General features: G+C 34.2%; 15 protein-coding genes, 1 long non-coding RNA gene, 2 other non-coding genes and 2 pseudogenes across 29 annotated transcripts; 11 read left to right on the top strand and 9 right to left on the bottom strand.

The window, feature by feature from the left end:
• Positions 1-1,784: 1,784 nt before the first annotated feature.
• On the bottom strand, positions 1,785-10,726 carry LOC146957185 (autophagy-related protein 18h-like). 6 transcript variants are annotated; one of them, XR_015022352.1, is made up of 9 exons: positions 10,325-10,726; positions 8,822-9,265; positions 8,046-8,486; positions 7,541-7,786; positions 6,485-7,282; positions 6,216-6,391; positions 4,871-5,001; positions 2,344-3,371; positions 1,785-2,140 (listed from the first exon to the last, which is right to left on the bottom strand). XR_015022352.1 is itself a non-coding variant. In XM_085734631.1 (9 exons), the coding sequence occupies exons 1-9, from the start codon at positions 10,490-10,492 to the stop codon at positions 2,030-2,032; spliced, it is 2,742 nt and encodes a 913-aa protein (XP_085590757.1). In that variant the 5' UTR covers positions 10,493-10,726; the 3' UTR covers positions 1,785-2,029. The 6 variants fall into 6 exon arrangements, 4 of the variants coding, with proteins under 4 accessions (XP_085590757.1, XP_085590767.1, XP_085590750.1 ...); XM_085734631.1 differs by having other exon boundaries at positions 1,785-2,052; positions 2,344-2,658; XM_085734641.1 differs by having other exon boundaries at positions 2,344-2,658.
• A 4,752-nt stretch (positions 10,727-15,478) lies between these two features.
• On the top strand, positions 15,479-17,971 carry LOC146957186 (uncharacterized). Its single transcript, XR_015022356.1, has 4 exons — positions 15,479-15,739; positions 15,847-15,940; positions 16,870-17,008; positions 17,653-17,971. It is a non-coding gene; the product is annotated as an uncharacterized LOC146957186 (long non-coding RNA).
• A 1,381-nt stretch (positions 17,972-19,352) lies between these two features.
• LOC146957187 (uncharacterized) lies at positions 19,353-20,246 on the top strand. The gene has a single exon (XM_085750125.1). It carries the CDS (start codon positions 19,353-19,355, stop codon positions 20,244-20,246), a length of 894 nt encoding a protein of 297 aa, XP_085606251.1.
• Positions 20,247-21,053: 807 nt separating this feature from the next.
• Positions 21,054-26,842, bottom strand: LOC146957188 (receptor-like cytosolic serine/threonine-protein kinase RBK2). Its single transcript, XM_085734664.1, has 9 exons — positions 26,613-26,842; positions 26,304-26,377; positions 25,868-26,215; positions 24,907-25,158; positions 24,543-24,700; positions 24,211-24,290; positions 23,989-24,124; positions 21,561-21,710; positions 21,054-21,392 (listed from the first exon to the last, which is right to left on the bottom strand). The coding sequence occupies exons 1-9, from the start codon at positions 26,654-26,656 to the stop codon at positions 21,219-21,221; spliced, it is 1,416 nt and encodes a 471-aa protein (XP_085590790.1). The 5' UTR covers positions 26,657-26,842; the 3' UTR covers positions 21,054-21,218.
• A 9,898-nt stretch (positions 26,843-36,740) lies between these two features.
• LOC146957189 (uncharacterized) lies at positions 36,741-37,906 on the top strand. Its single transcript, XM_085734676.1, has one exon. The coding sequence runs from the start codon at positions 37,017-37,019 to the stop codon at positions 37,815-37,817; it is 801 nt and encodes a 266-aa protein (XP_085590802.1). The 5' UTR covers positions 36,741-37,016; the 3' UTR covers positions 37,818-37,906.
• Positions 37,907-39,109: 1,203 nt separating this feature from the next.
• On the bottom strand, positions 39,110-39,191 carry TRNAS-UGA (transfer RNA serine (anticodon UGA)). Its single transcript has one exon. It is a non-coding gene; the product is annotated as a tRNA-Ser (tRNA).
• A 4,590-nt stretch (positions 39,192-43,781) lies between these two features.
• LOC146957191 (phosphoglycerate mutase-like protein AT74) lies at positions 43,782-45,190 on the top strand. The gene is made up of 2 exons (XM_085734687.1): positions 43,782-44,477; positions 44,561-45,190. The coding sequence occupies exons 1-2, from the start codon at positions 44,042-44,044 to the stop codon at positions 45,001-45,003; spliced, it is 879 nt and encodes a 292-aa protein (XP_085590813.1). The 5' UTR covers positions 43,782-44,041; the 3' UTR covers positions 45,004-45,190.
• Positions 45,191-46,107: 917 nt separating this feature from the next.
• On the bottom strand, positions 46,108-46,807 carry LOC146957192 (uncharacterized). Its single transcript, XM_085734707.1, has one exon. It carries the CDS (start codon positions 46,654-46,656, stop codon positions 46,180-46,182), a length of 477 nt encoding a protein of 158 aa, XP_085590833.1. The 5' UTR covers positions 46,657-46,807; the 3' UTR covers positions 46,108-46,179.
• Positions 46,808-47,280: 473 nt separating this feature from the next.
• Positions 47,281-54,146, bottom strand: LOC146957193 (Mitochondrial inner membrane translocase complex, subunit Tim44-related protein). 2 transcript variants are annotated; one of them, XM_085734696.1, is made up of 10 exons: positions 53,929-54,146; positions 53,747-53,833; positions 51,488-51,567; positions 51,085-51,136; positions 50,686-50,775; positions 49,418-49,486; positions 49,207-49,308; positions 48,564-48,632; positions 48,394-48,450; positions 47,281-47,727 (listed from the first exon to the last, which is right to left on the bottom strand). In XM_085734696.1, the coding sequence occupies exons 1-10, from the start codon at positions 54,091-54,093 to the stop codon at positions 47,632-47,634; spliced, it is 867 nt and encodes a 288-aa protein (XP_085590822.1). In that variant the 5' UTR covers positions 54,094-54,146; the 3' UTR covers positions 47,281-47,631. The 2 variants fall into 2 exon arrangements, with proteins under 2 accessions (XP_085590822.1, XP_085590825.1); XM_085734699.1 differs by lacking the exon at positions 48,564-48,632.
• Positions 54,147-56,792: 2,646 nt separating this feature from the next.
• LOC146957194 (GDSL esterase/lipase At1g54790-like) lies at positions 56,793-59,147 on the top strand (annotated as a pseudogene). Its single transcript, XR_015022384.1, has 6 exons — positions 56,793-57,138; positions 57,589-57,786; positions 57,882-58,048; positions 58,187-58,460; positions 58,691-58,920; positions 58,976-59,147. The product of XR_015022384.1 is annotated as a GDSL esterase/lipase At1g54790-like (transcript).
• A 99-nt stretch (positions 59,148-59,246) lies between these two features.
• Positions 59,247-59,851, bottom strand: LOC146957195 (uncharacterized). Its single transcript, XM_085734728.1, has one exon. It carries the CDS (start codon positions 59,790-59,792, stop codon positions 59,448-59,450), a length of 345 nt encoding a protein of 114 aa, XP_085590854.1. The 5' UTR covers positions 59,793-59,851; the 3' UTR covers positions 59,247-59,447.
• A 1,886-nt stretch (positions 59,852-61,737) lies between these two features.
• LOC146957196 (GDSL esterase/lipase At1g54790-like) lies at positions 61,738-66,996 on the top strand. Its single transcript, XM_085741162.1, has 5 exons — positions 61,738-62,166; positions 62,606-62,803; positions 65,835-66,001; positions 66,127-66,397; positions 66,480-66,996. Exons 1-5 carry the CDS (start codon positions 61,929-61,931, stop codon positions 66,728-66,730), a joined length of 1,125 nt encoding a protein of 374 aa, XP_085597288.1. The 5' UTR covers positions 61,738-61,928; the 3' UTR covers positions 66,731-66,996.
• Positions 66,997-69,324: 2,328 nt separating this feature from the next.
• Positions 69,325-71,990, top strand: LOC146957197 (GDSL esterase/lipase At1g54790-like). Its single transcript, XM_085741163.1, has 5 exons — positions 69,325-69,863; positions 70,517-70,714; positions 70,825-70,991; positions 71,118-71,388; positions 71,474-71,990. The coding sequence occupies exons 1-5, from the start codon at positions 69,629-69,631 to the stop codon at positions 71,722-71,724; spliced, it is 1,122 nt and encodes a 373-aa protein (XP_085597289.1). The 5' UTR covers positions 69,325-69,628; the 3' UTR covers positions 71,725-71,990.
• Positions 71,889-74,388, bottom strand: TLP18.3 (thylakoid lumen 18.3 kDa protein). The gene is made up of 3 exons (XM_085741164.1): positions 73,902-74,388; positions 73,123-73,315; positions 71,889-72,311 (listed from the first exon to the last, which is right to left on the bottom strand). The coding sequence occupies exons 1-3, from the start codon at positions 74,328-74,330 to the stop codon at positions 72,064-72,066; spliced, it is 870 nt and encodes a 289-aa protein (XP_085597290.1). The 5' UTR covers positions 74,331-74,388; the 3' UTR covers positions 71,889-72,063.
• Positions 74,389-75,759: 1,371 nt separating this feature from the next.
• Positions 75,760-79,783, top strand: LOC146957199 (tagatose-6-phosphate ketose/aldose isomerase, putative (Mog1/PsbP/DUF1795-like photosystem II reaction center PsbP family protein)). The gene is made up of 7 exons (XM_085741168.1): positions 75,760-76,119; positions 77,348-77,427; positions 77,528-77,588; positions 78,277-78,334; positions 78,508-78,568; positions 78,862-78,934; positions 79,312-79,783. Exons 1-7 carry the CDS (start codon positions 75,811-75,813, stop codon positions 79,402-79,404), a joined length of 735 nt encoding a protein of 244 aa, XP_085597294.1. The 5' UTR covers positions 75,760-75,810; the 3' UTR covers positions 79,405-79,783.
• Positions 79,784-80,523: 740 nt separating this feature from the next.
• LOC146957200 (sodium/hydrogen exchanger 1-like) lies at positions 80,524-84,888 on the top strand. 2 transcript variants are annotated; one of them, XM_085741165.1, is made up of 14 exons: positions 80,524-80,998; positions 81,097-81,215; positions 81,304-81,401; positions 81,531-81,590; positions 81,694-81,740; positions 81,838-82,032; positions 82,300-82,346; positions 82,689-82,755; positions 82,917-83,017; positions 83,244-83,345; positions 83,580-83,718; positions 83,926-83,988; positions 84,071-84,154; positions 84,257-84,888. In XM_085741165.1, the coding sequence occupies exons 1-14, from the start codon at positions 80,825-80,827 to the stop codon at positions 84,569-84,571; spliced, it is 1,611 nt and encodes a 536-aa protein (XP_085597291.1). In that variant the 5' UTR covers positions 80,524-80,824; the 3' UTR covers positions 84,572-84,888. The 2 variants fall into 2 exon arrangements, with proteins under 2 accessions (XP_085597291.1, XP_085597292.1); XM_085741166.1 differs by having other exon boundaries at positions 80,718-80,833.
• Positions 84,889-87,549: 2,661 nt separating this feature from the next.
• LOC146957201 (small nucleolar RNA R71) lies at positions 87,550-87,656 on the bottom strand. Its single transcript, XR_015025139.1, has one exon. It is a non-coding gene; the product is annotated as a small nucleolar RNA R71 (small nucleolar RNA).
• Positions 87,657-93,520: 5,864 nt separating this feature from the next.
• Positions 93,521-98,022, top strand: LOC146957202 (sodium/hydrogen exchanger 1-like; annotated as a pseudogene). The gene is made up of 14 exons (XR_015024984.1): positions 93,521-94,291; positions 94,400-94,515; positions 94,601-94,681; positions 94,854-94,933; positions 95,023-95,069; positions 95,164-95,358; positions 95,450-95,496; positions 95,800-95,866; positions 96,041-96,141; positions 96,392-96,493; positions 96,654-96,792; positions 96,881-96,943; positions 97,027-97,110; positions 97,298-98,022. The product of XR_015024984.1 is annotated as a sodium/hydrogen exchanger 1-like (transcript).
• Positions 98,023-100,355: 2,333 nt separating this feature from the next.
• Positions 100,356-112,020, top strand: LOC146957203 (branched-chain-amino-acid aminotransferase-like protein 1). 3 transcript variants are annotated; one of them, XM_085741169.1, is made up of 19 exons: positions 100,356-100,605; positions 100,692-100,763; positions 101,658-101,750; positions 101,862-101,999; positions 106,224-106,282; positions 106,434-106,536; positions 106,822-107,010; positions 107,120-107,220; positions 107,523-107,577; positions 107,765-107,851; positions 108,348-108,399; positions 109,042-109,127; positions 109,684-109,737; positions 110,030-110,113; positions 110,493-110,564; positions 110,711-110,791; positions 111,290-111,325; positions 111,480-111,611; positions 111,718-112,020. In XM_085741169.1, exons 1-18 carry the CDS (start codon positions 100,432-100,434, stop codon positions 111,606-111,608), a joined length of 1,665 nt encoding a protein of 554 aa, XP_085597295.1. In that variant the 5' UTR covers positions 100,356-100,431; the 3' UTR covers positions 111,609-111,611; positions 111,718-112,020. The 3 variants fall into 3 exon arrangements, with proteins under 3 accessions (XP_085597295.1, XP_085597297.1, XP_085597296.1); XM_085741171.1 differs by having other exon boundaries at positions 111,480-111,595; XM_085741170.1 differs by lacking the exon at positions 100,692-100,763.
• A 6,081-nt stretch (positions 112,021-118,101) lies between these two features.
• LOC146957204 (transcription factor bHLH94-like) lies at positions 118,102-120,072 on the bottom strand. The gene is made up of 3 exons (XM_085741172.1): positions 119,421-120,072; positions 118,731-119,135; positions 118,102-118,618 (listed from the first exon to the last, which is right to left on the bottom strand). The coding sequence occupies exons 1-3, from the start codon at positions 119,919-119,921 to the stop codon at positions 118,523-118,525; spliced, it is 1,002 nt and encodes a 333-aa protein (XP_085597298.1). The 5' UTR covers positions 119,922-120,072; the 3' UTR covers positions 118,102-118,522.
• Positions 120,073-140,483: the final 20,411 nt, after the last annotated feature.

Genomic DNA, 140,483 nt, shown 5'->3' on the forward strand with positions numbered 1-140,483 from the left:
CACTCCCATAGAATCAGCTAGTAAGGCTGAGGATAGGCATGGTAATGGTTGATGTACCATCGCAAGAGACTCTGATTGATTAACACCTAGTTTTGCAAGTATATCCGTGCAAGAGTTTCCTTCTCGAAAAATATGATGAATGAAAATATCTCACTCCTTATCCAAATATGTCTGAATGAGCTCCAAGAGGTTCGCATAGTGATGAAGCCTCGACACTTCCTTTGACACTAAATACACTACATGAAGAGAGTCAGAAAAACAAACCAGTTTCTTATAACCAGCCCCCCAGCAAAGCTTAATCCCAATCATAAGGGCATGGATTTCTGCATGCAAATTATTGGACAACCCCACACTACCATAGAAGGCAAATTGCATTTTTCCCTCAAAATTCCTAACAAATCCACCATATCCTGTTGTACCTGGGTTGGTTAGTTAAAACGCTACCATCTACATTAAGAACCATTGTATCATTATCTCCATGCTGCCTGCATACTTCATGAGTGGGTCTAACTAGCTAGTGTGGTTGAAACTGTAGTTGAGACTATTTAGAAGCTATTTTAATGTACATATAATTTTTTTAAGATCGAATTAATATTTTTCTTTCTTAATGGCTACATAAGTCTCCATATTTTTTTTCTTAAGGAACAAATTTTATACAAATATTAGTATGAATGACCTTTTACAAATTACAGTAGAACATATTTTATTATAAAAATAAGAATATTAATAGTTTCTTAAAAATGTGTGTTATAAGACCGTTAAATATTGAATTGATTAACGAAATGGACTGTACTATATGAAAAGATTAAAGCTTGAAGTAAAAAAAAAAAATGAACAGATTAAAGCTGAAGTTCTTCCGAATCAATGGTGGGGGACCTAAACTGAAGTGCGCATGTTGAGTTTATGTGCATGCACAGTTGCACACCGCACACATATGTGAAGGTAATTAAGCGTTAGTTCAGTTATGTGGGGGGCATTCTTTGAAGGTATGAATGAAGGACCAAGTTTTACGTATTAATGCAGTTAACACTTCCTTGGTCATTGGATGAATATCACGACAATCCCATCACAGATTTGCTGAACCGTAAATTTGTGACTTCAGGGAATTTGATTTTATGAATGGATTGGTGCATTCGTACATAAGTCACAGATTCACAATCCATCTGTTTAAGTGCTCTAATGGTGGAAGTGAGGTTGCCTAAACATGTTTCCATCGTTGAGAAACTACTATTAAGAACTCATGGCCAGCACGGATAGAAATTCGTAGCAAGAATTTATGTTTGACAAAGTATGTGTTTGGTGTGGCGTTGAGTTTGATGCAAACATGCGGTGAGAGAGAAGCTAGGAAATCACGCTTCACAAAATCACAGCAAACAAAGCATTGGGCGCGACGCGGAACCAAACATTGCCGTAGCTTATATAACTTTTTTTAAGGGCTTATAACTTTTTTATGTTTAGATATTTAGCAGCATCAATGTTTAACAAAAAATCAAGAATCAAGAGTATCACATTAGACATATATTAATGTTGTGTATCAACGGTTAGGTACCACTTTGTTAAAGTTGCATAGCATCAAAACACATAATACTCCTGCATTTGTAATAATATATTTGTAGTGATGAAATGATATTCCACCAAAATAAAAATAAAAAAGAAAATGATATTTTAAGGTGATGTAACAACAATGATTTTAAGACATCGGACAAATGAATATCTTGAATCCAAACAATGGTGTAGGCAGACACACATAAATAATATATGAATGAGCACATAGAAGAGCAGAGTCATCACTAACGAGCAATTTCATAATCTTGGTTTCTTTCCTTCCTCCACTCTATAAACTCTAAAGAAATAAATAATACAATAATTAAAACATAAAGAAACCCACCCAGTGGCCACACAAATAATCTGTAGTTATGAATTTCAATATACATCATTTACAAGAAAATTAGAAGGTCAGAAGAATCGCTGGACTCAGAATATTGAGAGTGAAGAACATTAAATTCCTTGAATCAATGGTCAGTAGCATTTAGCTTGTTGCAAGGAAATCACCTGCATTTGTTAATTAAATTCCTTTACACCACCAATTTACAACAATACGAAGAGAGGGGAGAAAGCATAAAACAAAGCAGTCATCAACCTGCAACACAAACATTTTGTAATTTTAAGGGAAGTATGAATGAAGCAGTCAGATGATGACTAAGAAGAATAAACTGTTCTCAACACCTTTTTATTTTATACACATTTTTAAGTGCTATACCCACATACATGCACACACACAAAGTGCTATATCTTAAGCTGAATCTAAATAAAATTAAAAGGTTAACTGTTTCAGATTCGTACCTTCCTCGGAGAAGTCAAATATATCACCAAGCATGTCATCATTATCACCATCTTCATCAGATTTCTCCCTGCCAGAGGGACTGCTACAATCCACATCAGTAGTAACTTCTGCTGATTCATGACAGTCAACTGATGCTTTACAATAACCCTCTTGAAAAAATTGATCATAGTCTGGCGAGTCACGTATTGACTCCTCACAAGTAACATGCATATTCATATCTGAACCACTAAAACTTGAATTGAAATTGTCACTGACTTTTCCATGTTCTGATGATTTAACCTTTGTAGCTATACCATCAGAGAAATTTGAGGCACCTACTGAAACCTCATTTGTGTTATAACAGTTTCCAGGATAAAAACAGGTGATTCCAAAATAACTACAACTACCTCTTTGTTCTTACATTCAAATTTTAAACTAGTTACATAATAAGTTAGCTGATAAAGAAAAATATGCTTTCAAGCTTGTAAAACTAGTAAAGAAAAGAGCTATTGATAGATATAAGAAACATATCTTGCAATATCAGTTATAAGATACGAAAAATATCATATAGTATCATGATATTATGTTCTAGTATTTACCTCGTAAAATCAGTTTATAATCTTAGAGTATCTTAGAATTAGATTATCTCAGAACATTGTTTTCTATATTAATTACTATTATGATTTGTTTCCTGATTTTTCTATTTATTTAGAATTAGAAGTCTCATATCTCTACATATACAGTTTAGTAATTAGTCTTTTGCATTAAGTTACTATATTATCAATAATATTCACCCTCTTATTATTTATCTCTTTCTTTTATGTAAAACCTAAAACTTCAATATGGTATCTGCGCCAGGTTTGATCCTCCGTGTCAAGTCTCATATTATTCTGCTGTCGAGTTCCTGAAAGTTTGGGATTGTACTTGATTATATCCAGACCTCTGCTCATTTTTGTCAAACAACTGTCTGTTGCTGCCACCATCTACCACGGCCGTGCCTGCCACCATTGTTGCCTGACCCACCACCGTATGCTGCCACCTAACATTTCTTTAAAAAAAAATCGACAAGTTCAACAATGAAACCCCCAGAGCACCAGAAGCTGCCAATTATGATTTTTTGAAGTGATCTCAGCAGTGCCAGGCCTCCTATTCTTCTACCCCTATCGTTGTTTCTGCTTGTTTAGTCCGGTTTTGCGCACATTTTTTTTTCCCAAGTTGTTATTTGACATGTTCTCTGTCAGCTTTTGCTACTCAATAGTCTAAGTCGCAGTTATCCTAGCTATAGCTTCAGCTGCTGTAAGCATCGGCCAATATCATTTATGTTTGGTTTGAAATCGTTCCAGCTAGGTCTTTGGCGGATGTAAGTGCTGGCTTAATATGGTTGCAGTTTGAGTTTGCCTGTTGTTCATGAAACTTGTGGTTTTGGTACCTGTCTCTCTTTCAAAGAGCATGTTTCTATCAAGAGTAAAAGCTTAGTATTCTTTAACTTTACGGGAGTGATAAAATATAAGAAAAGTATCTTATAATATCTTTATATTATCTTGCACTTGCAGTTTTTGTCTCTCTTTCAAAGAGCATGTTTCTATCAAGAGTAAAAGCTTAGTATTCTTTAACTTTAGGGGAGTGATAAAATATAAGAAAAGTATCTTATAATATCTTTATATTATCTTGCACTTGCAGTTTGGTTTGTTTGCTGTTCATGAGAGTTATTGCAGTTCAGGCATTAATTTTAATTTTCAAAGGGTATATTTGTTTGTAACAAAATTAAAGCTTAGTAAGTTTTAGCTTTGTCGAGAGTCTTGAATATAAGAAAAATATCTTGATATAATCTTGAATCATCTCATGATTGCTTTCTTATCTTAAGATTAATTTCCATGTTACTTAATTATTATCTTGATATGTTTTCCTATTCAATCAGGATTAGGAGTCCAGTACCCATCCCTATAAATAGGGGCAAGTGCTAAATCTTTTTGCATCATAACAATCATTCATAACCATATTTTCAAAGAGCATGTTTCTATCAAGAGTAAAAGCTTAGTATTCTTTAACTTTAGGGGAGTGATAAAATATAAGAAAAGTATCTTATAATATCTTTATATTATCTTGCACTTGCAGTTTGGTTTGTTTGCTGTTCATGAGAGTTATTGCAGTTCAGGCATTAATTTTAATTTTCAAAGGGTATATTTGTTTGTAACAAAATTAAAGCTTAGTAAGTTTTAGCTTTGTCGAGAGTCTTGAATATAAGAAAAATATCTTGATATAATCTTGAATCATCTCATGATTGCTTTCTTATCTTAAGATTAATTTCCATGTTACTTAATTATTATCTTGATATGTTTTCCTATTCAATCAGGATTAGGAGTCCAGTACCCATCCCTATAAATAGGGGTAAGTGCTAAATCTTTTTGCATCATAACAATCATTCATAACCATATTCTAGTCTTTATTCATTCTCTCCTCTCATTATCTAAAACCCCATAATTTCAGCAGTTATATTGTAATTCAAAAAGTATAATAAAAGCTTTCACACTGGGTTGCTTATCTTACCAACATATGTTTTTCCCACAAAGCCAGGTACAGTTAACTTCGGATGGGAAATCGCAGCATCTTCTGACAACTTCTCTTCAGTTGCATGTGAATCAGATGAAGAGCTAGAGCATCTTCCCAAAACAATGCCTCTGACAATTATTGTAGAACATTTTCAATGAATTGGACAGTTACACAAACGTTCTTAAATTTTCATCATGAGGGAAAAGATGAAAGCAACCTTGCAAAATTAAATGAACGAGAACCAAAATATGGTTCCTGAAAAATCACACCCATTCTAAATTTTATTGAGCAATAAACAGAGGAACAAGGAAAAGTGAATCTTTAAAGGCTAAACTGCCACTAACACTAAGAAACCATTCATATTAGACACACACACACACACACACACACACATGCTTGTTTCCACGAATACTAAATCCACGGAAAACAAGAAAAGCACTAACACCACCGTGTTATCAACCTAACATTCAATTTTATGTTTTTTTATATTAAAATAATACTAATTAGGCTAAACTGCAGTTTTGACCCCCTAACTTTGACAATGTTGCGATTTTGGTCCCCTATTAAAAAAAATTAAAAAGTGACCCTCCATGTTTAGGGAAATATACTCTTTTAACCCCCTAACATAAGGGAAATATGCTTTTTGACCCCTTATCTTTACAAATAGGTGCGATTATGGCCCCTTTTTTGGGACACGTGGCGTCTTCTCAGCAATTTTGAAACGCAAGGGGCCAAATTTTAATTTTTTTTAATAGGGGGCCAAAATCGCAACATTTTGAAACTTAGGGGGTGAAAAGTGCAGTTTAGCCTACTAATTATAACTGCATTGCACTGTATCGTGGAATTCGTGAATCTGCATTTCGTAGGAAATAGCAATGCTGATATATAAATCATGTAAAAGTAAGATGGAAATGCATAGGAAAAATAATAAAATAAAATAGTTCCTTGGCCGTAACAACGTAAAACTCCCATGATTTCCTAGTTATAACATTTAAATAAACTCAAATTAAGCATCTCCATGTAGAGCATAAAGAAGATCCATGTTTTTAATGACAAAAAAAATTAAATATACCTAGCAACAAAAGAAGTCAAGTGTAAACTGGAGAACCATATTTCAACTAAAAAGTGCAAAGGATGTAGAACGTAAGGCCATGTGCACCTAAAAATTAATCCTAAACACATACGAAGAGGTGTCCGAATATATTCACCACTACAAAAATTTTGAGAACTTGATATTTAATTGAAAGCTTCCCATGTTTAGAATGAAAATTATCTGAGTGGAATGTTAATATAAAACTTTCCCAGTGGACCAAAAACAAAAAGGCAGATAAGGAACTGTTACCTGTCACCCCAAGTGGACTGAATTTTGTGGAAATGATCAAGGACGGGCAACAAAACCTTCTGTCTTATTTCAACCTCATTAACAGGAATATCCTCTATTTCAATCTCCCCATTGGTTAAAAGTTCACATTTATTCAGCTCTTCAGTTTCAAAAGAACCCATCACAAAGAAAGACACCTAAAAATTGAGAAGGAAATAGTCTGATTGAATGAACATAATAATGTCGAGAAAGGAGTCAAACATGACTCTTCGCATAAATCAGATGAATACCTCAGATTTCTGCCAAATTGGTATCCTCCCGGAGTTTATATGCACCTCTGCATTTGAGACGTGACAATCCTGATTAAGTTTTACGGAATCATCATTCCCAACACTATAATTTTCACAATTTGAAACATCCAATATCATTTCAGCAGTTTCCAGTCCACCAGGTGTACTCCCCGATATAGAAACCTCTTTTTCTTGCCAATCATATCTTCTACAGACATCCCACCATTGAACAGGTTCCACTTTCACTCGTAAATCTTCTTCTTGTATCTGTGGTGAAGGAACTTGAGCTGTTCTTGAAGCAGTTTCATTTGGCTCTGCCATCAATGACGATAGTAGGTTATACTGAATTAAGTGACCAGAAGGAGTATAAACCAGCAAGTGTTCCATGGCATGAACTTTTGCGTATGCATTGTGCGAATCAGGAGGAACAGAACTATGAAAGACAGCAGAAACAGCACCAGATGGAACTGAGACTTTCCCTGCTGCAGAAGATGAAACATTACTAACCGTATTAAGCCATCCGGCATTAACATTTTTTATTCTGCTAACCACAGAAAGAAAAGCAGGAGGTTGGGGTGGGTGGCAAAGCTGTTGATGCTGGTTTACAGTAAAATGTGGAGTGAACCACCATGGTAGAGGAAAAACCGGCAAAAGAACAGGTCCTTCTGTGTCCTGATTGTGTATCTTAAGAACTGTCTCACCACCAAAAGGGGAAAGGACAAAAATATGACAAGTTCCCTTGGAGGAAATGACAGCAACCCACTGACTGTAATGACTAAAACAAATATCTTGTATTACCTGTATAACATACATGATTGAGTAAAAACCTTTGCAATTATAGAAAAATAAGGACTTAATTTTGATCTCCCGTTCTTTATACCATCATTTAAACATATCTTGCCAAATCCATAAAGAAGTTTGACCAACAAAACCACTACCTAGGAAAGTTAACTTTATATTGATGTTCAAGACATCATTAGATGATGGTGTGAAACAGTTGATCAAATTTAAGCTATAAACATGAAGGCCTTAAAGAAACGGAGAATAGCAGCATACTGCGGATGTCATGCCACGGTGGAGCTTGTAAAGGTGCACATGAGAACAACTCCAATCATTGCTTTGAGAACCCGATCCTTTCTTTGAGTAGGAAGGCATAATTCGAAATATGTTGATGTTATTACCATGAATTGAGGCTGTAACTAGAAGTGTTCCACTCTGATCAAAACATAGCGCAGATATAGGACTAGTATGGGCCCTAAATTGTGCCACAACCGCTCTAGAAACAAAATCCTTGACAACAACCTGCAAAAAATTAGTAACAGTAGTCAACGTGAATACCATATAGAATGATTATTTTCCAGTTGCCACTGACATAAACTATCATCTACCTTAAAAAATCCTTCTTCTATGGCTAAGCTGAACCAATAGATGATCTCATGTAAATTGTAATACAGATGCCAATATTACTTTTAAGAAAGAAAATATCTGGTCAGCTGTCCAGAAATATTGCAAAAGGAAATCAAATATAATATGTTATGTTGTCATCAGATAGAATACTCACCACTCCAGCCGCATCTGTTTCTGTAGAATTTGAAGCAAATCGACTAACTTTCCAGCCTGAATTCGGTGATACAGGGGAACTGGATCCATCAGGCATTAGATCTTGATAATATTTAGACAGTGTTTTGTAGCCCATATCACTAAGATTGATCAGCCCAGAAGCCAAATGCTTGCTAGATTCCATAGCATATCGGGCTACCAGGTTTCCGCTGCTTGGTGATGTTGATGGGCTGACAGCAGGAGGAGTCGGACTTTGAGGACTTAAGCGACTTGTGTTTAACAACAATGGGTTGTTGGAGGCATAAGCTAACCACCGTGGCCCTACAGCCATCGGACCATAGCCAATATTAACCCCAACCATTCCTTGCCCACCCAACTGAGGCACAGGATAAGTGAGAACACTGAATTTATTCTCAAGAGTAAGAGCATCAAAACAGTATATCTGCAAGCAAATTAAAAATCAAAACAACAAACTGGCCAGGTATAAGTTACGTCAATAACAAACTAAGACACTGTTCGTTATGGTTTTATTTATAAAAAGAACATGTAAGTGATCCATTTGGCCTCATGAAGTATCAGTGTCCTGAAAACTTGTTACACTAAGCATATGTTTGAATATTTTAAATGAGGGAGCGAAGAGCTACCCAATGGAGGAAATTGGTAAACCAATACCAATGTTTACTGAACAATTATAAACTCAATTTGCTCAATAAGATAACATCGAAAAAATATAGGTGCTAAAAACAAATTGCAAACATACTTGACTCAAAAACTTACTTGAGTAGCAAGACCCACAGCGACTATTTGAGGACTGCATCTAACCATGTAGACAGTTGAACGGAATCTTAGAGCATGAACATAGGTATGGGACCTTAGTGAGTAGAATCTAACAGTTGTAGCTGAGTTGATAATATTTTCAGCCTGAGCTTCGTTGTGGCCATCTCTGACATTTTGCACTGTACCAGGTATCTTTGATTTATCACATGCAACAACCAAGAGTAAAGGATGTGATGCTCTAAATCCGTCACAGCCCTCTGCTTTTGCAGGGAGAGGCTGCATCTGTAAAAACGAAACTGGATCATCACGTTTTGAGACAAGTTCCCTGATATTAGAGGCATCTTCCACATCGAGAACTTGAAATCCATTGGAATAACCGAGTAGGAGTACACGTTTGAAAGAAGACAGACCGAGCTCTAGCCTGTCAAAGCAAGCCCAAAGCACCTGCTTGACAAAAAATAGATGTCAATAATTCTGACACCTCAGTTCATAAATAACTTCACCACAGTACTCTATTGCACAAAAATACAAGTCCGCTGCTACAGTCTGAGGTCAGTAAAATATTTTGTAGCAAATATCACACCATAATCAATGCTTCTTAAGAGTACCACATATGCAGTACTCTATAACTATTGCACCACATTGACAATTACATGACGTATCAATCAACAATACTCCACTGTCATGCAATTCCACTTAATCTCACCCTTTGATTTATCCACCAACTTTTTAAATAACTTACTTAACTCCCTAAAGAGGAGTTGGATTGTCTAACTGCTCCATCATCAAACAAACCAGTCTCACATTAATTCTGGTCTAAAATAATAAGAAGTATGGCCAATTATGAGACTTATAGCAATACTATACGAGTACCGCTTTTGTCGGAAAACACGAAGGTGGGAAATGATAATACAATTAAAAACTGCCAACTGTCTTCACGCAACATTCGCACATCTATCTCTTCGAACCAAATAGCTTTTCCATACTCGATTGCCACACAAGTGCAAGTAATATTAATTGTTGATTCATTCATCAACCTTAGAGATTGCTTACTTTACTCTCTCAAGAGGAGTTTGATCCTTGTTTAACTATTCCATCATCACCGACATCGCATTAATTCTGGTCGGAAACGACAAAAAATAACCAAACAAATATTCTAATTTATTCTTAGAGACATGAATATTGTTAATCAGAAACAAGTGGATTACATCTTCAACTTCATTCAATAATCCAAAATTAACCTAAATTAAATATTTAATTCAAAACATAAGAAATAACGATACACTGATCATTTCATACAGTTCTCAACATGAACAACGTTTCTACAAAGGCGTTATTACTTATTATTCAGAATTCAGAAACCTAGATTTAGCAAGTTTTCGCTGAACTAAGATTATTCCTCAAAATTCACGTGTATATCACTTCTCATTTCTAAACAGCATTCACAAGTCAAACAAATTTAAAAATGAACAACCGAAAAAATTCAAAAAAAATAAATGCTACCTGATCTTTACGATCGGTTCCATCGCCGGAGATAGAAGCAGCGACGGAGGCGCCGGCAGTTCGGACGCCGGAGGAAGCCGTCTTAATGCAAGACGAAATGAACTTGAAAGAAGAAGGAACGAATCCATTGCTCTTGGAAACGTTGTTGTTCTTCCCTTGCTTCTTCATCTACACGATTTTCTAAAGGCCACCACCGGTGAGTGACCGGGAATTCCGTCCCTGCCGACGACGAGAGTCGCGGAACGCAGTCGATCGGAATTTGCATAAGAGTTGAAGACGACGGAGTTGGCCGTGCACGGCGGCGATAAAAAACGACGGTGTTCGGTTATTTGAGTTGTGGTGGTTGAAGAGAATTTGACCTTTAACGAAGACGGTTGTGATGATTTTGAGTTTTGAGGCAGTGCCGCGATTCTGCTATGCTTTGGTGCTAATCACAAGTCTTGTTTTCGTTAATTGTCATTTAGGTCCCCACACATTTTCGATAATGTCGTTTCTGTCCTCTCAAAATATTTTCAAACTTCGACTTCGCTCCACCATTGACAATTACCATCAAACCCCTCACGCAAGCCTCTTATTTTAAAATAATTACATCATAAATAGTCAATTATCTCAATCTCAAATGCAATGACCATAACGAGTTAATTCAACACGGGGTTGGTACTTTGGTATGATATGACGGGATTATGATTTTGTGTGGTCACAAATTGGACGGTCAATAATTACATAACTGCATGATTAAGATCACATGATCATGCTCTTATAATTTAATTGTTAAAATAAATTAAACGTTGTCCTCGTGAACATTAAGCATAGCATGTGTAGTGTGTGTATAGGATCGGGTTGATGTTCGAATCCTGAATGTTTTATTTATCTACTGTAAAAATGAAAATCTACCATCAGACTACTTGACCAACAAAACAAAATTGTTTGAGATGTAGACTAACTGCTCTTGATCAAACAATCACAGACTATACGTGTGTCATGGGCGAACGAGAGTAATCAAATTTTATATAAGTGTCTAAATTTTAGTTTTTTAGGAGAGTTTGGGAGATTATGATTTATTGTTGTTTGTATAGTTTTGATGCATTCATACGGTCAGGACATCTATAATTATTTGATCATAATTTTTTTTTTGACAAAAATTATTTGATCATAATTAAACAATTAGATTTTGAATGGAGATTTTTTTATACTTACAAGTTAAAATCAACATTAAAATTTGAACCGTTTAATCCCAATCAAACAACAAAGAATGAACCGTGTGTCAAAATTTTGGCAACCAAGAATCTGATTTCATGTTTGGTGGGGAGGTTTCATATGCTTTGAAGCAAATCATTGGTTGATGATTGAGAGGGCAAGATGGACATTATACGTGGCAGGCACGTGGGTGTCGTGCCGTATTTTATTTTTGATTTTGGGGATAATGAAACTGGGGGCATAATGGGTTATATGAGGAATTTATGGGGAGAATTTTGATAAGGTAGCAGTATATATATGATGATTATGAAGGAAGAAAAAGGGTTAGAGGAAAAAAAAAAAAAAAAAAAGAACAAGGGCACAAGGCATATAGAAATATTGATTAGAAACGACAAGCAAGCAAGGGGAATATCTCAATGTAGATGCCTCACAAAATAAAATACTAATTTTGAATTGCATTTACAATACAACCTGTACTTGTTCACCAAGAAAATGATAATGATTGAGGTGGAGTTAGAGTGGATGCAAATCTAACGTGAGTGAATCCTTTTCTTTTCTTTTCCTATTCAACATTTTCTTTTTCACGCAACAAGTGAACAAACCGTGGAAATTTATTTTCGATTTTTATGATCATACAGGTTTTTATTTTATAGTAAATAAAAGAAAACCATATGAGACAGGTTCTTTATTGGCGAGTTTGTGAGACAAGGGTTAAATACTCAATTTTGATAATTAAAAAATTGTATTTAATTATCTTATTATGTTAATTTTTATAAGATAAATGATCGTATTGTTTTTTTAGAGGAAATTATTGTATAGTCAATTACCTATGTTTTGCTTTGGTTGTGGTCTAGTTGGTCACAACATTGAAAACGGTAGAAACCCCCATCTCCCCTTTGAAGGTGGCACAAACCCACGTGGAGCTTGGCTAAGATCAAAGACTTATGGAAGAAGGATTATTGAGAGACCTGAAAAGACCTTTTGCAGCAATCCATTAAGATCAGTCAGTGGGGGGCCTTTTAGCCCAATTCCAAAGGGTTTACTTGCTCAAATGGCAGACATGAGTATCCATAGACAAGAAGGCAACCCAAGTGGACAAGGAAGACACAGTTCTAACCCTGGTAAATCCCCATCACCAGTGCAAAACACTAGCCAGAGGAAATTTCAGATAGCCCAACAAACTAGTCCTGATAAGCTGGTCATCTCTACTGATCAGAACACTATCAAGCTTAACAGTCAAGTCCCTATGAAGAGAAAAATTGGTGTTTCAACAACCATGGAAGACTCTGCTTTGTCACAACAGGAAGAAATGGCAGGCCTTGTTCCTAAGGCCAGCCAGAAGCCATGAAAATCATATCTTGGAACTGCAGAGGGCTTGGGAACCCATCTGCAGTTAGAGCCTACAAAAAGCTCCTGAGAAGTTAGTGTCCTGATCTAGTGTTCTTAATGGAAACAAGGCTAAAAAGCTCTGACACAAAAGTTAAGTCTAGTTTAACTTGTGGTCCTCTCTCAAATTTTCATATTGTTGATTGTAATATTTTCAAAGGCCATAGATCTGGTGGTCTTGCTATTATCTGGAGTGATGTATTAAAAATTGATTTTTTGCAATCTAATAAAAAGCTAGTTGATATGTACATTACTGCTTGTAATCTTAATTTGTCTTGGTTCACAACTGGTATCTATGGATACCCCTATACTTCTAAAAAGCATTTAACTTGTAAGGCTATCTCAGAATTATCTCAGCAAAGAGTTAACTCTAAGTGGCTCATTTTTGGAGACTTTAACCTCCTGCTTAATAGCTCTGAAAAATTTGGTGGTAATATTGTAGACTATCACTTAACTAAGCTCTTTAATGACACCCTTAACTCTTGTGACCTTAATGATCTTGGTTATTTTGGAAATAAATTCACTTGGGCTAATAACCAACCTGATAAAATACATATAAAAGAAAGGTTGGACAGATTTTGTGCATCTTCTAATTGTATTTTTGCTTTTCCCAGATACATCAACAAACATCTGTTGAGATATACATCAGACCACTGCCCTATTATGCTAGAATTTCATGAAGAAGGTGTCAACAGACCTTACACAAAGAGAATTAAGCTTTTAAGATTTGAGCACATATGGGCTCAAGACCAAGACAATGTTCAAATTGTTAAGCAAGCTTGGCTTAATAGTGAAGGTCCTAGCCCTATGAAGCTTAAGACTACTTTAGAGCAGGTGGCTGAGTGGGGCAAATCCAAATATGGGGAAATACCCAACAATATCAAAGTTCAACATGACCTCCTAGAGAAACTTAAATAGGCAGTACCCAATCAGAATTGTCTCCTACAAATCAAGGAAACTGAGCAGATCCTAGGGGATCTCCTTAAAAAGGAAGAGACTTGGTGGGCCCAGAGAGCAAAAGCCCACTGGCTTCAGCATGGAGATCAAAATACTAGGTTTTTTCATCAAAGATCAAGTCAAAGAAAGAGGAAGAATGCCATACACAACATACATGACTCTAATGGAAATACTTGGAAGGATAGTGTTCACATCCACTCCTCTTTTTTAGATTATTTTCAGAAAATCTTCACTAGCATTAATCATAATATCAGGCCTGATACTCTCAATGTGGTTAAAAATAGGGTTAATCCTAATGATTATGAGATCCTTGATAAGGAATTCACAAGTCAAGAGGTTACAGAGGCTATTCAGTCCATTAAAGGTAATTCTGCTCCTGGACCAGATGGCCTTTCAGCTCTATTTTATCACCAATATTGGGAGATCATTGGTCCTGATATCCTTAAGTATTCTCTTAATATCCTTAATAATGCTGGCTCTATCTCTGATATCAATACTACTTTCATAAGTCTTATTCCTAAAATTGACTTTCCTATGGTGCCCTCTGACTTTAGACCTATTAGCCTATGTAATGTGATTCTTAAAACTATCACAAAAACAGTAGCTAATAGGGTAAAGTTGATTCTCCCTAATATTATCCATGACTATCAAAGTGCTTTCCTTCCTGGTAGACTCATTACAGACAACTCTCTAATAGTTTTTGAAACCTTAAATTACATTAGAAAACCAAGGAAAAGGGATAATGGTTATGTGGGTATCAAACTAGACATAGCCAAAGCTTATGATAGTCTGGAATGGGATTTTATTGAGTCAACTCTTACCACTATGGGTTTTCCCAATAAAATCATCCATACTATTATGCAATGTATTAAAACTGTTTCTTTCTCTATCCTCCTCAATGGTCAGCCTACTGACTCTTTCTATCCTAGTAGAGGTCTCAGACAAGGAGACCCTTTATCTCCCTACATATACATCATTTGTGCTGAAGTCTTATCTGGAATGTTAAGCAAAGCTCAGACTGATAAACATATTCAAGGGATAGCTATTGCTACTAATGCACCAGCCATTTCTCACCTTTTGTATGCTGATGATAGTATTCTGTTTTGTAGGGCAAACATATCAGAAGCTAAAGCAATTATGAGTATATTGACTCAATACCAGGAGATGTCTGGTCAAAAAATCAACCTTGACAAATCTGAGATGATTTTTAGTCCTAATATCTCACAAGGCTTTAAAAACCAATTTCAGCAATGTCTTCCAGTGAAAATCAGTGACTCACTCAACAAGTATTTGGGCATGCCCACCCAGTTTGGCAGATCTAAGGAACAAGATTTCCACTTCATCATGGACAGGATTTGGAAGAAGCTCACTACTAGAAAACTGTCATTTAGTGACCGAGTTAGAGACCAAAAAAAATTGGTCACAATAGTGACCGACTTTTAGACCATTAATATTAAAACTTTCGGTCACAAATATTTGGTTTCTAAATCGGTCACAAAATTATTTTAGAGACTCTTTTAGAGACCGATATATCAGCGACCGAAAAATCAGTCTCTTAATAAAAATTTAAATCAAATTCAAAATTACTTTTTTGGTCTTCACTCGTTACAAACATACGTTTTTCACTTTGTTTCTTTTTATTTTCTCTCACCTGAGAAAAACATAACCTAGATGCTCCCTCTCTCTCTAGTTTCACCATCGTTTTCTATCTTTCTCAGCCAGATCCGGCCACCACTCTAATAGATCGTAGAAAAAGATCTAGTTTTCGAGATCCCCTTCACGAGATCTATCATCTGGTTCAATCAGTTTTCTAATAGGAGAAACTTCATCGTTTCTCTCCTCCTCTATTTCACTGTGGTATCCTCTCCTTCAAAGGTTAATCTTCTTTTCTTCTGTCGATTGCTTTATTCTTGAAACCTAAAAACCACCAATTTTATTTAAAACCCTAACATCCATATTGTTTTTATACAAAAATTGCTCAGATTAGGTATGTCGGTAAGATGGATAAGTTATTATGTATACTCAAAACATGTGCTTGAGTGGTTGTCGATGGTTTCAATCCACTCCACAACAGAGGTATTTTTTTTCTCTTAAGTTTTTATAATTTATTTTAAGATTTAACTTTTTAATGCAAATTTAGTTCATAATGCAGTGGAAACATTTATAGAATTATTTTAATTTGTTGTAGTTAAATCCAGATTTAATTTCTAATAGTTCATCCATTTTATTCCAATCATTTTAAGTCCTTCATATATTAGAATCAATATATGAATTTGATTTCATTCTTGATTATATTAGTAACTTAGAAATGATTTTGGACTTTAAAAATAATTTAAGCATTTTGGTTCTTTAACAAAAGAAGCATTCATTTGTCTTTAAGGACTAGTGGTTTTTCCGGACCTTTTTGGAGGTGTCCGGCTGCAGTTATGGTTTTAGGAAGACAGTGGTTGTGGGGTGTGTATGTAGGTATTTTTTGATTGCCTAGTATAGGGTCTTGCTGGGTGTTGTTCAGAGGCAGCTTGCGACATTTTTTGGTGCTCTGTTGGTGTTGTTTTGGTGTTATTCTGCTGTGTTTTCCTGCTGTTTTTCATGCTGTTTTGGTGCTTCAGCAGCTGTATGACAGCAGCGTTTTGGTTGTTGCTACAACTTTTGGTGTTGTTTTTCCTTGATTGTATTGCTTGCCTGCCCTTTTTTGTATGACGTCTTGTGCCGGGTGTGTTTTAATAATATATATGCTGATTAAAAAAAAGTTAAAAGTTAAGGAAAGTGGTAGTGAATTTAATAGAAAAGAATTGTTAATAACCAAATGAAACTATGTTGAGGGTATATTTGGATTCGTTGTATTTAAGGAATGTTAGAGATACTTTTGGCTAAACTAATGACAATAATACGATTTTTTAGAATTCTTAAAGTCATCTGAGTTTCTTGATTTTCTATTTCAATTTTCACTATCATCTTTTACATTGTTTGTTAGCCGGTTTGGTGATGTCTATCAATTGTTACAGGAAAAACAATAAGCTTTGAGAGGATTTTGTTGACACACTTTGTTGTCTGGCTCATGCCCTTGTTAGTGATCTGCTAGATGATTTGGACAATGATCCTTATGAAGTTGGATATGATGCTCACGTAATCAATTGCCATTAGGTATGCTCTTGTGATAGTTATGAAGTTTTAACCTTTTATTTTTGCCTTCAGCCATTTTGGAATATATCTGCTTGTTTACATCAATTGACTTTGAAATGAAAATTTAAAATGATTTAAGAAAGTTAGTTTTTATACGCTGCCTTATCTTTTGAAGGTATATGGTGTTTAGACTAAGCATTGAGCCCTGTTTATTCTAAAACTAGACTTATAATCCTAATTGAAATAAGGAGTTAACCATGGCAATAACTAAATTAATTATGGAGGGATAATCAATGATACCATGTGGTTCTTGTTATTTTAGAAACTATGTACTATGTCCGCAAGTAATACATATGAGTATAACTAATAATTTAGAGTCTTGCTTATATATCTTCATCTAATTATTTTATCCTACTCAAGAATTTTTCAATGTACCTTTTAAATGGAGAAGAAAAGAGGCAACATTGCTTCACTTACCATGTTCACTTATCATTCTTCCCTACCATTGTACCTTTTTAAGTGTTAAAGTTTTACTGTTGTCACCACTATTATATGTCTTATGATGATAGAAAGTTGGCTTCATTGGTACAATACTACTCATTTGTGATAATATTCTTTGTTGTTCATTTGTTGATATTCTTTTGGTGCTGGTTTGAATGTTTCAGGACTCTAGTACATAATTTGTTTTAGATGCAAAGGAGCTCTTTTTGACTTGGATGTGTGATGTTGGTGAATCTTCATTGAAACAAGATCATTTTTCTGAGCCTTGGGTGCTTCTGCCATTATAAGTGATTTTGGAATTTAGTATATTTTATTTCTAGTTGTAGGCTAGTTCCATTATGTGCCATGGCATTAGGTGTTTTGTAGCATGCTATTTGTTCCTTCTAGGCTTTAGTTTGTAACAATTATGTACTATGTTAATGATACTATGCTACTTGAATTATCCGATTAATAAAATTGTCCTTGCCATTTTTTTTAAAAAAATATCAATGTTTGAATGTCTTTGGTGCGTGTGAAATATTTGATAGATTAAATATGTTTTAAAAAGCGTTTTAATAACTATTAATGAAGATTCTTTTTTTTTTTTTATAAATAAAATCAGCATTTAGAGACCGAAATAGTGACCTACAGCAGTCACTACTGGTAGTGAAATTCAGTTCATAACAGTCACTAAATCAGTCACTAGAATCTGTGGCCATTTCAGTCACTAAATTGCAGTTGCAAAATCAGTCTCTACCATCAGTCACAGAAGCAGTCGCTGAACTTCAGTCGCTAAAACAGTCGCAATGAATCAGCGACTAGCGAATTAGCGGCTCTTATTTTTGGTCACTATTTCGGTCTCTAAATGCATTAGTGACCGATTTTGATATAATAGCGACTGAAAATTCGGTCTCTAAAAGGCTGATTTCTTGTAGTGGCTTAAGGGTTGGAAAGAAAAAAGTTTGTCTTTTGAAGGTAGAGGGGTCCTCATCAGGGCTGTATAGCTCAAGCCATCCTCACTTACTACATGAGCTGTTTTCTCCTTCCTAAGGGGTTGTGCACTAAAATTGAGAAAGCAGTTTGTTCTTTTTGGTGGGGCTCAAATGATAATAATCAAAAGATACATTGGGCCAGAAAGGAACATCTTTTCAAATCAAAACATGCAGGTGGAATGGGTTTTAAAACTCTTAGAGAGTTTAACCTGGCCATGTTGGCTAAACAAGCATGGAGGTTCCACACCAATCCCACCTCTCTCATATCTAGGTGCTTTAAGGCCAAATATTTCCCCCAAGTAGACATCTTACAAGCTCCTCTAGGGAGTAATCCTAGCTATGCTTGGAGGAGCATACATAGCTCTATTTGGGTGATATCTAGAGGCAGCTGTTGGAAAATTGGTAATGGCAGCTCTATTAGAATTTGGCGTGATAACTGGATTCCTTACAACCATAACTACAGACCTATATCCTCAGGCAGGGGTAGTAACAACATTAATGTGGTTAAGGACTTAATTACTTCTGACCCTCCTATTTGGAATTCAGAAACTCTCAGCACCTAATTCCTCCCCATTGACCAAAATTACATAGAACAAATCCCTCTCCTTAATATCACTAGCCAGGATGAGCTTATGTGGATGCATGAAGCTAATGGGATTTACTCTGTTAAGAGTGGTTATAGAGCCATCAAAAGCTGGCAATCTCAGAATAACCAGGACATGGTATCCAGCAGTACTGATTCCACTATATGGAAGAAAATATGGGCTCTACATACCATACCTAGACACAAAGTCCTTCTCTGGAGAATTTTGCACAATTCTCTCCCTGTAAGAAGTGAACTAAGTAAAAGAGGCATACCCTGTAGTATCTTATGCTCCAGATGTAACTCTAAAATGGAGACCATTACTCACAGCTTTATGAGCTGCCCTAAAGTCTCCAGAGTTTGGTTTGGGTCGTCTCTCACCATTAAATTCCCAGACCAACCTAATGCTAATTTTATTGACTGGTTGTTTGACTTCATATTACAAAATGACAATCAGAGTATCATCAACATAGCTGCTCTAATTTATCAGATATGGTTTGCTAGAAATTTGAGTATCTTTGAGAATCAATTCTTACCTGAAGAGGCGATGATTCTTCAAGCTGAGCATAGTATTCAGGATTTCTTAGCAGCCACTCATCCAGTTTCAGCTCCAGTAGAAGCAGAAGACACGAATTCCTATCATCCTCTTCCCTATACTAGTAACCCGACACTGGTAAATCGCAGCACTAGCCGTCAACCATTGCCGCACCGGATCTTCAAATGGTGTCTGCCGGCTCCAGGAGTTGTCAAAATCAATGGGGATGCTAATCTTCAAGACCCAGATAGTTGGGGTTTAGGAGCTATTATCCGTGATGAAAACGGGTTAGTAATGGTGGCAACAACTTGGAAAGTCCCTGGTACGCAGGACCCTCTTCTGGCTGAAGCTTTCGCCATGATCTGCTCAATGAGGCTAGCAAGAGATTGTGGGTTCAGGAAGGTTTTGTTTGAAAGTGACAGCGAGAGTCTTATTCGCATGATTAAGGATGTTCATATGAAGAACAGATCCTATCTTGGTCAGATGATAAAGGAAATCTGGCTCCTCCAACACTATTTCGACACTTGTCAATTTAATTTCTTTCATAGATCAGGTAATAGGGCCGCCCATAGCTTAGCCCAATTAGCTCATGAAAAACCGAACTTGGTTTGGATTGAGGAGGTGCCGATAGAACTTAATTCTGTGTACTTCCATGATTTGTTGAATTAATTTTAGAGTCCTTTTTTTAAAAAAAAAAAAAAAAGTTATCATATTTTTCAAATAATTATAAGATCATCCTTCAAAAAAAATTATGAGATTATGAATTCTATTCAAAATTGTCAACTCCTAATTTTTTTATTAAATAAATAGTTCAATACATGATTTTTATTTTATCCAAATAATGCTCATATCTTTCTCCTAATTTAAATTTTGTTTTTGTTATATTATTTTAACTCTTAAAAAAAATTAACATGTTATTGTTTTTAACAAGTCAAACTGAAATATAAGCATTCTGAGCAGCACAAGATCAAAACTAACACTAATAATTCAAAGAATAATTACAAACTCATCTAAACCAACAACGAACGAGTAAAATTTTAAGTTAAAACTCAAGCAAACCAAAGGATAAAACGGTAAGTTGTGGAAGAGGAAGACAAAAGCAAAACTAGTGTTATTTGCTTTCAACCACAAAAAAAGAGAGGGGCTTAATTCTATGCAAGAGTTGTTGTAAAGAATCAACCTTATTAAAGATTCTATTGTTTCTTTCTTTCTAGATCACCCAAACACAAGCAAACCAAATTAAGTATAGAATAGATCGAAGAGATTTTGCGTTACCACCCATGTTCAAAATGATTAAAGTGATCCTCCAAACAGAGTGAATTTGTCGAGGACATACCAATCTAGTTTTATAATGAGGTATTAAATCGTTTAATTATAGTTTACGTTGTTAAGAAAGTGTAAAAATTTAGTCACTAGTTGTTATTCATTCATTACAATCTACAAATACATGGAAAATTACAGATGGAACTATAAAACTAAGTAATGTTGCCAACGCAATTATACAAATTGGTCCATGTAAATTTAGTTATAGTCTATGTTTTACATTCAATTTAGAACAATCAATAGTGAAATAGTGTACAAAGTTCATTTACATGGCAGTCGTTTTAGAAAAATAAACAAATATAATAGGTTTTTGAATCCTTAAGCCTCAAGACCCAAAATCTTTTTATATCGATTGAGATCTCTTAGATATTTTGTTGAGTTGTATTCTTGTGCATCAAGTAGCTCTTCTGAATATGTTCTTTGGAGATTCCTCCTTTTGCTGCATGCTCTTGCATTCATGACAGATTTTTCCCCTCTTAGCAGTGTTACTACCTGCATCCATCGAAGAAGATATAATCAATCTCAATTTTATTATATATGGTTCTCTTAACCTTTCACTTTGGATCATGGTTTTTGCATTGTAATGATGGTATATAATGCTAAGCGAAATTTCAATTAAATGAACAAGTGTGCAAACTATATAGCTCATTGCGTATTTACCTGACTCATGCGAGGGCGTAAAATAGGAGACTGCTCAACACACATTGATGCAGTCAAACTAAGACATCCCATCTGTCCTTGGTCATAGTTATCTCCAAGAGAAGGATCAATAACATCCTTGATATTATTAGCATCAAGCAAAGGTTTTGCCTACCATACATTATAAATAACACCCTTTTGAGGTCTATCAAATAAAACATTAGAAAATAGACAAAATATATTTTCTGGTCATTTAAGTTGTTTAATTGTACGAAATTAGTCCTTTAGTTTTATTGTTTTGTTTCATGCAGATCTTTAAGTCCTAATATGGGTACATTATTATCCTTATTGACTTGACAAAAACAAGGTTGACCACTTATCATTGTATGATAAATGAGAAACTTTGTTCTTGCCACATAAGTAGCATAACAGATACCAGGGGCAGGGACGGAACTAAGTAGACTGAATTAGGGGTACTAGCCACCCCAAAGGCAAAAAATTCTGAGTATATGATATTGAAACTTATATATACGCCTCCCTACAGAGCTAGGCACTTCTGTTAGTTATACAAATTTACGATGTTAAAACTTCATAACATGCTACTCCTTTCAATGCAACTTTCACTACTATAAAGCAATTTTAACTACATAACAAATTCCAGGGGTTATTACATTTACACACTTCTTCTATGTCATCTATCCAAGACATTTTTACTCACTCCTTCCAATAAGTCAGGTTTATCTAAATCTTTCATTTTTTTGACTAAGAGGAAAATATTGGTAAAACACCATAAAATTCACCTTAGAAAAATTGATACCTTTTTTTTTCGAAGAACAAAAACAATGCATCATTATAACCGTTTCATTTATAATAATATATCTATGACTCAAACTAATTGTTACTTTAAAATACTAATGAAACATTAAGTATTTTTCTCATTAATATAGTATTATTTATTATATCTCATACCAACTACACAGGAGACAATCTCCTTCCACTAATAAGTAATAACCTCTAAAAAAACTACACTAATAAGAGTGATATAATAAATGTAACTTATTTTATCATTGTAATCAACACGAGTTGTTATTTTCATAAGAACCGTACACAACTCAAATGAAATATTTATAATGAAATAGAGACTATTAAAAAAAAAGTCGATGCATTTAATAAAAAAGTTAACTAAAATTAGTTATTTCAAACAAAACAAAAAAAAAAAACTATGTAACCGTGTTAAATTTTCTCCACCTTAACTATTTTTTCTGGCTCCGCCCCCAGGGACGGATGCATGTTGGAGCTATATGGGACTATAGCTCCACATGTTTTTCCCTATTTTTTTTTTATTTTTAATAGATAAAACACATATAGCACACACACACGGTAGCAACTGCAAGCGTTGAACGTGTTTTTTTAGCTATGAAAGTTGGGAAGAGTAACCTATGTAATAAAATGGGTAATCAGTGGCTAAGAGATGTTCTATTAACAATTAGCAATGATGTCATTTTATCTCATTTTCAACAAATGGATAGGTGATGATTTTCATTGTAATGTATTGTATCAAACAATAAGGTAATAATATTTGTGGATTAAAAAAAATAGTTTGTATTACTCCATCCGTCCCGGATTAACTGAGCCAAAAGCTCATTTCACATGTATTAAGAAAAATGTATAAATGAAAGAGAGAGAAAAATAGTTTTAAGTGCACTTGTTAAGTATTGGTGTATTTTCCACTATCATAAATGTAAAGTGGAATATACTCCCTCGGTCCCATATTATAAGCAACAAAAAAATCACACTTATTAAGAAAACTAAAACATAGTAGTTTGTAACATAGTTTTTTTGTGTTATCTTTGAAATAAGTTTTATAGGAAGGTGTAAAAACAATTTTCATTGGTAGTTGATTATAGAGAAAACGAAAAAGAGAGCAAATTGAATGCACTTTGCATTTAATTTTTCCTTGGAAAAGATAATGTTTTGAAAAATAATAATTAAATATGATAAAAGTTGATCTTTTTTCTTATAATTTGGGACAAAAAAATGAGTTTTTTTGCTTATAATTTAGGACGGAGGGAGTATTGAATTAGAATGATGAAAGTAGTATTAATTTGAGTTATAAAGGGAAAAAAGAAATTAATATTGTATTGAAAAATGAAATGACTCAGTTATTTTGGGACTTTTTTTTTTGCAAATGGTTCAGTTATTATGGGACGGAGGGAGTATTATTTATTTGAAATTTTAGCTCCACATGCACCTAAAGTCTGGATCCATCCCTGTCCGCCCCTGCAGACACATGTGTTTTTGTAATGAAAGAAAATGAGTTATGGTGTACACTGCAACTTATGTGGGGAAAAAACTGAGGACTAATTTGATACAATTAAACAACTTACAAGTCTGCATGATGTCTTTTGCCTAAATCATAAGATATACATTATTTAGGAAAATGATTTACCCATGTCACGAGACTTGTCTGCATATGATCCAAAGCCTTACGCCCAGTTATGATCTCCAACAGTAGAACACCAAAAGAGTAAACATCAGTTTTCTCATCCACTATGCCATGCATGCAATATTCAGGAGATAAATATCTGTCAAACAAGTCATTTGTGGAATATTAAATCAAGAGAATCGAAGAAAAAAAAACTATGTCATTAGTATTTCATGTGTTGCATACCCAAATGTGCCTTCAAATGTGGACATATTATGGTGAGTCAATTGTTCTGGTAACCACTTTGCAAGCCCAAAATCACAAATCTGTACAAATTCTTGATTAATAAAGGACCAAAAAAAGAAGAAAGATTGTGTATACACCAATAAGATTGTATACAGAAGATTCTCAAAAGATATTGTTAGCTACTGGTCTTACTTACAATAAGAACATGTATTAAAAAGACGAAGAGAATGTTTAACATAAAACACACAACAACAGAAGACATTTCATGTGTTAAGTAATACTACAAATAAATCATTTCCTCATTATAACTGATGAACAAGTTTAATAAAAACCTGTGGATCAAAATTCTCTGTGAGTAGAATATTCTCTGCCTTAATATCTCTATGAATTATTCGCCTTTGACAATTCTCATGCAAATAGAGAAGACCATCAGCAATTCCGAGAGAAACTTTGTACCTTTTACTCCAATCCAACTTGGTTTTATCTGAACCTGGAATACATCGTGAAGGAATAAGCTATAAGTACATTTAAAGTTGAAAGTATACTGACCGATAGGGTCTAACACAAGTGGTTGATGCACAATATGTGTGTGAGGGTTGTAAATCCTCGAGTACTGAGTTCAATTCCTTTTGATCTAAAAACAAAAGAAGTTTAAAGGCGATTGTCATCATGAGAGAGTTCAAAGTATCTACAAACCATGAAGAACATGTCCTAAACTTCCCAGTGTAGACAATTCGAAGACAAGATGCATTTCTCCCTCTACACAACATCCAACAAGCTTTGCAGTATTAGGATGATCAACATGAGCAATAACTCCTAACTCGGATAGAAAGCCAGCTGTCTTTTCATCTGTGCTCCCTGTAGTCATTTTCTTCACAGCTATTAGTTGTCCATCTTGGAGACAACCCTTGTAAACCTCAGAAAAACCACCTCTTCCAATTAAATTTTCTACAAGTTAAAGGAACAATGAATTCAATAAAAAGTCAAATTGATCATATTCGTAACAAAACAATTTTCTACAAGCAAAAGAGAACAAAAACAAATTTTTATGTGGTCTGACCAATCCTTATGAGAATGTTTCGTTTCTTTAAAAAGAACAGATATAGACATCTTGAATCGATGTAAGGTCTTATTTGGTTAAATAGTTTGATTAAGCACTTATAGCATAATTTTTTATCATATAAGTGCTTATGTATAAGTTATCTCTATAACAAAAGATAAAATAAAGTCAAATCATTTTCATCTAAGTAATAACTTGATCTCATAAGCAATCATAGAAAGCTTAAATAACCTGGAAAAAAAACTTATGAACATATCATAAGTTGCTTTCATTTTCCAAGCAAACAGTCTCACAAGTCACAAGTGCTTATGTTAGTAGACAAGCTCAAATAATCCAAACGGACTTTTAACTTTCAATGATACAATGAACAGTTCTAATTACCATGAGTACATAAAACACAATTATGATCCATTGTTTCTCCTTAACATATTGAGCTCCAAAATATCGAGTTATGATACAATTCGAGTAAGCTCACGTTAACATAATTCAAGGCATCTCATATATCCAAGCAAGTATAGAAATAATTCATAATGTGTATTATTATTAGTCTATAATATAATTGACTGAAGTAAGTATTTCCATCATCATATTACATACCATGGCTGAAATTGTTGGTTGCATTTCTTAGGTCAGAGAGGCTGAAAGTCACCAAAGAAGATCTAAAATTGTATAGATTGCCCGGAATTAAATTTTCTCTAGTGCTTCTACTTTTCCATTTTGGTATCTTTGGCACACCAATTGAAGGAATAGAAGTTAGGCGTTTAACTGATTTTCTCTTCCACAGTTTAAAAAATTTTCCCCAATGGGATCGCGCCCTCGAATTCGAACAACTGGTTTCAGACTCAGGTAGTTGTTGAGCACCAAAGCCTTTAACACAAGCTTCTAGGACTCCTCTTGGAGATGCCTCATCATCTTTCTCTTTCTCAAGGTCCATATTTCTTAAGTCTATTTCATAAAATGAAAATCACAAACAGCGTTACACAATGAAAAACTTTTCAATTGCGTTTGAAAAATATGCAATGAGAAAAAAAACCTTGAGCAGAAGCAGAACAAGCAAAGAGAGATCCTATCTTCTTTGATTTACTAGCAAAACTTCTCTTATGTTTCCTACATTTCACATAATCAAATATATTAGAAACCGTAAATAGAAAACAACATAGCAAATTGGCAATTGCCCAAAAATATTAAACTCAAGAACAATGATCATATCATATCATATATAAATACTTTTGTTTTGTTGAGGGAATATCATATACAAACACGTATTATTATACATTCGTTAACATAATGGATGGAATTATATAGATAGTAATAACATGAAGGAATAGACATGCATGCATACCATAAACCATGATTTATCAGGCAATAGTCACCCTCATTTGCCATGAAAGCTACAAAAAACCAAGAGCCTTTGTATTTTTCTTTTGTTATAGGTTAATATGAGTTGAAAATTGAAGTGATGCAAAATAACGTGATCTATAATCATGAAATTGAATAGAGAAAATTAACATGAATTCATTTTCTGACATGATGAATGACGATGATGATTTGGTAGAGTTTTTGGATGGAGACACGTTGGGTTTGTTTGGGCCAATCTTTTGTATTATCTATGTGGTCTAATGCGTGGCTCATAAGTTAAGTTCTGAATTTTAGCCTTTTTACAACATTCATTTTGACCAAATACAAAAAGTATCATTATTACTTGTATCATGCGAGTATTGTAAATTTTTTTTTTACAAAATGTGAGCATTTTATGTTATAATTATTAGGGGTGGCAAAACGAGTCTGACCCGCCGGGCCGGCCCGTTTGGCCCGCTATTTTTGGCGGGCTGAGTCCAAGTTTTGAACTCGCTTTCTATAGTTGGCTCGGTTCGTCTCGTCTCGTTAAAATACGGGGAGGTGCGGGCCGGCCCGCTTAACTCGTTGGAAACGGGACGGGCACGGGGCGTGGCGGGGAGGCACGCTTAACTCGTGTTTCAATTTGTTATTTTGAGTCTTATTTTATGTTTTTGGATTTATTTTGGTTGTTAGATATATTTGAGACTTATTTTATGCTTTTGGATTTATCTTGGTTGTTGAGTTTATTTATTTTGAGACTTATTTTATAATTTGGATGTTGGATTTATTTTATGATTTGTTTTATGTTGCGCATTTGCCTTATTTTGCTATTAGTTATGATGTTGAATTCGACAATTTGATAATTATCTTGTTTTTCACAAATTTACTTGCTACCTATTTTTTTTACGATAAAAGCAACATGGTTTTTTTGTAACAATTAAGTTGTAAAAAAAATTTTAAAAAAAGTTTTTGTTTGGCTGGCCGGCCCGCCAACTCGCAAGCCCACCACTAAACGGGGTGGGGTGAGATTTTGGACTCGGTCATAAAATTTGACTCGGCTCGTCTCGTTTCGTTTTTAGCGGGCTTAGACGGGGCGGACATAAATGGGACGGGCCGGCCCGCTTTGCCATCCCTAATAATTATGATTAAATAAATAACTCATATTAGAATAATGTGGCGTGCCCAACACAATCAGTTGTTGGCCAATGCTAGAACTTTGTTTGGATTCCATTTACTGGCAAAAGTTATTATGAATAAGGAGATCCTTATGCACCGTGCATAATTGCTTTCTACACCCAGCATAATTGCTTTCTACACCCCAAGTGAAAAGAATTATTTGGGGTCAAGCCCACTCTAAAATCTATTTATTTGTGGGCCTAATAAAGCCTCATATTATAATTTTTTTCTTAACAATTTATTTATGCAAAATAGCTTATTCGAAATAGTTTATTTATGCAAAACAACTTATTAGAATGATTTTTTAAAAACCGCTTATTCAAAACAACTTATTTATGCAAAACATCTTATTCCGATTAATTTTAAAAACCAACTTATTCAAAATAGCTTATTTATGCAAAACAGCTTATTCGAAACAACTTATTAGGATCACTTTTTTTAAAACCGCTTATTCAAAACAGCTTATTTATGCAAAACAGCTTATTAGTTCAAAACAGCTTATTCAAAACAGCTTATTTATACAAAACAGCTTATTCCGATTTCATTTTAAAAAACAACTTATTCAAAACAACTTATTTATGCAAAACAACATATTTATACAAAACAACTTATTCAAAACAGCTTATTTATGCAAAACAGCTTATTCGAAACAACTTATTTATACAAAATAGCTCATTTGTGCAAAACAACTTATTCAAAACAACTTATTTATACAAAATAGCTTATTTGTGCAAAACAGCTTATTCAAAACAGCTTATTTATACAAAACAACTTATTCCGATTTCATTTTAAAAAACAACTTATTCAAAACAACTTATTTATGCAAAACAACATATTTATGCAAAACAACTTATTCAAAACAGCTTATTTATGCAAAACAGCTTATTTGAAACAACTTATTTATACAAAAGAGCTTATTTGTGCAAAACAGCTTATTCAAAACAACTTATTTATACAAAACAGCTTATTTGTGCAAAACAGCTTATTCAAAACAACTTATTTATACAAAACAGCTTATTCCGATTAATTTTAAAAACCAACTTATTCAAAATAGCTTATTTATGCAAAACAGCTTATTCGAAACAACTTATTAGGATCACTTTTTTTAAAACCGCTTATTCAAACTAGCTTATTTATGCAAAACAACTTATTTGTACAAAATAGCTTATTCAAAACAGCTTATTTATACAAAACAGCTTATTCCGATTTCATTTTAAAAAACAAATTATTCAAAACAACTTATTTATGCAAAACAACATATTTATGCAAAACAACTTATTCAAAACAACTTATTTATGCAAAACAGCTTATTCGAAACAACTTATTTATACAAAATAGCTTATTTGTGCAAAACAACTTATTCAAAACAACTTATTTATACAAAACAGCTTATTTGTGCAAAACAGCTTATTTATACAAAACAGCTTATTCCGATTTCATTTTAAAAAACAACTTATTCAAAACAACTTATTTATGCAAAACAACATATTTATGCAAAACAACTTATTCAAAACAGCTTATTTATGCAAAACAGCTTATTCGAAACAACTTATTTATACAAAAGAGCTTATTTGTGCAAAACAGCTTATTCAAAACAACTTATTTATACAAAACAGCTTATTTGTGCAAAACAGCTTATTCAAAACAGCTTATTCCAATTTCATTTTAAAAACAACTTATTTATGCAAAACAACATATTTATGCAAAACAACTTATTCAAAACAGTTTATTTATGCAAAACAACTTATTCGAAACAACTTATTTATACAAAACAGCGTATTTGTGCAAAACAACTTATTTATACAAAACTGTTTATTCGAAACAACTTATTTATACAAAATAGCTTATTTGTGCAAAACAGCTTATTCAAAACAACTTATTTATACAAAACAGCTTATTTGTGCAAAACAGCTATTTTGCACAAAATAAGCTATTTTGCACAAACAGCTTATTCGATTCCTAGGTCGCCGATCCCAAACGAAATTGCACATCATCCCTATTCTTCTGAGTTATGTGTGTATTGTAATTCGTGACAAGTTTGCGTGATTGTGAATTTGTAGAGATTTCAATTTTGAATTGCGGAACGCTATGCGTGAAATCGTGTAGATTTATAATTATGAAGATGTGGTTACTGATTGCAAATTTCACAAGGTTGTTGTTAAAGGAGAAAAAGCGGATCCATTGAAGGTTCTTGAAAGAGTTCAGAGGAAGAGTCATAGACAAGTTGAGCTTCTTTCTCCGATCCTAAAACCACCTTCAGAACAAGAGAAAAAAATTGAAGAGAAAGAGAAACCTAAGCCAGAGGAAGAAAAGAAAGCTGAAGAGGTTAATTAATTATTTTTTTTCTTTTTAAATTTATCTGAATCTGTGATGGATCATTTTTATCATTTTTATTTTATTATATGGTGCAGCCTAAGGTTATGATAGTGATTCTGAAAGTTCACATGTATTGTGAAGCTTGTTCACAAGAAATCAAGAGACGCATTGAGAAAATCAAAGGTATGTTATTGTGTTCTGTTTTGATTAAAATTCATATTTTCTTCACTTTTATTTCATTCACTTGTTTTGGTTCAATTCTCAGGTCCCATCCTTTTAGGAATTTGTCAACTGTTACTACCGATGATTTTGTGTTTGAATTCGAATCTTGCTATGATTTTCAATTTTGGTTACATATAGATGATGGGTTTGATTGGTTTGGTGATGAAGTTTGTTGGAGATTTTCAAGTTCCTTTGCATTCTTGATTTTTGGAAGAAAAAGGACGACGTTGATTGTGAAAGGACGACGTTGAAGAGGAGGAGAATTGGGAGTAATGAGTTGGAGGGATTAGGGATTGATTTGAATTTGGGAAAATTGATGATGGACTTGGTTTAAAAAATTGTCGAAATCAAATTGGGAATTTTTCTGAGAATTGTGATTCTGTTGCTAAGAATTCAAAGTTGGTGCCTGGATCTGATGGTTTTGAAAATGTTCTGTTATGGTTAGAAAATTCCATATGTTTTTTTATTTTTGATTGTGATATGCACCATGTTGGATCAAAGAAAACCATTAAGTACATCTAATGGTTTTGGAGTACAACTCACATAAACCATTTCCACAACAAAATGATTTTGGAGTACAACTCACAGAAACCATACCCATAGCAAAACCATTAAACAATTAGTTTGGTTTCGTGTAGAACACTATCAAAACCATTAAACCACACTTATGGTTTCAGTAATAGTTTTTATTTAAAATCATTTGTCAATAATAATTTTCACTATTCTTTTATTTTATTTAGCATTTGACAATTATTTTTCTTTCACATACAAGTCTATTAAAACCATTAAAGCGCGATTATATTTAGACAAAGTCAGAAATTCGTTTTACAACGTAAGAAATAAAAGAGAGATGACGAGGCTTTACAAAAAAAGTGGTTACTTATTGATTAATTCACAGTAGGTTATAAGTGTGTACTATTAAGTGGTTACTTAATAATGATTTAAATGTTTATCACAATTTTTTTATTACAAAACCATTTTCACTGGAATTGGGAAATGATTCGATGTGAAATCTGTTGGTATAAGCTGGAATTCGGATTTGATGAATTATTGAGAATGTTGTGATGAATTGTGTTGTTTATGATCAATCCGGTTCAGATCTGGTGTTAGCATTACTCACGGAAACCATTTTCACTGCAAAATGGTTTTGGAGTCTAACTCACGGAAACCATTTTCACTGCAAAATGGTTTTGGAGTACAACTCACGGAAACCATTTTCACTGCAAAATGGTTTTGGAGTACAACTCAGGGAAACCATTTCCACAGCAAAATGGTTTTGAAACCAACTCACAGAAACCATAGCCATAGCAAAACCATTAGACAATTATTTTGGTTTCTCATAGAAGACTATCAAAACCATTAAACCATAATTATGGTTTCAGTAATAATTTCAGTGTATAACATCTTAATCATTATTCAAAACCATCTAACAATAATAATTTCATTAAAAATCATTACACATTTATCTTGGTTTCACATACATGATTATCAAAACCATTAAACCATAATTATGGTTTCAGTAATAATTTCAGTGTATAACATGTTAAACAACGTTCCAGTAAAGAAACTCATAATCCATACTCATTTCTCTCTCTAACTCATTAAAAGCTTATTCAAAACAGCTTATTTTGTGCAAAATAGCTGTTTTGCACAAACAAGTTGTTTTGTATAAATAAGTTGTTTTGAATAAGCTGTTTTGCACAAATAAGCTATTTTATATAAATAAGTTGTTTCGAATAAGTTGTTTTTCATAAATAAGCTGTTTTGAATAAGCTGTTTTGCACAAATAAGCTGTTTTGTATAAATAAGTTGTTTTGAATAAGCTGTTTTGCACAAATAAGCTATTTTGTATAAATAAGTTGTTTCGAATAAGCTGTTTTGCATAAATAAGCTGTTTTGAATAAGTTGTTTTGCATAAATATGTTGTTTTGCATATATAAGTTGTTTTGAATAAGTTGTTTTTTAAAATGAAATCGGAATAAGCTGTTTTGTATAAATAAGCTGTTTTGCACAAATAAGCTGTTTTGTATAAATAAGTTGTTTTGAATAAGTTGTTTTGCACAAATAAGCTATTTTGTATAAATAAGTTGTTTCGAATAAGCTGTTTTGCATAAATAAGCTGTTTTGAATAAGTTGTTTTGCGTAAATATGTTGTTTTGCATATATAAGTTGTTTTTTAAAATGAAATCGGAATAAGCTGTTTTGTATAAATAAGCTGTTTTACACAAATAAGCTGTTTTGTATAAATAAGTTGTTTTGATTAAGCTGTTTTGCACAAATAAGCTATTTTGTATAAATAAGTTGTTTCGAATAAGCTGTTTTGCATAAATAAGCTGTTTTGAATAAGTTGTTTTTGCATAAATATGTTGTTTTGCATAAATAAGTTGTTTTGAATAAGTTATTTTTTAAAATGAAATCGGAATAAGTTGTTTTGTATAAATAAGTTGTTTTGAATAAGCTGTCTTGCACAAATAAGCTATTTTGTATAAATAAGTTGTTTCGAATAAGCTGTTTTGCATAAATAAGCTGTTTTGAATAAGTTGTTTTGCATAAATATGTTGTTTTGCATATATAAGTTGTTTTGAATAAGTTGTTTTTTAAAATGAAATCGGAATAAGCTGTTTTGTATAAATAAGCTGTTTTGTATAAATAAGTTGTTTTGAATAAGCTGTTTTGCACAAATAAGCTATTTTGTATAAATAAGTTGTTTCGAATAAGCCGTTTTGCATAAATAAGCTGTTTTGAATAAGTTGTTTTGCATAAATATGTTGTTTTGCATAAATAAGTTGTTTTGAATAAGTTGTTTTTTAAAATGAAATCGGAATAAGTTGTTTTGTATAAATAAGCTGTTTTGAATAAGCTGTTTCGCACAAATAAGTTGTTTTGTATAAATAAGTTGTTTTGAATAAGCTGTTTTGCACAAATAAGCTATTTTTTGTAAATTAGTTGTTTCGAATAAGCTGTTTAGCATAAATAAGCTGTTTTGAATAAGTTGTTTTGCATAAATATGTTGTTTTGCATAAATAAGTTGTTTTGAATAAGTTGTTTTTTAAAATGAAATCGGAATAAGCTGTTTTGTATAAATAAGCTGTTTTGAACAAATAAGCTGTTTTGTATAAATAAGTTGTTTCGAATAAGTTATTTTGCATAAATAAGCTGTTTTGAATAAGTTGTTTTGCATAAATATGTTGTTTTGCATAAATAAGTTGTTTTGTATAAGTTGTTTTTTAAAATGAAATCGGAATAAGCTGTTTTGTATAAACAAGCTGTTTTGCACAAATAAGTTGTTTTGCATAAATAAGTTGTTTTGAATAATCGGTTTTAAAAAAAGTGATCCTAATAAGTTGTTTCGAATAAGCTGTTTTGCATAAATAAGTTGTTTTGAATAAGTTGCTTTTTAAAATGAGATCAGAATAAGTTGTTTTGCATAAATAAGTTGTTTTGAATAAGCGGTTTTTAAAAAATCATTCTAATAAGTTGTTTTGCATAAATAAACTATTTCGAATAAACTATTTTGCATAAATAAATTGTTAAGAAAAAAAATTATAATATGGGCCTTTAATTTAGTGGGCTTGGTGGGAGCTTTTTTAAGTGGGCTTTGAAATTTGGGGCTCTATTGACACCTCTACTTATTTGAATTAAGCTTTCACTTGAGGTGTAGAAAGCAATTATGTTGGGTGTAGAAAGCAATTATGCACGGTGCATAAGGATCTCCTTATGCACCATAACCACACCCCCATTTACTTGTCCAGTGAAATGGTAATCCTAGTTCACATATTTTTTTTAAGAAGCGGTTCACATCATCATCATCACTTAATAACTTAGAGGACTTCTGGTGGTGTAATTTAGCCTTATTATTATTATTATTATTATTATTATTATTATTATTATTATTATTATCATCATCATCATCATCATCATCATCATCATCATCTAATCCTATACATCTTTTTTTTTTGTGGTGTCCGGGGTTTTTGACTTGGAATAGTGGAGTGTGCTCCTCTCAAAGTCTCATCCTCGATTCTCTCTTGTCTCAAGTTCGGTGGGCTAGTTTGACTTCTTAAAAAAAATTACAATTGTTCGGTTTTGATCCTTTGGGATTGATTGCGCAAATTGGACACCCTTAGTCGTTTTGGAGTTTGATGGGGAGGGGAAAGTAGGGCTTTGGAGTGGAAAATATAAAGGGAAATAAAGAAATCTTTCACATTTTTTAAAAGATAAATTAACGTTCATATTTAATATATTTTTTAATTTTTAAATTATTATAAAAAATATATATTAAATTTAAAGAATTCATATAAACCTTTCAAAAATAACATAATTTCCTTAATGCCAAAGATGCAACTCTTTTGAAGAAGAGAAATGATATTTTGACAACCATTTTTTGACAACTTTTGGACAACTTTCTCTCTCATACTCACATGATATTGTTATTCTCTCTCTTCCTTTTTCTCTCTCCATTGTTTTTGACCAATAAGAAGTGAGAAAAACAAGGTTGTCAACAAAGTTGTCATCAAATGGATGTCAAAATATCATTACTCTTTGAAGAAACCTTCCTTCACTACATGCCCTCTTTCTTTTCAGTTATGGACAGTCCTTGGTTTTGTTGCTTCCATTGCATTGATGTTAGGACTTAGGATTAAGCCAGCTAGTAGAGCAGGTTTTGGTTTTCTCCTAACTGACATCGTGAAAATGGCTCATCCTAGTCCCTAGAGAGTGATTTGTGTTTTTGTTTTTATTGTTCTGTGTTTTTGTTTTCTTTACTATTTTGGTTTACTATATATATATATATATATATATATATATATATATATATATATATTAAATTCACGGGTCAAATAATCAGCAAGAGAATTATTTTCTCCTTTAATAAATTGAATATTAAAATCAAAGACAGCTAATTGAGCTTGCCATCCTGCAAATATTTGCTTAGAAACAAGATTCTTAACATCTTTTTCTATTATTTGTTTAGCAGAGCTACAATCAATTCTTAATAAGAATTTTTGATTTAATAAATCACTCTGAAATTTAGAAATGCATTTAATTATAGCAAGCATTTCTTTTTTAATTGTGGAATACTTTGCTTGGGTAGGATTCCATTTACCCGAATTAAATCTTATTAGAACCTCTTTATTACTTTCAAGTATAACCTGTTTAAGAATGCCACCATATCCAATATCGGATGCATCAGTTTCAACTATTTTGAAATAATTTGGATTGGCCAAAGAAAGACAAGGAAGACATTTTACCTTAGATTTAATTCTTTGGACAGCCTCAGTGTGCTTATCTGTCCAAGGTTTAGGATTATTTTTAAGTCTATTATATAAAATAGATGTGTCTTTAGCAAAATCTTTATAATAGTCTGCAATATAATTCAGACTTCCAAGAAATCTTTGCAATTGTTTTTTATCATCGATAATATCAGGAAATTTAGAAGCAAATTCAATACTTCATTGTATGGGAATAATAGTTCCATTATAAATTTCATGACCTAAAAACCTAACTTTGGTTTGAAAAAGTTTCATCTTAGGGGCCGATATAACTAACCCATTTCTTTTTATGATATCTTTGAATATTTTCAAATGTTTCATATGTTGATCCATACTTTTAGAAAATATCAAAACATCATCAATATAAACAATTATAAATTCAGAATATGCATTAAAAATGTCATTCATAATTTTTTGGAATTCAGAAGGGGCGTTTTTATATATATATATATATATATATATATATATATATATATATATATATATTAGGGATACTCTTTTTATAGATAAATAATTCGTTTTATTTTTTCTCTAAAGCTTATTTTTAGCATTATTTATTACTTTTTTGTTTTGGATAAACGAATAATAGACTTGTATGAATGATCATATACTCCTTTAAAATTGGAAGCCGTTTCAGAGTAGTTTTGGATAGATATGAAGATGATAAAATTCCAAAGTGATTGAATTTCTATTTTTTATGATATCTCTTTGGAAATGAAGCAAATAGTAGATATTTTTTAGAATTTGGCCAAAATCAACTAAGTATAAAATTAAAAGCTAGCCGCAAACATAATAAATAAATAAAAACGCACCAATGTATAAACTTAAACAAATCTCTAGTTACTGCGTTTGACCTTTTGATCTTGTGATCAAGATTGTTTAAAATTAATTTTGTGATCTCAAATTAACAATCTAGATGATCTACAACGTATAAACATGTACCTTGTCGCACGCAAACACACCCTTTGATCTAAGACAAGCCAACTGGTAGTAGTAGCTAATAAAAGAAAGTGAGGATGAGGATAATCTTTAAAAAAATGTGGAAGAAAAATGGCAATGTGCCATTTTAGGAGGATTCATAGGCCATCTCAGTTGGACCCGGCACCGTTTCCTAATTGCTAACTTTGCTCCATCACTACACCTCATACTTCTATTCATTCCAATTGTTTTTTGTTTTTCTCATAACTATCATCCTCTTTTAACTCTCTTCATATGTCTTCACCATTTTCATTATTATTATTATTGACAATTACCATAACCATATATATAACCCTCTCTCTCTCTCTCTCTCTCTCTATCTTTGGGGCTGAGGATATTATTAATACCCTCACCCTCTCCCCATCTCTTCCTATCCTACCTATAACATCTTCTCAAGATCAAGATCAAAATCAAATTAAATACATGTAATGTAATGATCCATCGTCATGATTTTCTCTTTGTATTTTCAAATCATTATATCACTTTCTCTCTCTTTTCTTCTACATGCCTTCAACTTCAAGAAACATCTTCACACTTTCTTGACTCTTCTCACCACCACCAATAACAATAATAATAAGCTTGATCTAAAATGCACTAAACATCCATTTTCATCCAAATCAAAGCTTATGATCTCTCTTCCACCCCCGCGGACGATCCAAGATATGAAACAATTGATGACTTGCACAGAGAGCATTGATGAGATGCAATTAAATGATATTTCAGTAGATGAAAATGAGTATGAAGGGGCTGAATATTGTTCAAGGAATGCGAGGGCGGTGGAGGGAGGTGTAAATAGTAATAACACATTTCCTCCACCACTTTCTTCGTTAGACGATAATTGTCAACCAAATTATATTTTGTTACCGGTGAGGAAGGATGGAAGATTACAACTCAACAAAATGAAAGTAAAGAGACCAGACATTCTCTACGCTAATCGACAAGATGGACGATTGAGATTGTATCTTGTTCCAGATCAATGCAACGCAAATGATGTGGAACAAGAAGAATATTATGAAGATGAAGAAGAAGAGGAAGAATATTTGGAAGAGGAAGAAATTACAATAGTAGAATCGGAATCAGAAGAGGAAATAATGGTTGAAGAGAGTAGGTATGAGGAAGATGATAGGGTTAGAGAGTGGAGTAATAATAAGAATAATGAAAGGTATAGAAGGAGGTGTCACCAGCAATTGGTGAATTATATTCATGGTAGCCATAACAATTTAGTCATGTATGGAGTGGCCGCATAATTTTGTTTTGTTTGAACTTTCAATTTCTTCAATTATGAAAGTTAATAACTCTATTTGTGATTATGAAAGTATTGATATTTCCTCCTTCACGTTTGTGTTGTGCCTCAGCTTTTCCATTTCTAGTTTTTTTTGTCAAAACATGACAATAAATAGAGGTTCTATGTTGCACTTGCACTCGACATGTACATTACAAAATAACGAGCGTTTTTATGTGAACTCCTTGCTAGAAAAAGTAATGGCAAATTTTTTTTTTTGGAAATAAAGATAGTTGAAGCTCCAAAGCAAAGAACTACACAACAACCAACCTAATTCAAGCGTGACAATGCTTGTACACAATCAAATTCAGCTCATGCTCACAACTTATTATTTTTTATTTTTTTTTATTCAGCTCATGCTCACAACTTATTATTTTTTATTTTTTTTAAGAATGCTCACAACTTATCTTGATTAAGACATCTTCACAAGAGTTTGATTCACAATATGAGTGGGACACTCAATCCTCTCCATCCATATTCAACAAACGCATAATCTTTTGAATCAACCTCCAACCAAAAACACTATCCATCTTTGTACTAGTTGAATTTTGAACTTATACTTACTGCTTTTGAATCAACACGCACCTCTCCCTTAAAAAACAGTGACATGGGCACATCATCATAATGTCATATTTCCAAACAATTTTGAAAAACCACATAGACAATCACCTTATGTATGTTCCTCTAATCAACCCGCCGCAGCTTTCAATACTTCGATAGGCGGAGTAGATAGAAAAATTACTAGTTCTCAAAATTGTAACTATCGATCAAAAAGATAGCCCATACTTTTTAAGAGTTGATTAATACATACATATTTGATATTATAAAATCATGTTTAAAATAGTTTTAAAGACTATGAAGTGACGCATTAACTAAGTTCATCAAATTGAGGTGGATGCTTCCACTAATTTCTTTTTATTTTATTCTTAGTAATTGAAAAATTTTATTTATGAAGATTGAGTACAATGTGGACGGAAGTGTGTGCAATAGAGGTTTAAAGTCTACTTGGGTTGAAATTTTCCAAGATGAAAGGTTGCTGGATTTTTGGGCAACTATGTCTATGAATGCAATCAATATTATTGAGAATGGCTTACCAAATACTTGTTTTTTTTTTTTTTTTATTGAAAATGAGTCTATCTATATATCTATGTTTAGAAAGAAAGCAAAAACTAAAAAGTTACATCATTTTGTTTGCTGGAGGAGCTCGTAGCCGATGCATTCACAGTTTTCAGAAAAGAAAGATAATAAACAAAAAATCGTCGACAGCAGGGATCGAACCTGCGCGGGCGAAGCCCAACAGATTTCAAGTCTGTCTCCTTAACCACTCGGACATATCGACTTGTTGAATGAATATTCAAATGAGTAATATATAAAGTAGGACAATTGTAATGCAAAATACGGTGCTCACCGTTCAGGTTGATATTGACATTCCTTCAACAAAAAATATTATTGATGATGCCATGTTTTAATTGAGTAATGTGGGGAAATTGTGATAGATAAAATAAAATACATACATTGAAAATGAGGTTATAATGTATTGTTTTAGCCTTGACTACAACAAGAGGGTGCCGTCATATTTTATAAAACATTGACAATTTGTTCTTATTAAGCTCATGAAAATCAGGTATACAGACTTTGTCTAGGCAAATAAGTATGCTGGGCTTAATTAAAATAATAAATTAAAAAGATACCCAAACTATGTCATCCTAAATCCTAATGCATTCTGGAAGATAATCTTAAAGTCAATATTTTTCTCCTCCACTGTGTTACTTTAACGTTTTTGGCACGTCAAATCTTTTAGGCTTTGTTTGGATGACGAAAGAAAGTTTAAGGAAAGATTGTAAGAGGAAAGATTGTAAAAGGAAAGATTGAGAGTGGAAAGTGAGAGGATTGTTATAGTGGTTTGATTTGAGTGATAGTAGAAGGAAAGAAAGATGGAAGTTCATAAAAAATAAGTAATAATAGAAATGTGTGTTTTTAAAAGGACAAAAATATCCTTATACATAAATTTAATGTGATAAAAAGAATAAAAAAAATGGACACTATAATTTCATCCATAAAATAAATCATGTAAATGAATAGAAAAAATAAAAATAAAAGTTGGGTCACATTTCATTTCTTGTGCATTGGTGATGAATGGTATACGACAAGAAAGTTGCATAGCCTTTTAGGATTGGTTAAATTGAGATTTTTGAACTAAGGCAAGGGTAAATTAGTACTTTCAAACACTTTTGATGCTTTCCTCCAACTTTCTTCACAATCTGGCGAGGAAAGTGTTTCATGTGGGACCCAGCAAAAAGTAATCAGTCCTTCCACTTTCTGAGAGAACCAAACTGAAGAAGGGATCTTGGTTTGTGAGCTTTCTCTCCTTCCACAATCAATCCTTAGTCCTTCTTTTGAACCAAACACACCCTTATAGTTGAAACTTTGAACTGTCATCATTCGACTTATGTTTCATAACTTTCATTTGTTTTTGATTTTGTTGTATTTTAATTCAAGTTAGTTAAAACAGGTAGGTTTGTTATCAATTGTTTCAGAAGTTGGTTAGAGAGCAGTTGCTTGCTTTACAAGTTAGTTACACATTATAATGTTCACTTTCATTTTACTAATAAAAATATAGAATTACAATCCATTGCATCTATCTCTTTTCTCTCTAAATCTTGCATTGCTTGCGTAATAAGAAAGTGTTGCACTAACAAATTGGCGTCTATAACCACTGGTTTTGATCAAGGGAAACACGAGAGATTGTGAGGGGACAAATGTATCTCGGTAACACAATTAAGTTGAGTGATCAAGAATAATTTCATGAAAGCAATCATGAATGGAAACAACAATTTCAGTGTGAATCTTTCAATTCGTGATGAAGGTAATTTGGAAAAATGTAGAGCATTGATGAAGACGTTGTTTGGAGCACAAAAAGTGCAAGAAGTTGTGCATAATGGGCATGAAGAATTTGATGCAAATTCATTAGATACTCAAAGAACATCTTTGAAGGATGCGAAGAAGAAGGCTTGTAATGCTTTGTTTTATATCAAGAAATGTATTGATTCTCATATATTTACTTGTTACCCTATCCATAAAGGCATTGAACCTCATCCCCGTCCGGCGTCCCTGTCAGATTCAGGTATCCTCGCCCCATCCCTGCGGCGAATCATTTTTTTAATAAAAAAAGAATTTTTTTCCAACCCCGAGGACAATTTGTAATGCATTATCCATCAATATGCTTACTTTAACTATCAATGACAATTTTTATAAATTGACAATTATCAAACCAAATAACATGACATATCAACATATAGCCAAAATATCAATGTTCTAAATTAACTGATAATCGAAATTATCAAAACAACGTAACCAAGTACAAACCACATTTCAAGCTAAATCAACTGATACTTCAAATTGTCAAACCAAATTACATATGTTTTCATTATAGAATGGATAAAAAATAATAACAATAATAAGGGCAATAAAAGTTTTTAATTTGGAATAAACCAAGACAAAATCAAACATAACCCAAACCAAAATCAAATATAAATAATAAAAAAACACCCGAACATGATGTTGAAAGAGAGAGTGAATGTGATGGCGTGACCGAAAGCGATTCACGTTGTAAATATGTGAGAGTGAGATCGGTTGAGAAGATATGATGTTGATCAATGGCTATGGTGATGGAGAACAGAGAGATCGAGGGTGTGAGATGTGGAAGGAGTTGAGAGAGAACACAAAGAAGTGAATGGGTGTCGTTTGATAGACTGAGCTCTAACTGCATAAGTGAAGTAGTTTTGGGTTTTGATTTTCTATTTATATATCAGGGTGGGCACCTATATTCTCGTTACACGTCTCGTACCCATAATTTGAAATCGGAAAAAACTCAAACTCGTACCTAAACCCAATCAAAAGTAGGGAAACCCCGTTAAATCGGGTTTGGTTCGGGTGGATATAAGTGGGTACATGTTTTACTTCCAAGCCTAGTTGATTCAAACAATTTTGAGAAAATCTCAAAAGTAACAAGATCCAAGGAATGTTGTGATATACTTGAGAAGTATCATGAAGGAGGAGATAAAGTGAAACAAATAAAGCTTCAATTTCTCATAAAAAAAGTACGAATTGATGCTTATGGAGGAAAATCATAAAGTAGTTAACTACTTCTCAAGATTAATCACTATGGTGAATCAAATGTTGAACAACAAGTTGTTGAAAGGTAATGAGGACCTTGTCTCCAAGATTTAATTTCATAGTTGTTGCCATTCAAGAATCAAAGGATGCAAAAACTATGAAGATTGAAGAATTACAAATTTCTTTTTACGCAAATGAACTTCTGCTGATTGAAAGATGAACTGAAAGGTTAGTTTAACAAGCCTTGCAAGCTCAAACTATCGGGAAGGATAATAACGACAAGAAGAAGTGGAAGAAGGGCAAAGATAACTTCAAGGGGTAACTTGTCAAACCTTAAAGGAAATAATAAGATTGACGATAAAATTGAATCTTAAAGGAGAGGAGGTTTGGGCAACAATCAAGAAAAGAAGAAATGTTTTGATAAAAGGAAGCTACAATGTTATAACTGTGAAAAATATGGTCACTATTCATATGGACGATTGTAGGCTTATTCAATCACCTGGTCCCTTAACTTAATTGATTGTTTCAATTTGGTCCCCTAACTATAATTTGTATCAATTTGGTCCCCTATGTTTTGCTTCGTTAATAATTTTAGTCATTTCTGTTAGTTTCCCTCAAAAAAAGTTAACTTATGTACCAATTTGGTCCTCTATAACAGAAATGACTAAAACTAGTAACGGAGCAAAACATAGAGGACGAAATAGGTACAAATTATAGTTAGGGGACCAAATTGAGACAATCAATTAAGTTAAGGGACCAAGTGATAGAATAAGCCACGATTGTATGGAAAAGGTATTCAAGTCAAGAAAGATGATGAGGAGGCTAAAATGGCACAAGAAGACTTAGACTATAATGACGTAGTCTTAATAATGACAACAACCAATGCTAAAAGTTTCAATTCAGAAAGATGATTTTTAGGTATTGGTTATTCTAATCTCTTGACAGGAAATAGAGAATGAATGAAAGAAATTGATACTATTAAAACCACAAAAGTGAAGCTAGTTGATCATAGAACGCTAACAACAAAAGAATGGGAAAGTTTGTAATTGAAGGATGAAATTGCAAGATAGCCGTGATAGAAGAAGTGTTGTATGTGCTCGGAATGCAATGCAATCTATTAAGTGTTGAACAACTCATGCAAAAAGGTTATTATATGATAATGAAGAATAACTCTCTAGAACTTTTTGATAGAAATCATAGGTTAGTGTTAAGATATCCTTTTGCAAAGAACATAACATTTCAAGCTAGCATGATGACTGCATAGATGAGATGTATGCCAACAACAATGAATAAAGAAGATAACTGACTTTGACACTATATGTTTGGCCTTTTAAATTTCAAATGTCTTATTTAATTAGTTGAAAAAGAATTGATACTAGGAGTGCGAAAATCGACTATGCCTAAAATAGTCTATGAAGTTTGCTTAGTTGGTAAGCAACCAAGGAAATGAGGAATTAATTCTATTCGCATACAATTCATAGATCTATAGATTTATTACACCTAATTCACTTTTACGTGTGTTGCCCTCTCGAAGTTCTCATTAGGAGGAAAAACATATTTCATCACATTTTATACATAAATATAAGAAAAAGATATAACAATTTAATTTTTAGATTTAATACATCAATTATTCAATAAATCTGAAAAATAATTGTTTTTTATGATAAAACTGAAAAGAGCGTATGTTTCATGATGTCATGCTTCATAGGACAAGGTAATACACGCTTTATTCAAAAATTAGAAGGGTAGGTAGGTAGTAGTTGTTGTTTGAAATTTGAAAAGCAGCATAATAGTGGAACCGGATTAAGATAATACTATTCAAGATGGAATACATTATTCGTCCTCGCTTACACATTACAGCTGCCGCCGCGGCTTGACCAGAATCATTTCTCAAAATCTTTTCCCATACATCAGAAACTGGATTGTACAAACGTCAAACAGTTACTTAAAAAAACCTATAAATCGAGTAAATCAAAACAACAATTAAAAAAATGAAAGCAAATCAGCAATACCAACATATCAAGAAAAAGAAAGTGTTTTGATTAGGAGAACTTGTTGGAATTAAAATTCAAAATGGGTGTGCTTCCAAAGAGGATAATCCTAATGCGTCACGGCGAGTCCCAAGGAAACCTTGACACGTCAGCATACACCACCACACCAGACCACAGCATTCAGTTAACTCCATCCGGCATCGCACAAGCCCGCCACGCCGGCGCCAATCTCCGCCGTCTCGTTTCCGGCCAAGGCTGCTCCCCTGACTGGCGTCTCTACTTCTACGTCTCTCCCTACGCCCGCACCCGGTCCACACTCCGTGAAGTTGGTAGATCTTTCTCCAAGAAGCGCGTGATCGGCGTCAGAGAAGAATCGCGCGTACGTGAACAGGATTTCGGTAACTTCCAAGTTCAAGAGCGTATGAAGATTGTTAAAGAAACTCGTGAACGGTTTGGGAGATTCTTTTATCGCTTTCCTGAAGGTGAATCCGCCGCCGATGTTTTCGATCGCATTTCTGGTAACCGCTTTCTCCTTCTGAAATCATTCTAATCGATTTTACTTGATTTGAATTTGATTTAATTTGAATTTCTTCCTATTTAGGTTTTTTTGAATCTTTATGGAGAGACATTGATTTGAATCGTCTTCATCACGATCCAACTAACGATTTAAATCTGGTGATAGTATCACACGGATTAACATCACGAATTTTCTTGATGAAGTGGTTCAAGTGGACGGTGGAGCAATTTGAGCATCTAAACAATTTCGGAAACTGCGAGTTTCGGGTGATGGAGCAAGGGAGTGGTGGAGAATACAGTTTGGCGATTAATCATACGGAAGAAGAGATGCTTGAATGGGGAATGTCTCCGGATATGATTGCTGATCAGAAATGGCGTGCAGATGCGCCTAGAGGTGCTTGGAATGATCAATGTCCTTGGTATCTTGATGGTTTTTTTGATCGTTTTGCTGAAGATGAATCTGACGATGATGAAGCAATCCAAAATGAAGGTGAAACTGAAATGATAGTTGTTGAAACTAATAAGTAACTAATTAAAGGGGAATTTATAGGTTCCAATTGATGATAAGATAACCTTTGATTGATTGTAGGTTTACTAAGCCATTCTATACTTGTGTTGGTATTCATTAGTCTATGTAATAATCATAATTTACGGATTTTTTTTTATAACATGTAAAATTTAGATTATGAGATAACTTTTCCACAAATTTTGGAAATTAGATTCATTGCCATGCATTGTGACCGTCCAATCTCAATCGGATCGTTTAGATTTTAAGCGGATTTTGATTTTCTTCAAAAATTAGGCGCCAAGTTTGAGATCCGAGTAATCTGATCGAAATTGGAGGATCACGCAGTCATCAGAAAGCGTACAAATTTTGATCATTCTTATTGATTTTTGTCGAAGACATAGTAATGTCCAGGAAGGCAGGAACATTGAAAATTTTTACACGTAACAAAATCATGGTGATATTTCAAATGGTTTCACACGTCCGTTTCAATTACTTATCATGCGATTGATTAAAATATTTTTGTAATTTTTTAGTACGAGAAAATTCTTATCAAATGAGACGATTATTGAAAAAATTTAGTACGAGACAATTCTTTGTTATCAAATGAGACGATTATTTAAATTTATCACGAATCTTATTACATTGACTTGTGTCAAAATCACGTGAGCAAATACCTGTGCACTAAATAATATTAGGGGAATTAGTCACTTTAGTCCCTGAATGGGAGATGATTCGTCACTTTAGTCCCTGAATGAAGAGAAATTGCAAAACAGTCCCTGCATGGTCAATTTCAGGGACTAAAGTGACTAACGGAGTCTACATTCAAGGACTAAATTGACTAACGAAGTTTGCATTCAGGGACTAAATTGACTAACAAAGTCTTCATTCAGGGACTATTTTGCAATTTATCTGCATTCAGGGACTAAAGTGACGAATCCCTTCCGATTCAGGGACTATATCTGCATTCAGGGACTAAAGTGACGAATCCCTTCCGATTCAGGGACTAAAATGACTAATTCCCCATAATATTACGTATATACGTTTATTTATTTAAAAATAAAAAAAGAAAGAAGCTACTATTGAATTCTCAAATGCATGAAGAGATTGTAAGGCCAAGCACCACATTCATAACAGCTACTCTGCTGTTTCATGACATATATTATTGCTGCTAATATTATTACAGCCTAGATATATAATCAACAAATTGAATTGGATTGGTCATTGAGATCAGAACCCACTTTCAGAATTGATCTTAGAGGCTTTGGTTCTTCTTCTTCTTCTTCTTCTTGATCCAGGGAGCTTGATTTTTGGAAGGACTTGCTCTTCTTTTTGATCTTTTTATTTGGCAGAATATGTTCCACATTGTCACATATGCTCACAGATTTCTTTAGAGATATCCTTTTTGGCAATCTTGTTGTTCCTTCTTTAACCATCTCATCAACGTTCGTGCATGGAGAATCCTTATCTTCAGCCTTATTACATGGTATCCCTAACCTTACGACCTTGTCTGCTTCACAATCAGAACCTCTTGGTGCAGTTGAGGTTGAACTGTTACGTGTAGAACACCCTAAAGTCACCGTCTTCAATGCTTGTGAAGCCAGAGTTTTAGTGATGAAATAATAGAGCTTGTAGCAGATGCCCAGATGTTGAAGATGGAGTTCTCTTTGGTCCATCTGGTAAAAAATTTTATCCAGAGATGATGTGAAAAGGGTGTTGTTTTAATGGGTAGGGTGGAAAAAATACAGATTAATCCCAAAGTGGTAAGAATGTAGATGACTAAGTTAGGAAATAGATATTAAAAATCTTTGTGGAAGATATCCTTTGCTTTTTTTGGAAGGGATGTTAATAAAGAAGTCTTCAGCCTTTACCAAGTTGTTATTGAATCTGATAGTAAAAAGCAAGAATATAAAAAGGCATAGCTAATAATTGTTGCATCTTCCATACTCTATGTTTATAGCGTGGCAAGAAAACAGCAATGCAATTAATCAACACTAATACATCAGCAAAAAGTTTTAAGCTTGATTTAGTTGATCCTTCTAAATCATTAGCAAGGTTGTCGTGTTGTTATGGAATTATTAATTTATTTGTGAAACGAATTGTGGGTTTGGAAGAATAGCATCACTTTGACCATTCCTCCACGTTTACTATTCAATTATTATTATGCTGATGTTAGCAAATTCCTTTCCCACAAGGTTTCATTTGATTGACATACATAAAAGAGATTTGTAAGGAGAATAAATAAAGGGTCTTGCTAACTTGTGCTCTAAGGACACAAAATAAGAAACTAAATAAAGAAATTTAACCTTGGAAATTGTGCATGCATAACCTTAAAAACTTATATTTTCAATACAATATTTATTGTTTAATTCTGTTTTAAGATCATTATCTTGTGCCCTAAGGGCACAAGTTAGCATTTCCCATAAAAGAAAGGGGGAAATTCTCTAAATAAATTTCATTCAAAAACAAAATTTGGATAGGTTTAAACCTATATTTGATTTTATTCCTAAAACAAAACTCCTCTAAGATGAACTTGTCTCCCAAGGAACCAAGTTAAAGATTGCTGTGGCAAATCAACTCAACAATAATAAGTTACAATTTATGAACATATACAACTACCATAAATTTTGGTCTCTTCTTTCATGAGATAACTACGATGCTTTTGGAGATATCCGTCCACAAAGACGCCAGTATGATCTAGGGAGAAACGAAGCCTTCTCAAATATCCATATATCACGGACAAGAACCTGGAAAATATAGGAAACCAGTACTTGAATAAAGGGTAGGACACTGAGGTTGAGAAAATAATTTATATTGGTGGTAAAGAAATGGAAACTTATGCATGCACCCACTGTATCAACTATCAAGTTCCCTTTGCTATGGCCCCATGCTCCCACATAATTCATGCCACAAGAAATTAAATATAAATTGTTCTATTTCATAGAATAATTGTGGAAGAAAATATGAGACAAACAACAACGAAGCCTTATCCCACTAAGTGGGTTCGACTACATGGATCAAATTATAGCCATAATGTTCGATCATAAACCATATTTGAATCCAACTCATTAGCCTCTAAATCTTTCATAATAGTTTCTCTAGGTCTTTCTCTACCTCTTCTGATCCGACTCTCCTCCATCTGATCTACTCTTCATACTACATACTGGTCTTCTCTCTACATGCCAAACCACCTAAGCCTATTTTCTACCATCTTTTCTACTGCAGTTACTACCCCAACTCTCTCTAATGGTGTCATTCCTAATTCTATCCCGTCTACTATATGAGACAAAGAAAGAACAGATTATCGTTTCATTGATGATCTAATGCATTATGCTAATTGGCAGAAGAAAAAAAAGAAGAGAAAATGAATATCCAGAGACACACACTACAAGGATGTAGGCAAAGCAATTTACCTCCTTGTTTTTATCTCCAGCGACAACAGAACCTTTTGAGTCATATGCTTCAAATTTCTGCAAGGAATAAAACATCAATTCACTGTCCTAAGTTGTTGAAGTCCCAGTACTCATGACACCAAGGATATAAATTTTCAGTAATGAGACCAATTTTAACGTGTAAAGCATACATGTTTAGCCAAAATCTCAAGGGTAATCTGATAAAATACTTTATTCGTGTCACTTTTGTCAACACCAAGCTGCAAAGACAAAGAAATCTCCATAAAACAATAATATAGAAAAATATATATAATATTTTCAAATTATGTAATGTGGCATGTGTGCATGTCTGTATGTTACATACATGAGTACAACTCAGTGTCATATGTGTATCTGCTCTTCTGGATAGGCCTAACAGGTTACATAGGCATGCATACCAACAAGATCTAGCCAATTCATATTATATAGGATCATCATCATGGTTCAAACAAGAAAATAAAAATTACATCGAATCACAATTATATTAAATATGTATCCCAGAAAGGTTCTGCGCAGCAGAAACTTTGAAAAAGAATCTTAGAAATAGACCATATGAGATTAACTTCAAAAAATTTAGTTGTAAAAACCTCCAAAAATAGACCCTATGGCCCTAGCAAAGGTAATGATACTACTCAATCCAATCGGACCAGGTTTTGATGGTGTCTCACGGATAGCAAGTTGAGACAATGCAGCATAAGCAGGTCTTCTTTCTCGTATTTCATATACACATTTGGAATTTCAACATCATCTTGCCTAAAATATCAAATAAAGCACAGTAAAGTGAAGAATACTAACCATACGAGCACGCAGAGTTCGTATCAAAACAACAGGCTCAACCATTTCCCAATAAACCTTGCTCCATGTAGTTTCTCTTACTTTAATTTCATTCTTAAGTGTCTGTAAATTAAACAAAACTCTGATAATTATGGATGAAAAATGTACATAGCTGTGACTTCGCAAAAATAATACACACTGGATAAAATCACAAAAAGGAAGCGAGCCATACGGAAAACATCTTCTCAGTAACTGCTTTCCTTAATGAGTGTTTGTCACCATTAGCTATAAGTGTGTTTATCTGCAGAAAAGGAAAGGAAATTTTATCATGGAGCCAACAAAAGAGGCAAACGAAGGAAACCAGCAAGAACCAATCATGATAAATTGTCCTAGTGGTTAAAAATACATGAACCTATAAAGAATTAAAAAACAGCTCTTCTGCCAAAGAAACAAAATGAAGCAAATCTCTGTAATCAAAAGGTGTGGCAGAGCCACAAAATTTATTAAGTAAATTTGTTTACTGAACAAACAATAAAATGCCATTTATGTATCTGCTTCATCAGGCTGATAATATGTTCAAATGGCTAAGGATTTGAATTCATCACTATATAGCAATAAACAGACCACAAAGGAGTTTGAATGTTTCAAAACTGCATCTTTTAGGAAAAAAATTATATTTAATAGAAAATTAAAGGCTTTAAATGCACTTTTGGCCCCCCTATTTTCATAAAAATGTTGGTTTGGTCCCCCTATTTTACTTTTTTTCAGAATTTTGGTCCCTTGTCTCATTTTTGGGTCACTTTTTTCTCACGTGACTTATTCATTTATGACGTGACACCGCTTATTAGACATATTTTTGCTAACATGGATATTAGTGTGGCCTAATAAGCATTGTCACGTCATAAATGAATAGGTCACATCATAAAAAATGACCCAAAAATGAGACGAAGGACCAAAATTAAAAAAAAAAAAAAAAGTAAAATACGGGGACCAAAAAAACCGATTTTTAAAATAGGGGGACCAAAACATAATTTTTTTTTAAAATAGGGGAGACCAAATGTGCATTTGAGCCCAAATTAAATTAATAAAATTTCGATTCCTCTAGTTTCAAATCTAGAGGTAAATAAATGGTCTATCTTTTGGGACAACACCATGTAGTTTATTGATTGTAGCTGACCTCACCTAATGGGTGCATACTTATAAAGTTTGATTTGATGTATCCTTCTGGTTTTAAACAAGGTTGATTTTGGTTCCCTAGTTTTGATTTCAATAATGTTGTCCTCGTTAATTTTCTAATTAATAGCGTAAATTAGTAACAGGAAACCAGTAAATTATTATTAATATATGGAAGAATGAGTTGTAGACAAGACACAATGACATTGTTTGATTTGTGCAACACACCTCATCTAGTGAAAAGAGGCTTTAGTTGTTGTTTGTTGTTGGCATAATGAGTCAAAAAATAAAGCTTGGTATGGAATACAAAATTTAACGGTTATATACCTCCTTGTACATACTGATAGCCTCTAGATAGAACTGTTTCTTTGAATATCCTGTTTTTCTTAACCTTGCAATGGTATAGGCATTTTTGACCTGTAGCAGAGCAAAAAGCAAAATTTGATTCAGGCAACGAATAACATCCATAGAAGAAAGGGCCACTGCCTATTGTCCAGTATTCAGTACTTTCTGCACGACTTTAATTTCATTATTATTTTATTTTCTGTAATAAAATAATACTATTTAGAAAAACACTATGCTGCAATTCTCCAAGATTGGGGGCAAATAAAAAGGGAGTGGGAGATAAAATATTGGATTAATAGAAGTTATTACATAGACATAGTTAGGTTTCAAAATTGGGAGATAGTGCAAACAGAAAGTAACAGAAGTTATATGCATCGTTACCTCCATCATTAAGTCGCTTTTCGTTCTTTCCCAACCACTTCTAGTGAACATCCTGATATATGAAACATCATAGAAATTATAGAGAAGACCAGGATGCATACTTATAAAGTTATAATATATGTAGCTGCAGTGCTATACAAGCCTTGAAGACACATCAAATCGGTGAAAGATAATACTTAGAAAATATATAAATAATTCTACGTAGATGCAACATCACAGAAACTGCTTTCATGTTAAAATAAATCCCACAAAAAGATATGAAAACTTAAATTTCAGAGAAAAGAATCATGTATAACAATATATGGGAGTATTTTTTATTTCTTTTTAGGCTACTTAGAAGAAGAAAAGTATAATAGAGATAAGAAGCTAAAGCAATGGAGATACAAAACCATTGCAACCTAACCTTTTCCAAAATGGGATTTTCTCACGAGGTTCGTAAGGTTCATAGATAATTCCTGGACTTGACAGGCAAATCTGTGCTCCCTGAAATAATGATATGTCAGTAAGGCATGAAAATTAATACTTGGTCTGCAAATAAACGGATTATAGGCAGCAACCTAGATTGATTTTATTTGTTTTATTTTATCTTATATCTATTAAAGAATATTATAATGGAAAAACAATTGTTACATAAGAGGGTTACCTAAAGTCCATCTAAATCATTAACTCTGGAAAACTGTTTTCAACTTTAGAGCACAACACACACAACATATATCGTGCATGTACTTACATCTAGCATATCCACTTTACCATCCATTGAAAAGACAAAGGCTGCTCATGTCATTTAAAACGCTAGCATGCTATTAATATTTTAAAAAAGTTTGAGAATATTAGAATGTTAAACAAAATTTTGATGCCTTAATTGTAGCTATGAACTGTGTGTCTTGGGTTCCACTCTTCCTCTAATTGAAGAGTAAAATAAACGCCTTTTGAAGAAACCCTTCACTTCAATTGCGAATTTTGAACAGAAAGGAAACATGAGATGATAAATCCAGTAAATCAATTCAAATATACCAACAAAATAATTGGTATATGAATATAGAATACAAGAAGGGCATAAGTGGGAGATAATGAGATATAAATCGAGCAATTCTTCCACTTGGATAACCTTAATCAATGATTAAAATAATAAATCACAATATCAACTATAAAATTCTAATTATAATAATGCACTAAATTATAAATAAATGAATATTGTTGTGTAAATTGTGTTATATGAATGGCTCGTGATCTGTGAAGCCTGGATACGAGATACGATACGGATACGATACTGCACCGATACGCTGATACGGGAAAATTTCAAAAATCAAGATACGATACGGCTGGGATACGTTAATAAAAAATTTATATAATTAAATGTACAATATAATTATAACCATTTTTTTAATATGCAAATATATTAACAAACACAAGAAACCAGGCTCGTAGCACATTAACATAAATATAAATAATATTGACGATTAAGAGAGTGGTCATTAGTCAATTACATACGCAATATATACCAAAGTCGTCTGATACCAAGACTTCGACGGTGGCCAAAGTGGACGGCGACCACTTTGGAAGAAAAAGTCGAAACCCTAATTTCTTAGAAAGGGAAAGATGCAATTGTTTGTGTGGTGTGGTGTGGGTCGTACTGACACCAAAGAAAGATAAAGGAAATGTATATATATTATAGTAATATACTGTTTTATTCTTATTTTTTACAACAAAAAAAAACAGAAATCAAAATAATATAAAAAACACAAGTATCCGTGTGTATCGGGACGTATCGGAAAGTATCGGATAATTAATTTTTAAAAAAATAAAATTTAATATTTGGATACTCTCCGGATACGTATCGGGAAGTATCGGGCAGGTATCGGTGCAGGATACGCAGGGGATACGGTACGTCATCCATTTTGAAGTATCGGGGCTTCACAGCTCGTGATGTGTTGGGTTGTTCAATTGGTTAGCCTGTTGAGAGGTCTCTACCATTCGAATTTATATTCTGACTATCCCATCAGGTCAGAGAAACTCTAGCCACCACCTTTTCCAGATAGAGGGCGGCAATCCTTTCATGCTCTTTCTTCTCCAAGACGACTACGAACACTAACAAACATGACAGGTACACATTACTAAATACTAAACATCTCCGTTAAATAATATTTCATATATTTTATCTATGATTTTGGGTATCTCTGCTAATTTTCCAACAATTGGTAGTCATAAATTAATTGAAAACATCACAACTTTTCCTTTAATATATTGTCAAAAAAAACTTTTCCTTTAATATCTCCTTAAACCATAACTAGTAAGAACTTAAACCTAAAAAATAGACGAGCAAAGCTCGGAAGAGAAACATGTACCATCCTCCACACAACAAAAGTCATCCTTGTAAATTTCATTAATCCAATACAATAACTACAAATTGGGTGTAACATACATAATCTACCATGTCCCTGTTTGGATAAACAACTTATGTTGCAGGTTAAACAATAATCTCTTATTGTATAAGCTCTAATGAATAACACAAGATATCATAAAGTCCCATCAAAAGTTGTTTTCATAAATTATCTTAAAGGTTGTGCCAGTGGATAAGCTCAAATAAGTCAATCCAATTAGACCATACAGCACAGTTGGATGATTATAATAAAAGAAAGATAAGAAATTTAAGAGAACCTACCATAGGGCGGACTTGTGCATTAGGTCTGACTTTCACTGCACTAGTTGACATCTTTCTATCATTCATGAAAATGGAAAACTCCGCAGCCTAAGAAAGACATTGACAACAAACACAGAAATCATAAACCCAAAACCCCAAAAGCAAAAAAAATCATAATTTGAATCTTGATACAAATGAATTACCATTGTAGATCGAAATGTCAAAGTTTTAACATTAGCGAAATCAGAAGCGTTTGATAAAACATTGGAATAGTTTCTGCAGCTACCCAGAAGATGGGATGAATATTGTGGTTGAATCTGAGAAGAATGATAGAGATTGCGAGCTAATTGTAAGCGTTTCAATGACATCTTCTTCGTCTTCAACTTCGATACACAAGCATTATTGATTGATTCAGTTCAATCAAAGAACAATTGCAGGTTACTGGTTTTCAAGGGTTTAAGCCTTCAACGACGTCGGGATGTAAAATTGTATATTCATTTATCTTCAATTGGGCCCGTTCAGGACAATGTATATCTCTACTACAAGTTGCTATTTGCACTACTGTTTCTTTAGAGGCAACACCCCTGTTAACTTCTTCCGTTTTAGAATCCCAAGTTGGTTTGAAGGTGTCGGTTTGGGACTTCGGAGTATTTTTTATATTTTTTTTTAGATTTAGGATTGAATCCTCATGTGGTAAAATTTTTTATATTGGGTCGGTTCATACAAAGCTTTGTTCTAACTTTAATGGGCATTTGCTAGAAAATGGTGGGATTGATCTTCGAATTAGTCAATACTTAAGTGAAATATGGAAGTTTTTTTTTTAAATTTACATCCATTTTCGAAGCTTTTTTATTTTATTTTATAGAAGTGTACAAAACTTGTCCCGTCCCACAAGTTTTGGGTTGGGTGTGACTAACCTGAAAAAATTGAGGACAAGAATTTGACCAAGTTCTTGTACAATTAAGTGGAGTGGGCAGGTTGTTTTTCTAACTTAGTATTACACTACTACACTCATTTTGTCACTTCCATAGTCATTTCATTTCAAGTTTTTAATTTCACTAATTATTGACCACTAATGACAAGTCCCTTCAAAAAACAAATTTTTATTTTCATAACACAAGTCAGTACTAAACTACGGTGGGATTTAGTATGGGAAAGGATAGTTTTTTCCCACCATGGGAAAGTTTTTATGTGACCATTAGATTAGATTAGATATACAATTTTATGATGGTCTCTCAACACACAATTTTTTTGTTTATATCAATCTCCTTCCTTCTCTCATCCGTCAAAATCTTCTACCTCATGCTTTCTCTCCCCGCGGTCTCATATCTCCCCCTTTTCAGCTTCCACGTCCTTCCTTCGGCGCCGGCGCCGGCACCGATTCCGACGGTGGTGGCAGTTTCGGATTAAAATAGTTAAAAAAAACACTACATTCATCATGTTTTTTTTAATTTCTCAAAAACAACCAACAAATGTGTAGAAATTTTAGATCTGAGTTTTTTATGTTTTTGGTGTGGTTGTGTTGAGTTATTGGTTTTTGCGTGTTGATTGAATTGATTGGATCTGGACAATGGATGAACCCAGAAACAACCCACAAAATGAAATGAATCTTGAAATAAAAAAGTTAACACACGATCTTGAAGGAAAAATTGCAAGCAAAAGCACAGGAAATAAGTTGTCTGTATGGTATCACAGTAGGAGGAGATCCGGCAACGAAGGCGCAGACGGTGGTGACGAAGAGTAGAACTTAGCGGATCTAAGGTTTACAGTTACCGGAAAGCATAAATCCCCTTTGTTCTTTGCCGGAAAAAAATAAAAATAAAAAGAGAGAGGAGACGCGGGGGGAAGAAGAACCGACGGCGGTGGCAGCATAGACGTTAACAAGCCTTGCCTGCTGGAGAAGATGAAAGATAATATAAAAAATAATCTAGTGTGGAGAGAGTATGATAAGAATGTGTTCCTCATTTAATCTAAAGGACATAATCAACTTTCCCATGGTGGGAAAAAACTATCCTAAACTACTACTTACAACCATATTCAAAATTATATTGTTGCTGTTCTGTAATAATATAATTTTGGCGACTTGTTGACTAATTTTTTTTTTTTTTTGAGGAAACTTGTTGACTAATTTTGTTTAATAGTATAACTCCAAACAAATTTTTTATATATTATTATTGGATTGGTTGCTTGTCTTGAGAACGCACGTCTTTGTATGGTTTGTCCTTATTGAACCGGTAATTTATTGAGATAAAGTTAAGTTTGGATCAAAAATTTGGCCTGACGTAATGCTAAGATCGGGTGAGAGACACGCATAACTTGGCCTAACCCGTCTTTCGTACATCCTAGGTGGAAGAGAGAAATTATTCACCTAATTCATCTTTACTATTACCCCCTCTTCTTCTGTCGTAAAGTTAACTTTTGGCACAAGAGATTACAACCGGCTATCTACTAGGTTTTAAAAAGTACCTGGATTTACTTCTAATGTGATGTGATGTCAAATTCGAGTTCAATGAGCAGCTATTAGCAATATATATAATATACTACCTACTATTATTATTATTATTTGTAATATAATACTTGCCTGTTTCGCTCGCTTCAAAAGAACCTATATTAAACAATTCATGAATCCATTTGAAAATTTTTGCTACTGACTTGGCATGTGAATGTGATGCAACTCAACAAACTCACGAGAACCACAATAAAAGGTCCGTGTTGTATCTTAACGCGTCTCTTCATTTGACATATACTATTACTTAATTATTATCTATGATGTATTGTGGTACATGTGTTATACAAAATTAATGATAAAACAGAAGATAAACCAGGAAGAATATTAGCGACAGTATATATAATTGCCTAAATTCGAATGGTTCACGTGGGAGACAGACAATTAAGGACGGTGTAGCAAGCAATATGCAATCTCGTGGACATGCAAGCCAAAAAATGCACGCTAATATTCATTCATCCAAATCACGTTATTTTGTTAAACGACAAAACCAACCTTTTTTTTTTATTTCTTTCTTTGATGTTTAGATTTCAAATTTTAGCTCCTTGAAACAACCAACTTGGTGTGTAATAAGCATGCATAAAAGGCACCACTCTCTAACTAGTATCTTAATACGCGTTACACTACTATTTGGCTGTGTTGCACATAACAAGTGAAAGTTAAGTGGCATATATGGCTTCTAAGTACGTTGTTGCTTTACAAGTTGTGTTATCTTGCATGTGTTTGGTTGTGGCAAATTCTGTTCACTTCAGTTACCCAGCAGTTTTCAACTTTGGTGATTCAAATTCAGACACAGGTGAACTTTGTGCAGCCAAGGGCTTTCAACCCGCCCCACCCAACGGACAAAATTACTTCAAAACTCCAGCTGGTAGATTTTGCGATGGCCGTCTCATTGTTGACTTCTTAAGTAAATTTCTAATCCTTTCACAAGCTTCTTATAGCTAGTATTCTAATTATATATTATATGTTTTGGACACCAAAGAGTCTCACCTTGCTTGAGAATTAGACTAAGGGTATTTTATAAACACAGTCTATATATCATCAAGCCACACCGAGACATCTTTTATCTAAGGACAAAACTATGAATGCTTACGTGATTCAATTGCATGAATACTACTTGATCAAGACTCATTTTTCTCATCAATTTTGAAATGTAGAGGATTATATATTTATATTAACTATTGCTAGAATATAAATGATCGAGTTATTACCACAATTACAAATATGAGCCAATAAACAAAACATCTGATGTTACATACATAGGGTAATTAAGCATACAAAACTTGTGTTTGGAAATAAGAAAGGGTTGCATTATGAGGATAGTTCCATTTGATGTGATTTCGGTTTATTATTGCAGTGGATGCAATGGACTTGCCATTCTTAAATGCCTATCTGGATTCAGTGGGCTCGCCAAATTTCCATCACGGATGCAACTTTGCAGCAGCAGGTTCAACTATCCTTCCAGCAAATGCAGCATCAATCAGTCCATTCGGATTTGGCACTCAGGTAAATCAGTTTCTGCTATTCAAAGCCAAGGTTCTTCAAGTCCTTGCAGGTATATGAAAAGTTAATTCAAATATTTCCAACTTTGATGATTATTATATATCTACTTCATTAATCTCAAAGAAAATTATCACAATAATGTTTCAGGTAAGAAATTTGATAAATATGTCCCAGCTGAAGACTATTTCCAGAAGGGGTTATACATGTTTGACATAGGCCAAAACGATCTTGCTGGTGCATTTTATTCAAAAGACTTGGATCAAATACTTTCCTCTATTCCAACAATTCTACTGGTATTTGAAACTGGTATAAAGGTTGGTGACACTATATGTCTAACAAAATAACAATGAATTTATTACGTTTTTTTATTGAAAATTAACATTATTCACTTGAATTCCATGGTAGAAAAATTGTTTTGCTTAAATTAACATTCACTCTCTTATTTGGGATAGAGACTATATGACCACGGGGCAAGGAATTTTTGGATACATAACACAGGTCCACTCGGATGCTTGGGTCAAAATGTTGCCACATTTGGCCATGATAAATCAAAGATTGATGAACTAGGATGTCTTCGTGCACACAACGAAGCTGCTAAGGCCTTTAATCTACAGTTGCAAGCTTTGTGGGCTAAATTGCAGGGCCAGTATCTAGATCTAATTAATGTTACATATGTTGATATCTTTACCATAAAATTAGACCTCATTGCAAACTACTGAAAACATGGTAAGTATAACTAGAAAAGTTTCATTATTGCCTCCATTAAAATCTAGCTTATATTATGAATCTTGCTTTTTTTATACACTGTAATTCCAAGAGTATCCTGCAGATTATGCAACAGCAGTTTCTGTTATAATCAAACCTTTTATTGCAGTTCAAGTCATTTTCCTTTCTAACATGTCAGTACTTGATGGGTGAAACAATATTATTAAATTCGTATCATTATTTGTTTGCAGGGTTTGAACAACCTATGATGGCTTGCTGTGGATATGGAGGTCCGCCATTCAACTATGACAGTCGCGTTTCTTGTGGACTAACGACAACAATCTTGAATGGGACCACAATTACAGCAAAAGGTTGCAATGATAGCGGAGTGTATGTAAGCTGGGACGGAACTCATTACACCGAGGCTGCAAATCAATATGTTGCATCACAAATTCTCACCAGACACTACTCCAACACTCATTTGTCATAAAATATGTCTTTCCTTCTCTAGCTCAAATTCTAATCCAGTCTATTTATTGTCATAGTAATTTCATTCTTCATATGCCGGCGTGCAACCAACAGATGATTGTTATAGTAAACTTGAATGACATTGAAGCTCTTATAAACAAATGTGATTTAAGACTAGCAAATTGTATTCTTCATTTATGATTTCAATGCAAGATTATACGTCAAATTGTATGTTTTAAATCCATGGTTTACATTTTTTATTTTGAAATCATAGTTTACAAGAGTTGTTTAGTTTCATGGTTTGATCAGTTGATACATAAAATTATTATTAACAGAAAAAAGGCCAAAATTGACTTCCATTAACATCAAGGAGATACAATAATTTCAGAGCTAGAAAATAGAAAGCCTAATCAAGCTAAATAAAAATACAAAGAAATAAAGCTCATAAAAATTTAGAATGAAACAAAAAGAAAATGCATGTTTCAGAAAACAATGCATCAGATCCAAAAACCGGTAAATCAGATTCAGATTGAAATCGAATCAAGCACCGGCACCACCACCGGCACCAGCGGCAGATTGATAGCGGTAGAGTTTACCAAAAACATGAAGCATGGTGACGAAGCCAATGAAGCCGAGACTCATCACGAGAACCACCGTTGGAGAAATCTTCAAACCAGGTGCATCGTCAGTGTAGAATCGCAGCATGTTGTTCCCTCCGCTGGAGCTTCCTGCGGCAGAGGTGGAGCTGGTAGTGTTTCCACCTGTTGTTCGGCGACGACGCATACCGGCCGTAGCGGCAGCTGAGCCGCGTGGTGCCATGACACCTGGTCGTGTCGTGGCACCGGAAGATGCAGATTGAGATGATTGAGAGGCGCTTCTTGCCATTGCGTGGCAGTGAAGAAAACGAGAGAAGAACGGAGATGAAGATAAAAAATAGGAGAGAATGATGTATGTGTAGAAAATAAATGGTAGTTTGAATGAAAAAGGATTAATGAATAAAACAAATGATTACTAAAAATGGAATTTTATGGTGTTGTAAAAATACTAATCAATATTAACCTTCAATTCAATCCAAATTATCTCATAGTTTCAAATTGTACTTCATAACTTACAAAAAAAAAAACTTTAAAATGGAAAACAACAATTAAATTACGAGAAGTGTTTTCTAAAAAAATAAAATTAAGAGGTGTGTTACTTTACTTACATTTTTCCCATACTTAGAGTGCTCGAGAACTAACACCTGAAGTGTGGTGGGTCGATCGCTTTTGATTCGAGATCTAGAGTCAGTTCTTTGACTCAAGTTTGGTAATGGGCTTTTTTATGGTGTTCTTTCGGTGGTCTGGATGTTGTGAGGTGGTGGAAGTTGATTGATCTTTAGAATAGTGGCTCAACTTAGGGGATGCGGCTGGATTGTTTCATTTAGAGGGGGTTATTTTGGGTTGAGCAGTGGCGATGGGTGATTATGGATTTTGTTTTTTCAGTTGTGGTTTCTTGAAGGGGTCTGTTTTTAGGTGGTGATGTTGTAGGGGGTTTTATGGTGTTTATTTTTCGGGTGTTCCACCTATATACGATGTCTTTCGTTTGTATTTTCTGTTTCACCGGTCTCTGTTCGTCTCGAGCAGAGATCTGATTTTTTAATAAAATTTGCTGATTAAAAAAAAAAATGGTTCCATGCAAAGTTTTGGTTATAGCCCTCCTAAAATATTCTTTAAACATTTGGTCTCTAAATTTTTTCCAAGTTGTTATGTTATTAACTCTTCTCTAACGACCGTCATGTTATATTTCAAAAGAGTAACTCTCTTGAATTACTCCAAATCACAGCCCTCTATTTGCTTTTAATCTAGTGATCTCAGTTAATTATATTTATCAGAGTTAAATATTTATCTCTTGCACAAAACACTTTAAATATTTATCTCTTGCACAAAACAATTTAAGTTTTCACTGATTACACAAAACACTTTTTTGTTTAAATCAAGGTCATTTTAAAAGTTAAGAACGTTCTCTTCTAAGAGAATGTTTACTAACAAATTTGTGTTTATCTCAAATTTAGAATTTAAAAAAGGTTACAATTCAAACTCCGTGTGAGAAACTCATCTACTTCGGGAATGACATGCGACAATGAAATGTCATGATCTTGCACACGATCACGTGGGTTTAGCCGAATTATCACACATAGAACACGACCGTAGTCGACTGCGATCATGACTAATAGGACTTAGGGCTTAGGCTCTGGTAACTTGACCTACAAATACCACTTGTAAATTATATTATATACACACACTCAACCAATCAGTCAACTTATTTTACTCCCATTTTTACCAATGTTGTTATGCCTTCAGCTGTTTCTCAAAATTTTATTTTTCAAAATAAATCTTTTGCCTCACTTAAGACTCTCTGGAATAGTTATGAAACTTACAACCGAGGAGGAACCAAGTTCTTTGCTTGGCGTAATTTTTTGAAGAAAAAAGATTCACTATTGAGAGTTTTTACTCAAATCTTCGGCTAACTTTCAAGTTTGACCGGATTTCCGCATATCATAAACCCAAGGTGTCAACAATATCATAATCATGAATATTATCAACAAATCACGACTCGTGAGTCACGAGTAGCATAAATTAATATTAATAAGTAAATAAATAATAAATAAAAACAAAAGGCTCGTGTTTTTTTTTTTTTTTTGTTTGAAAGAATCAAAAGGCTCGTGGTGTAGCCTTCTTAATACGTCTTTTAAATATGACATAGTTACAATTATTTAATGTAATGTGGCTCATGTGCTCTACAATATTAGTAGTAAATAAAATCGAGGAAGAATCTTAGCAGATCGTGCGTCCAAATGCAAGATAAATCATTGTTTTTTTTCTTCTTTTCATAAACGACATAACCAACCTTTATTTCTTTAATGTTGGGACTTCACATTAGAGATTCAAACTCTCTTTATAAGAAAATAGAGAACTTCAAACTCTAATTAGTAACCTTTTATGTGTCTAATTATTATTGAAATTTGAGTGAAAGTTGAGTGACATGGGTTCTAAGTATGTTGTTGCTTTACGAGTTGTGCTATTTTGCATGTGTTTGGTTGTGGCAAATGCTGTTGTTGACTTCAGTTACCCGGCAGTTTTCAACTTTGGTGATTCAAACTCAGACACAGGTGGACGTGTTGCAGCATTCGGCAATCAACTGCCCCCACCTTACGGACAAAATCACTTCAAAACTCCGTCTGGGAGATTCTGCGATGGTCGTCTCATGCTTGACTTCTTAAGTAAGTGTCAAATCATCTCATGAAACTTTTTTACAAACAAGAAAAAATCTCACATTGTTTGAAAATCTTGTAGTTTATGAACACCAACTTCTTTCAACTCACTCAAATCACTTTTAACTACGGAAAAAGCTGCGGTCAACAATCCACTCAATCCACTCAACTAAAGATGTTGATGATCATTTCATTAAAATCGGACGGTCTAGAGTCAATTCATATTTTGACTTTAACAAAAATAATGAATTCCAAACTTGAAATCTAGACCGTTTGACCACCGACATCTCTAACTACGTGAATGCATGGATTGTTGATTGCATCAAATTCAAATATGATACATGCATATAGTAATTAAGCATACATAACTGGTGTTTGAAAATAAGAAAGAAGGGTTGCACTCTCATATGATAGTTCTATTCAATGAGACTTTGGTTGATTGATGCAGTGAATGCAACGGACTTGCCATTCTTAAATGCCTATATGGATTCATTTGGTTTGCCAAATTTCCATCAAGGATGCAACTTTGCTGCATCAGGTTCATCTATCCTACCGGCAACTGGAGCACGGATCAGCCCGTTCAGCTTTGGGGTTCAGGTATCTCAGTTTCTGCTATTCAAAGCTCGGGTTCTCGAATTGCTTGCAGGTATATAAGTTAATTCAAACTAGAACTTTTACCCGTGCTACCGCCCGAGTCATAAACTATGGAGAAGCTAATATATTGTAAAATGATCCATTATATAGTTAAAAAAACAATTCAACATCAACAATATTTTAGGACATGCAACAGACATTTTAGAATATCTCTTTAAACACTACATTTTGAAGTGATGTCAATACAGTTCCATTGTCATCTGTTAATAATATCTTCACATCTAGCCTGCATCATATAAACGAACACCAACTTATAAATACATTATTTCCTTAAAAAAAACTTATAAATACATTACTAATATATATATATATATATATATATATATATATATATATATATATATATATATATATATAGGGTTATGATAGAAGACACCTTTTATGAAGGTGTCTTTTATCAAGTTACTCTATGAGCATTTGCGAAAAGACACCAACTTACTTTTATAAAGGTGTATTTTAGCAAAGTTATAACTAAAAAGTGAAAATCACACCTTAAGGTGTGACTTGTTAAAAGACACCACCAAAGAGTGTCTTGTAACAAAACCCATATATATATATATATGCCACTTAATTAACATGTAAAAATGGAAACGTGAAGAAAAAAGTACAATGATGAAAAAATTCTTAATTTGTATAGCACACTGAAACTGAAGTGTTTCTTCATCAGCACAAAGAGTTCTAAGTAGCAAACGTCATTAAACAAAAAAATAAATTAAAAGGCTGGTTAAAAAAATAGATATTTATCATTTCAACATGTAAATATAATCTGCTTATGAAAAATAATAATTTACCTTACAATTAATGTTAATTTGGTCAAACGTTAATTTTGAAAGAGCACCCTGTCACAACAAAAATCAAAAGGCAAAGTATACACAAAAATGATGATTTATAAAGAATAAAGAATCAAGTAAAACCTTTCTTTTCCCTCAAAAAAAAAAAGTAAAACCTTTCTTTGACCATTTTTAGCCTTGTATTGTGCAACATTATTTACCCTTTTTCATGATTGTTGACTTGCTTAGAGCAAAAGGTGATCATACACTCTACTTCCTCATTATATATACTTGTCTACTAACTATATGTTAAAAAATAGTCAGGTATTTTTTCCATTTAATATCGAAGATCAATGAGTTATTTTTTGTCTAATCACATTAACATCTTAAACAAACTAATAGTTGTTACATTTAAAATCTCAACAAAAAAAATATTAATGAATTCAATTTACAAAACTCAATTTTGAAAGATTTTTGACAAAATGACACTGCAATTCAAGAACTAATCCAATCATGAAATAACAACTAAAAAATCAACAAAACAAATACTCTCCATATGATTTAAATAACAAAAATTATCTCCCTCTTTGCAGATTGTGCTAGAGCGAAAGTGTTGGCAAGTGTTGGCTGTTGGGTTTCCACAACTAAAACCACCACTTAGAAATTGAACAATCATGTTATATTAGCCTCCATCTATCAAATATACATTGCAATTCAAATCATTAAGGATACATATGTTGTGTCTATAAAAAATAACCTGCACCACTCAAAAACTCAATAGCTGGTTATATACACTTGTCAACGTCGATTAAAAGGAGAAAACCAAAAAGTTTTACCTAATACACAGAAACGGTATAAATTTAATTCAACGAAGAACAAATTAAATTCTTTAGGAGTAATCGATTGTTAAAAAGTTAATAATAATAATTTTGAATGCTAAAGACATACTCATTGTCCAGAAAATTTGAAGCTCGCAAATTTGAAGTTTGCAAATATTGTTCGGTGTTTTCAGTTTGTCAAATTGATTGGTAAAGAGACCCTTATGTAGATATGTTGAAAAGTATTAAGAGAAAAGCAATAGCAATTAACATATACTCAAAGAGGACCAGAAACAATCCAAAACAAAAAAAGAGGTGTACCAACAAAGTTGATGGATAGAACCAAGGCTGAGACGACATCGGAGTGGAGACCGAAAAATGATAAATCGACATAGCCGAATCAAACAGGGCGTGGGCGTGTTAAGGAAGATGGATTATTTGATTGGCTCTCTCATGGCTTTAAATGAATTAGAAAAAGATGGGTGAGGGAGGAAGAAGACAGAGGTAAATCGTGAAAGAGGAATGTAATCTGATAAAAATGGAAAAACTGCACTTTCACTAAAAGGAACATGACACTGTTTGAATTGGGATGCTTTGAAATTAGTCACTTTTTAAATTGGAAAGATAAGAAGCATTTATCGTTGATGGAATAGAGACTAATCATGCATGTGAAAGAGCATAGTGTTTGGATCACCAAAGAAAGTAAGAGGAAAGATTGTAAGAGGAAAGATTGTTTAAGGAAAGAAAATGAGTAGAAAGTGAAGGGAAAGTGAGATGATTATTTAGTTGTTTGGTATCAAAGAAAGTGAAAAGAAAGTGGAAGGAAAGATAGATATATGTTTTGTTAAATGACAAAAATATCCATAGATATATGTTTTGTTAAATGACAAAGAAATGTGCCATTTAGTAATTTTATAATGTTAACCTCAATCCCAAGCTTTCTTCAAGCTTTCTTCGCTGTCATGGGTTGAAAGTTTTAGAACATGGGTCCCACCAAAAAGATGTTTTCTTTCCATTCTTACAAAGCAACCAAACAATGGAAAGAATGTGTTTCCATAAACTTTCCATTCTTTAAGCTTTCTTTCCTTCATCTATCAATGGAACCAAACACAGCCTAAATGGTGTTGGAAGAGGTGTAACTCACTTTGGAATTGAAGGATTCAATTTGGTGGGAGTTGCACAAATGCATTAAAAAGGATGATGGGTGAAGAATTTGATGTATGCCATGGATTGTGTGGAGATTAGTTTTGATCCATCCAACGGCCAGAATGAATTGGCGCCTAAAATATTAGGGTTAGGGTTTGGAGTGATTGTTGCAATGTTAATTAGGATTAGAAATAAGTATGATTGCTTTACACCACTTCAATGTCAAAACCAAGTATTTTGGTTCTCTAATTCATTCATTGAAAGGAAAATGATCCCAATCATGTTTCAGACAAGAAATTTGACGAGTATGTCCCAGCCGAAGATTATTTCAAGAAGGGGTTATACACTTTTGACATTGGTCAGAACGATTTAACTATCGCATTTTATTCACAAGACTTGGACCAAATAATTGCCTCAATTCCAACAATTCTATTGGAATTTGAAACTGGAATAAAGGTTGGTGACAGTGTCTTAACAAAGTAGTAATGAATTGGTACATTTTTATCCTAAAAAATTCTTGAACTCAAGAATATAAACATAGTTTTGCTGAAATTAACATTCATCTCATATTTGTGTGACAGAGACGGTACGACAGCGGGGCTAGAAATTTTTGGATACATAACACGAGTCCACTCGGATGCTTGGCCCATTTTATTGCCCAATTTGGCACTGACCCATCAAAGCTTGATGAACTAGGATGTCTTCGAGCACACAACCAAGCTTCTAAAGCCTTTAATCTACATCTGCAAGATTTCTGCAGTAAATTGCAGGGCCAGTATCTAGATGTAAATGTTACATATGTTGATATCTATACCATACAATTAGACCTCATTGCAAACCACTCACAGCAGGGTAAATATAGCCAGCAAAATTTCATTATTGCCTCACCAAAATTCACGACAGTCATTAAATTTGTATGCTTATTTGTTTGCAGGGTTTGAACAACCGATTATGGCTTGTTGTGGATATGGAGGTCCGCCATTGAACTATGACAGTCGTGTATCTTGTGGAGAAACAAGAGTCTTGAATGGGACCATTGTTACAGCAAAAGGTTGCAATGATAGTAGTGTGTATGTAAGTTGGGACGGGGCTCATTTTACCGAGGCCACAAATCAATATGTTACATCACAAATTCTCACTGGAAATTACATCAACACTCATTTGTCAGAAAAGATGTCATTCTAATCTAGACTATTTTCTTCTACTTATCTTTTCAAAGTTTTATGCTTGATTAGAATTGTATGACACAATATGTGTAATACCATAAACATGTTTCTTTTGCAAACGCTTTTATGTTTTGATAAATGTCTGTATCGAGTGCATAAAAACTGGCATGTAAAAATAGTCCAACAAACATATTTTGGAATTACATTTACAAGCCAAAAAACTCTGATCTTATTTGCAATTTTTCTCAAACTCAATTATAACTTGGGTCGGTTACAACTGCGCATTATACATCTGAATTCAAAGAGTGATAATTTGGAAGACTTATCTTGTTTATCACAGACTAGTTTTAAGATCCCAAACACAATCTTATATATTGTAACTTTGTCTCAAGTTTTTCTGTTTAGATAGATTGAGTAAGCGTATTTTGAGTACTGTCTGTGAGGCTATATTGCATGCTTCTATAAGTTTTCAATGATCACACAAAGCACTTCTTTATTTAAGCTAAAATCAAGTTCATTTTTACAAGTTAAGAACTTGGATAAATTTTGTAGATTTAAAAGGGTTGCAACTCAAATCCCTCTTTCTAGTAACAAACTCATCCACTTGAGGAATGTCACACAATCATGTAGGTTTAGCCGAGTAATGACACTTAGAACACAATCTTAGTTGCCCACGATCAAGACGAATCGGACTCTCTAATATATTGGTCTATAAATATCACTTGTAAATTTTATTGTATACATACTCAATCAATCAAACAACTTATTTAATCTCATTTTTACTTAGGAATCCTCAAACCAAACACCCAAAAGAGAGTGAAGCCACGCCATTTAGTTGTATACTTGTTTACATAAAAAGAACCTATTAACAACTAATTAGAGTGGGTTTTAGACAATATTTGAAAGAGAGTATCTATAACACTTCTCTAAACTAATATTAATTTTCAATTAATAAATAAATAAAAATAATAGGCTTGTCAGAGACGGATACAGAAATTTCAATAAGTGGGGTCAAGATCGTTTATTATAAATGTTTATAGAAGATATATATAAATTCATAATCAATGTAGATGACATCATTATACTCCCTCCATTCCTTTTTATTTGATGTTTTAGCTGATTACACACATATTAAGGAATCATTAAAGAATGAAAATAGTTGTAGATTTGGACTACAATACCCTTATTTTATTTTTTGGCTGCCATGATTACTCCTTGCTTTTTTCTTCTCAAAATTCCAAATCTTCTTAAATGAACGGTGGGAGTATACAATTCTAATTTCAATACATTTATTACTTACACTTCCAAAAAATGAACGTGGGAGTATACAATTTTTTCATCCAAAAAATAATGGTGGGAGTATACAAATTGAAAAAGTATAAGGTGACACTTTTAAAAAGTGAACTGTTTGTTTTTTCCCAGCAAAACATTTAGTACTCCAATTTTTGACAATTGTGATAAATTAAAAGTCATAACGTAATTAATTGTGACAAGGGTCAAATTGGACAAACAATACCAACAATTCTAAAACATCAAATATTTTGAAATAAAACTTAAGAGCTAAAACATCAAATAAAAAGGAATGGAGGGAGTATTGTGCAAAATTTTAGAAAACTAAATAAATCATATTATTATACATAAAAAAATTAAAATACCTTAATATCGAAGAATTATATCCGATACAAATATATAAAAAAAATGGTTTCAGCTTCAAGAGTCCTTCAAAATTGATTTAGTTGCAAGGAGGATAAGAAATAGGGAAACGCTAAGGAGTGCCTATGGGACACTCTTTAAGGACTGGTTAAAGAGTGCTCCAAAAACACTAGTTAACAAAACACTAAAATTAAAAGATACTATTAGACAATGTGTTTATATGTTTATATGTGTATTAAATTTGACTTTTCATATTTCAAGACAAGTTAGTTGAATTAATTAGGGGTATGTTTAGGAAAAAAATTATAAATACATCTAGTAATTTGAAAAACGGTTTAAATTTAAAGACAAATTTTTAGTCAAATGAATACTTACATACACCCTCCGGTCACTATTATAAGCAAAAATTCAATTTTTAGGTTCATTCAATAAATGATGTATGTGATATATTATATAGACAACATGCATAATTTATTGAATGAATCTAAAAAATGAAGTTTTGCTTATAATAATGATCGGATGGTGTACGTAGTATCATGGTGTAATTGCTTGTCTTTAACGCACTGAACAAGTTTTTGTGGGGGCAATATGAAATTGTATATGGGGTCATCATCTAAATTTATATAGCTATTGGTTACAAAAATAATGCACAAGTGGGGTCAATAACCCCCAATTACCACTATGTAGATCCGTGCATGCTTGTGTTGTAGCCGCCTACTTAACTATCTATTTTTTTTTTTTATCAAGAAAGATTTTATCAAGAAATTGTCCCAAAATTAATGTTAGTCAATAAAATCTCAGCCTGACCGGAAATCATGGGGTGGTGGATGTTATGTATTTTTTTTATGAAACTTTAATAAATAAGATTAAAATCTAAGGGTGATTATTCTGCCATGTCATTCTTGAATTCATCAAGAAAATCCATTCTTGATATCTAGTATTTTCCTTTTTTTTCTAATCAACCTTAATCTTCTAATGCACTGTGGCTCGTGGTCATGTGCCGTACAAAATTAACGGTAAACAAATACGAGGAAGAACCTTAATAGTAAACAAATACGAGGAAGAACCTTAGCAAATAAAATGCAAGGTAAATCTTTTTTTTTTTTTTTTCCTTTCTTAAACGACAAAACTAACCTTTCTTTTATTTCTTTAATGTTGCGACTTTACAAACACTCTAAAAAGAACAGAATCAAACTCTAATTATGTGATTTGTATTACACTACTGTTTGGCTGCGTTGCACATAGCAAGTGAAAGTTGAGTTACATGGATTCTAAGTATGTTGTTGCTTTTCAAGTTGTGTTCTTTTGCATATCTTTGCCTGTAGCAAATTCTGTTGACTTCAGTTATCCAACAGCTTTCAACTTTGGTGATTCAACCTCGGACACAGGTGGACGTGTTGCAGCCTTTGGCCTTCCACTCCCCCCACCTTACGGACAGAATCACTTCAAAACTCCGTCTGGGAGATTTTGTGATGGTCGTCTCATACTTGACTTCTTAAGTAAGTGTTAAATCCTTTTATGAAATTTTTGTAGTTATTATACGTTATCTATCTATACGAACAAGAAAAAGTCGTCCCACGTAGTTTGAGAAATGAGACTAAAGGTAGTTTATAAACATCAATGTTTTTCAACTCCGTTAGATCTCTCTTAGCTACGGAAAACAAAGGGCTTACATGCTTCGGTTGCATGAATAGGGGTTTGATTTGACACTTATTTTCTCATCAACTTTAAAGGTAAAGGATAGTATAATTTAATGATTTATTGATTATAAATGAGTTATTTCCATACTAACAAGTATGAGCCAACAAACAAAACATCTTATGTTACATACGGATTTGCTGCATCCAGCAATCGACTCCATCACGCATCCAGAGAAGTTGAAGATTGTTGGATCAAGATCAGACGGTTCATATTTCAATGCGTATTTTGATTTTTACAAAAGAAAAACCGAAATTCTGTTCTTAAAATCTGGACGGTCTGATCTTGATTCAACAGTCACTGACGTCCCGGATTACGTGAATACATAGATTGCTGATTGCATCAAATTCAAATCAAGCATATATATATAAAACTGGTATTTGGAAATAAGAAAGGTTACACTGTCATATGATAGTTCTATTCTATCCAATGCAATTCTGGTTTTTTGATGCAGTGAATGCAACGGACTTGCCATTCTTAAATGCCTATTTGGATTCATTTGGCTTGCCAAATTTCCATCATGGATGCAACTTTGCAGCATCAGGTTCATCTATTCTTCCACCAACTGCAGCGCGGATCAGTCCGTTCAGCTTTGGGGTTCAGGTATCTCAATTTCTGCTATTCAAAGCTCGGGTTCTCAAATTACTTGCAGGTATATGATAAGTTAATTCAAATATCTTTATATCGCTTCACTGTCAAAACCAACTTTGTTTTTCTCTAATTCATTCATGTGGAACAAAAATGATCGCGATCATGTTTCAGGCCAAAAAATTTACGAGTATGACCCGGCCAAAGATTATTTCGAGAAGGGGTTATACATTTTTGAAATAGGTCGGAATGATCTTACTATCGCGTTTTATTCACAAGACTTGGACCAGATAATTGCCTCAATTCCAACAATTCTATTGGAATTTGAAACTGGAATAAAGGTTGGTGACAGTGCCTAACAAATTAGTAATGAATTGGTACATTTTTTATCCTAAAATATTCTTGAACTCAAGAATATATAAATAGTTTTGATAAAATTAACAATCGCTCTTTTATTTGTGTGACAGAGACTGTATGACAGCGGGGCTAGGAATTTTTGGATACATAATGTGAGTCCACTCGGATGCTTGGCTCATTTTATTTCCCAATTTGGCACTGATCCATCAAAGCTTGATGAACTAGGATGCCTTCGTGAACACAACTTAGCTGCTAAATCTTTTAATCTATATCTACAAGATTTCTGTAGTAAATTGCATGGCCAGTATCCAGATGTAAATGTTACATATGTTGATATCTTTACCATAAAACTAGACCTCATTGCAAATTACTCACAACATGGTAAGTAAAACTAGCAAAAGTTCAATATCATTGCTTCAGCAAAACTCACGACAGTCATTAAACTTGTATGGTTATTTGTTTGCAGGGTTTGAACAGCCAATTATGGCTTGTTGTGGATATGGAGGTCCGCCGTTGAACTATGATAGTCGCGTTTCTTGTGGAGAAACAAAGGTCTTAAATGGGACGGTAGTTACAGCAAAAGGTTGCAATGATAGTAGTGTGTATGTAAGCTGGGATGGCGCTCATTTTACGGAGGCCACAAATCGATATGTTGCATCACAAATTCTCACTGGAAATTACATTAACACTCATTTGCCAGAAAAGATGTCATTCTAATCTAGACTATTTTCGGCTATTTATCTTATCGAAGTTTTTATGCTTGATTAGAGTTGTATGACACAGTATGCGTAATAGCATAAAACTGTTTCTTTTGCAAACCCTTTATGTATTGACAATTGATAAATGTCTGCATCAAGTGCATAAAAACTGGCATGTAAAAATAATCCAACAAACATATTTGGGAATTACATTTACAAGCCAAAAAACTCTGATCTTATTTGTCATTTTTCTCAAACTCAATTATAACATGAGCTTGGTTACAATTGTGCATTATACATCTGAAATTAAAGAGTGATAATTTGGAAGAGAGATTCATCTAGTTGTATATCCATTATCTTATTTTTTGGCTACATAAGCATAGTATTGTACCATAGGAACAACAAATGCAATAACCAACAAACCTCCAACTACAAGAGAGAATTGTCCACGCTTTTCTTCTGTCTCTTCCTTTGTTTTGAAGTTAGACTCACGTTTGTCGTCTTTAACCGAGGGACCACCAGGATCTGGAAGTCCGTCAATGGCAGCAACTAGTCGTTTAGCAGTGCTATAAATTGCTTCATTGTACTTCTCATCCGTAGCCAATACTGCATACAAAAACCAGACAATGGTAGTAGTGTGTTGTGCCCCTAAAAATGATCACAACTGCTACTTATTGATTGTAACTTCAGAAGACATACATGGTTTATAAATAATACAAATTTGCAGACTATCAATAGTATGTGCATTCAAAAGTTGTACCCTAGTTTATCACCCTGCTGAAAATCCGTTGCCTTGTTTAAACTGAAGTATGTAGGCGGATAAGCCTTGACAACATATACAGCTACTAAATGGATAGGGACCGTATGCTAGCTAAAAAGGGATTATCATTTGTTGATTTCTAAAAATGCAAACATGTCCATCATTATCGTTATGGTCATCATGATCATTGATCATTGGAGTGTCTGCAATCTTGCTTCTTGAAAGTGCCCCTGATAAAGCACAACCTCAACTCTTCTTAACAAAAAAAAGGGTCATAACAAGTGATTCACCCACATGCTGACAAAACAATTCACATTGTCGTTGACCTTGCATTTATTTTTCAAGAAAAAAATACTTGAATCCAAATTATCATCCGTCCTTTACTATATACTCAGTGCATGACATGTTATGACCATATTCATAACAAAGTTGCTTCCTTCACAGTTTATGAACATATGACAATCAGCAGTTCACACTTGCCATATTTGTTGGTGAGAAAAAAGAAGAAAAAACTCCAAGACAGTCTTGTAAATCCTTTCACAGACATAAATAATCATGATAGTTAAGTTCTTATGTGATACAAATAATGTAATTCTCTCCCCAATATGCTACAGAAAAACAATAAAGAATCCAAATCCACTAGCCATTAGGAAGTACCTGGAAGGTTCTCTGAAACAGTAGCATCGAGGATATTTTCTCCTACGGCTTGAACAAAAGCAGGTCCACCAGTAACTGCTCCTTCTTTCTGACTTGTTACAAGAACCACAACACCCTTGTCATTACCCTCTTCCACAGAAGGATACCAACGCTCCAAAATTTGGTCCGCAAACTCAAAAGCATCAGCTTTACTCTGCAATCACAACCAACCACAAATCCAAAAATTCAACATTTTTATTTTGCACCATTCTAACAGTTTATTGATGAACAAAACAAAACTTAAGTGCAGTTACTTTACTTGTGTGCTGTTTTTACCGTTTTCCTATTACAATACAACAAATATAGATTCTCTATTTAACACTAACAGTACATATAAACAGAATTATTTTAAATTGACATCTAACTAAAACAATTAATCTATTTAGCATGTTATTATTAGTGAACAGCATAATACAATTACAGAACTAACTAACACTGAAGTTTTTTCCTTTATCTAGGCTATGTTTCAATAAACAACTTAGTTAAGCTCATTTGGTATAACCGCTTATCATATATTGCTTATGTATAAGTTATTTCAATAACAAAGAATAAAATAAAGTCAAATTATTTTCATATAAGCTATAAGCGGTTTTCTGAAACTACAGAAATAAGCTGAAAACCGCTCATTGACATGTCATAAACTGTTCCATAAGCTCTTTTATCCAGGTAAACAAGCTCAAATAAGTCAATTCAAATCGACTCTAAATTCAATTCAATGACATAATGATTACGTAACTAACCGTGAGTTTTCTAAGTGTAATAAAATTGATATGAAAATTCTTCCTTGATTCCAAATCAGATAACAAACGTTTCAAATCAGACTTAGTGACTCTACTAAGAACTCCAGCATCATCAACCACATAGGCCTCTTTAGGTGGACGCTCATTAATCACATCAAATTCAGAAGCCAATGCATTACCACTAAGTAAAACTGGGCTGAAATTCAATGCTAAAGTGATAGCTAAAGCTGCAAGACCCTGTTGAGCATGAGTGAGCAAGGTTGTGCATGAAGGAAGGGTTGGTGGTTTTAGAGATAAAGTTTGAGTCTTTTTGAGATTAGAAACAATGGGTTTGTAGGAAATGAGAGAGGTTGATTTGGGTTGGAGAGAAGGTGAAGATTTGAGGTTGAGAAGTGGAGAGAGAGAGTTGGGAGGAAAAAGGGTTGTCATGAGGAAGATGAGGGAGGGTTGGATTGAGGAAAGGTGAAGTTGTTCTTGTTCCTCTGTTGCACAACATTGTTCTCATGTTCTGTCTTTGATTTGGTTTTTGGATTTTGAGTGGTCTCAATTTGTTGATTGTGTTTGGAAGTGGATAACGTCTATTAGCCACGTGTCGACACAACAACACATTTTCAATTTTCCACTCTTTATTCATTTTTTTATTGACAAAATATCCATTTTTTTTTGACAATATCCACTCTTTATTCATAAAAATAAATAAATACACATTCTTTATTCATAATTTTCATTGAGTAAAACAAAATTAGGACGGTAAATAGTCATTTTTGAATGTGTAATGAATTGTCATAATATTTTTTAATGTATCAAAATTTTAAAATTGTTTTTGATTATACCCTACATTAGTTAAAATATTATTTGACATTAATATATTGCGTTAATACGGTCATATCAATGCTAATAAAATAATATTTTAACATCATATACTATTTCTTCAAATAAAACATCACATACTTAAATTTTAAAATAACAATAACATAGTGCATAATCAAGAACTATTTTTTTTAAGAGGCTAAATAATCAATAACTAATTAGAATTTCAATTCAGATTATTATGGTTATTTGTCATATATTGAACAACGAAAATAACAATTTATCTAAAGTTATAAACTAGCGCTTTCAAATAGGTCTATAAAATTAACCTACTTAAATTGGCTAGATGGTACTCGCTTTAGACCTTATAGTATGCATTTTTATGGGTTAGTTAAAAACAGGTCTATAAAATAATGAGTATTTTAAAATGATCATTGACTCAATTAAACCTTAAGTTAGTTCTTATATTGAACAACTTTTTTTTTTTTGTTCAGGTAGTCTAGTGGCTAAAATTCACTTTATAATACTCCCTCCGTCCCTTAATGTAACCACCCATTTGATTTTATTTTTGTCCCTAAATGTAACCCCCTTTTCAAATTACTAGATGCATTTATTACTTTTTTCCTAAACATACCCCTAATTAATACTACTAACTTGTCTTGGAATATGAATAGTCAAATTTAATACACATACAAACAAAGGACAATTTGGTAATATTAATACACAAAACAGACACATTAATTACACTGACAACTTTTCTTAAGAAATGTGAAAAATGCAAAGGGGGGTTACATTAAGGGACGGAGGGAGTACTTTTTTTTTTTTTTTGTTCAGGTAGCCTAGTGGCTAAAATTCACTTTATAAGGTGAATAAATGGGGTGTTCGAGGTTCGAACCCCAACCCCTGCATATAATAATGCATTGCCCTACCAACTGAGCTATGCTCACGGGACTATATTGAACAACTTATTATCAATTCAATTTGTACTATATATTTTACAATTTATTTTAAATTTAATGGTTGAACATAAAGTAGTACCTCTCATAGCAGTACTTTATTATTGTACTAGAATGATAATGGTCTCTATGCTATCTCTTCGATGGCCATTCTTTTATCCACATTTCCCAAACTTGGCATTGCCAATACCAACACCAAATCCTTCATCATCTCAAAAGTACCCATCATTTGTAGCAACCCCACCACCTCCAAACGCCGCAACCTCATTCTCCAAACTTCTCTACTCTGCTGCTTTGGCATTTCTTCTCTGACTCCTCAACTCCCACCTGCTTTATCTTCACCCGAATCCATTCTTTCTAGCATTGAAAATACCAGTTCCTGGTACCGTTTCTATGGTGATGGTTTCGCTATTCGAGTCCCACCTGAGTTTCAAGATGTCATGGAACCTGAGGTACTACATTCAATTCTATACTCTTTTAATCACAATTTCCTAGGGCCTGTTTGGATTGACTTATTCGAGCTTATCTAGTGCCACAAGTTATAACTTACATGAAAACAAATTAACTTTATTTATCTTTTGCTATCCTTGTCCTATAAGTTGCAAATAAGTGTTTATCCAAAGAGGGCCTAAATCATTCTCATGCAAATAATTTTGGTTGTGGAATGCAATTTTAGAAAATTAAAATTAAAAAAACTAACGCATGATATATGTAAAAACTTGAAGTGTCCATTGTCTTTAGCGATGACAAACTGCACTAGGGTATGTTTGAATTGGTGGTGTAGTCTAGTTAGGGTGTGTTATGTTATCATCTCTAGCAGCTAATTATGGTTGATTTTCACCATGGTTGCGTTTGCAAAGTTCTTTCTTGAGTTGGGAAGTTTGAGGCCTGCTTTGTCAATTTAAACCTCTTTTATAGATCATTCAACAAGTCTCGGGTAATAGATGACTCGGGCAGTGATTTCTTTGGACATAATTCAGCAACTAAAATGCTACAATGTTGATATTGAACTCCCATACATAGTAGGCTGGGCATTCAACTTGATCCTATTGTTTGATTGATGCTTCTATTAATGAAACCAAATTTGTTCTTAGCTATGATTCCATGCACATGGCTCTCTTCCAAGATCTGTAATTGTCACCTGCCAAGGGCTGAGACACAAGTACAAGCCAAGGCCTGTCAAAGGGATACAAGAAGAAAAGACTGTTTTTCCCCTTCATTGCTCATAACGATTATAGGTTTACAAGATTGAAATTCAAAAGGTCGTAGACTATGCAAATAGAAGCTATAGAAACACTTCTAATACTGTATTGGAATGCAGACTAATGACAAATCGAGGGAGAAGGAAAAACCAAATTCTCATTGGATTGTATTGAATTGTCATAACTACGAGTAATGATGGCTTATATAGATATGTCCATCATCTAACTGTAACAAAAATTATTAACCAACCTCAATTAACAGAAAACTAACATCAGTGACTGTCTGTAAACTAACTTTACAAACTAATGATAGAAAACTAACGAGCAACTGACTGAAAGTGTGAAAGCTATATATTGCTGATTGATCTGTCTAATGAACTGTTGGAATTCATTTTTCAGAACTTGCATCTTAAAAATAATCACATTGAAGCATTATGAAATTTTCATTTTAGCGAGTTTATCTTCCGTTACTTTGTAGGATTTTAGTGCCGGAATGAATCTTTATGGGGACAGAGCAAAAGAGAAGGAAGTTGTCGCACGGTTTGTATCTTCAGACGGGTAATTTGTACTATCTCACTCCTAACTTCCTACTTCCTTATTATGCACTAACATATATGTTCAGAAGGAAACGTAAGCATCTTGTCCATGATTGTAACAGATTAGCTGTTCTGAATGTTATTACTCGGGTGACCAGTCAGCTTAAACTCACCTTCTTAGAGGTAATCAGACAGTCAAGGACATTTTACTTTACTCACACAAATATATTCACCCTCCATTATGCATAAATTTTCAACCATGGCTTAGTGTTTGGTATTTTACTATACCAAGTCCATGTAATGTGAATGCATAGGTTTGGCCTTAGATTTTGTATGTTTTTTTTTTTTGACAACGCCTTAGATTTTGTATTGTATTGTATCTTTTCTGCCTTTGTTCATTGTTTGCCATTTGGTTTCTTTCTTATTTAATATTGAGTTATCATCTGGCTCCTTCTTATTGCAAACTTTTCCTTTTATTTGCTTTCAAGAACTTAGACTGGGATTACAAACTGTTTGCTTATCATGATAAATTCATTGCTTATGTCTTCAAGAACTTAGGTTGGGATTACAAACTTTTTGCTTATCATGATAAATTCCTTGCTTATGTCTTCAAGAACTTAGGCTGGAATTACAAACTTTTTGCTTATTATGCTAAATTCCTTGCTTATGTCTTGATTTGCGTAATTTTAGTTTTCACTTTTCAGAGTCTTTCATAATGTTATTCTCCAAGAACATGTGCGTGTGTCTGTGTATGTATCAGTGCCATTGGGTTTTTATGCCTCAAGTCACTCTAACATAGATTAGATTCAGTAGTCTTATATGTTTTTCTTGTTATAAGCTCAAGGAACTTACATATTCTTCATTGTAGTAGGCTCAGGATATAACTGGTTTAGCCTCTTTGAAGGATGCTGCAAAATTATTTATTCCAGGTGCAATTTGTAAATTCTCAATGAAGTTAGTTTTGTTCTAAGTTTATCTTTATGGTATAGATTGTTATTTCCCATCATTTCGTTACGTAAATGATATGATTACTTCATTGCTCTTTCCCTTTCCTTCTAATTCTTGGTTTCGGTGTCTCATTTTGCCCAAAATGTACATGCAGGAGGGTCAAAAGTTTACTCTGCAAGATCAATAAAAATTAAGGAAGCAGCAGGTGGTTTTAGGTAAGCTCGTTTTCAAATGACTTGAAGTAATTCTGAGAACGAATTACATAAAGTAGTTTTTTTTTTTTTTTTTTTTTTTTATAAAATGAAACAAGTTATCCAAGAAAAGAAGGTTTGGTCTATAAATAAACAGCATTTCAGGTTATACGTTCTCCTATTTTATACTCAAAATGCCAGTATAGAAAACACTACATGTATTAATCTTTTAAGCAATTTTTATGCCATCTGGATCTGCTACTGAGTTTTTCCGTTGCCCCAAAATTCCAAAGCAGTGCCTATTTTTCTAATTTCAGGACATACTATTTCTATGAATTTGGTAAAGATGATCTGCACTTAGCAGTGATGGCAGGCGTACGAGGTGGAAAGGTTTGTTACTGTGCATTTTACTAACACATCCATATCAAACTGGGTATGCAGTACCCGGGTTATATCATAGGTCACCAACTTTTGCTAGTTGACCTAGTTACCAATAAAGCAAAGTCTCACATTTCTGTGTCGATACATGATTTGAAGTCCCCCCCCCTCGAGTGAGTGTTTCACATGAGGGGGTCGGCTGGAGGATCTGGCCATTAAAACTCGCTGAATCCGTCCGATGTGAATTTTGATGGTGGATCCTCTACTTGACCCATCATGTGAAATCCCCACACAAGGTGATCCAAACGGGTGATACATACCAATCATTTCTGTATTTTCAAGAACATAACACACCGAAAAATAAATTATCATGTCGTTTTATTCTATAGGTTATTATTGCTGGCGCAACTGCACCACAGTCCAAGTGGGACAGTGATGGTGTAACACTTCGTTCTGCTGCTATATCATTGACAATTCTGTAGCCATGTCTTGAAATTTTGTAACCGGGTATGCCAACATTTTTGTATCTTGTAACATTGTTCGCTATATTAAGCCGAGAATTATATATAAACTTGATGGAGTATAGAAGATCATCAATTTCCTTGTAATGAGATTATATATTTTTTGTAGTGTGCATGTATTCTAAAAATATTATATTATATCATATTCAAAATGTTTCTTAGTGTGACGAGCCGAAGTCAGTTGGAGATTTGTTCCACTGCTTCATACTCTACACTTGAGTTTGAACAATGTCTGAACCAGCTGATGAGAGTTGGGAATGCTGTAGTATATCTGTAGCCATTAATGTGATACACAAATAATCATTTTCAGGTATGGCAAGAACAGTAAATTCCTGTACTACTTCTAATCGCATGTGTAGCAAGTAGCATTGTTGTTTCTAGCTACCATATTGATGATTCTTTCTAATTTGTAGCTGTTCTCTACCAGTGAAAGATGAAAAGTAGTTAGTAATGTGTTATACTTCAAATTACTAATATTATTCTGCTGAATGGATACACCCAGAAAAATTCATAAACGAGTTACTGAGGCATAATTCTCACGTATTTGTATCAGCAATTGTAATAGATTATATCACATGAATACTGAACATTTGAGAATAATTCACCAATCCAATAAAATAAAATAGTAGTGTATTTGTATTATACTATACTACTATCCAATGAATGACACGAGCTTGGTCCACTTTATAATATAGAAAAATTGGTTACTCTTAAACCACCCTCATTTCATACTCACAGCACCTAAATAAAATTAAGATTGTAAAACTGCTTAATCCTTCCAATGTTCTGATAATAAAAAACTCGAAGCAGAAAATTACAGATTTATGGTATGATCACTTCAATGTCAATGCCATCAAGATGTACGAGTGACTAGTAGTAACGTGCATAAGAAAAGGATATACAAAACACTAAGTTCTTTTACACCACAGTGGTCAAATATCAGAATGTTAGGTGGCTCTTAACATTGAATGACATTTCATTTCAACCAAAAACATAAGACTGGTAGTTTGTTGTCACGCTCAACTACCAAAATCCACACCACCACACATCATATATTGAAATTGAAATTCTTAAAGATTTGGCATTTATTTTTTAGTTGATATATGCAAAAAGAGAAATGATTTTTTTACATCAAAATTTTAACGTCGAATACAGCGTCATTTGATTTTTGTGTGTATTTTTTAAATGTAAGTTGAAGGTAAAAAAGTAAAAGCGAGATAGAGATAAACACATACTCTGTATTTTGATGTTCAAATAACACAACTAACATAGAACCAAGTAAACCGACGTCATTAAACACTCAATCCATATAGTAATAATCATCAACAGATTCAACTGAGAAATGAAAGGGCACTCATTGTCAACTTGAGTGAGTGAATGAATGCTTAAGGTAGCTATGTTACCCTCACCACTTGATTCTTCAACTTCATATCTGAGCACAAGCACCATTGTTTCACTTTGTGTATTCTTCGCACTCCTCTGCGCTTGCATCATCGTTGGCCACCTTCTCGAAGAATATCGATGGGCCAGTGAATCCATTATTGCCCTACTTCTTGTACACACTCCATACATTTTTCATCTTCTCTCCACTTAAAATTGTGTAGCTTTCTAATTCTATCTCATGTTTTTCTTGGATTTGTTAAATGAGTGTAGGGTTTGTGCTCTGGAGTGGTGGTATTGTTGGTGACCAAGTTCCGTAATACAGAGATTCTAATATTCAACGAAGACTTGTTCTTTCTTTACTTGCTTCCACCAATCATTTTCAATGCCGGGTAACTGTGATTATTATCATCCTTCTCTATCTTTTCATTTAATTCACATTTTATTTCTTTTGTATAATAATATCCAATTCCATGTCAGTTTCCAAGTCAAGAAGAAACAGTTCTTCAGGAATTTCACTACTATACTTCTGTTTGGAGTCCTTGGGACAGTTATTTCTTTCTGTGTCATATCTGCTGGTAAGATAATTATCTAACCCTCTTGAGTTTCAAATTGTTTCAATATCATTCTGAACCTTATGCCAAAAGCTGATGATAAACAATTGCTAGAATAAATACTAAATACAGTTATTTCTGCAACTTCTTTAGGTGCCTTTTTGCTCTTCAATAGGATTGGCATAACTAACTTGAGCATAAAAGATCACCTAGGTGAGACAGTCTTCATTTAAAAAGCAATTTATGTCGAACTATCTCTTTCAATTTAATCATTGTGTTCCCCTATTCTGATTATTCGTGCACATTACATGTGAAGCCATTGGGGCTATCTTGTCAGCAACTGACTCAGTTTGTACATTACAGGTATATAATATTCTAACCTCAGCTCAGACATAAATTTACATAACAAAATTTATATTTGATCATTTAATAATGCCTTGTTTTTCCTTTTGTGATGAAGGTCCTGAGTCAAGATGAAACACCTTTTCTTTACAGCATTGTATTTGGCGAAGGAGTAGTAAATGACGCCACATCTATCGTTCTTTTCAATTCAGTCCAATCACTTAACTTCGACAGCATCAATGCTATTGCAGCTTTAAAATTGTTGGGGACCTTCGTTTACCTCTTTTGCACTAGTACTGCCCTTGGCATAGTAGTAAGTTCATGTTAGGGCAGCACCTTCAAAAAGTGCTTCTCTTTTGGGTTTTATTATTTTCTCATACTAAATGAAATCTTCATCATTTTGTGTTAACACGCAATCTGAACATTAAATTTTCTCTATTAAAGCATTCAATGGATTGATATTCAGAACCACTATCCAATTAATACATTTACGACCTGCTTGCAAACCAAAATTTGAATTTCTGACTGTTGGGAGTGTTGCTACAGTTCTATACTGACTTGCTATATGATGACTTTTCAGGTTGGTCTCTTAAGTGCTTATATTATTAAAACACTTTACTTTGGAAGGTATGAGTTTCCTTTGCTTGTATAAGTTCATATGAATACACTTGAAACTATGGCAGACTGAATAACATTGAAATCTAAATAATTAATAGGCTGATTAACAAGAAAGATATGAAAAACACGAAAAGAATACCAGCCTCACCTCTTGCATTGAAATCTGTAAAGCAAGAAACTATAAGGACCTATTTGAGAGCTTGGATAAGCTGCAAAGACCTTTTTAATAGAACAAACAGTTGAATAGGTCCTTGCAGTTTATTTGAATTCATAAATAGGTCTTATAGTGTAACAAATACTTAACAAAGTCTGAATGTTGCGCAACCTGACATAGCTCCTTTTCATTTTCAGGCACTCTACAGATCGTGAAGTTGCACTTATGATGTTAATGGCATATCTGTCATATATGATCGCTGAGGTACAAAATCACTTTCTACAGAGACATTTTAATTGATAATTATACTCAATTGTATTTATTTTCTAAAAAGAGGATTAGAGGAAAAAAAATCATACCTGGCAAAGCGCATCATAGATGCAGTGATTCTCAGTTTACTACATACGTTTGTGTGGCTTTTGCAGCTTTTGAATCTCAGTGGAATTTTGACTATTTTCTTCTGTGGCATTGTTATGTCACACTACACATGGCACAACGTTACAGGAAGCTCAAGGATAACAACCAAGTAAGGACATGATCTTTAACTTTTTATCTGATTGATCAATCTATTAAGATGTGAGTGTAATGCCAACCATGAAAATATTTATCAAATTTAGTAAAATCATTTCATTATGCACGTAAGGTTTTCCTCTCTCTCAAAAAAAAAAAAAAAAATTGTACAGAAGCCGGAAACAAAATTAGTTAAACATATAAATTACATCTTAGTTTACACAATACTTTCACAATTTCAGGCACTCATTTGCAACTATCTCATTCATAGCGGAAACCTTTATATTTGTATATGTCGGCATGGAGGCTTTAGACATTGACAAATGGAAAAAAAGCAAGGCCAGGTAGCTGAAAACTTCTCAAGTTCACACTACAGTGTATAGAGAATTAGTTAATTAGATTTTAGCAATCCATAGCATTGGTTTGACAGGATCTTCATCACCAGTGATGCAACTATATATTTAGTTTATAAAGTTCCCATTATTTTCATCAAGTAAACCACAAAATCATAAACTAATTGTTAGTTATTCTATTTTTAGCTACAATCGTTTTCTTAACACATTATTATGTTGGAACAGCATAGGAACTTCAGTTTCTGTCAGCTCAACATTGATTGCATTAGTTTTGATCGGAAGAGCAGCTTTTGTTTTCCCTATTGCAAACATTGCAAATTGCACCAAAACAAGAGAGAGCACCAAAATTGAGTTTCGATCGCAGGTGATTACTGTCTTACTAGTACAGATATTTCACATTGAAGGAGTATCCGACACTTTTGTGATTACATCCAATTACTTCTATCTTCTTAAACTATTGCCAGTGTCGACGTGTCAGTGTTTTGTCCGTGTTCATGCTTCATAGTTCTCTCAATTCTTAACTTTTTCATTTAGCCTCACTTAATTTCTGTTAAACTGTTCCAAATGTCAGTTTATAATATGGTGGGCAGGCCTAATGAGAGGTGCAGTGACCATTGCCTTGTCTTATAATCAGGCAAGCACACACTTTAACTTAATTCATTACTGAAAATTCTGTTTTAAGTTAGGCATTTGATATGGGTTGCTTTGAAATGCAGTTTTCAAGATCTGATATAGCATCAGCTGAAGATTCTGCATTAATGATCACCTCAACTATAATCCTTGTCTTATTCAGTACTGTGGTGGGTTTCATATTTCTATAGATCTGAATAATATAAATGGCAAGGATCACATAAATACTAATTTGGTAGCTTATATTGCATAAAAAATCAAAATGCAAACAGGTATTTGGTTCCATAACAAAGCCTTTGATTGAGGCTGTGAACTTAAGGCATTCAAAACCAGCCATTTCTGATTCCACTGATAATCAAGAGGATCTAAGACTGCTATTACTTGAAAGCAATAGTTCCACCAACCAAAGCAACAATCAGTCAAATCAAAGACGAAGTAACCTGAGTTTGATGATGCGTTATCCTACTACTACGGTTCACTACTTTTGGAGGAAATTCGATGATAAGTTTATGAGACCTGTATTTGGTGGTAGAGGTTTTGTTCCAGTTGTTCCTGGTTCACCACATGTTGAAGAGGATATTTCTTGAAACACAAGCAATTAGTTCCTGTTTTGTTTTCATTTTTGGGTTTAGTTTTAAATATAAAAAATACCACTTGTTTTAAAATAAAATTATTTTCCATGAAGCATTGGAAACCAGGTGGTATATTTGTATCTAAAACTTAAAAAAAATTAAAACCAAACAAAATATTTTATTCAGCATAAATTATATTTTATGATTATTTGAGGAAAATATTGTATTCTCTACTTTCATTATCTTATTAGAACTGTGAGCTACGGTACAGTTTTTCGTACTACACGGTAATCTAAGCCAAAAGTTGTAATAATATGTATTTTCAAATATCACATGCAGGGATGGAATAAGAAATTAAGCTTAGGAGGACCCAAGTTTTAAAAGTATAGTTTAGTAAAGAAAATAAATTTTCAAATGCATAATGTATACAAGAAATTATAAGATATAATTAAAGTTAATATATATCTAAAATTTTAAGAAATTTCATGGATATAAGAAAGATGAGGACTTTGAGGCTTCCTCGAAAATGACGAGACTAAAATGATTTTTGAATAGTGGAGAAAGAAAATATTAAACAAAAAAAAATGCAAACATAGAAGGATGAATTGACAATGAAATTGTGAGCTGTGAATTGTTGGTTAGTGGATGAGAGTACACAAAAATAATCACACACAATAATTCAAAAATTCTGAGCGAAATAACAACGAGGAATGATAACTTGATATTCTAGTTAAAGATTATGGTTCATCTGTAAGTTGCAGACAAAACTTCACTTTCTTTTTTGCTATTAAGGATTCTAGTTAAGAATTAGTGTAATTAAGCCTAAAAATTCAAGTGTTTAAAAGTTCACAAAACAAATATAGAGACCAAAGAGTATAGTAGCATAGTATTAGAAAAATTAAAAAAAGCTTCAGGGGATAGCAGCCTCTTTTGATTCCCCTTGTAGCTCCGTCCCTGATCACATGTATCATATAATAATAGTAAGTGAGCAAAGCCTCTGCGCAACTCGTGGGTCAAAATCTAGCATTGATTGCATGGATGGAGAACAAAATCCATTCTGAGTTGATATTAGATTCTCTCAAGGAGTGGAGGATTTCGAAGAGAGAAATTATACTTTAATCTTTAGACTTGAATATTACAATGGAAATACACCTACAATGGATGGCTCAATTAATACCATGTTTCAGCATAATTAGTTTATTTTATTGCATTATTTAGTTTAGTTTTATTAAAGATTTGATTTTATTTTATTGCAATTTATTTCTTTTTTGAATATTTTACTTCAAATTGATTTTTATTATATTTTAGGAACGAATATATGGTGGAAGGTGTCTTGGAGCAAAAGAAAGAGGACTGGAGCAAATACAGTGCGAAAATACGAAGATACGGGACAAAAATATATTCCCACCAAGTCAGAAGCTTGGCACGGCCCGTGCCAACATGTGGCACAGCCGTGCCACCTCCAGAAGCCACTTTTGCTGCTTTTCTTCAAGCCCAAGTTACCCTGTTGCAGCTTTACTGTTTTGCCCTTTTAGTTGCTTAGTTTCTAAGTCGATTGTAAAGCTATAAATAGAGTAGCTCTCCACCATAAACATTCATCTTTCCTTTGAATATTTTAAGTATTATTTCAATAAAAGTCTTTATTTTATTTACTTTCTTCTTTGCAATTTACTTTACCGTTTTCTCTCTTCTTCCCCCATGTCTACGATGAACATGAGTGAGTAGACTTCTTTGTCTTGGGATTGTTGGATAAGTCTAATGACGTAATACGGATCAAGCCAAGCCTTAAACCCTAATTATATGTTACCTTAATTCCTAATCTAAATTCACCGCTTTAACATGAATTAATTATTATCAAACTGTGGAAGCGAACGCGGAGGGTTTGATAATGGTTAATTCATCATCTCAAATATCAATTTATAAAGCGAACGCGAAGCTTTGATATTCGAACAAGTGAATTTAGACAAGGTTTGCGAAACATGAGAATAGTCTAGCAAACCTTGGGACACATAAAGTTTCGATCTTCAAGGGTCCCAAAGGCAATCACCCATGAGAATAGGTGTGGTTGTTGGAGGGATACACTCACTGACTTCGAGAGAAGTTGTGATATGCTAAAGAGAAACTTGTCCTTAGAAATTAAGATTAACGCATAATTATAAGTTTAAGGCTTGCTTGTGAAAAGATTCGTTATTATGATGAACCAAATGATCCCAAGGCTCTTTATCATTATTGTTATTTACCTTCAGCAAATAAACCTCCTTTTACTAAACTTTCTTCTCCTCTAATCATACTTTAAAGGTTAATTGAATTGAACAACTCCCTAGCGGAACGATACTCTTCTTACTACTATTACTTCGATAGGCCGTGCACTTGCGGTTTGGCCCTATCAAGTTTTTGGCGCCGTTGCCGGGGAGTTAACTAATTTAATTAACTTTTCTTTAGTGATTAGATTTCTCTCTTCTTCTTTTTCCTTTCTTTTTATTTTTATTTTTAACTTTTTATTTTTCTGTTATCGTTAACTTCTTGGGTTTTCAATTTTTTATGCGAAAAACCAGAAATCGAGTGGTAATAATTCCCGAGATCGAAAGGTATTTGCATAAACGAAATAGAGACGCACGAAATAACACCGCCATGGCTAATCGCACTCTCAAAGAGTATGCAACGCCATCTACGGCTGAGCCACAAACTGTTATTGTGTACCCAACGGTTGAGGATGACAACTTTGAAATAAAGCCTGCCCTACTTAACTTGGTGCAGCAAAACCAATTATTGGGATCCCCCACCGAGGATCCCAATCTTCACATATCTGTTTTTCTACGAATTAGTGGAACCATGAAGGAGAACCAAGAGGCCGTAAGACTTCATCTCTTTCCCTTTTCCTTAAGGGATAGAGCTAGCGCTTGGTTCCATTCCCTCGAAGTCGGTTCCATTACTTCATGGGATCAGATGAGGCAAGCATTCCTTGCCCGGTTTTTCCCCCATCCAAAACTGCTAAACTTAGGGACCAAATTACACGGTTCAATCAAAAAGATGGGGAATCTCTCTATGAGGCGTGGGAGCGTTTCAAAGAAATGCTAAGACTTTGTCCCCACCATGGCCTAGAGAAGTGGCTTATAGTCCACACTTTTTATAATGGCTTGTCTTATACTACTAAGATGTCTGTTGATGCAGCTGCAGGTGGAGCTCTTATGAACAAGAACTATACGGAGGCATATGCCTTGATTGAAGACATGGCTCAAAATCATTACAAATGGACCGGCGAGAGAGCCATCACTAGTTCTTCATCCTCCAAAAAGGAGGCAGGTATGTACGAAGTCTCTAAATATGATCACCTTGCTTCTAAAATTGATACACTAACTGAAAAACTTGAAAAACTCAATGTTAGTGCTATCAATTCTGCTTCTACTCCTTCTTGTGAAATTTGTGGTATAACTAGTCATGCTGGTGTTGATTGCCAACTAGGTAGTGCTATTAACGGTGTTGAGCAAATGAACTATGCTCAATACAACCAAGGGATGAGACAAAATCAAAATTTTTATAAAAACCAAAACCCCTACGGACAAGTAGCACCACCCGGTTATGCAAACAACCAGAGATTCACTCAGAAATCTAATTTGAAAATTTTGTTGGAAAATTCTATTGCCAACCAAAACAAACAACTTCAAGAACTCAAAAACCAAACTGGATTTCTGAATGATTCTCTTTCCAAGCTCAATACCAAAGTCGATTCTATTGCTACTCACTCTAAAATGCTTGAAACTCAAATCGCCCAAATAGCCCAACAAGTGGCTACCTCTTCCCAAACACCGGGAGTCTTTCCTGGTCAAACCGAAGCCAATCCCAAAGCCCAAGTTAATGTTATATCTTTTGGGGTAGTAAGTTAGGCGAAACTTTTGCTAAGGTTAAAAACATTGGGAAAGAAAGTGTCAAGCCTTTAGGTGATAAAATTGTGATAGAAGAAGTAAAACCGCTTGAAGAAAACAAAACTCCATCCCCACTAAACCTTGCTAAGCTTAAATTAGAGGGTAAGTTTGAAAAATTTGTCAACATACTTAGGAAGATTTGCATTAAACTTCCTTTTGCAGAAGCTTTGTCTAGGATGCCTCTGTATGCCAAGTTTTTAAAGGAAATTTTTTCAAAGAAAAGGCCTATAGAGCATAGTGAGACAATAGCTTTGGCTAAGGACATTAGTGCAATCATTCAAGAGGCACCCCCTAAGCTTAGAGATCCAGGTAGCTTTGCCATACCATGTGAAATTGGGAATGAAACCATAAACAAAGCCTTATGTGACTTAGGAGCTAGTGTTAGTTTGATGTCTTTGTCTCTTCTTAAAAGGATAGGGATAGGAGAGTTGAAACCTACCGAAATAGAATTGAAGTTAGCTGATCGTTCTGCCATGAAACTAGTAGGATTTGTTGAGGACATACCTGTTAAGATAGAAGGGATATACATCCGAACTGATTTTGTAGTCGTTGACATTGAAGAGGACGAAGACGTCCCTATTATCCTAGGTAGACCTTTCCTCGCTACTGCGGGAGCTCTTATAGATGTCAAGAACGGTAGGATAGTCTTTCAAGTGAGTGATAAGATGGTAGGATTTGAGTTGGAAAACGATATGAAAGGTCCCGCTCTTTACACTTGTTGCATGCTTAACGATCATGATGTGAATGAACGTTTTATAACGTCATCTACACAATATGATATCTTTGATCCATTCTAAGGACTCTTTCTAACCGTCAAGCTAATGACACTAAAAGAGCGCTTCGTGGGAGGCAACCCACGCATTTAATTGCTTTATTTTGTTTGTTTTCCGTTGTTTTAAGTGTTTTGTAGGTAATTGTCCAGCATGATTCAAGAAAAACTGAAGGAAAAAAAAATTTGAAGTCCCTGGACCAGAAGGTTGGCACGGCCCGTGCTGAGGATGGCACGGCCGTTCCAGAGTTTGTGAACAAAAAGGGTGGCCAAGTCCAGTAAGTTGGCACGGCCTGTTCCAATAGGTGGCACGGCCGTGCCCGACCTCTAACACACCATATACTCAATTTTTCCTTCTCTTCTTCCTCATTCACAAACCACAACCCTCTTTCATCTTTCAAACTCCTTTCTAAACCTCCATAACTACACATCTTCAAACCTTCATATCTTACTCAAAACTCCACCAATTCACACAATTCTTTCACCAAATCAATTCCAAACTTCATTCCAAACACAAACCACCAATCAAAAACAACTTTCATCCATAATTCACCAAACCCTTATCTCCATAAACCCTAACCCAAAAACCATAAAATCTTAACCAATCTCTACATCTAAACCCATAAGCCTTCCTAAAACATCAACCCCAACCCTAAACCAACTTTTTCCACACAAACTCTTCCCAACCCTAACCTTTACCCAAAACTCAAGGTCAACCCAAGGTCAAGGTTCAATGGCTTCAAGGAGAAGTGGCAAGGAGCCAGCAAGCTCTTCCGGAGGACCTCCACAAAAGAAAAGAGCACCGGCTAAGAATCATGACATCACCTTCAAGGATAGCAACCAAAAAGAAAGGTATAAAGTTCTTATCACTAAACCTTTGCATCCTTGTAGGTACTCTGATTCTCATACTTGAATGTCTTAGAGATTAGGGACAATGCTTTTGAATTGCTGCACAGATTAGGATGGGGTGAGATGCTTAGACCTATGAGGGGATATGAGAATTTTACTTATGAGTTTTTAAGTTCTATTCAATTCAAGAAAGATAAGTTGAATTTCGATGACCCCGATCATAGAGTCTCCTTCCGGCTTTTGAATATTGATTACGAGATGTCCCTTGAAAACTTTTGCAATGAAATGGGCTTCGCAAATGCGGGGTTCATACATGACTCTTGGAATCAAGCTCTAAATCCGGAAGACTATGACCCTGCTAGCTTTTGGAAACGCATCACCGACTTAAATCAATATGTTTCACGTTCCAATAAGGCTAGTAACATTCACAACCCAGTCCTTAGGTACCTTCAAAGGGTAATGGCTTGTACCATTTGGGGTAGGAAGGAAGTAGGAACATGTAGGACGGATGAACTCTTTATGCTTTGGGCTATGCTTCATAATAATCCTGTGAATACTTGTTTTTACATGCTTGACTACCTTGCCTCAATAGGAACTAAGCCTAATCTTGTGGCTGACATAGTGGTCAGGGGGGTTATCACATTCATTGCTAGGAATTTTGGAGTAAGTGAGGAGGAGGGGATAAATCAATTGAGGGCAACAATAGGCTTAACATAGAGACACTAATCTCTATGAAATTCATTACACATCGTCCACCCATGCAATATGCCCTTAAACTCAATGTACCTCTTCTATTTTTGCTTCCTAACCCATCTCGGACTAACACCGAGGTGGAGGAAAATTTGTTGTATGTTGATAATGAACAGGTACATGAGCACCATGATGAAGGAGAAGGTGCAAACTTGCACCATGAGGGAGAGCACCATGACCATGAAGCCGGAGAGCTAAATGACGATCACAGATGGGCATGGATGCGAACCGAGGTCGAGAGGATAAGCACCGAGCAACAAAGGCAAGGTGTAGAACTTTTAGGGCTAAGAAATGAAGTCCAAAGGGGTAACCGTTTGTCGGAAGAAAATAATCAAATGCTCCGAAGGATGATGCACCAATTCAATCTCCAAGGTCCTCCCTATGGACCTCAATGAGAAAATGTGAGTTTTCCTCTTCCTCTCTTCCCTTCTCTCTTCTCTCTTTCTCCTACTCTCTCTATCTATCTCTTCTACTCCTTCTTCTTCTACTTCTCCTTCTTCTTCTCTTTTAATTTCTTTTTCTTCTGAATCATTGAGGACAATGCTTCCCCAGAGTGAGTGTGTGTGTGTGTGTGTGGGGGGGGGGGGGGGGGGGGGGGGGCTAATAAAGTGTCTAGAGTCGCAGTGTTTCCAAACTCCCTTGAACTTTATTCTTTTGTTTTGTTTTTATAGCGAAAGGCATGACTAGTAGCTTGTTTTTAATGTAAAATATGGCATAATTTTTTTTTGTTTTGTCTCTTCTTTAAAGGTTGTTTCTTGTACATGAAAGTAGTTTCTTGTGTTTCTTTTGTTCTTGCTATACCCATATCTTGTTTTATTGTGAAAAATTCTCCAATGAGAAAAGCACCCGGTTGCAATCTTTGAGCAAGTGTATGAATAGGTATTTTAAGGAGCACGTTCTATCTTTAGTGTTAACTTAGACCCTTTAAAGTCTTTAGAGTAAAAGTAGTATAAGTTTGTGTGGGAAATTAATCAATTGTGCTTTATTGTTTTATTCTTAAATTGTTAAAGTTAAATGGGGCGGGAGAATGGCACCAACATGTGGGGGAAAGGACAATCCCTAACTTCCTAGTTGTGGTGGTGACTCCCTAATTGAACTTAAGTTCCAAATCCCTCGAATGAGGAAAATAAATTCATCAATGCTAGGGGGAAAGGACACCCTCTCCAAAAAGACTTCCTATGCGGAGATGATAAAATTTTGCAGCACTACTTAGGGTGATTTTGAATCTAGGAGGAAAGGACAATTACATCCAAAAAGACTTCCTATGAGGATAGATAACCCCTAAGCATCTGCAGCCCCTTTGTGCTTAATTGTTAATTTAATTTAATTTTAACTTAAATTCCCATCACTCTTATATGAAATGAAGAAGGGACTTTTCTCGGTTACTTTAGCATTAAGGATAGAACCTGTTCCTCATAATATCTGTCTTATACAGGAGCAAGAAAAAGGTTGGACTGCACACACACACTCACTTGAGACTTGATGTTGGGTTGAATAGGTTCACGAGGAATGTTTGAAATTTTGATTAGTGTACTTGAAGCAAAACCTTTCTTTTGAGACATGTGTTCTTAATAGTATTGCCATGATTAATCTTTTGTTGTTGCTATGTCTATTGCCTTTTGCTTGAGGACAAACAAAGATTCAAGTGTGGGGGAGTTTGATGAGTCATTAATTAGTTTATTTTATTGCATTATTTAGTTTAGTTTTATTAAAGATTTGATTTTATTTTATTGCAATTTATTTCCTTTTTGAATATTTTACTTCAAATTGCTTTTTATTATATTTTAGGAACGTATATATGGTGGAAGGTGTCTTGGAGCAAAAGAAAGAGGACTGGAGCAAATACAGTGCGAAAATACGAAGATAGGGGACAAAAATATAATCCCACCAAGTCAGAAGCTTGGCGCGGCCCGTGCCAACATGTGGCACGGCCGTGCCACCTCCAGAAGCCACTTTTGCTGCTTTTCTTCAAGCCCAAGTTACCCTGTTGCAGCTTTACTGTTTTGCCCTTTTAGTTGCTTAGTTTCTAAGTCGATTGTAAAGCTATAAATAGAGTAGCTCTCCACCATAAACATTCACCTTTCCTTTGAATATTTTAAGTATTATTTCAATAAAAGTCTTTATTTTACTTACTTTCTTCTTTGCAATTTACTTTACCGTTTTCTCTCTTCTTCCCCCCATGTCTACGATGAACATGAGTGAGTAGACTTTTTTGTCTTGGGATTGTTGGATAAGTCTAATGACGTAATCCGGATCAAGCCAAGCCTTAAACCCTAATTATATGTTACCTTAATTCCTAATCTAAATTCACCGCTTTAACATGAATTAATTATTATCAAACTGTGGAAGCGAACGCGGAGGGTTTGATAATGGTTAATTCATCATCTCAAATATCAATTCATAAAGCGAACGCGGAGCTTTGATATTCGAACAAGTTAATTTAGACAAGGTTTGCGAAACATGAGAATAGTCTAACAAACCTTGGGACACATAAAGTTTCGAGCTTCAAGGGTCCCAAAGGCAATCACCCCTGAGAATAGGTGTGGTTGTTGGAGGGATACACTCACTGACTTCGAGAGAAGCTGTGATATGCTAAAGAGAAACTTGTCCTTAGAAATTAAGATTAATGCATAATTATAAGTTTAAGGCTTGCTTGTGAAAAGATTCGTTATTATGATGAACCAATAATCCCAAGGCTCTTTATCATTATTGTTATTTACCTTTAGCAAATAAACCCCCTTTTACTAAACTTTCTTCTCCTCTAATCATTCTTTAAAGGTTAATTGAATTGAACAACTCCCTAGCGGAACGATACTCTTCTTACTACTATTACTTCGATAGGCCGTGCACTTGCGGTTTGGCCCTATCACAACACAGCTTCCGGGGGTTAGATACAGTACTACGAAAAAGAGATACAAATACCAAGTTAGTTTACACCATCAGAAGGTTACTCTTAAGGTTTCAATACAAAAAACAATGACTAGTAGTTGGTTGTTAAGCTCATCAATATGTTTCAATGTCTGCTATATAAAAAACACAACAATACATGTTTCCGTGACATATCATTTGTACTTGAATCATAAACATGCCTGATAAAGTAGTTATTTTAGTTGATATAAAAAAACCAGCCAAACCAAAGTTGTAATAACGCCCGACATATTTGTCATTCAAAAACCACACTTTTCCTTTTTATTTAATAACTATTGAGAATCAAAAGGAACCATTTTGTACTCTCATTCAGTTAGTCATTCTCAACTTGAGTGAGGCAAGATGGTTGTGTTACCCTCACCACTTCATTTTTCAACTTCATTTCTGAGCAGTGCAACCGCAAGCACCATTGTTGTGCTCTGTGTATTCTTCGCACTCCTCTGCGCTTGCATCATCATTGGCCATCTTCTGGAAGATAGTCGTTGGGCCAATGAGTCTATCACTGCTCTCTTTCTGGTATTAACTAAGACTTAACTCATTCTTCTTATGCTATTCACTTACAGTTATGTGTCTTTCTATCTCAAATTGTTTCATATTTTTCTTGGCTTGGTTAAACGAATGTAGGGTTTGTGTTCTGGTCTTGTGGTGCTATTGGTGACCAATTTCCGAAGTCACGATATTCTAGTGTTCAATGAAGACCTGTTCTTCATTTACTTGCTTCCACCAATCATCTTCAATGCCGGGTAAGTATGTTAATCATTTTTTCTATATCTTAATTCACTTCATATTTTTTCTCCTTTGTATAATCATTTCAAAATTCCATGTCGGTTTCCAAGTCAGGAAGAAACGGTTCTTCAGGAATTTCAATCATATTCTTCTGTTTGGAGTTCTTGGGACAGTTATTTCATTCTCTCATATCTCTTGGTAATATCATTGTCTAGCAACCCTTTTGAGTTTCAAATTGTTTTAATATCATTCTGAATCTCATGACCAATGCCGATTATAAACTGTTTCTTTCACGCTGTCAATTACTCAATCTTTATGAATGAACGCAATAAATACTCAATATCGTTTCCTATTTCTGCAACTTCACTCTAGGCGCCTTCCTGCTCATTAATAGGATTGGCGAAGTTAACCTGGACATACAAGATATCCTAGGTAAAACAGTTTTTTTGTTAAAGCTCTCTCTATCAATATAATAATCACTTTGTCAATAGTCTAATTGTTTGTGCACCATACATGTGAAGCTATTGGTGCCATATTGTCAGCAACTGACTCAGTTTGTACATTGCAGGTGTATTCTAACCTTGGCTCAAACAAAAATAAATTTGTAATTCAAAATTTATATATTGATTATTTAATGCATTCTTTTTCCTTTTGTGGTGAAGGTTCTGAGTCAAGAAGAAACACCTTTGCTTTACAGCATTGTCTTTGGCGAGGGAGTAGTAAATGACGCTATGTCTATTGTTATTTTCAATTCAGTCCAATCACTTAACTTCAGCAGCATCAATGCTGTTAATGCCTTGGAATTGTTGGGGACCTTCCTTTACCTCTTTTGTACTAGTACTGTCCTTGGCATAGCAGTAAGTGTTTGGATAAACAACTTAATTAAGTGCTTATAGCATAAACGCTTATCACAGTTCTACTCTGACTTGCTATATGACGACTTTTCAGGTTGGCCTTTTAAGTGCTTATCTTATTAAAACATTTTACTTTGGAAGGTATGAGTTTCCTTTGATGGTATAAGTTCTTATGAATGTACCTTAAAACCTTTTCTGATAGAATACACAGTTTTATAGGTCCCTGTAGTTTATTTGAATTCTTCAATAGGTCCCTATAGTTTAGCAAAGTCTCAAATTCTCAATGTTGTCGGTGAATGAAGACTTATTATTTGAATAAAATTAAAAGTCTATTGAATCTGTTACAAACTTGTAAATTACAAGATTCTATTTGAAAATATGTGAAACTGCAGGGATCTCTAATCTTTCTCTTATTGTTGTTCAACCTGACATAGTAATTTGCAGGCACTCTACTGATCGTGAAATTGCACTTATGATGTTGATGGCATATTTTTCATATTTGATCGCTGAGGTATAAAACGTCATCTACAAATGCATTTTAGTTAATTTTATGTCGATGGATATAAATAAGACAAAAAGACAAAAACAATGAAATGAGTTGATTTCAAAATAGATTTTCTGGTATAAGAGGGTTACAGGGATAGTTCCCTCCACAATGGCATCAACATTTGTGTGAATTTTGCAGCTTTTGAAACTCAGTGGTATTTTGACTATTTTCTTCTGTGGCATTGTTATGTCACATTACACATGGCACAATGTTACAGGAAACTCGAGGACAACAACAAAGTAAGGACACTGTCATTAGCTTTATTTTTTTCGATAAATCTTTAACTTTATTATCTGGAAAAAATTGGCGTACAATGTTGATCAATCTCTTAAGATGGTAATGCAATACCAACTACAATCTTTTTTTAAGCTTCCTTCTTTGAATCTTTTCTAAACAAATAAATTTTTACAGAAATACGAAAAAGTTGATTAAACAAAACAAAAGAAACTACATAGAATCTTAATTTGCAAATTATTTTCGCAATTTCAGGTACTCCTTTGCAACCATGTCATTCATTTCTGAAACCTTCATTTTTCTATATGTTGGCATGGATGCTTTAGACATTGACAATTGGAAAGCAAGCAAAGCCAGGTATCTGAAAACTTACCTAATAACCAGTCCGCCATTGCCTCATACAGGATATTTGTCACGGCTGATGCAACCATGTTCAGTTCATAAAGCACCATCAAACAAAGAAGAAAACCAACGGTTTACTATTCTATTTTTGTAACACGTTATCATGTTGATGCAGCATAGGAACTTCAATTGCGGTCAGCTCAACGTTTATTGCATTAGTTTTGATTGGAAGAGCAGCTTTTGTGTTCCCTATTGCAAACATTTCAAATTACTTCGTGACAAGAGAGAGTGCAAAAATTGAGTTTCAATCTCAGGTGATAACTACGGGATTCTGATTCCCTTAAGCCTTAAAATTTTAAGTTGTTCTCGCTGAAATTCCTGCTAAACTGTTCAAAATGTCAGTTCATAATATGGTGGGCAGGACTAATGAGAGGTGCAGTGACTATTGCATTGTCTTGCAACCAGGCAAGTACATGCTATAACTTCATTCTTTTTCTGAAAGTTTTGTTGTAAGTTAGAAACTTGATCTGTTCTTCTCTCAAATGCAGTTTTCACATTCCGAGACAACATCAGAAGAAGACTCTGCATTAATGATCACTTCAACAATAACCCTCGTCTTATTTAGTACTTTGGTAGGTTTCATATGCCTATAAATGATACATAAGGATTTAATTGATATGCATTGACAGTGTACTATACACCGTCAATCAATCAACAGAAATATTTAACTTGAATCATATCTCCCTTAAAAGTTGATTTTTAATAAGAATTTCAAGTGGATCAAATAAATACTAATATGGTAGCTTCCATTGCAAACAGGTATTTGGTTCCATAACAAAACCTCTAATTGAGGCCGTGCTGCTAAAGCATTCAAAACAAACAACTTCTGATTCCGCTGATTATCATGAGGAGCTGGGATTATTATTTCTTGAAAGTAATGATTCCCTTGAACAAAGTAACAATCAACCATTCCTGAGGTGGTTGATGATTTATCCTGCTACTACACTACTTTTGGAGACAATTTGATGATAACCTTATGAGACCCAATGACCCATATTTGGTGGTAGGGGTTTTGCTCCAGTTGTCCCCGGTACACCACTCAATGAAGAGGAGATTTCTTGAAACACAAACAACATCCTCCAAGTGTTCGTTTTCATTTTCTGTTTGTAGTTTTAAATATTTTCCAGTATGTTTTTTCAAAGTTCTCTACAGAAAATAAATTGAAAACAAGTTGGTATTTTTGTAAACTCAATAAAAATTGAAAACGAAAATCAAACAAGTCCTTAGCTTCTCCTCATTTTATCCAGCATAAACTTTTAGTATTAACTTCTAAAGAACATATATCTGAGGAAAATGTTGCACCTCCACTTTTATTTCCATTAGAAAAAGTATCTTTCTAGTTGTCCCTTATAATGCCTTATGTAACATTGTAATTCTTGCAAATCTCTGTGACCAAGAGATTTTGGCTATATTTGGATAAAGCATGTTCAAAGAATACTATTTTTTTCCTGTAGTTGTAATGAAGGGAAAGTTTAAAAATGAAATTTGAAGTCTTTTATGTTTTTCAATTTGTCTTATACACCTTGGCATGCATACTAATATCTTCAACTAATACCTCAAGGTTATTCACCAATATAAATAAATAACACTTAAGCTAATTTGCATCTTTATTGTTGATAGAGTCAAATAACATTAATCATACCTTAAAACACTAAAGAATTAATGGAGGAATTACATGCAATAATTGTAGTGGATTGAATTGATTCTTCTTTGCCATTTCCATCAAATATCACATTTTCCTTGTCTATCTATAATTTTTCTCTTCCAAGCAATAATGCAAGTAAAGAGTGGGAGGTGGAGGTGACTCAGCAAAGTTCAAAATGGGAAAACATTGGGGGGAAAGAAACCAATGAGATGGGACAGAGCAAATGAAATAGGAAAGGAAAGGAGGTAGGTCATGTACTGGTACTACAAGTACAAAGAGTGAGAGCAACTGAACATGTTAAAAAAACTCTTCAAGTACACCTCCTTAGTTACTAAACTAAACATCACATCACATTGCTACCTCACTGATTGAGCAAGGACATAAGAAATTGAAATCAACAAATCTAGTCTTTATATTCAACAAAGCATTTCTAATTCCAACCACATTTTATAAATCCCCATAAATCCATTGTATCATCAACTTTTATATTTGTTAAAATATCATTTTAAAACAAAAAACAACATTTCAGGTTATAAGAATCAGATTAAGGTTTCTATATTTTATCTTAAAAATTAATTTTGGTAAATAAAATTTAATTAGTTATTATAATTGTAAATGATAGAAAATCATTTTTCTTTCAAAACAAAATCGATTTAATTATTAATTTAAAGACATAATATTACTATATGTATCGAATTTTCAAGCATACCGTATAAAGCATCCTTATTTTTATCTCTATTTTTTTTTAGGTACAATGTTTCGTTTTTTTTTTTTTAACTCATTGTTATCTCTGCATTTCTCTGCATTTCTATATTAATTAATGGGTTTGTCTAACATGATTCCTTTTATTTTATATTTTTGGTTTCTTTATTTTATTACTATTTATTATTATTTTGTTGGGATGTAGGAATTGATCTTGTCCAAATAAGACTCGTTTATATCTTTCTAATTAATACTATAATATTTATAAACAATGAAATGACACTTTTTCTTATAAAATGATCTTTATTGGATAAATGAATCCTAATACATGAGCCTAACAATACATTTTTTATATGACTAAAATTTGTGAAATGATATATACGCCATCATATTTTATGAAAACTTTTAGAGCAAACTTTTGTTAACTACTATTTTGTTATAAAGAGGGAGAGAAACAATAAAAATGCAACATATCTATAAAAAATAATTGTTATAAAATTTATCACAAAATTGTTATACAAACACCATTTTACTTCCACCCCCCTCCTTACAGAAAAAAAAAACCTTAAAATTTACGTAAATCTCTTGAATATTTGTTGAATATTGGCTTGAAATTGTGATATGAAGAAACATAACAATCGTGACATGATTTGCTAGGCGTGTCACGATTTTCCAATGTTGGGAGCATATTTTTTTGAGTGTCCAATCGTGACACGATTTTTTGGCATGTTTGGCACATTTTCAGGATAAGGTTGGTCATACCCGTGTCACGATTTGGTCAATCGTGACATGTGTTTCTTTGCAGATTTTGAAGGAGAGCTTCAAGTGAGAGAAACTTGGATTACAAAGGATGTAACTTTAGGGTTGAGTGTTCTGGGTTGGGAAACATTGTAAACACTTTGGGCAGTGAGATTTCACCACTGAAAGGATAAAAAAGTTTTCTTTTGTGTTTTCTTGTAGGATTCATTGTGAGTGTGGGTGACATGAAAAATGGATAGAAATTAGGTTTTGCTCTTTTGTAAGCTTATAAACTAATTTCTTGTAACTCATTTGTATCATTTTCATCTTAGTGGATTGGAGGGCTCCTCTCTCCCCAGAGTAGGTCATATTAGACTGAACTGGGTTACCATTTTGGTGCGTTTGTTTTCTTTCTTGCTTTCTTATCTTTGTTGCTTTGATTATGCTTGTGGTGTTACTCTATACTTATATTTAAGTCTGTTTTGTTGTTGTTGCTGCTTGAAGCTATTTATCCATTGATTACCACTTCCTTTGCTCCACACATCTTTGTATTTCGTTGGTGTGATTTTATCGGAATTCACAACAATATTTTTTTTAATATTTTTTACATAGATTTTACAAAGTTACGTGGATTTGAGTGGAGTGGTGTGAAAGTGCGTTCCAAGTATACAGTAGTGCGTTGTAGTTGACTCTAGTTTTTCAATAAGGATAGTACTCGCATTGATTTGCATTGATTATAATTTATTATAGAGGCGTTGGAAACTCTTTATTAATCATCCAAAAATTCGATTCCATAGCTTAGGCGAAGATGGAGGTGGAAGTGATTCACTCATGGTCTGCACCAAGATCTCTTAGCACAAGTCTAATGTACTCTTTTTCTCAAAGGGATGATATAAATGTCCTTGATGAGCCTCTCTATTCTCATTTCCTCCGTGTTAGTGGCTTCGATCGACCTTACAGAGATGAAGTACTCTCCAATATGGTACTATTTCTCGCTCATCTCTCATCTCTTCATCTCTCTTAATTCAAGTACCTCTTTTCTGTTACTCTTTCAATTGTATGCAACAGGAATCTGATGGAAATAAGGTTGTTAATGACGTAATTTACGGTTCTGGAAACAAAAAGTATAGATTCTGTAAGGTAGATTGCATTCTCCTTCAACAATTCTATTTTAGATATGTTTAGATATCATTTTAGTCCCCGTAATTATAACCTTTTTTTTTTTTTTTTTTTTGTACCCACAAGTTCTTTTTCTGTTTATTTTTTAGTGTATATTTGGTTCTGCGTTGACAAAAATTGATTTTGAGTGAATTGATTCTGACAAAAGTGAGTTGCAGATAAAATGATTTATGTTTGGACTACATTCCTTTAAAAGTGAGTTGAATTATTAATTTGTGTGTTAGAATCAATTTTAGAATGGAAAGCTACAAATAGTAGCTTCGAGTAGTATTGCTTTTAGTTCCCACAATTGATTTCTCAAAAAAGAAAAAAAACCAAACATAATTTTATAGAGTTAGAATTGCTTTTGGGACTTGAAAAGCACTTCTAAGGCATCTAAAAGTGAAACCAAACACCTTAGTCATAATTACAGCTTATCCGGCCATGTAGCAGCAGCACATGGTGTGATTATATTGAGTCACGTATGACGTCAGGACTGGAATCAACAGTTTTTGAATTTGCAGGGACTTAACCAAAACACTCTATAATGACAGAGACTAAATCATATTTGTACTTTTTAGATACTATTTGTTTTCCTTTGTTGTTTAAATTGCGAGTTCTTAGTACTGCTTGTTTAAAGAGATAAGTGTTGTTGTCTAATAGCAGTTATAGTGAAATCTGAACAAATCGCTATTATTCGAGGATACACTATTTAGTACAAAGTGTTGTCAAATAGCAGTGCCATAGCACCATACAACAGTGGAATTCGAACAAACCGTTGGATAATAATCTAATCAAATGTGAATTCTTTGTTTGTAGTTATTGGATTTGTGATATCTATAACTAGATCACTAATCATTACTTGGTTGCCTTCAGCATATATCAAAACAAAGGGTGCTTGGTTTGCCGGAGGATCTAGTGAAAAAAGGAAAGCATTTCATTCTCATAAGAAATCCTCTTGACATATTAGTAACACTCTTATTTCTTATTTATGAATAATAAAAAGCAAAACAACTTTCATTTATTTCCGTTTCTCATATGCTCGTTCAATGGTTGATGATATCATTGTGTGTCCTCCAGCCGTCCTTTGACAAGGTTGTGCCTCCATCGTTCTTTGAGTTGGGTTTGGCGGAGCTTGTTTCTATTTATAATGAACTCTGCGAGAATGGAAAAAGACCGCCTGTTATTGATGCTGCAGAACTTCAAAAAGATCCCGAGGTATTTCAGTTTTTGAACATGCTTGATTTTGATTCCTTAATGAAGTATGAAAAACAAGATCACATTCTGTTGATTTAATGAGATGTCTTAAGACTGAAAATATGTTTTACTATATCATATTATGTGGGGAGAATGTACATTTATATGGGTAGGAGTCTCCTAGTTAACCCCTAATTAATAAAGAAAAGAAGATTAATCAATACAATCAATACAATAAATAGTGAAGTTAAAACTATACAGACACAACTTTTCAATATCTCAACACTCCCCCTCAAGGTGGTGCGTATACATCATATGCATCCATCTTGTCACATATGTAAGTTATCCGAGGACTCCGTAGAGATTTAGTAAAGATATCAGCAAGTTGATCCTTGGAATTGACAAATGAGGTTCTGATGATTCCGGTGATAATCTTCTCTCTAAGAAAGTGACAGTCAACTTCAATATGCTTTGTCCTCTCGTGAAAAACTGGATTGGAGGAGAGGTGTAAAGCTGATTGATTATCACATACAAGTTCCATTTGACCAACCTCACAAAAATGTAATTCTTGCAGTAAATGTTTCAACCACACAAGCTCACATGTAGTATGAGCCATAGCTCGATACTCGACTTCTGTACTCGACCGGGCGACAACAGAAGTAGACCGTCTATCACTTGTATCTCCTGCCCAATCGGCATCTGAATACCCAACAATATTTGTGTGGCCCCTATCAGTGAAAACAAGTCCTTTTCCGGGTGCTCTTTTGATATACTTAAGAATTCGAACAACTGCATTCCAATGATTGACACAAGGAGAGTTAAGAAACTGACTTACGATGCTAACTGGAAAAGATATGTCCGGTCTGGTCAAGGTGAGATAATTCAATTTTCCCACTAGTCTTCGGTATCTGCCTGGATCATAATAGGGCTCCCCCTAGTTAGGAAGAAGCTTTACATTAGGATCCATAGGAGTATCAACTGGTTTACAATCTATAAGACCTGTTTCCTCCAAAATATCAAGGGCATACTTCCTCTGAGAGATAGCAATACCAGAATTTGATTGAGCCACTTCAATCCCGAGAAAGTAACGAAGAGGACCTAAGTCCTTAGTCTGAAAGTTTTGAAATAGATGTTGTTTTAATGCCTTGATACCTTCGTAATCATCACCGGTAATTACAATATCATCAACATAAACCACAAGGTATATATATTTATTTGATGTTGAGCATTTAAGAAAAACAGAATGATCTGATTCGCAACGGGTCATCCCAAACTGTTGTAGAACTTTGCTGAATCGACCAAACCATGCTCGAGGCGATTGTTTCAATCCATACAAGGACTTTTTCAATTTGCATACCAAACCATGCCCCCCTTGAGCAACAAACCCAGGAGGTTGCTCCATATAAATCTCTTCTTCCAAGTCACCATGCAAGAAAGCATTTTTGATATCCAACTGAAACAGGGGCCAACGTCTCATGGCAGCCATAGCTATAAAGAGGCGAACAGATGTCATCTTCGCAACTGGTGAGAAGGTATCACTATAATCCTGACCATAAACTTGAGTATAACCTTTTGCCACTAACCGAGCCTTTAATCGATCAACCTGTCCATCAGGTCCCACTTTGACATTAAACACCCACCTGCAACCAACAATAGATTTTCCAAGAGGAGGTGGAACAAGCTCCCAAGTTTGGTTTGATTCTAACGCAATCATCTCATCAATCATGGCCTGTTTCCACCCAGGATGAGATAATGCTTCATGAAGTGTCTTAGGAATTGAGACAGTTGAAAGAGCAGAAACAAAAGCCAAGTAGGAAGGAGACAATCGGTGGTAGCTCAAAAAATTATAAATAGGATGAGGATTAGCGGTAGACCTTTTATCTTTACGAAGAGCAATAGGTAAGTCAATAGGACGCTCAAGTGGAACCGCAGCAGGAGAAGAGACTGGAACAATATCTGAATCACTAGAATTAGTAGCAGGGGTCTTGGGACTTGAATTATTGGAATCAATAGGAGCTGTTTCTGGAGCTTCAACATGTCGACGCTCATAAGTAATACCATATCGACGGAACTCATCGTTACCTTGTGACTGTGGAGGATTTTGAGTAGAGACAAATGGCTCAAATAGAGGAATGGGCATCACCTGGGAAGTAGTAACATCAGATGTAGAAGTTGTAGAACCAGATGTAGTGGGTGAAGCAAAGAATGGTTTATCCTCAAAGAAAGTAACATCTGCTGAAACATAAAAACGATGCGCAGATGGAGAATAACAACGATACCCCTTTTGGGTTTTAGAATATCCCAAAAACACACATTTGACAGCTCGAGCAGACAATTTATCACGGCCAGGAGAGAGATCATGTACAAAACACGTAGATCCAAACACACGAAGAGGGACAGCGTACAGAGGATCCTTAGGAAACAAAAGTGAGTATGGAATTTCATTACCCAATACCGATGATGGCATGCGGTTTATCAAATAACAGGCAGTGAGAATGGCATCACCCCAAAATCTGGAAGGTGCATGAGCGTTGATCAATAAAGTTCGAGCTGTGTCAACCAAATGACGATGTTTTCTTTCAGCGACACCATTTTGTTGCGGTGTGTGAGGACAGCTGGACTGATGTATAATACCATGAGAAGCCAAGAAGGAGTTGAATGATGTAGAAAAATATTCTTTTGCATTGTCACTCCGTAAAATTCGAATTGTTTTACCAAATTGGGTCTTTATCTCTGAACAAAACGTTTGAAAGGCACCAAATAATTCTGAACGATCCTTCAATAAGGTGATCCAGGTGCATCTAGAGAAATCATCAATGAAAGTGACATAATATTTGTATCCCAAAGTGGACGACACACGACTAGGACCCCAAACATCAGAATGGATGATATCAAAGGGAGACATTGATCTTTTATTGACACGACTTGGAAAAGATACTCTGACATGTTTGCCAAGCTGACATGATTCACAATCCAATGATTTTAAATGTGAAAGGTGAGGAACTAATACCTTAAACTTATCCAAACTTGGATGACCCAAACGACGATGAATGATATCTGGAGATGCAAAAACACCACAAATGGTGGATGGATGAGAATGGAGATAATAGAGACCCTGTGATTGAGATCCTGTTCCAATTGTCTTTCCCGTACTTCGGTCTTGTATAAGGAAAGAGTCGGAAGAAAATGTTATAGAACAATTGAGAGATTGAGTAAGTTTACTGATTGAGATCAAATTAAAAGGACTTCCAGGTACGAATAACACATAATTCAAGGATAGAGATGGCAGAGGAGAAGCTTGACCAATACCAGTAACTTGTGCCTTAGAACCATTAGCAACAGTAATGTTGTGAGGTATCTTAGGAGTTGACAAATTAGAGATAAGAGAGGGATCACCAACAACATGATCAGAAGCACCAGAATCTAAAACCCATGATCTAGTAGAGTGAGATAGGCACACCGTAGAATTGTTGAAATGAGCCAATGTGGCTGAAGAGGAAACTGGTTGGATCCCCATTAAACAACACGAAACAAAAACCAGGACGGTTCCCTTTGAACACCGAACGACTGAATTGAGAAAAGAAAATATAATAAAAACATAGGGCTAGCCTTGACAGCGACTGAACCCAAAAACAAGACTAGGATTTCAGAACCATGCTCTGGATACCATCTTAAGACTGAAAATATGTTTTACTATATCATATTATGTGGGGAGAATGTACATTTATATGGGTAGGAGTCTCCTAGTTAACCCCTAATTAATAAAGAAGATTAATCAATACAATCAATACAATAAATAGTGAAGTTAAAACTATACAGTCACAACTTTTCAATATCTCAACAAGATGAAAATAAATTCAAAGAGGAATCAGAATAGGCGGAATATATGCATCTGCCTGCCCTTTGGGAAGAGAATGGCAATTTATATTGTCTATTAGCGGCTCTCTAGACCCTTGGTTGACTAAGGATATGAAATCTCTGATTTGTATTGTTAGCATGTAAGCTTTTGTCACCAAAACCACATAACAAATTCTAGACCAGAATACTTTTTTTGAAAGATCACCAAATTTTTTATGAAATCTGCCAAAGTAGTTCACCTTATTCTTTCAACATGTCTTGGAAATTTTCTATATGTCCTAATTTATGTAAGTTTTATGTTTTTTCTTGATACATTAGACTGACTTTTATGCAAACCTGAATTCCACTTTTAATCTTACTTCAATTTTTTATCGTTTTAATTTGCAGGCTACTTTACGGGGTCTCTGTGATGATTTGGAGATTCCTTTTCAACCAGCAATGCTCAGGTATAGAGTGTTCATTTTGCAAGTCATGACCTTGTAATGCTAAGTTTTGTCAAAGCATTCTTTATGTTTAGTTTATATCGAAACTGCTACTATACAACAATGTTAATGCATACATATATGGGAATTGACAACTGAATTTTAAACTTGTCAGTTGGGAAGCAGGTCCAAAACCAATAGATGGCTTGTGGGCCCCTTGGTGGTATAATGGTGTACATAAATCTACTGGTTTTAAGGAACAAAGAAAGGATACTGAGGTATGCAGTTGCTTTGTGAATGCCTTCTGTTTAGTTCCCGTTAAAAGAAGTCCAGGTCATTATATCATTTGCAGCAACCCCCGAAATCTTTTTCAATGTTTCCACAGTTGTGCATAAATAGTATATAGCTTAATCTTATCGCAATTGAACACAAGGTTGATGTTTTATAGATATCCCTGTGCTTTCTTTCCATGTACAGTATTAAATCCCATATATTTCCTTATGATTGGTTGGGGCCTGGGGGAAATCCTGGTGAGTTATGCTGTATTGTTATTTCCTTTTCAGCCATTTCCCTTTTCTCTCTATGATTTGTTGGAGCAAAGTCTACCTCTTTACAACATGCTTCGGCGCCATGTAAAGAAGAAGTCATCCCTTCTGAGCTCTCCTTTGCTTTCCCCCGACCTTCCAGTTCCTGCAAATGAAAAATTGCTCGCTTGGGTCGGTGATGAGATTGTGCCACGTGAGAGTGCTAAGGTACTTGTTTTACAACATTAAGGTTTCTACTAACCAGAATAAGGCACATGATTTACGTGATTTAGCATGCATTATGGTGATTTTAAATTTTTGTTCTGTTATATATCAGGTTTCTGTGTTTGATTCAGTTGTCCAAGGTGGCGACTCGGTTTGGGAGGGTCTTCGAGTGTATAAAAATAAGATATTTAAACTTGAGGAACATCTAGATAGGTATGTATCCCTCAAAAAAAAAAAAAAATCTAGATAGGTATGTAGTTTAAAAACTTGAGAAATTGAAAGTTGATATCCGGAGCTGTCATGTATATATTTTGGTTTCATTTCATTCAGATTCAATTGAAAATGCCCAATAATTGAAAGTTGAACATCTAGATTCAATTTCATTCAGTTATGTATTTTGGTTTCATTCAGTTGTATTTTGTAGATTGGTTATTCATTCTGTACTGATTAGATGATTTTATTTATAAAAGCATCTGCTCTTCATTAATGTAATTGATTTTCATATATCTCACCAGGATATCGGATTCAGCTAAAGCTTTGGCTTTTGAAAATGTTCCATCGCGAGATGAGGTGAGTCCGAAGATGGCTTCTGTTCATCTATCATGTGTCTCAGACTGTTGCCTCATTTTATATCCTGATTGGCTTTGTGTTTGATGTTTCTGGATCTTACTGAAAAACCAAGTGCTAATTCAGTTATCCTCGCTCTTGTTTACTTCATAATTCGTAGTGATGAATGTTGTTGTAACATATATTGCAGATTAAGGAAGCTATTTTCAAAACCCTTATTAGGAATGGAATGTTTGACAATGCCCACATCCGACTTTCTCTAACACGAGGAAAGAAGGTTTTATTCTCCTGGACTCTTTGTTTAATTTATGTAAATTGTTTGATTGCTAATAATTCTAAATTTCTATTTGATTCTTCAATTGACATGGAAATGGCTGACGTTATATAGTAATTCTTTATTTGCATAAATTACAAGGGTGTAATTACAAATATATTAGTTTAGTGCCTGATTACAATTTTTTTTTTTAGTTTAGGAACCTATTTAGGGGAATTAGAAAATTATTCAATGGGAATTGTGTTCATACTGGATATTATTTTCTTATAAGACTGATGAAACTTAAACCCAGTCACTTGAGTTATCTTTTTCTTGTATGGCTGATCAATGAAACCCTGTAAACATGCAATATGCTGTACTGTAGCCTATTGTTTCATTAGCGGTGAACCGTCGACTATATTTTATATTATTTGCAACCGAAGTTATGAAACTATCAACCATATTTAATTCAGTTGCGAAACCGACCACTTACCAATTTTATGTTATCTTCTTTTCTAAGGTTACCTCTGGGATGAGCCCAGCATTGAATCTGTATGGATGCACATTAATTGGTAACAACCTATCCTTCAATAAGTAATAATGATATTGGTCCCAAGATATTTATGTTTTTTTACATAATATATGTATGTCAATGTTGGAATTAATTAGAAAATTTTATGGATTGATATAACAAAATCTATTCTATCATTTCCACTTTTTTCAAGGGAATGGTGTTTGCGAGAAAATGTCTAATGGAAAAATGTGATCCATCTACCAGAATCCAATGAGTGGGAAAAACAACCTTTGTTGTTGTTGATATATTGATTGAATGCATGACTTAGCATTCAAGAAGATCATAGGAAGAAATATCCTCGAGAAGAGCTTCAATATTGGGAAACTTTGAAATTACTTATGTTTTGGTTGCAAAACAACCGTCTTATGTGATTTGACATGATGGACGATCTAATTTAACTCTTTTGCAAGGCAATCTAAGCTCCATTTTTTTGTCAACAAAAAAAAAAAAAGCTCCATCGTTAGGGATTTACGTAATTTTTTATGATGGTTAATCGAGTCATTTAATAAACTTGGCTGCTATTAAGAGCAACAAGTTAAGCTGTTAAGTTTAAAACCTTCATTATTTCATTTGTCAACAACTTGCTTTTCTAATGGATGGGATGTGTTATACTGAAATTGGTCCTTGATGAATTACGCAGTGCTTGCCGAATGGAAGCCCCCTGTTTATGATAATGAGCGTGGTATAGTTCTTGTAACTGCCACCACGCGCAGGAACTCACCAAACGTAAGTTTCTTGTTTGTATAATTGTTAGTTTGAAGGGTTTTATTTTAATAATCTATGCTGGAAGTCTTGTCATGATTTTCATTCTTTCACGTATGGAACTCTGATTTTGTTCATAATGATAATTGAAATTGGCATGGGATTGTTGCTTGTGATATACTCCCTCCGGTCTCAAATATAAGGAAAGAAATGTTATGTTTGGTTGTCTTAAATATAAGAAAAAGTTAGCCGCTTCTGTCATATTTAACGCTATTATTCCCACATTACCCTTCAATGAATTTAGATTTAACCCTTTCATTTTAGTGGAACAAGTTCTCACCATTGGGTAATTTGGAAAATATAATACCTTTTTTTTACTCTTAGAACATTAAATGAGAATAACTACTTTTTTTAATGGATGTGAAAGTAGTTATTTTTGCTTATATATGAGACCGGTGGGAGTAGCTTTTAATCAGTGAGATTAATTCAAAACCAACAACATCCTAGTTTTAGTAACATACTCTTTTTTGGTCTATCTAGTTGATTGTTTGTTCTCCTTTTTATTTGTTTGTTTTACCAGAGTTTGGACTCAAAGATACATCATAATAACCTCCTCAATAACATACTCGCCAAGGTAATTTGCTATTCACCTTGTGATTTTTTACATATATTAATGCAAAATGGAATAAGTTATGAGTAGTACTAATGCTGATAGATTTTATACATAAGAACAAGGGAGTTTGTTTTAAGCTAATCATGAATTTGGATAGGTTAATCCTTAGATCAATATCCATGTATATTGTGGGGAATAATTAATATGAAAATATGTAATTTAACAAGTGAAACTATGGAAAAACCTTAGCTTTAACACATTTTTTATGTTAGTATGATGTTTCAGACAAATGCCGTTATTTGGTTTGGTGCAGGTTGAAGGCAATAATGCAAAAGCAGACGATGCAATAATGCTTGACAAGGATGGTTTTGTCTCTGAAACCAATGCAACTAACATCGTATGTCTTGAACCTTGACTCAACTGTTTTAAATGTCTCTGTTCTTTGTTTTGATAATTATATACTAGGGTTGCCAGATAGCAAGGAGTTGATTCTTGGAGTTCAACTCCTAGACTATTGATTTACACAGTATTGATCATTTATTTTGATTACATACTCTGTCAATTTAATGCATAGCTTATGCAAACTCATCTTCTTGCAAAAGATTCTTTTCCCTCTCAGCTTGCTACTCAAATGGTAATAAAATCTCGTTATTTGAGAATTGTGATGAATTAAGAGATTTTCCTTTTGTGTTTCTTTTTGCCCCAAGTTTCGCTTGCAACTGACAATGGTAGACTGCATGCACATTTCGACTGACATATTGCTTTACTTTGTGTAGTTCATAGTTAAGAAAGGCCGTGTTTTGACGCCACATGCTGATTACTGTCTTCCTGGCATTACTCGAGCAACTGTAAGTGCAAAATTCCTTTTCTCTCAATGAGATTTGTTTGTTAATGCATTTTATTTTGTGGAAATTTGCTTATAAGTATATTTTATTATCTTGAAGTTATTATTATATTTTGGTACTTACGGAACTAAGGTGTCTCACAATTTAAGGTCATGGATCTTGTGGTGAAGGAGCATTTTATTTTAGAAGAGCGGAGAATCAGCCTGTCAGAAGTGCATACCGCAGATGAGGTTCACCAATAATATATTCTTTTCCAGAAATCTGTTAATTTTAGAAAACTGTTTCTTCTTTCAGTTGATTACGTATTTGTTGGACTTATGGAAATGAGGAATATGTAGCCAAATGTTACTCCTAGATTTCTAGAGCTTTTTGAACCACACTGAGATCACGGTTCACGACACAAGATTGCATTTATTGTGGAATTGAAGTTAGTTCATTAAAAAAAACAATGTTTAGATATATTACTCCTATCATATAGGCGTAATTAACTGCTTTCTGATTTATTGTGGAATCGTAGCAAAATTTAATTTAACTCCAATATGGGATTCAGTAGTTTTATTTCCATTAAATGATCATATTACGGATATAGTATTAATAATCTGCGAATTCTGCTACTTGTACTGAATAGCATTATTTTCTATATGTTCTATACTTCCAATTCTCCCTCTCTCTATTGGTTTGAATATTCAAATTTATGTCGAAGTAATAACTAGAAGACTGCCTTGCAGGTATGGACGACAGGAACAATGGGAGAACTAAGCCCGGTAAGTGCCTTATACCTTGCGAGTTCTTACACTTGTTGTTAGCACAATAATACCACATAAATCTGATGTTCAATAAACTTGGCGCTTCTTGCAACCATTTAGTAGATGTTTATTTTCTCATATGATGTGCAATACTTTTGTTTGCCACTTCCAGGTAGTGAAGGTTGATGGGCGCACAATTGGTGATGGAAAAGTAGGACCAATAACTAGAAAATTGCAGGCTGTTTATAAAAAGTTGACTGAAGAGTCGGGCGTACCAATTCAGAACTACCTCAAAACTTGAAAGGTATGCAATATTTGTGTTTTTTATACTTTCCAATACCGAATATTTGGACTTAATTTCCATAATCCTAATGTATATTGTTTTTAAATAAAATTCTTCAACTGTGCAGTTGGGACTTGGAAATAAGTGAAAATGGCTGGTCTGCCGCTGCTACCAATCTTAGCCTAGATCATCAATTTTTCAATCGAGAATAAAAATGTACTACTTCATTTACTCTGCCTTTTGGTCCCAAATAGAATTATTAGTTCCCGATTAGTTTATATATGCAATTTGAAACACAACTTTCATTGTTGAGTTTTTGTTCCTGCGGTCTAATACAGAAAGCTACCTAGATATGGTATCTTTATCTGTTTGTGTTTTTCCTCCTGTAGATATACATGTCAAAAATGTATATAGTATTTGATTTTCATTACCCTTTGAGCATGGTACAATCACAGACACAAACCAAACAACAAAAAGTCGCAATGAGTAATAAAAATGGTAGGCCGAGGAGACAAAGTTACAAACTTCTTTTGTTTTCAATATTTCCTACACAAATATGTTTAACTCTGATAACACCACCAATTAGATTTGACCTCTATGCTTCCTGAAGCGCAACCATGAGCGTCCCACAACTCTCGTGTTAACCTGTGCCCTACGACATTGCTGCCTTCAATTGGTGGAAAGATGTCACTCTAGGTTTGTCTAACATGTGTTAAAACAACTATAAGTATCAAATTTTTAATAAAAAACAATAATTATTTTTTAAAATTTATAAATATTTAATTTTTTTTAAACATACTATTTTAAATTTTTTAACTTGTACAAATTTACACATGATATAAAAAGCTAAATTAAAAAACCTAAATATATTTAATCCATTTTTTTATGTTAGTTGTGAATCATTTAAGTAGGGATGACAATTGGACCCAGACCAAATGGACACCCGCAAAAAATATCCGTTATGGGTAGGATAAAACCCCGCTTTCATGGGTCCGGGTTTGGGTATGGGTAATTATCCACAAATTTGAATGGGTATGGGCACGGGTATGGGCACTGTACTACCCAGCCCCGCAACCCGCATATATGTATTTATATATGATAAATAATTTATTTATTTTTTCTGTCAAAAAAAATAATTTATTTATTTTTGGTGTACAATTAATTAATCAATTAAACTATTTAAGCATAACCCTAAACCTAAAGTAATAATTTATTACTAGTTTTTTTACCCGGTGTTGCCCGGGTTAGACATATAATTAAGGATGAGTGAAATTCGCTATGTATGGTATCCGAATTTTTCGTTACAAAATTACCTTCATCTTTTGATACTTATTTTCTCGCCCCTCCCATAAAAAACATAATCTTAATATCTTTTAATTTGAAATTGTTTTGAGTTTTTTTTTTAGATCCTGGTTTTAAAAAAAAACAATAGCAAAGAGAAATAATGCACTGAAAAGTGATCTTTTTTTAAAGTTATAACGAACAACCTCATAGACCCTGTTTGTAACAAATTTAAATAAAAATGATTTTAACATTCAATAATTTAGAGATTTTTTTTTACTATTAATTAACATTAAAAAATAATCAGAGCATGTTTGACATTCAAAAATCATACTGGTTATTAACTTTCAAAAATAGTGTTTGGTAGTATGAATTTTTTAGTGGATATGATAAAAATTCGAAGAAAAAAAATTGTTGACATTCAAAAATCATACTGGTTATTAACTTTCAAAAATAGTGTTTGGTAGTATGAATTTTTTAGTGGATATGATAAAAATTCGAAGAAAAAAAATCAGTTTTAAAAAAAAATAGCAAATTTTAGAGCCAAGATTTTAGGGTTGAGGATTAACATTTAATGATGCAAATTTAGAGTCAAAATTTTAGGATTGAATTGTTGCAACCCTAATAAGAGATTAGTGGAGGGAAAAAATTAGGTTAAGTTGCTGCAGACTTAACAAAATTAATAAATAAGGATGACTTTAACATGCAACTTCACCTTTTGAACGTATAAATGATGTAAGGTATCTATTTTTTCTTTCTTTTTAGGGATATTTTGGATGTTTTTTTATTTGGCTAAATACTGCAATTCGTACTATTTTACGAGTTGATTTGAAATTTTTTGGATTAGTTTTATTTCAATTGTGATATTTTTTATTGTCTTTTAATGGTTAAAGTGCGGGTAATGGATGCGGGTATGGGCACTTAAATGCCCATAGGGTATGGGGAAGAGCACTAAAGTTGATGCCCATGAGGGTACGAGCTCGGGTACATACATTTTTTTCAAATGCGGATATGAGGATGAGTACTATAGTACCCTGCCTATTGGATATCCATTGTCATCCCTATCATTTAAGACTTGATAATTACATTTCTCATAGACATGTGTATTAATAATTTTATTTTATTTTTTAGATACGAAATTTTAAATAAGAATTTTAAGAACTATAAAAGGGAAAGAGTACTGTATATGCATACAACCAAGATTCATTGTTTACAAGCACTGTAGCCATAGCCTATAAATATTTTTGGTCGGAAAATAACTGCATACTTCTCACCCCTAATATAACTTCTAAAATTGTTGCCCTTGAAATTGTAAGTTATAGATCAATGGCTAATGTTATATTTGGGTATAGGTACACAAATTCTATCATTTGTGTACCTTAAATGCTATATTGTCCAAGCACAATATAGCATAACTTTCTCCACATCAACCCCAAGCAAAAGAGAGATAGAGATCAAAAGGATTTAGTTATAAGAACATAAATAACACAAGAAGGAATAAACCAAAAAATTCCTTCAAGGAACCCATAATTTATAGAATAATAAAAGATGAATAAACATTGCAATAGCTAGGCACATCTCTTGAGAGAGAGGGATTTATTTGGCTAAAAGAAATAAAAACTTTTTTGTGGAAGAATCTTTTTAAAAAAATATATGAATCGGACGGATATCCATCCATTAAAATCTAATAAGAATGGATTGGATGAACATTATATTTAATGGATGGATTTGATGGTTTTTTCAACAAAAAATATAGTGAATTGTAATTGACTAATAGATTTTTTTTTATCCATCCGTTTTGCTACCTCTAATTTAAATAGATATATTTAAACCCATTTAGATCATTATAATGGCAAAAGCAATTTTGATCCAAACGAAAAACTGTAACATAGCAACAATATTTCAATTGATTTTAAGTTTATTAGTTCCTTTTAAAAATATTTGTGTAAATGTTTACATGCTAAAAAATGTTTTCTCAAGTCCATATTATTGCAGTGTGGAAAAGAATATTTTGGGTCAGCTTCACCTTCAGGTCCAAGTACATACATTGAGAACTACATTTGGTACTGTCCTGTGATCCCCATAATTCAAGAAAGCAATAAAACATTCTTTGACTCAATCTGCTGTCGTTTTGCTCTACTTTACTATTCTGTAATACTCCATCCGTTTTAAAATGAGTGTCGCTTTAGCTCATTGCACACAGATTAAGGAATGAAATGAAATAATCATTAGACATAACACTTTTCCTAAACTGCCCTTACTTTATAAGAAAAAGACAAACTTAAAGTTGCATTGAAAATTGTGTGAGAGAAAAGTTGAAGAGGGTAAAGTTGAAAGAAAAAAATTAAAGTTGTATTGGAAATGTAAAGCGACATTCATTTTGAAACAATTTTTTTGGCTAAAGCGACACTTATTTTGAAACGAAGGGAATATTAATTGGCACATATAACTAAGGGTCCTCTCATTTTTTTATGTTGAGAAGAAGTGTATGGTGATATCAATCAATCTTATGACAATTTAATATTCCAGTAATCAGCACAGCCATTGAGTATGAATTTGGTTCCCCTTCATCAATTATTAGCCTCCTTTGCTCTTTTATTATTCTTCAGCATCTTCTAGTGACTATTTTTATTGATGCACACTATTTATTACTATAACTAGTCACGTATGTGGTCTCTCATACTATTATTTTGCCTTGGACTGTATATTACATGCTGTTATCGAGAACAGTTCTTTTTGCATTTCTTCTTATATGCATGTGTTGTTCATCTCTTAGTGCTGCAATCTAAGCCTAATTTTTTTTTAAATTGTAAAATAGACTTCATTAAATTGCTAGAACAAAGATAGTACACTCAAACTAGAGTATGAGTTAGGACATTCTCCATTAGCGTTATGAGTTAGGCAAGTCAAGTACACAGCAACAATACACATAAAGAGATCAAAATACAATGGAGCATAAACAAACCCATTAGTCGAACAAAAATTATCTCTCTTAGAACAAACCCATTAGTCGAGCAAGTCAAGTCCATATAATGAACCACATACATCATTAAATGAATGAACCTAAAAAGTGAATTTTGTTTATATTTTGAAACGGAGGGAGTACTTAACAAGATAATAATATAATTATCTCTCTTCTCTCTTTGATTCTTGTTATTATTCTATGAGTTTCATAACATTATTGATTTTCCATATTTTTGTATTTCTTCTTTTAATTAGGATTAAATGGACTATGAAGCAAACTTTGAAATAATGCAAGAGAGAGAGAGAGGGTTGGAATCTATATGAACGACAAGTCCCGCGCAAGAGAACAAGAAGGTGAAAACAAAACAGGTGTATTGAGAGTTGGAATCTTCTGAACTACAATTCAGGAGCTTCTTCAACAATCGATGAATCTCTACTATTTATATTATATCATATCATATTTTGCTAAGCTGTATAAGAGGACGCTATATGACCCTTGTAGGGTTCTGTAGACCGATTCATGTGAAATCTGACATTTATAATAGGGAAATGAGATGGTGAAAAAACAAAAAGCCAAATGCATGTTTGGTATAGCATCGTGTTTGTCCGAATTACTTTGAGTCACCATGATTTCTTGAAGCTACACTTTATAACTTTTGTAAAATTAGGATTAGTCATTGTGGTTATGATAAAATCACTAATCTTTTTTTTATAAGCAAAAGTGATGCAAGAGCACCACTAATAATCAATATATAAACCAAAAAAAGTACATGAAAAAAAAGGAGACTAGACCAGAACCTCTTCAAAAAGTGACAAACTTAAAGTTAGGTAATCCCAACCTATTTCTAATGTACTCAGGTCTCATCACCAATCAATAATAATCGCCAAATTATAAAAATAGTTTGACTTTTATGATAATCACTTTTAAAATCGTATATAGTTCGACTACATACATCATAAAAAAATTGCTTATAATTTAGACAAAATAGAGTAAAAAAAACTTAAGCAAACATTTGTAATTTTGGCCTTTAAACGTGATTTTTACACTTAATTTAATTTTTTAAACTTACTCTAACGTAAATGTATTCAAATATAAATCATTTTATAAAATTAATTTAATCAAACACACGCTAAGTCGGCCAAATTGGGTACTCAAATAATCATTTATTCTTCTCTATTTTATAAGTTTAATACAAAATTTAGTACTAATAGTTGCATATATAACTTTATGCTTTTCATTCTGATCTTGGAGATACTCAATAACCCCACCACCATTATCCAAGTTTCCTTTTTTTACATGGGGATCCGAGCTTACTATAGAGTAGTACTTTACTTTATGAGTCCATAATTTTCCAATGTGCTAATGTTTTGCATATTTTAAATAGTTCTAAAGTAATTCTAGACACACAAAAAAGTGACAATTCCTCTATTCCTCTATATAATACAAAATACATGTACACTCAAACACATGCATCAAAAGATTCCTGGATTCAACTTAGTAAATTTGATAACCCTTAATACTTGACACAATTGACTTTATTACGTATGCCAATGCATAATTTTGAGCTTAAATATCTTGAATAATATATTAGAAAAAATTATGAAAATTTGATATTTTAAAAATACTCATCGAGACAAATCTAACGACATCTTATATGATATTATTTATCAAAATTAGTATAAAAATATGGTCAAAGTAAGTTAGGTCAAAATTACACTTCATCTATTGCGGGACGGAGGGAGTAATAAGATTGGACTCTCTTTTTTTGTAGTGTGGAAATAATTCAAAGAGAAAGCTTTATTTCTTTTGAAACTGTGCTCCGCAGCTTTCCCCTGCAATTCAATCCCACTCCTTAGGACAAACTACAGACTAGGTGTGTCTTCTTTGACAGTTAAACCATTCTTTTGCAAGTCCGCAACATAATAATATAACACGACTTTTTTTGTTACATTTTCTTTTAATCAAATGTTACACATTTTAATGCATGTTTGTAAAGATGACGAGTTCGTCAAAATTACGTTGTTATTGTGATTTTGTTGAAATTTTAAGCGTAGATTTTACCAAAATTTTGACGGCAAACCAAAATTCTACCAAACTAACCACTTGTATTTCGGATGTTACCAAGACATATATATGAATCAAGAGTCAAGACCAATCCAAGTGAGAATTTTTAGTTTTATGGTTTTTTTAGTATTTTTCATTAAAACATGACAGCCAAATAAAAGAAAACAAAAAGGACTATTATTATATCTATGCAACAAAACAACAGCCTAAAATCTTCAGCTCTCATTTTCATTCAATGTTGTTTTGAGAAATTGTCAATTTCTATCATGACAATTTGGCTTATGGTTGTGAAGAAGACAAAGTCCTACCAATTTCCAACCAAGGTCGGTAGAATTGACCAATAACTATTAGGTTTGTCTCAAGCTGCACAATATAGCATAACTTTCTCCACATTAACCCCAAACAAAAGAGAGATAGAGATCAAAAGGATCTAGTTATAAGAACATAAATAACATAAGAAGGAATAAACCAAAAAATTCCTTCAATGAGCCCATAATTTATAGAGTAATAAAAGATAAATAAACATTGCAATAGCTAGACACATCTCTTGAAAGAGAGAGAGAGAGAGAGAGAGAGAGAGAGAGAGAGAGAGAGAGAGAGAATTTATAAGGTTAAATGGATCTTAATTCAACATTGCCTCTTGTTGAATCCTATTGACCATCTGGTATACAGCTGAAGCTATATCATCCACTGATCCCAGCTTGCAATCATCTTCAACCTAAATAAAAAAAAAAATTCAATGCATTTTCACTTTAATTAAGCACTTCCAAAAATTGTTCAAAGAAATCTAAAGCAACAAGAAAAAGTGAAAAGAAATAACAAACACAAACCTTAACACTGAGAGAGTAAAGAACAATTTCACCAGTAGTAGTAACATTTAAATGCAAGATTGTGAGACGCATGCTTTGCAAACCAGATACCATTTTCAAGAGCTGTTTTGGCCTCTTTCTTGATCTTATTTTAAGATTTGCATGGTTTTCCACCATTGTCACTTCTATGTCAGCAATGCAAGATTGAATCTCACCAACTTTTTCACCAATAGTAGCTGCAGAATTAGAATTATCACTTGTTGAATACTGTGGAAATGAAAAGAATTCAGAAAATGGCATGTTGTTTGATCCACCAGCTTCATCAGATTTCACTTCTCTTTCTTTCTTAGTACCAAGAAAATGAAACTTGTGCTCAAGCTCTTTAACAAAGTTAATAGCACCTCCAATTATAGAAGCTTGATCACCCTGCATTCACCAACAACAAAAAAACAAACACACTCAGTTTTTTGTTTGTCTTAGCCCTCTAGTTTCTAGAAGAAGGGAGCTCAGGTAATCTAAAGTTCGGCATGTGAGTACCAAGAACATGTAACTGCATGTTATAATCACGATGAGTTTGACGAAATCACAGTGATTTTTTTAAAACTCTAAAGTGAAGTTTATGTTAAAATCAAAGTGACACACCGTGATTCTACTAAACTCACTGTTAATCTAAACATATATTCTAAGTGATGTTATGTAAGTAGTAAGTACCCTTTGGATGTAAGAATCTGGCATTAGAGAGCGAAGAATAGAAAGATAGTCATTCATCTGCTTTCTTCTATTACGCTCAACAGCAATGTGAGTCATTCTCTGATTCTCAATTTCTTCTTTGTTTTTTCTGCTTCTAGCTCTGCGCCTTTTCGGACGAATAACTGTGTTCACAGAGGGTGAAGCATGAAAGTTTTGAGTGTTATTAGTAATAGTATTACTACTTGGATCAGTAGTGGTTTCTTGAACTTCATTCAAATGGGGTGGTGAAAAAGTGGAACCATTGTTATTCCAATCTACATAAGGAGGACAATTATTTTCTGTTTGGTTTTCTACAAAACTGAAAGATCTCTGTTCTTGTTGTTCTTTTGCAACAAAAGTGTTGAAGTTGAAGTTGTAAAAATCTTTGATTCCATAACTAAAAGGATCTTGTGTTTGTGGATAAACCACTGCTTCTAGAGCCATGTCTTTCACTCTATCTCTTTCCTCTTCAGGTAAACACATAACAATCAATCAATTTTATTTGTATCCTTCAAGGGAAAGTGGAAGATGATGGTGAATAAAATGTTAAGTATTTTTGGGCTTATAAAGGCCTTGTTCAAGGATACAACAATGGACAGTGATTTTTGCACGTGAAATTCCATTAAATGTATATAGATCATTAACTTTACACGGTTAAATAATAATATTAAAGATATAGTTTGCCAAGATTAATTGAATGATGGTTGTTAGATAAAATCAAAGCAATTTTAGTCAGCATCACTCTACTATTTTATTTTAGCATATGCGGTCCTTTAAGTTTGATTCATTTTCTCGATTGGTCTTTTAAGTTATTTTTCTTCGATACGGACCTTTAAATTACATTATGTTTGTATTGTAAGTCCTTTGTCACACTTTCAACAACGACTATAGCAATTAAAAGCATTTGATCATTAGAAACTCTACCAAATGTTGCAACCATATGTCCCTCATACTAATTCTTCAGAAAATTAAACAACCATAAAACCTTATAAACAATCTAAATTTCCTGATTTTTTTCTACAACCATTTTGGCACATGTAAAGCCTCTTAAAACTTGGTGATAAAAGTCTATCTGCACAATCAATGTCTTTTAACTTCCTCCACTTGCAAAGTAGCTTGGACAAGCAACTCACTTCACAGTTTGGATTAGATTTAAATATTTTATGACAATAATTCGAGAAAAAGCTCAAACTAAAGGACAAACATGCGTAATTTAATATAAACTAAAGGCAAATGGTGCAAACTTAATATAGCATAAAGGGTCAATTTGAAGGAAAAATTTAAAGGACCAATTCAAAGGAAAAAAAACATAAAGGTCCACTGTTTTTTTTTTTTTTTGCAATAGGGAGTTGAGACTGTTGAAATGAGACAATGCTTTTGACAAGCTTTAGTCATCTTTGGTTGCCTCCGGTGGCCGAGCCAAAAAGAAAAAAATTCGAATGGGTCACTAAAATGAACTATGATATATAAAACAAAATTTATGTTGTAGTGTGCATTAAACATAAAGTTGAAAATCAAAAAATTAAACAACATATATTAAAAATTTAAAATAATTCTCTACGCATATTTAGAAATCAAAACTAATACTTACACTAACTTCTCTTTCAATATAGATTGTCATGCTATATTTAGAATTAATGTCTCAAAATTAACGTATTATGCACTTCTCAAATAAATGAAATATCAATCATTTGATGAGATCCAAAAGTATATTTGTTCTTAAAGTAAACAAATCGCAAAGCATACACATGGAGGTGAAGATAATTGGGTGGGGCAGCTTGAAGTTTGTATCTCGGTATGATTTAAACTTTGTTACTGTCTTAATTAAACACTCAAGAGCACAAGTTAAATACCAAGAAATTAATCAAAGTTCATTAATTCTTTAACCATCCAGGTTTATTATCTTTAAAATTAATTAGGGATTTTGACTCAACATATTTTGGCAATCGTGACACAATTTTGACAGTATCAGGGCACTATATAAGCGTTTCAGTTCATTTTTTGAACAGAGCTTGAAGAGATAGAAACTTGGGATTACAAAGGAGGTAACTTTAGGGGTTGAGGGTCTTTGATTAGGGTTCTCTTAGATTGGGAAACATTGTAAAGACCTTGGGTGAGTGAAAATCATTGAGTGTCTTGTTCATTGGTGAGATTGGAAAAATGGGTAGAAATTAGGTTTATTTTTTGTGAGCTTGTTGAAGCTAATTTCTTGTAACCCATTTGTATCTCTTTGTAAGAACTCATTGATAGTGGATTGGAGAGATCAATCTCTCCCCCAGAGTAGGTCAAGTTAGACCGAACTGGGTAAACATCTTTTGGTGTGTTTGTTTCTCTTCTCTCTTTATCCTTTGCTTGTGATTTTGTGCTTTTCGTTTGATTCCTGGATTAGATCTAGGTTGGTTATTGTTGTTGCTGCTTGTTTTTACTTTGATATTGGTTACCACTTTCCTTTGCTCCACACATCTTTGTTTTTATTGATGTGATTTTGAGTTCGAATTCACAACAGGGAAGTTGCAGGGTCTGCATTCTTCTTGGTGGTAATTTTGGTTATTACACTGGTTTCCTTATAATCTTTTTAGTGAATAATGATCCCTCGCGCTGCATATCACTTTTTGGCATCTCATATCCACTTTCAACATTGCTTTCTTCCCGTTGATGTAGCATTTTGCACACTTCGTGATCTCACTACATGATGTCTAGGAAGTTGCAGTGTCTTCATTCTTCTTGGTGGTAGTTTTTGAGCCAATGATTCATTGAAATGCCCTACGTACCTTCAAGCCATTCTCAAACACTCCCATAAACATTGATCTGGTTTAACAACATGCATGGTGGCTTTACTGAAATGAGCAGGATATTCCTTCAATGACTTGAATGACCTTGACGAACATTGAAAAGACTTGTTATAGTTACCTTATGATGCTTACTCCCCAAAAATGGGTGAATCAACTTTCGTGAAAATTGTGTATCATGTGATGGATTGCTTGGGTAAATTAATGTACCACCGACTGCAACATCCTTTATAGTACATTATAAACATTTTCATTTTAAAGGTTTTGTCACTCTGATGATAGTCATCTGCAAGTTGATTGCTCTCAAGTGTTCCACGTGAGGAGGCTTGAAGTTCTCCAAAATAGTAGCCTCCTAGGTTTCTTGGTACAATGGTTAAGGGTCATCTAATCCCTAATCAAAATTATCGTCTACAACTCTTTCTTGTTGAATTGCCTGAACTAGCGTATACCAGTCTCTGTTCTGACATTTTCCTTGATAATTACAACAATCTTTAACAAAATTCATATTCTAAAGTCATCAGGGTCGGGGCTCTTATCTTCATCACAACATCAAATTGCTTCCTTGACTTTGCCTTCATTAAACGATGCAATCAAAGCCTTAGTATATGTCGTGAACAGTTGTTGGAACGAGAGTCCTTCCAACCTTGGTCAGGGCGCTTCTGTGTGAGAAAAGTTTTTGTTTGGTGCTTTTTTTTTTTTTTTTGTGGTGGCCGGAGTTGGGTTTGAACCCCGGACCTTGCATATATTATGCATTATCCCTACTAACTGAGTTAAGCTCACGAGGACTGTTTGATGCCTTTTAATTGATGTTATATGTTGTTAAAAAGAAAAACTATTTTTTTTTTTACAATTTCATGTTATGATACATACATGTTACTAAAAAGAATATATTTACTGTTTTATAATAAAAAGAATATATTAAATGTTTTATAAACCTAAAAATATATGTTCTCGTGAGCTTAGCTCAGTTGATTTAGATAATGCATAATATATGCAAGGTCCGGGGGGTCAAACCCCGGCCACTACCAAAAAAATTAACCTAAAAAAATATAGATTTGGTAATAATTTTTTTTTTAAAAATGTACTTTTTTCAGAAAAGAAATAAAAAATATTTTGTTCTCGTCACCTATAGCCGTGTTGAGATTGATTCTATATTTTCCTCCTAATTTTTGTCGTTAGTTCAATTTTAGTTAAATTCAATTTGTTATTATTTTTTTAATATGTTTAGCCTAATCTAAAAAAATATTTAGCATGTACTCCTTCCGGTCTCAAATGTAAGAAACTTTTTACTTTTTACATTCATTCAATAAATGATGTATGTAGTCTATAAGACCACATACATCATTTATTGAATGAATTTTAAAAGTGAAAAGTTTCTTACATTTGAGACCGGAAGGAGTATTTGTTACCTAAAATTTCTTTCGCGTCGGGACTCATATTGCACAATTAGGTTTTTTTTTTTTTTGACAAGAACACAACTAGTTAAAATTGACGTAAGTATACTTGGCATTATCAATATGGACTGAGATCATAATCAAACTATATAATGTTTTATTGATATTGTAATTAGATAAAAATATAATGATTCATTGATATTTAAAATAAGATATAATTAGATAACTAAAAATTTAAAATAATGTGAAACTAGTTATGAATATAGTGGATGTCCAACCATTAACCTTCCACATAGGGGTGGGAACAGGCCAGGCCGTCCGACAGGGGCCTATGGCCTAGCCTATTTAAAGCCTAACTCGGCCCAGCTCATTTATTAACAAGGTCAGACTCAAGCTTTTTATAAAGCCTATTTAATTAAAGAGGATAGTCAGGCTAAAGCTTACAAAAAAGCATATTAAGCCCGTCGGGCCGGCCTATTAAGCTTTTTATGTATAATTTATCTTCCATTATTGACATCGATGAAGTTTTTTCTCATAAACTCAAGCCTTCATATGATTGGTTATTTAGTAGCACATATATTGGTGTGATTAAACCTTCATAAGATTTCATTATTTAGTTGCAGATATATTCATGTGTTTTAGGCCTTCGTAAATTTTGGCCTATTCAGTAATAGGTTTACATGTGTTGCTAGGCTTTAGTGTAAACTAGGCTTTTAAATAGGCTTTCAGGCTTCATCGGGCCTTTAAATAGGCCAGGCCAGGCCTCGAAAATGAGCCTATGACGGGTAATAGGCCAGGCTCAGGCCTATAATTTTTGAAGTAGGCCAGGCTTAGGCCTTACAAAGCCTGGCCCGGCCTAGCCTATTTCCACCCCTACTTGTAGAGCTGTCAAAATGGGCCGGGCCGGCCCGGCCCCGAAAGCCCGGATAAAATGCAGGGCCTGGGCCAAATAATTGCAGCCCGAATCATAACCGGGCTTTTTAGCCCGGCCCGAAAAAGCCCAGAGCCCGGTAGGGCTAGCCCGGTCGGGCCTCGGGCGGCCCGCAAGCCCGACAAAAAATACATTTTTTTTTGTCTTTGTGTGTATATGAAATTAATATGCCTCTAAATTTTGCACAATAATTTCTCAACATCACTATATATATCACTAATTTGGAAGGAGATGATCCATTTTGTTGTAGCACTGTTATCGCCGCTATTTGAGAACAATGCATTACAGTACAAATGATGAGCAAAAGTAACTAAAATAAACTCAAAATTTGTAGGCTGATTGATCGAAAGGGTAAAGATGAAGAAAAAAAACTGCAGCATGAACTTAGAATATTCATTAAGAATATAAAGCAATTATTTTCTGCAGCACCAAAATTCACGGGAACTAATTAATGGACTAATAATAATAAAAAAAACTCATCCAAATTGAAAATGAGCAAAAGTTTAATGGATCATCACCATATATAAAATTATTTTTTGATTTTTGAAAGGAAAAAAAAAAGATACGGGCCAGGGCCGGCCCGTTAGCCCGGGAGCCCATGCAGGGCCTGGCTCGGGCCCCAATTTTCCAGCTCATATTCGAACCGGGCTTTTTAGCCCGGCCCTAAAAAGCCCGTTGCCCGACCGGGCCGGGCCTAAACGGGCCGGGCCGCCCGTTTTGACAGCTCTACCTACTTGTAACTCCCACTACTAAGTGGATTGTAAAGTGGTTATTCATATACCTATTTATGTCCTATAAATAAGACATATATTGCAATGTAAAGACAAACTTGAGAAGCAATACATTATACTCTCTTGTTCTCTCTTTTGTTTTATCTTGGTTTTTCGGGTGTCAAACATTGATTAAGTTTAAACCTTTTTAACCTTTGATATCTCATTTTTTCTTGGGAAGGGAAAAATAAGAAAAACCCTTGAGAATCGAGGTCCGAGAGTTGTTTTCGTTATGGAAAGGTGTTAGGCACCCATAACGACTATAGTATCCTATAGGAACCGTCTTTACTTTCTACGCGCGCGCTTTATTTTTAAATGCTATTTGAAAGTGTTATTTACACCTAAGGGTTTTGCTAGGTTAAGAATTGGAGGGAGAAGAATGTGTTTGAATTTTGTTTTATTGGAATTGGAGAAGTTTTGACTTCTTGCCTACATACCCTTTTAAGGGATCAAAATCCATGTAGTTCTCTTCCAAAAAATGTTTTTTGTTTTTTGTTGGTTGATTTTAATTTTGAAAATGGAATTTTGAAGAATAAGAGGGAGAGGCCTCAAGGGCATAAGATTTGGAAAAAGTGAGGTTGGTCAATTTATTTACAAAACTTTAGTCAAAGTATTTAGCAATTGTTTTATCATTTATTAAGAAAATAAAAGGGAAAATTCAATGGGATTTTGATCCCAAGGTTTCTTTAGAAAAATTATTTGAGTGAAGTTGTTCACATTTTTTTTGAAAAGAGGATTTTTCTAAGTATTAAGATTCCTAAGCATACATCTAAAGCATACACTCCCTAAGCATACATCTAAAGCATACATGTGATGTGTGTGCATGTGTCGGTGAGTGTCGGTGTACATCTTTAGAGTCCATTGTCCTTTACATAGGCCCTAGTTTACATTCTATGGTCTTGCAAGAAATTAAAGCACAAGGAAAATTACAAAATCCTTAAGTCTTTACATGCTAAGTCTTGGCAAAATTTAAAGTGCAAGAGACAAAAGCTAAGAACATAAGATGGAGGATGAGATGCTTATGGAATGAATGAAACATGAAGTAGAAGATTAGTAGCACAAGGTGTAATATGGTGAAAAACATAAGCAAGTAAACATCACAAAAAGACTTCAAAATACACCAAAAACAAAGGTAAAATATACCTAAAATTTAGTCACAAAAGCAAAGCCAATACATGGCTTCTAATCCTCACATCATGATGATTTTCAAAGGTTTTATTTCAATCATAATCATGAGAATTAGGAGAAAGTATCAAGCCAAGAATTATGACACATTCATAGACACATTTTACACTTTATTTTCATAAACAATATCCACCTAACTTGTAACACAAGAAATTAACAAATTGCATTCACAAACAGTAAAAAAAGACACAAATCAGAGGTAAACATATCACAAGATTGTATATCAAGTATCAATATCAAATTGACAAAATATCATAGCAAAACATAGCAAGAATTCACAAGAATTTAGCAAAGAAAGCAAACAAATCACAAGAGACATCCTGTATACTTTTTATCAATTTTTAACATGTAAAACATTCACAAAAATATCAAGAAACGCATCAAAAGCACATAGGAAATTTTTAGGAATTTTATCATGCATTTTGAGACAAACAAGGGTGTAGTTAACAAGAAACAGTGTCAAAATAGCAAAAAAAAAAAAGAGCAAAACGAAATTTAACAGCAAAATTAGGCCCAAGCCCAAGCATATGGGTTCTGGATCACCAGGGAGGTTCTGGAGCGTTGGATTGATCCATACGGATCAAAACCTAGATCTATCGGTGGAGGATGAAGGGAAGGTGAACCAAAGCTGAACCAGACCGGTTCAAGTGTCTATAAAACCCTAAGCCTACCAGTTCAATTCATTTCCTTCGTTCACTTCTCTCTCTAACTCCTCTTCTAGTGAGAGAAGCTCTCACCTCTCTCTTCTTCTCCGACGAACACAACGGCGGAGGTACGGTGGTCCGCCGGCGGCGCCACCGTACCTGAACGTTTTCTGAAAAAAAAATTACATCGTTGTGTTCGTCTTTGTCTCCTCTTTATGGTTCTGAAAGTAGTTTTTTGAAACGAAGCTTAGATAGGAGCAGATCTATACTTGAACCTTTCTGTTTCAACGTTTTCGAATCTTTTCAAAGCTTCTTGAAACGAAACCCTAATCTAACCTATTTTTCACATTGATTACGAATATGAACTTAGATTTTGCAAATAAACGGTGAATCTTCGTAGATCTACATTTTAGGGTTCGGTTTTCATTTTTTGCAAAGTTTTTTGAAAGAACAAGTCCTGAGACTTGTTTATCTACCTTGATTCACCGTTTATCTGTTCCTATGAACCTTCGTTGAGCCTTTGCGATGAAAATGAGAAGGTTTTTTTGTGATTACCTGAATTTTGAATTGGAGATTCGAACAAAAGATCCGTAAAAGCTTCTGGTAAGTTTGAACCGAAAATAAATCTGTGTTCTTCTCTTCTTCTTCTTCACTGGTTCAATTCTGGCTTCGATCCCTCTTCTTATCTCTCAAACTCTCTGTGATCGTACGAATTCACACCTCCGGTGGAGAATTTGTGCTTGAATTGCAGAGGAGCACCGTTCAATGATGAAGATTCATCTTTGAATCACTGAGAATGGTGAAGAAATAGCTTCAATTTGGTTCAATTTTGCTTCTGGAAAAGTTAGGGTTTCAATGTGTTCTTCGTGTTCTTGAGCTTTTCTGAATTTTTGATCTAACTTCCAAGAGAGAGAAACTCTGACTTTGTTTATGAGGTGGCGTGAATGATTTGTGATTGGTACTGTGCATTGATGAGTTGGCTTGTATTTATAGGCCAAGTGTGACATCTGAACCAATGAGCTTGTGACATGTGTACTTGGACTAAATGGCTCGGCCTAAACCTGGACCTGTTGACTTGAGGACCTTTCTGCCATTATTGAAACTAAAGGGACTAATCTGCAATTTAGTAAAAGGACTCAAAGACAAACTTTAAAACAACAAGGGACTGGACTGCAATTTGACAAACTGGACTAAAATGCAATTTTTAAACTTTGAAGGACTGAAATGCAATTTTGAAAAAAAGACTAAAAACAAAGACTGGAAACTGAAAGGGTTAAAATGCAAATAACAGGAAATAGGGACTAAAATGAAAATAACACTAAAATTGAATTAAAATTGGTAATTTGAAAATAACGTAAAGTGAAACAAAAAATAAAATCAACAAAAGGACTAAAATGAACCAACTACCAAATGAGGTACTTCAAAGTAACCTCTCTCTGTCAAAATTTTATGTGAAATGACCAAAATGCCCCTAGGGACTAAACTGACTCAAAATGACTCAAATGCAATTTTTGAAATGGATTTTAACATGGAATTAAAGCAAGGATTTATACAAACTAATTGTAAAGACTCAGAGACAATTTTCAAAGATTAAAAGGAGTTTTAACACAGGAAATGACTAAAATGCCCTTTTTCATGAATTTTTGCAAATAAAAATGCAGAAAAATATGCAATTGATCGGAGACAATTTCAAATGACTTGGAATGTAAGAAAACCCTTTTGGATGGCTTGAAATGCAAGAAAACACAGACAAATACACAGTTGAAAATATTTTCAAGACAAAGACAGTAAAGTATGGTAAAATATCAGGGTAAAACAATAGCAAATTGGCAATCTCTCGAAAGTCAAAGACACATATCAGAGATGGAAAAACATTTCGAGCAAGTATTTTTAGGTCCAAAATTAGCGTATAACAGCTGCCCCTATTTAAGTTTCTTTGTCCGGAGGGTCAAGAGACGAAGTCTTTGATTTGATGGGACGAAGATACTTAAATATTAACATTTGCACTGTTTTTGAACGTAAAAATACGCTCTCACATTTTCAAAGACATGAATGCCATGCAACACTTTGATTATGAATGCAATATAAACAAAACCGGAGTCCACAAGATATGTCATATCACTGGGGATCTAGGTAGACATTAACAGGGTAGACAAACCAGGTGACAAAAGGTAGGCACAAGCTGTTCTTTGGTTCGAACTAGCCACGTGACCAAGCAATACAAACAAAAGGTGGGTACAAGCTGTTCTTCGGATCGAACTTGCTACTTGACTGGGGATAGAAGCACAAGACAGGTACAAGCTATTCTTTGGATCGAACTTGTCACTTGACCGGAAACATAGACATATAGGCAGGTACAAGTTGTTCTTTGGATCGAACTTGCTACTTGATCAATAACACAACATGCAGGCAGGTGCAAACTGTTCTTTGGATCGAACTTGCTGTTTGACCGATAACAAAACATAAGCAGGGTACAAACTGTTCTTTGGATCGAACTTGTCGTTTGACCGGAAACACAGGCATATAAGCAGGTACAAGCTGTTCTTTGGATCGAACTAGCCACTTGACCAATGACAAAACATATAGCAAGATACAAATTGAGAGTAAATCGACATTGACTTGACTTGAAGATAGACATGACCATTATCGTTGGCCCAGAAGAAACTTTCACAAAGATTTAATCATAGACATCAAATTTGCAGGTAGAAACATGGCCAAGTAACGTTGGCTCACAGAAATTTCACAGGAGTTTTCACATAGACATAAACAGAGACTTTAACAGAGACATTAACAGAGACATTGAATTGAAAATTGAGATTGAAAGAGACATAGGTATTGAATTGATTTGAAAGTTGAGATAGAAAATGCAACATGTATGTATGGTATAACAATTTTACAAATGCATGAGCACATAGAATGCATGATTATGCATGTATGAATGCTTGGAAATGCGTGATTGGTTTACAATTTGGCAGAGAAGTTTCACAGAGATAGATAAAACATTGGAAGATTGGGCACGTGGTGGCTCGTGTTATAACATATACACACAGGAATCCTCTTTGGAGAGACCGTCGTTGAGAGACGTATCGAAACCATGGCTGAGGGCAATATATCACTTCACATACACAAAACTTGCAGAAGAGGGAACCTTGGAAGATTCCTTGATACAGGTCGCCATTGCTAGGCATGTCAGTGCTGGGTAAACATTGGATGTTCGCATCTGTGGTCAATGCTTTTACATCATTTCTCATTCTTTCATTTTTCAATCTTTCATTTTTCAATCCCATTTTTGCCTGAACCGCCCTTTCGGGTTTTCGATTCACCGGGAATAAATTCTTTTCATTGCCCCATTTTTGCCTGAATTGCCTTCATAGGTTGTCAATCAGCGGGGTGCTCATTTTTGCCTAAGCCGCCCTTTCGGGTTTTCGACTTAGCGAGCTTTTCATTTTCATTTTTCATTTTCCATTCTGTTTTTTCATTCTTGCCATTGACCACAGACCATCCTGGGGAACAACCTGCTTGTAACATGTATTGAAATAGACATTGACACACATTTATTCATGCATGTTTCACTGTAATGTACCCTATTGCTCAGGTTTGCTTTCAAAATAGACAGAAAAAGGTTTTTCAATTTTCAAAGATGTTTGTTTCAGACATTGGCATTGTCAAATAGAAAGAAAATATTTTGTATATTTCATTGAAAATAGAATTTCAAACAAAAGCACAGGGCTCAAATTGATGTAGAAGAGTGAAAGTCAGCCAAAGACATAACTCCACGGATTTACAAAGCTTGGAAAATGGTAATTTTATTGGTTGGTGGTACATTGAACACGATGACCACTACATTTCATAGAAATTTTGAATTCACAAGTACAGAAGCTTCTGTTGAAGACAATCATTGACAGCTGCAGATGCCCCAAGGGGTGATGGTGATTTGCCAGATATAGTTACTTGTCTTTCATTATCAATCTCATTTTTGCATGAACCGCCCTTTCGGGTTTTCGGCTCATCGAGACGCTCACTTTTGCCTGAGTCACGTACAATCTCAGCGAGCTTTTTCATATTCATTTTTTTTGTCCCTAACTTTTGCCTGGATTGCCCTTTCGGGTTTTTGATCCACCGGGAAGCGCATTTTTGCCTAGGCCGCCCTTTCGGGTTTTCGACCTACCACGCTGTTCTTTTCATATTTAGACAAAGTATTTCTTGACTATATCAGCATTTACAGGATTCAGAAGTTCAACACCATCCATGTGTGTAAGGATCAAAGCACCACCAGAGAAAGCCTTCTTGACAACATAAGGACTTTCATAGTTAGGTGTCCACTTACCCCTTGGGTCGGGTTGCTAACTTATCCTTCTTTTCAATACAAGTTCGCCTTCCTTGAATTCACGAGGTCGGACTTTCTTGTCAAAAGCATTCTTCATTCGCACTTGATATAACTGTCCATGAGCCATAGCATCCATGCGTTTCTCTTCAATCAAATTCAACTGATCATACCGACTTTGACACCATTCAGACTCAGTTAATTTTGCTTCCATGATCACTCGAAGAGACGGAATCTCCACTTCCAGAGGGAGAACTGCTTCCATACCATATACCAGAGAAAAAGGTGTTGCCCCGGTTGAACTGCGCACTGTAGTACGGTAACCATGCAATGCAAAAGGTAGCATCTCATGCCAGTCTTTGTAAGTAATGACCATCTTCTGAACAATCTTCTTGATGTTCTTGTTAGCGGCCTCAACTGCACCATTCATCTGAGGTCTATAAGGAGAAGAGTTGTGATGTTCAATCTTGAATTCTTCACAAAAAGCTCGCATCATGTTATTGTTCAGATTGGAACCATTGTCAGTGATGATCTTGCTGAGAACACCGTATCGCCAGATGATGTTATTCTTGATAAACTTCATGATAGATCTCTGGCAAGTGCACCAAATACTATCGAAGTAGTAAAAATATCGATCCCACGAGGACTGTTTTTAACTTCAATAATTCAATTGCGTTATATAATTAGGATGTATAAAGTTTATTTTGTTTTGCCACTAGGCAGTAGATTTGGTTTGATTTTATGAAATCAAATAAAAGAAAATAGATTTGATTAAGAAAATATGAGAGAAAGATGAGATCAGATCCGTCGAATCCTCTAAGTTCCCCTAATTGGTCTACTGCACCTATTTGTTATGAATCCTTTTCTAATTTACGATGATTAACAAAATAGCCCTAATCAATCCCTTGAGTTAGGACCCTCTTCTTAAACTACATCCCCTAATTCCTTAGGTGGTCTAATAATTCTTGAAGGTTTTACCGAACGTTAACCTATTATCACTAACAAACGATTATCTATTCCTAGACTAACCCTGTTTATTAGAACAATTCAATTAGGTCTAAGTTAAAAGCCATGGTCAGTGGTCATTCATTCTCACGAAATCAAGTTATATGTGATCAAGATATAAAAAGCATTAAGAACAATTGAATTGAATAAACTAGAATTGAATTCATAAACAAAATAGAGTTTCACAGCAACATGTGTCAATTAGGGTTACAAAGATTCATCTCGGATCTAATCTCTAAGAGATTTAGCTACTCATAATTGAGTTTACAAATAGCATAATCAATGAAATAATTAAAACATACATGAATTGGTAAAAGGTTGAAGAAATCGCCCTTCTAGCCGTCTCTGATGTCTCAAAATCGCACTTTGCTCTCCAAAAATCGTAACCCTTGTTCTTCAGATTGAGTGCAGTATTTATAGAAGTCATGGGCCTGACCCATCAAAATCGCGCCGCGCCTTGTATTATGGCGTGCCGCGATTTCCTCTTTACAGGAAGTGTGTATTTTTGCTTCAAAAATCGCAGCACGGCTTGAAATTGGCGTGGCGCGATTTCCTTCGAACAGACTTCAAATTTTAAGCTTTTTGCACTCCAGAACAGTATAAATTGCATGAGAACTCTATCAAAATGTCACAATAAGTCCCTAATATTACGTAATGACAAGATGTCATCACAACCCCAAACTTAAACCATTCCTTGTCCTCAAGGAATTTGCTTGCAACAGTGACAAACGACGGTAAAATAACAGTTACCTGACAAAACGATAGTACCCAAAAGTTCATTCTCCTTCTAGCTAAAGATGAGCTAGTTTGACTTGTTCGCATCCACCAATTCACAACTCCACGCATCAAATTGAAATAGGGTTCTACCAGTCGACATGCAGGTCTACATATTACCATACGCTTGAAAAGTTTCTAAACATCAATCAAAGTCAATATCATTACACACTTTTGAGGTCTTTAGGGTTATAACGGGGCTTAGGTGAAAGGTGGGATATATTTGGATAAGTAGGCTACACAAAATTTGAGTTAGGCATTCCTACGGAAGTTAAAGCACAAAATTCAATCCTTCAATCATTCACCTTGTGGAAATACAATCAATGCAAAGGTACTAGAGAATATTTTTAACATTTAGGGACAATCGAGTTTGAAGTTACCCGGATTTACAATGTTTTGTCCCTTTTTCATCATTCAATTTCTTTCTTTTTTTTTTTTTTTTGATACACCATTTTTATGTGTATATTTTGCATGACAATCTCATAATTCTTTCATTTTTTTGTTCTCTTATTCTCTAGTACCCCCACCCCCAAACTTAGTTGGTTGCAAATTCCAATAGCAACCCCAAACTTAATCTTTAGCAACATTCTACAATGCCTTAACTCAGAAAATACATTAAGGGACAAGTCCTAAAAGTCTCTAGGCTTGTAATGTAGTTTGTCACCGAACAAAAAGTTCTAATCCTACCGGCTCACAATTGGTTAAGAAAGGATAAATTCAATAAATGAAAACAGGGTAGGCTTCAAAAAGGCTCACAGGACCAAGCACTTTTGCCTCAGTGTGTAATTGACAAAGACCAATCAATAATAGAGAAACAATGCAAGTTCTAGAAATGTAGTTGCATGGAAAACTAATCTAAATATAAGTAAATTGAAAAACAGAATTTGGCAATGAACCTTATGGCTGAGATTTCTGGGAGTATGTGACTACCTAGCAACGCCGTACACTTCACCTTTGAATCAAGTCACCCCTCCTTTAGAACTTTTGGAATACCGTTTCATCAAACAACTGTTACTAAACTGGAATAGGTCACATGAAACAAAACAAATTCATTAATAATAAACAAGTGCAGGAGCAATTACAATAGGGAAATAAGTTCAATGGACTTCGACATTAAAAAGAAAATAAAGAAAATACATCAAAAGAAAAATAAGCGAAAATAAAATACAAAGCAGGAAATGCTAATCCATAGTAGATCAGCCCATGTTCACATCATCATCCGGGTGTCCAGCCCCCGGTGTCCTTAATCCCTCAAAGATGTCATCCCCTTGATCTTGCTTGGTGGCATTGAAATCGTCAGTGATTTCCCTCCTCAGTTTCTCAACCCAACACTCCTCCGACGGTTGAACATTCAGCAATGCATTAAGGGCTTCAGGGCTGAAATCAATGATCTTGCCCCAAACAAAAGATTGAAAGGGTGTATCGGAAACCCGTGCATTTGCAAAGAATTCGACGATCACGGTTTTGTTGTTCGCTTCATTGATCATCTCATTCAACTTCGTCCACCCTCTCCTTCGTAACTCAGCCTCAAAGAACGGATAATTCACAAGCTTTGTGAATTCAAACTTCCTCTCCCCCACAACTTCAAAACTTTTCATGGCTTTGTGGAACTCTTGGGCTTGGTCATTGATAAAATGAATGGCGTTTTCGGGTGGTTCGGATGCGGTACGAGGGAGTTTGGCTTTGCTTGTGGATGGCTTTGGGTTGGTGGCTTTCTTTGAGTGGGTGTTTCGTGGATTGGAGGCCATTTGTGGTTAAGGAAGATGGTGAAAAGGAAGTTTTGTGAAGTTTGGGAAAATTATGATGGATTGTGAATGATAATGGTTTGGATTGATGAATTTGTGATTGGATTGTGGTTTGATGATGTTTAGGAAGTGATAAGGTAGATTAAGATGGGAAAAATTCGTGAATGGGAAGTCTAGGGAAATTTTTGGTAGAGAAAAGTAGGAAAAATGGAATGAAAATGATGATGAATAGTGAGGTTTTTATAGGCTGAGGAGGAAAATCGCACCGCGGCTAATATCAGGCGTGCCGCGATTTCCTCAAAACAGGGAGTTTGGTTCTTTGCTTGTGAAAATCGCGCTGCGGCCATATACAGGCGCGGCGCGATTTCGGTCAAACAGGGAGCATGTTTTGCTTCCTCAGGCCAAAATTTTTGTTTTCTTGAAAAATGCCTGAGTTCCTTTAATTTCTGAAAAACTTTTGAGGAGAGAATCATGCAAGACATCAGTACCTTGCATGATTTTCTTGGTAGGAGGTATACTTGAACAATTTTTTTTTAAACTTTCCTGCCTCATATTAAAAAGAAAAGAAAAATATTTTTGTGTTTTTGTATTTGAAAGCAATAAAATCATACCTGAAAAATAAATAGTGGGTTGCCTCCCACCAAGCGCTTTCTTTTACGTCATTGAGCTTGACGCTTCAACCACTGTTAGGGTGGCAAATATGTCAGAAAGAACACATCATCCTTGTTCTTCCTCTTGTTTGGTAGGAATTCCATGAATTTGTAGCAAAGAAGTAGATGCTCCCATGATCTCACCGTTAAACCTTTAGAGTTTAAGCTCTCCCACCGTAGAGAAGGACGTGCATCCATCTGCACACGAGTGATTTCCTCAACCTCCGTTGGTTCAGACTTCGGGAATATATCAACACTCCTCACTTTGGGTTTTTCTTCCACCTCAACCTTGTGACACTCACTCTTCATCTGAACCAGCTTCCTCTGAGACTCATGTGCTTTCTCAACAAGATCACCACACTGAACATCAAACTTCTCAAATGAAACTTGATTTGACACCAAGAAATCATCTAAAATATTCTGAAGTTGAGTATTGTAATCGATGTTGATCATCTCTTTCTTCCCTTCACCATCACTACCTGGTTGATTTGCCTCATGATGATCACAACTCGAGATTTTGTTGTCCAAAATTTTGATCTTAAAAGATAGCATATATTTTTCATACTGCAACTTAGCAATCTCTTCTGTGTCATAGAGGAGTACCCTGTCTATCATAGCTGCAAAACTTGGATAAACTTTTCAGTAGCACAGTACAATGAGAAGAAAACAAAGAGCATAATATTTTTTTTCTTTTTTATAAATATATATACAAAAATATAAATGACAGAAATCCTAAATTATAACGTAATTGCCTTGTTGAAATAAATCAACAGTCCCCGGCAACGGCGCCAAAAACTTGATAAAAGATTGGCAAGTGCACCAAATACTATCGAAGTAGTAAAAATATCGATCCCACGAGGACTGTGTTAATCTCAATTCAGCAATAAGTTAATATTTAGGATGTGTAAAATATTTTGTTTGGTTTGCCACTAGGCAGTAGATTTGATTTGCGTAAAAAGTAAATAAACATAAAATAAAGATTTGGTTAGAAAATAAGAGAGAGATGAGATCAGGTCTGTCGAATCCTCTATGTTTCCCCTAATTGGTTACTGCACCTATTATTACTAATGATTCTCTAGTTCCACGATAGTTAACAAATTAGCCCTAATCAATCCCTTGAGTTAGGACCCTCTTTTTAAACTACAGCCCCTAATTCCTTAGGTGGTCTAATAATCATCAAAGGTTTAAGCACGTTAACCTAATATCACTAACAAACGATTATCCATTCCTAGACTAACCCTGTTTATTAGAACAATTCAATTAGGTCTAAGTTAAAAGCCATGGTCAGTGGTCATTCATTCTCACGAAATCAAGTTATATGTGATCAAGATATAAAAAGCATTAAGAACAATTGAATTGAATAAACTAGAATTGAATTCATAAACAAAATAGAGTTTCACAGCAACATGTGTCAATTAGGGTTACAAAGATTCATCTCGGATCTAATCTCTAAGAGATTTAGCTACTCATAATTGAGTTTACAAATAGCATAATCAATGAAATAATTAAAACATACATGAATTGGTAAAAGGTTGAAGAAATCGCCCTTCTAGCCGTCTCTGATGTCTCAAAATCGCACTTTGCTCTCCAAAAATCGTAACCCTTGTTCTTCAGATTGAGTGCAGTATTTATAGAAGTCATGGGCCTGACCCATCAAAATCGCGCCGCGCCTTGTATTATGGCGTGCCGCGATTTCCTCTTTACAGGAAGTGTGTATTTTTGCTTCAAAAATCGCAGCACGGCTTGAAATTGGCGTGGCGCGATTTCCTTTGAACAGACTTCAAATTTTAAGCTTTTTGCACTCCAGAACAGTATAAATTGCATGAGAACTCTATCAAAATGTCACAATAAGTCCCTAATATTACGTAATGACAGAATGTCATCACTTCACTACCACTTACTTGGTCACATTAGCATAGGAAGCAGCTTCAACCCATTTGGTGAAGTAGTCAATTGCCACTAAAATGAAACGATGGTCATTGGAAGTTTTTGGTTCAATTCTTCCAATCATGTCGATGCCCCACATAGAGAAAGGCCATGGGGAAGAGATAACATTGAGGGCTTGTGGAGGCACATGAATCTTGTCAGCATGGATTTGAAATTTGTGGCATCTCTTGGCATGTTTGTAGCAGTCACGCTCCATAGTCATCCAGTAATAGCCGGCTCTTAACAGCTTTCTTGACATGGTGTGACCCGTAGCATGGGTCCCAAAAGTACCGTCATGTACATCGTACATCAATTTCTCAGCTTCTTGTTCATCAACACATCTCAACAAGACCATATCATAGTTCCTCTTGTATAGGATTTCTCCGTCCAGAAGGAATCTACTAGCCCATCTCCTCAGGGTCTTTTTATCCCTATTGGAAGCACCAGGTGGATATTCATGATTCTGCAAGAACTGCTTGATATTATAATACCAAGGTTTTCCATCATTCACATCTTCATCAGTCTGACTAGGTGCTTTTTCAATAGTAAACACATGAGCGGGTCTATCAAGACGCTACACTTTGATTATGGGCACATCATTCCAGTGGTTCACACGAAACATGGAAGACAAAGTAGCAAGAGCATCAGCCATCTGGTTTTCATCCCGAGGGATATGGTGCAGCTCAACCTTTGTAAAGTACGTCAACAAACGTCTTGCGTAGTCACGGTAAGGGATCAACTTCTCATGATGAGTCTCCCATTCACCTTTTATCTGATTAATAACAAGTGCGGAATCTCCAAAGATGTCAAGATGCTTGATCCTCAGGTCAATTGCTTCTTCAATGCCCAAGATACATGCTTCATACTCAGCCATGTTGTTCGTGCATTCAAAAGTTATCCGGGCAGTAAAAGGAATGTGGTGCCCCTGTGGAGTTACAATAATGGCCCCAATCCCTTTACCATAAGCATTGACAGCGCCATCAAATACCAACCCCCATTTGCTGTTGGGGTCCGGCCCTTCATCAATCGATGGTTCCTCACAGTCTTTTGCTTTCAGATACATAATCTCTTCATCAAGGAACTCAAACTTAATTGGTTGGTAATCATCAAGAGGTTGACAACCAAGATGCTCAGCAAGGATACTTCCTTTGATTGCTTTTTGAGCTTTATACACAATGTCATATTCAGACAACAACATTTGCCAACGTGCAATCTTTCCAGTAACAGCAGACTTTTCAAAGATGTACTTGATTGGATCCATTCGGGATATCAACCAAGTTGTATGATTCACCATATAATGACGCAGACGTTTGGCAGCCCAAGCTAAAGCACAACAAGTTTTTTCAAGCATTGTATACAGAGTCTCACAGTCGGTGAATTTCTTGCTCAGATAATAGATAGCATGTTCCTTCTTTCCAGTCTCGTCTTGTTGACCGAGAACACAACCCATGGATTCATCTAACACTGACAGATACATAATCAAAGGCCTTCCTTCCACTGGCGGGACAAGGATAGGTGGTTCCAACAGGTATTCCTTGATGCTATCAAAGGCTTCCTGGCATTCATCATTCCATACAACAGGCTGATTCTTTCTGAGCAATTTGAAAATTGGTCCACAGGTAGCAGTCATGTGAGATATAAATCTTGATATGTAATTCAGGCATCCGAGGAAACCTCTGACTTGCTTTTCAGTTTGAGGGGCCGACATCTCTCTGATAGCTCGGACTTTGTCAGGATCAACTTCAATGCCCGTTTGGCTAACAACGAAGCTTAGCAACTTTCCAGATCTTACACCGAATGTACATTTGTTGGGATTCAACCGCAGTTTGTACTTTCTCAATCTTTCAAACATCTTTTTCAAGTATACAACATGCTGCTCTTCATCACTTGATTTCACAATCATGTCATCAACATATACTTCAATTTCTTTGTGAATCATATCATGAAACAAAGTAGTCATACCCCTTTGATAGGTAGCACCAGCATTTATCAAGCCGAAAGGCATTACTTTATAACAGAACGTTCCCCATGGAGTGATGAAGGACGTCTTTTCTCTATCTTCAGGCGCCATCCGTATCTGGTTATAGCCAGAGAAACCATCCATAAAGGAGAACACTTTGGATTGAGCAGTACTGTCAACGAGTACATCAATATGTGGCAATGGGAAGTTATCTTTTGGACTGGCTTTATTCAAATCTCTGTAATCAACACACATCCGAACTTTCCCATCTTTCTTTGGTACTGGTACAATGTTGGCGATCCACTCAGGATATTCAGCTGTCATGAGTAAATCTGCGTCAATTTGCTTTTGCACCTCAGCCTTAATCTTAAGAGCCATGTCTGGACGAGACCTTCTCAATTTCTGCTTGACTGAAGGGCATTCAGGTCTTGTTGGTATCCGATGTTCCACAATCTTGGGATCCAGACCCGGCATATCTTCATAGGACCATGCAAAGACATCTAGATAATCACGGAGAAGCTGAGTAATCTTCTTTTTTACTTCTGACTCAAGTGCCGCACCAATTTTGATCTCTCGCTTGTTCTCTTCAGTGCCCAGGTTGACGAGCTCAATTTCTTCCTGGTGAGGCTGAATGGCTCTTCTTTCCTGCTCAAGCAGTCGAGTGATCTCATACGGTATCTCTTCATCATCATCCTCATCTTCGGCTTCATATACAGGGAATTCAGGATTTGGAGGAACCATAGGGTCACTGTGTTCAACGGGTTTATTATTGTTCAATCTGCATAATATGATTGGGATGATTTTAGAAAAAGGTTTTTTCATGCAGATTTTTGAAATTAATAAGAAAATAAAGATGTTTTGGTTATTTCTGGCATTACCATTATTTCCAAGAAAAAGCACTAAAAAGTAAAAAACAAAGAGTCACGGAAAAGACGACAACTTTTATTG

Source organism: Medicago sativa, chromosome 1 (genome assembly GCF_051527215.1).
Source record: "Medicago sativa cultivar Bolivia chromosome 1, Bolivia_mono, whole genome shotgun sequence".
In the NCBI taxonomy this organism is placed as follows: domain Eukaryota; kingdom Viridiplantae; phylum Streptophyta; class Magnoliopsida; order Fabales; family Fabaceae; genus Medicago; species Medicago sativa.

What these genes read in the sequence shown, in the direction of transcription:
- LOC146957189 (XM_085734676.1), top strand. Translation starts at nt 37,017, where the DNA reads ATGATTTTCTCTTTGTATTTTCAAATCATTATATCACTTTCTCTCTCT.
- TLP18.3 (XM_085741164.1), bottom strand. Translation starts at nt 74,330, where the DNA reads ATGACAACCCTTTTTCCTCCCAACTCTCTCTCTCCACTTCTCAACCTC. An exon ending in TTACACTTAGAAAACTCACG is followed by an intron (nt 73,316 to 73,901) that starts GTTAGTTACGTA and finishes TTGTGATTGCAG; the next exon opens with AGTAAAGCTGATGCTTTTGA. An exon ending in TGTTTCAGAGAACCTTCCAG is followed by an intron (nt 72,312 to 73,122) that starts GTACTTCCTAAT and finishes TTTTGTATGCAG; the next exon opens with TATTGGCTACGGATGAGAAG.
- LOC146957195 (XM_085734728.1), bottom strand. Translation starts at nt 59,792, where the DNA reads ATGGCAAGAAGCGCCTCTCAATCATCTCAATCTGCATCTTCCGGTGCC.
- LOC146957203 (XM_085741171.1), top strand. Translation starts at nt 100,432, where the DNA reads ATGGAGGTGGAAGTGATTCACTCATGGTCTGCACCAAGATCTCTTAGC. An exon ending in AAAAGTATAGATTCTGTAAG is followed by an intron (nt 100,764 to 101,657) that starts GTAGATTGCATT and finishes GGTTGCCTTCAG; the next exon opens with CATATATCAAAACAAAGGGT. An exon ending in CTGGCATTACTCGAGCAACT is followed by an intron (nt 110,565 to 110,710) that starts GTAAGTGCAAAA and finishes TCACAATTTAAG; the next exon opens with GTCATGGATCTTGTGGTGAA.
- LOC146957196 (XM_085741162.1), top strand. Translation starts at nt 61,929, where the DNA reads ATGGGTTCTAAGTATGTTGTTGCTTTACGAGTTGTGCTATTTTGCATG. An exon ending in GGTTCTCGAATTGCTTGCAG is followed by an intron (nt 62,804 to 65,834) that starts GTATATAAGTTA and finishes ATCATGTTTCAG; the next exon opens with ACAAGAAATTTGACGAGTAT. An exon ending in AATTTGAAACTGGAATAAAG is followed by an intron (nt 66,002 to 66,126) that starts GTTGGTGACAGT and finishes TTTGTGTGACAG; the next exon opens with AGACGGTACGACAGCGGGGC.
- LOC146957187 (XM_085750125.1), top strand. Translation starts at nt 19,353, where the DNA reads ATGGAGACCATTACTCACAGCTTTATGAGCTGCCCTAAAGTCTCCAGA.
- LOC146957192 (XM_085734707.1), bottom strand. Translation starts at nt 46,656, where the DNA reads ATGGACCAAAGAGAACTCCATCTTCAACATCTGGGCATCTGCTACAAG.
- LOC146957199 (XM_085741168.1), top strand. Translation starts at nt 75,811, where the DNA reads ATGGCCATTCTTTTATCCACATTTCCCAAACTTGGCATTGCCAATACC. An exon ending in TTAAACTCACCTTCTTAGAG is followed by an intron (nt 77,589 to 78,276) that starts GTAATCAGACAG and finishes TCATTGTAGTAG; the next exon opens with GCTCAGGATATAACTGGTTT. An exon ending in GAAGCAGCAGGTGGTTTTAG is followed by an intron (nt 78,569 to 78,861) that starts GTAAGCTCGTTT and finishes TTCTAATTTCAG; the next exon opens with GACATACTATTTCTATGAAT.
- LOC146957193 (XM_085734696.1), bottom strand. Translation starts at nt 54,093, where the DNA reads ATGTCATTGAAACGCTTACAATTAGCTCGCAATCTCTATCATTCTTCT. An exon ending in AAAGCGACTTAATGATGGAG is followed by an intron (nt 50,776 to 51,084) that starts GTAACGATGCAT and finishes GCTCTGCTACAG; the next exon opens with GTCAAAAATGCCTATACCAT. An exon ending in CTATCAGTATGTACAAGGAG is followed by an intron (nt 49,487 to 50,685) that starts GTATATAACCGT and finishes CCTTTTCTGCAG; the next exon opens with ATAAACACACTTATAGCTAA.
- LOC146957200 (XM_085741165.1), top strand. Translation starts at nt 80,825, where the DNA reads ATGCTTAAGGTAGCTATGTTACCCTCACCACTTGATTCTTCAACTTCA. An exon ending in CCAATCATTTTCAATGCCGG is followed by an intron (nt 81,216 to 81,303) that starts GTAACTGTGATT and finishes ATTCCATGTCAG; the next exon opens with TTTCCAAGTCAAGAAGAAAC. An exon ending in GAGCATAAAAGATCACCTAG is followed by an intron (nt 81,591 to 81,693) that starts GTGAGACAGTCT and finishes TTACATGTGAAG; the next exon opens with CCATTGGGGCTATCTTGTCA.
- LOC146957188 (XM_085734664.1), bottom strand. Translation starts at nt 26,656, where the DNA reads ATGGCAAATGAGGGTGACTATTGCCTGATAAATCATGGTTTATG. An exon ending in CAGAGAATTTTGATCCACAG is followed by an intron (nt 24,291 to 24,542) that starts GTTTTTATTAAA and finishes GAATTTGTACAG; the next exon opens with ATTTGTGATTTTGGGCTTGC. An exon ending in AGACAAGTCTCGTGACATGG is followed by an intron (nt 21,711 to 23,988) that starts GTAAATCATTTT and finishes AATGTATGGTAG; the next exon opens with GCAAAACCTTTGCTTGATGC.
- LOC146957185 (XM_085734624.1), bottom strand. Translation starts at nt 10,492, where the DNA reads ATGAAGAAGCAAGGGAAGAACAACAACGTTTCCAAGAGCAATGGATTC. An exon ending in AAACAGATGCGGCTGGAGTG is followed by an intron (nt 7,787 to 8,045) that starts GTGAGTATTCTA and finishes AATTTTTTGCAG; the next exon opens with GTTGTTGTCAAGGATTTTGT. An exon ending in TGTGGGAAAAACATATGTTG is followed by an intron (nt 2,662 to 4,870) that starts GTAAGATAAGCA and finishes ATGAGGTTTCAG; the next exon opens with TAGGTGCCTCAAATTTCTCT.
- LOC146957191 (XM_085734687.1), top strand. Translation starts at nt 44,042, where the DNA reads ATGGGTGTGCTTCCAAAGAGGATAATCCTAATGCGTCACGGCGAGTCC. An exon ending in TGTTTTCGATCGCATTTCTG is followed by an intron (nt 44,478 to 44,560) that starts GTAACCGCTTTC and finishes CTTCCTATTTAG; the next exon opens with GTTTTTTTGAATCTTTATGG.
- LOC146957197 (XM_085741163.1), top strand. Translation starts at nt 69,629, where the DNA reads ATGGATTCTAAGTATGTTGTTGCTTTTCAAGTTGTGTTCTTTTGCATA. An exon ending in TCTCATACTTGACTTCTTAA is followed by an intron (nt 69,864 to 70,516) that starts GTAAGTGTTAAA and finishes TTTTTGATGCAG; the next exon opens with TGAATGCAACGGACTTGCCA. An exon ending in GGTTCTCAAATTACTTGCAG is followed by an intron (nt 70,715 to 70,824) that starts GTATATGATAAG and finishes ATCATGTTTCAG; the next exon opens with GCCAAAAAATTTACGAGTAT.
- LOC146957204 (XM_085741172.1), bottom strand. Translation starts at nt 119,921, where the DNA reads ATGTGTTTACCTGAAGAGGAAAGAGATAGAGTGAAAGACATGGCTCTA. An exon ending in CAGATTCTTACATCCAAAGG is followed by an intron (nt 119,136 to 119,420) that starts GTACTTACTACT and finishes TGGTGAATGCAG; the next exon opens with GGTGATCAAGCTTCTATAAT. An exon ending in TTTACTCTCTCAGTGTTAAG is followed by an intron (nt 118,619 to 118,730) that starts GTTTGTGTTTGT and finishes TTTTTTATTTAG; the next exon opens with GTTGAAGATGATTGCAAGCT.